This window comes from Culex quinquefasciatus, chromosome 3 (assembly GCF_015732765.1).
Source record: "Culex quinquefasciatus strain JHB chromosome 3, VPISU_Cqui_1.0_pri_paternal, whole genome shotgun sequence".
Lineage (NCBI taxonomy): Eukaryota > Metazoa > Arthropoda > Insecta > Diptera > Culicidae > Culex > Culex quinquefasciatus.
In genome coordinates, this window is record NC_051863.1 from 200,541,332 (window position 1) to 200,656,073 (window position 114,742).

A 114,742-nucleotide genomic window follows, 5' to 3' on the forward strand; every position below is an offset into this window, starting at 1 on the left:
TTTTTGTCATTTTTGTCATTTTTGTAATTTTTGTCATTTTTGTCATTTTTGTCATTTTTGTCATTTTTGTCATTTTTGTCATTTTTGTCATTTTTGTCATTTTTGTCATTTTTGTCATTTTTGTCATTTTTGTCATTTTTGTCATTTTTGTCATTTTGTCATTTTTGTCATTTTTGTCATTTTTGTCATTTTTGTCATTTTTGTCATTTTTGTCATTTTTGTCATTTTGTCATTTTTGTCATTTTTGTCATTTTTGTCATTTTTGTCATTTTTGTCATTTTTGTCATTTTTGTCATTTTTGTCATTTTTGTCATTTTTGTCATTTTTGTCATTTTTTCATTTTTGTCATTTTTGTCATTTTTGTCATTTTTGTCATTTTTGTCATTTTTGTCATTTTTGTCATTTTTGTCATTTTTGTCATTTTTGTCATTTTTGTCATTTTGTCATTTTTGTCATTTTTGTCATTTTTGTCATTTTTGTCATTTTTGTCATTTTTGTCATTTTTGTCATTTTTGTCATTTTTGTCATTTTGTCATTTTTGTCATTTTTGTCATTTTTGTCATTTTTGTCATTTTTGTCATTTTTGTCATTTTTGTCATTTTTGTCACTTTTGTCATTTTTGTCATTTTTGTCATTTTTGTCATTTTTGTCATTTTTGTCATTTTTGTCATTTTTGTCATTTTTGTCATTTTTGTCATTTTTGTCATTTTTGTCATTTTTGTCATTTTTGTCATTTTTGTCATTTTTGTCATTTTTGTCATTTTTGTCATTTTTGTCATTTTTGTAATTTTTGTAATTTTTGTCATTTTTGTCATTTTTGTCATTTTTGTCATTTTTGTCATTTTTGTCATTTTTGTCATTTTTGTCATTTTTGTCATTTTTGTCATTTTTGTCATTTTTGTCATTTTTGTCATTTTTGTCATTTTTGTCATTTTTGTCATTTTTGTCATTTTTGTCATTTTTGTAATTTTTGTAATTTTTGTAATTTTTGTCATTTTTGTCATTTTTGTCATTTTTGTCATTTTTGTCATTTTTGTCATTTTTGTCATTTTTGTCATTTTTGTCATTTTTGTCATTTTTGTCATTTTTGTCATTTTTGTCATTTTTGTCATTTTTGTCATTTTTGTCATTTTTGTCATTTTTGTCATTTTTGTCATTTTTGTCATTTTTGTCATTTTTGTCATTTTTGTCATTTTGTCATTTTTGTCATTTTTGTCATTTTTGTCATTTTTGTCATTTTTGTCATTTTTGTCATTTTTGTCATTTTTGTCATTTTTGTCATTTTTGTCATTTTTGTCATTTTTGTCATTTTTGTCATTTTTGTCATTTTTGTCATTTTTGTCATTTTTGTCATTTTTGTCATTTTTGTCATTTTTGTCATTTTTGTCATTTTTGTCATTTTTGTCATTTTTGTCATTTTGTCATTTTTGTCATTTTTGTCATTTTTGTCATTTTGTCATTTTTGTCATTTTTGTCATTTTTGTCATTTTTGTCATTTTTGTCATTTTTGTCATTTTTGTCATTTTTGTCATTTTTGTCATTTTTGTCATTTTTGTCATTTTTGTCATTTTTGTCATTTTTGTCATTTTTGTCATTTTTGTCATTTTTGTCATTTTTGTCATTTTGTCATTTTTGTCATTTTTGTCATTTTTGTCATTTTTGTCATTTTTGTCATTTTTGTCATTTTTGTCATTTTTGTCATTTTTGTCATTTTTGTCATTTTTGTCACTTTTGTCATTTTTGTAATTTTTGTCATTTTTGCCATTTTTGTCCTTTTTGTCATTTTTGTCATTTTTGTCATTTTTGTCATTTTTGTCATTTTTTCATTTTTCATTTTTGTCATTTTTGTCTAGCGGTCGTAAATATCAATCAAGTGAATGTGATTTTTTTTGCTGTTTCTTATGTTTCGTGTGCAGTCGTTTGTGCTTTTCAACTATTCTACATATTCAACAAATACAAAGATCTGTAAAATTTAATGATTTAAAATTTTAGAGCCTTTGTTCGAATCAGATATAAGACCAGGCCTTATATGTCATGTGGGCAAGATGGTAGGCACTTCTGATTTAATTTTTCAAAAACATATTCAGTGATGTAAATTTTTATAGTGTACGTAATTGAAATCAAATTGTTTAAATAATGAAAAACTAACCTTTGGATCATAAAACAAAAAATAAAACTCTTCTCATCTAACCTCTTCAAACTACTACTGACTGATTCGCTAATTCGACCACATCGACCCCCACGGGGCAAGTTGTTTGTTCCTCCTTCTCCTTTAGATCTAAACAGTTGCCACGGTCGGGCGCGCGCGCGCCTCTCGGATGGGTCCGTTCGGCGATCTTGGCGATCCACACGCTTTGCTGTGGCCATTCATCATCCCGAGCAGAAAAGGGTTCAACATTTCGTGATTATTTTCCTTCCACTTTTGTGGTGTTTGTGTAGGACATTAGACTTTCGGGTAGCATCATCTTCATCATTTTCAGCCTCCCGCTGCCCGGCACAGATTCGTGGTGTGGTGACCGACCACAAAAAAACGGGTTAGATGGACGAGGAGACGAATAAAGGTGCGATCGCTATGAGACTTTGGGAATGCTGGCACCGAAAATGCGCACCTCACGGTGAGAGATCCTAATTTTTATTGTTTTTTTGTCGACAGACAACATTCTTGGGATTGAGTGTGTAAGCTGATTTTTTGTTTGTTTCCGAAAGAGTTGATTATGATGTGTGTTTTGGCAGTTTTTAGATTTTTTGTTCTGTTTTTGCTGGAGGATTTTTTTTTATTTTTCGATATAAATGTTTTTTTAATATCAAATTGTAATTATTTTAATTGGAGACATTCCTAGATTCTATATTCTAACCGCCTGGCTTGTGTCAATGGCCTGGAGTTAAGAATGTCCCCTTGGGCTCACAACTCGATCGATTTGACTTCATATGACCCCCATTTGTCAATCGGGCACTTTCGTTGTGTGCGCCCGCGGCTGAGCCGGTTTGTGACTCATTTCGGGGAACACTCCCACGAAAATAGCTCAGTGACCCCTCGCAAACTGTCTTCGCCAGACACGGATTGATTCCTTGACAAACAACCCGAAAATGTCTCCATGCAAGTACAAATTTAGAACGAATTTCCTTCCTCGTTTTTGGCGGTCGCTGGAAAAGCTGGAAATCGACTGTTCATTTTCCCCCAGACAAAAACACACATACCCACAAACGGTTCGAGAGAAGACAACAAAGTGAGGGTGGAGATGCTGCATGTGCGCCAGAAAATGTGCATCTGCGTTTTTGTTGTTGTTGTTGTTTTTTTCGTGCTGCAATGAGATGAAAACGGCTATTTGTTGCGAGTGACAGCCGTTGAGCATCGCGTCACGTCGCGGAAGATTTTCCTCCAAATAACCAATACTTACTCAGTGAGACACAAACACACGCATAAAAGTATGCCCTCGTTCATGTGCCATGTTTTGCCTGTCTTCACGCTTTCTTTGAGATTTTCTGGTGCTCTTAATTAATTTTGTTACAACGCTGGTATAACTACGAGATGACAGCTTTTTTGGCTCCTTTCTTCTTCTATCCGACTGGAGGGGAAAGTTTTTGGGAATGATGAGAAAGAATGTCTCTTAATTTGGAGTTTCGATTATTTTTAGCTGTGTCGGTTTAGTGGCGGATGGCTCAAAACACTCCATATGCGTATATTTAAGATCTTAACAGATGAATCAATATTGGCCGATACAGATAAACGACATGCTTATTAATTGCTAACAGACGGTTTTACTCTACTCACTGGAAAAGTTACAATCGTAACTATTGTTTAACTTAAAAATTAGTAAGGTAAATATTTTGGTGATTCGACACAACCAATTCATAAAAATAACATAACCAATCTCACTCACAGATAATACCTAATTGAAAAAAATACGAATTGAAAAAGTTTTCAGCAAAACTGACGTTCTGACGAATTTAATCAATAATTGTAAATATTAATAGGTTCAAGCCAAACACACACACAATATTCAAAGAAAAAAAGAAAAAAAGAGAAACACAAAATAGTTTTAAAGGTTAAAAATCAGGCTAGACTAGAGATATATCAAGCAATTATCTCATAACAAAACTAGAGTTATTTTTCAAAGGATCCTAGTACCACGTTTATAGGACCTTTTGGAATAGTAAACTAGATTTTTTCTCAAAGTTTTGCTTGAAAAAGTACAATATCACTAAAGAGTTTAGCACAAACACACGCTAAATGACTAAAACTTTAAAAAAATCTAAAATTAAAAAAATTAAAAAAAAACAGAAATTTAATTTCTCAAAAATTTTAACATTAAAAACAATAAAAATTGTTTTGTTTAATAGAATTACAATTATTCTTATTTGCGAAACATAATTATATTTTTTTGGATGTGAGTCTACCAGCCAAACAGTCCACGACACTACCGAGGCAGGAGACGACTACTACACCTGGACAATATTACATTTTCGAAGACAAATTCCATAGTTGCGTAAACTTTCACTGAGATTTCTGATAATTATTTGAGGTTTCAGTTCATATTTCTATAGCAAAAACTTCAATTTGAGTTCAAATCGATTTTCACCGTTAGAGGATTTTGCAAAACAGTTTCTCTGACTCGGGACAGTATCCCCAACAACCTCCAAGGTGAATTAGTGGGATTCATCCTAGTTTTATTAAAATAACCTTTATTTATTCACACTTACACTAATTTTATTTACAAAAACATTAATAACGAGAGATTTGATCGTTCGATTCAATTACCAGGCCCGACAGGTAGTCGTCCCACCATTCCTCAAATTCCCGAAGATTCCACTCTCTGCGATTGTGGAGATTTCCGGGAGATGGTAGTAAGATGGTGTCATCTGCTATCATGACACTCCGCGATGACTCATGGACAACGCGGAGGAGGTCCCTAGACCTCACCATCAGTCCACGGAGGGCATCCTTCAAGTAATTCGTTTGCAACGCAAAATGCGTGAACATTGAGAATTCCTCATCCCACGCATCCAACAGCGTTAAATCTCCATCCTGTGCCATCCTGTCCCATAGTTCAGATGTTGGGATGTACAACCTATCCCGTTGCTGCATGGATTGCACCACCAATGCCTGAAGTTGCACCATTTCTTGGTGGCACTGCTCCAACTCCTGCTCGGCATTTAGCAGCGCCGCCACAGCTTCAGGAAGGGCATCCATAGTTCTGCAACAAAAGAAACTAGAATCATCATCATATATTGATAAATAAATGTCATCATTTCAATGGATGTGTGCGAGTTCTAATTTGTGTGTGTTAGATGAACAATAAACAAAATTTTGAAGGTTATACCTAAAATATCAAGCTTGAAGGACAAAAACTTTAAATATGTTTTTGCTATAATCTAATTGTAGCTCAACTTATGCTGGTACGGCAAAATAAGGGCACAAAAGACAAAATCAAAAATCAAACCATCACCTTTAGCGACCCCCAGGTCTTTTGTGATCTCTATTGCAAGTTTCTGCTCGAACCTAGGAGTCCAAAGGCTTGAATGGGGAGAGCACCCAAACCTCTTTCTACGCCAAGGAACCTTCCATCCCAGGGTTCGAACTTCACATTTCGCTATCAGCTCGCGTTTAACTTTCACGATTTAAAATCGTATGAAAACTGCAGTATGCTTTTCACCTATTTATGTGCACCCTTAACATTAAAAAAAGTTTCAATCTTGTCGTTCTATACTGACACACCCCGAAAATTGATGTAAGTGCGACAACTGGCCAATAGGATTTCAATAACTTGCAGCCTGAAGTGGTTTGAGAATATGGTGTCAAAAGGACTTTTTTTCTTTAAAATTGGACGCCCGATTTGATGGCGTACTCGGAATTCAAAAAAAAAGTATTTCTTATTGAAAAAAATAATAACCGATGGTTTCAAAAATTTTGCAATTTTTCGTTACTACACTGTTAAAAAATTTGGCACATGCCATTTATGGGAAATTTAATGTTTTTTTCGAATCTGCAGGGTCAATTATTCATTTAAAATAAAATTTTTCATTTTAAATTTCTTGTTTTTTTGTAACTTTGCAGGAATATTTTAAAGAATGTAACAATGTTCTACAAAGTTGTATAGCAGACAATTACAAAAAGTCCTTTTGACACCAAATTTCCTAACCATCACCATTTCAGACTGCAAATAATTGAAAATCACGCCATTTTTCGAATGTTCAAAAATATAAGGGGTCGAAAAATGGAGCTCGAAAATTACCCTTTAGATAGTTTCACGCAAATCGAAAAGGGGGCCGGGAGAAAATCTACACGATTGTCCTACTCAAATTGTATCGACATATAACAAAAACATTAAAAATAAAAATATGGAATAGTTTTCAAAAAACCAGCCAGCTAAAAAATCTGTGGAATGAGTCCAAAATTCGTACGATAAGGATTTAATCCATACAATTGGTAGTCTTACCGAATAATAATATAAATTCTGAAGAATATATTTGAAACATCTCAAGATTGATTATACAAGGTATTTCACCGATAAAGTTGAAATTCAACTGTGATTGCCACTATGAGTATATTTAATTAAATTACAAATCCCCCAAATTGATCCGTTTTCCGCCGATTCGTTTGAAATTGGAATCAAGCCCTCTTACTTGGAGTACCACGGCTGTTGGTCGGTCGGTTGAAAACTTCAGATCATCGTCCACGACGAAACGAGCCAGCTCAAATCCCAGAACCTCAAACCATGAAATAAGTCCAAGTCGCGCTAAAGAGAAGGAGAAAGAACAAAAAAAAACAAGCAAAAACAAAGGCAAGAACGGACCCAGCATCACCGCCGTAGTCATCATCTTTGGCCTAGCCGTCGCCCGAATCGTCAAGTCGTCCAACATCGGAGCGATAAATAATAAGACAAAACAGTGCTCCCCAAGAACGGAATCTCGGGGAAGAGCATGGTGAAAAACTGTGTGGGGAAAAAACGACTGAAAAAATCGCGTTCACACCGATATTGATTCGGAGGCTAACTCTCGAGATTGTTTCGTTGTTGTCTTTTTGTTGTTGTTTTTTCTCTGCTCAGAGTGTTCTTCCAAGTCCCAGCGCTTTGAATAATCTAAAATCACAAGAAGACAATAAAAAGAGATTTAACGCGAGAAAACAGAACAAGTTGAGTTTGGGGTGGGCACGGTGGGTGGGGGCAAGCGGGGTGACTAGAATGGATGGTAAGTGAGAACGAGACCGACAAAATATTGCAGATGATCCAAAACTCCAAAAGTGTCGACGGAGTGCGCCATACGTACGTATGAGAAATCTTGAGGAGTGCGAGGAGTGAGCGGCGGGAAAACAAGGAATGAGAACACGACGACGACGATGAAGGCAAGAAAAACTCACAGTACCAAACTCAAACACAGCGAAATCAGCAGCACAGTCCAAAGAGAAAGAGTCATAGCGATCTGGGTGCGGGAGGGGGCAGGAAATGAGGAAGAGGAAAGGAAAAAATATAAACAGTGTAAAACAGGGCTTCTCTCCCACCCAACGCTACCAAATCGACCTGCTCCACCAGACCTCATTCCTCTCACACATTTCCACCAATCCCCCTACCCGCTCACACTCTTTCGGAAAAGATCCAAAAAGGCAAAGAGACGGACAAGCGAAGATGACGACGACGATGGCTCGGTCTGGAGGAGCCACTTTATACTGATTTTCTTATATTTTGATTATTTTTATCCATATTCATCTCTCTTGCTGGTGTTATTCCCGTTGAGACACGACCGACTACGACTACACGGCTCTCTGGTAGATTCTCACGGTTACCAACACCAGCTTGGCTCGGTGAGCTCCACCGTACCCCAAAAACAACAATCGATCGTAGTAAAGGAGCTCACAGCAATAAACGTGAGCTGAGAGAGCAAAGGAGAGTGTGGCCCCAACAGTTCCAGGCAAGAAGGCACCCTTACTCAACCTGACCGACCTGACTGGTCTGTAGTAGCCGAACGAACCAAAGCCGAGCTAAACCGACCAAAGAAACGACGACCAACAGGCCACAGAGCAGAGCCACGACGACGGAGCACGCGGACGGATGAGACACAAACAGTTAGCCCGTAACCGTGCATAAAAGCTAAGTGGAGAATAAACACCAACCGCGCGCACGAGGAGTGAGTGAGTTTGGGGGGATGCCCTCTCGCGCACCCTCGTTCGAGCGATCCCCCCTGAAGGGTGCACGATGCTGCGTTGGGGGTCTTAATTATGGGCTGAACACTCGGGTTACAGAACTGGTAAAATTATATGACATTGCAATGGTCGATATCTCAAACTATATGTATTCGAATTCAATCATTCGTGGTTTTCCTTTTCCTTTTTTTCCTTTTTCTTTTTTATATTTTGTTACAACTATGCTACTCTCAACAAATTTTCAAAATATCGATGAATTTAAGATAATATTTTCTTCAAGGTCAACGTCTCGTTCCGATTCACAGTCCAAAAATTCAAAGTTTGTAAAAAACCTAAAATTGCCGTATTCGATTTGAACTTCAGCAAACAACTCCCAGCACACTTTTTTGCCATCTAAGTTTTTGAGCAAATTTGTAAGGGGCAAAAAAGACAAAATGATAAAACTTGAATAAAATTTGCATTGGCTTTATTTAAAAAAAAAAGTTACATAATCCACCTTTAAGGCAAAAAATAAACACAAAAGGACGGATACTTCAGTGTTCTATCAATTTGACTCATCATTTATACCATCAGATAGGGTAGTCAGATCTTCATAATTCAGAGCACTTATGTGCTTTAAACTTATGATAAGGTTGTCAGATCTCCAATCTTTTGGATTGGACACGTCTTTTGATTACCTATCCAAAGATAGGTCGCATGATAGATCCGGACAACGTTTTCATCAAAATATCTTAGATCCGGCCTCCAAAAAGTGCACAAATAACACTAAGTGCTGATAACTTTGGATAGGGTTTTCAGATTTTCACAATCGGTTGAGCCAGTGCCGATATTAAAAATACTTTCACGGAAAAAATCGTCGATTTGCATGATTCGATGCCGGTGTGCTCATTTGTACCAAGCTTGCTGGGATTCCTATCTAGATAGAACAAGAGAGCACACGGGCATCAAATTGTAACTGTAAACATGCTGAGTTCAAGTTTTCTTAAGAAAATTTTCAAGCAATTGAATGCATACATAGTAGGAAGTCTGATTTAACATTAAGATCTCTTGTATTTTGTTTGGAGCACTGTTTCAAGAATATCCTTATTCGAACATTTTTTCATTTTTTCTGTTTTCTTTAGCTAGTTGGAGTCAAACTTCTAGAACAAATTTTATTTATGTTCCTCTATGTGGTCCAGATACCTATAATTTGGTCGCAGTGGTACAAGGCTCTACAAAAAAAATGTGGTCCAGATTGCGAAATCAAGTGAAATTAAAGTGGTAGAGAGTGCGCACCAACAATTTCTGGGCTTAATTGTAGTGAACTTTTCCAATATTTGTCAAGAGAATGTGGCTGTAGCAAAGCTATTTGTCATTGTACGTCAACAAATATTTGAAAGAAAATTGAAGCATGCTATTTTTTCGAGCAGCAAAAATGCCTTCGCTATTTTGTCAGTGAATTCAAACGATAAAAATGGCATTTAGGCAAGAAAAACGTAAATCAGCCCGAAAAATCAGGGGGCAAAAACAATTTGAGGTTTAATCAATCCATGTATATATTGTTTAAACATGATAGAGGGATTGATACCATTTTTTTGTATGGCTCTGAAAATTCATCCAAAACCTTTGCATTTTTTGAATGGGTTTAAAGCCCAAACACACCACTATCTCTTAAAAGTGCGATTTCATTCAGTCATGCCAACCGTTTTAAAGAAAAAAAAATGAAATTCCTAAAATTTCTCGAAATTATCCAAATTTTGAGAAAAATATTCCATTTCATCCTTATTGTTAATTCTCTGGCCCGAAAAATCAAAGGGTGAGGGAAAGGATGTTTGTTTACAAACAAGGTTTCGGCCTTTTGAAAAGTTACTACGAAATTTACATACAAATATTACACCTGAAACATGATGAAATCGGCCGATTCGCTAAGGAAACACCTGCAAATACAAACATAATCCCAAATTAACATAAGAACAGTCTGAGTCTATAGTGCCGAACAACTTGTGGTAGAGTTTATTACGAAAGGCAATGCCAGGGCAAACAAGAGCGAATGAGCAAGCAAGCATGCATGCCAAAACTGCTCGTTCCTCAACGTCTGTGTTGTTGTTGCTGGTGGGTGCCAACTGGAGGATGAGCGGGGAGTGCCAGCGCCAGTGAGTTTGGTTGGAAGAGGGTAGGAGGAGGCATAAGACGATGGGATGGTGCCGTGGGGGTGGTGGGAAACGATCGGTGTCAGGCAAAGGCCGAGACCGAGGAGCTTTTGTAGGATTGTAGAAGAAAATCGAACGACTCCGAACCCGAGCACACACACACACACACACACAGGAGTGCGAGAATACGCGACTTGGAGTCGAGTTGAGTTGAATTTGAGTTTAAGTTGAGTGAGTATGAGTATATACCACCACACACCGGGGCAAGTATGTATCAGAAATTGAATAATCTGAAGGGCATACACTTAGCACACGGTTTGTCGCTGTCGGCACCGTCGATGGACTGTCGAGAGAGGGGAGGGGGGAGGTATGGTTCGGGGAGTTTGGGGCAACTCTCGGTCTGGCTCGCAAGCAATTGGACAGCAAGGCATGAGGAATGGAATGGAATGGAATATGCCAGAGCCTCTGTCTCACAGTTCGGCACAGTCAGTAGTAGCAGAGTTTGAGAGGTCACAACGCAGAAGGTGGGTGAACTGAACCGGGGCATCGAAGGAATGGGACCAGGATAGTAGCTTGGTGGCCACCACGGTCGAGGGATGGCATTGACGATGGGGAAGCGATCTGGCAGTCGAACCGAATCGAAAAATCAAATAATGAAAGAAGAAAGAAAATCAGATCTGCTTACGACTATTATCCGTGAAAAAGCTGTCACTTTTTTCTATGGTTTTATTTGAATAATGAAATGAATCACCCTATTGAAAAGATATTGCGAAACTTGAAAGATACTTTAATTCGTGGAAAATATTTTAGTTGCTTAAAGAAATCAAAATATCTAAATAATTATATAAATCGTAAATATAACCAAAATTTCTAATAAATACATCTAATAAGCTTTTTTGATCAAGTGACTCAAAACAAACACTCTTTTCAAAAAAAAAAAAAACGTTTATTAATAAAAACCCTGAGTGATACACAAGTTAAAATAAATGACCAAAAATGCACAATCAAAGAAAAAGCTTTAATTAGGAGATCTCCAGAATTAGGTGAAATATGAAATTTACAATATATTTGGAAAGACCGAATGGTTCTTATCAAAAGTTTGTTTGGAGAATAAGTGCGATAAGGCTGCTGCAACATTTGGACAAGGGCAAGGTAGATGAAAAAATCATATTAAAAACCTTATTTCATCATTAAATTTATTAAAATATTTTTTTCCTTAACTTTTACATTTTGTACTGATGTGTGAGCCCAAAATTCTAAATTTGTAAAGATATTGAATATTCTTTATTTTATTTAAAATGCATACATAAGAGTTATGCTCTGAATTATTTTTAATCGTTTTTGTTTGTTTTCATTTATAGAAATTTTCATTTGGAGCATTTAAATAGGACTGGGAGGGACAAAAGTAGTAAGGAATAAAAGTAGTTTATGCTACAATTTGCAAAGAGAAGATTTTTCACTGAGTTGGGAAAAAAGACGATAGCTGAAAAATAGTAGTTTATGCAACTAGTTGCAAAAAGAGGATTTTTTCAGCACGAGTCGTACATTTATCCAACGAGGTTCACCGAGTTGGATAAATACGAAGAGTGCTGAAAAAATCAAGTTTTGCAACGAGTTCCATACAACATTTTTTGCAATTCCAAAAAACACAGACTGAGTGAAATTGTATGTCAAATTTTCATGTATTTTGTCAATAAATCGTTTAAATCAAAAAAAATGTTGAAAAGTGTTACTTTTCGAAACAAGAGCTGAAAAGTTCAACTTTTCAGCACCCATTTGATTGCTGAAAAGTAGAACTTTTCAGCATTTAATTTGAAAAGTGTTGCTATTCGATTCTGTTATTTTTGATACAGAAAAGCAGGCTGTTTCGTCGTTCAAGAATGACAGGAAAAGTAAGAAGTTTCACGACGGAATTGCAAAAAGTGTTTTTCGGAATTGCAAAAAATGTTCTATGCAAACCTCGCATCCTCAAAAAATGCTACGTCGTTGGTAAATGGCACCTTTTTCGAAGCGAAATTTTGGCTTGAACTTCGCATAATTGAATCTGGACTGTAATGCAAAAAGTTTCATAGAATCAGAAAAGATTTACTATCATATCATTTAGGTTTGATATGCTTTTAACCTTTAATTGTGAATTGTTATTTTTCTCTAGATTGACCTAAAATTAAAAAAAAAAAATCTAGACGTTTTTAGTGGTATAATTACCAAAGCCAAATTTTATCTGGTTTACAAAGGATCATCCATAATAAATCCATCCGAAGAGCAAAAAAAAAGATTCAAAAAGGCAAGCAAAGGAGCGACAGAACTCCATGTGTAATAAAATCAAATAAAAATACATAAAAGCAAATTCATAGCATAAAGATGTTTCTCGGTTACACTCTCAATTCACTCAGTTGCTCTCCCTCTCTATAGCTCACTCACAGTTGAGCGAAACAAAACCCTCGGCTGGTCTGGAGAGCTCCGGCGGCCTGGTACGATGAGCAACGACACCGATATGACGATTGAGCATAAGTATAATAATATCAACAACCACGAATAAGCAGATAAGGAGAAGTTTTTTTTTTTTTGCCGTGTTGCTTTGGGTTGTATTTTATCTGCTCTCAAAGCCGAGCGTAAGAGCTCTGAGTGTGTACAGTACAGACTACGTTGAAGTTGGAGGTGGTTCTAATGAAATCTGGTTAAGGTGTAAAAAGTTTATTTTTTTAACATTTATTTTAAATCAAACGTCAACAACAAATCATGACTATAATTGGTGGATCAGAAATGGCGCGCATACTCGTAGCTCTACGTAAACCTAATTGTGTGTGAGTTATAAACGCTCATAAATGATAACTCTTGAGTAGTAAATATTTCAATCCACGGCGCCACTCATCTCGTGAGTGCTCGCACGCGCGTTTGTTTCCTTTTGTCATTCCAATCAGTTTATGGATTTGTTTTTATTTTTTCTTATTTCCCCCAACATCTGCTCTCGGGGCAATGTTGCTTTTCGAAAACAGCAGCGAGCAACAAGGGTGCTCATTCTCTCGTCTTGGTCCGAGCCGAGCTGAACCGAACCGAAGCCGAGTGGATCGCGTGCGCCCCGAAGGTAGATATCGCTACATGTCGAGAGAGTGGTTAACAAATTACAAATATTTCAAATTGAATTCTCAAATCAAACTCGCTCATCGTTTTCCCGCTCGTTCCGCGTGCCTCCCGGATGCACTCATTTCCACCCTCGCGGCGATCGTCGTCGTCACTCACCCTTGTCCACGAGTAGTCTGTCGAGTCGAGTGGGTTTTTGTATTTGTATATTGATGTCACAGGGCGATCTAAAAGAGGTTTGCGCAATGGAGGAAATGCTTGAAAATAAACTTTGTTTGATTACTGTCTCCAAGATCCCTCGATACCCAACTATTTCAACATAAATTGTATTAAACTATTATTTATTGCAGTTTAGCATCGACGTTTCTTCAAATTCTCCTTGCATTTGGTTACTTTTGCAAGTACAATTTATCAATATTGCAATAAGTCTTCCGTTTTGCTACAATATGTCAATAACGCAGTGAAAAAATAATTTGTGCAATAACAATAAAATATTTCAATCTAAAAAAACTTTGCATTGAACGAGACACCGTGCGTCTCCACTGGGTTGTTAATACTAAACAGCATTTTATGGAGGCGCTTGGTGTTTCAAAACAAATATACATTTTCATCGTCTCTTAACATAATTGAAGCATTTTTTTAACATTCTCGTTTTCCTGCCATGCGTCCTGGTTTAGCTCCATGGTTGACGTGAGAGTGAGCGGGCCAGAAAATGTGAGCGATTTTGGAGAATGAATGAATGTATTCGACCTCGACTCGCGTCGGGGTGTATGTCGAAGGTATGCTTATGGTTGTTGTTGATGTTGTTGTTGCCTGACTTGGCAAGAAGGCAGTCGGGCAGGCAAACAAGGCAGAAGGCCCTTCGTCTCTCCGGGTTGGCCTCACCAAAGCAGCAGTCAGTGTGGTAGCGATATTATTCTACTCACGCATGTATTTCACGCTATCTCATTCTCGGTTTTCAAGTAGAGTTTTGATATTGGGTCGTCTTTACGCTGCTTCTGCTTTGAGGACGCGGTAAATAGTGGTGAGCGATCTCCCTTCAAGGGCCATCCGGCATGCAATGACAGGTTAATAATGTGTCAATTGTGGGGCAGTTTCAAGCTATTTGATTAAGTTCGCTATTTAAAAAGTTTTGTTGTTGTTATTATTTACTCTTAACCGCATTTACATTGTGGAATGTTGGAAAAATAATTGAGAAGTTTTGATTCGTTGCAGACAGAATGAAAGCGTATCTGTTGAGCTTGCAAAAATAAGGGGGTAGGAGTAGTGATTGCTAAACGGTGCACATCAACCATAGCATTTGCACCAAGATTTATATTACAGATATTTTAGTATTTTCAAAACTTCGGGAACTATCGATACAATTTTTCATTCATCCCCTAAAGTACTGTCTACAAAGCGATTTACAACAAAATTAGTTTTTTTTACATTCAGAGTGTTACAGGATTGGGTCCGTAAGTGTTGTGGCCTGAAGCACAACACGCCCTTTTTCCCATATTTACCATCTCTGTTTGGCGATATAAGACAATAAAACTTATATACGTCAACAGGTAAACGCAATGACTAAATCTAGGAGGTTAAATGAAGTTAAGTCGATAGGTAGTCAATTATAATACTAGGGAGGTAGTTGATCTACCGACATGGAAATACTTAATAAAGGTGAGCTCGTCCTTGGGAGAGCAGAGTTGAAGTACAACGGAACAAGTGTACATTGTTTTATATTAAAGAAAGTCCGCGATAATAAATATTTAACATTTGGTGTCAGAAGACAAAAAATGTAGCTGAAGTAAAGTGATTAAAAAAAAGGATCATCGGCCAGGAACCCTGCAGTAAACACGGACACGATTGGTAACGCACAATAAAAAAAAAACTTTAACAAACATGGAAAATTGGTTGAAATTTGAACACATCGAACTATTTGACGGTTCGGTGCAAAAATTAAAATCCTTTATTGAAATTGTAGATCTTTTTCACGAAATTTATAAAACAAAAATTTAAATGAGAAACATTTTCTTACAGTGATTAAATACTGTAAACTTTCGGAAAATGTACAATATGAATTAAAAACAAAAAATTGATACTTGGGACCAACTTAAATCTTTTTTGCAAGATAGATTTAAACCAAGTTTAAAAATGATGTTGGAATTATTAGACGAAACGAATGCATCATCAATCAAGCAAAATGAAACCTTAACTGATTTCATTGCTAGACTAAATTATATTCTGACAAAAATAAAATACAATTGTGGCTCCGAATTCGAATTATTTCATCAGCATGCCATGGGTAAAGCTGTATGGAAAATAAAAGATTTGTTGTCCATCGACACAATTATTATTTTAGGCCAAGCGTCTACTTTAGACGAAATCAAAATAATTTTGGAAAAATTAAATTTAGGTGACAAAAAAATGTATGGTAAATTTCTACCATTAATTGACAGAGCAGGAAATTTAGAACAATCTACAGCTCAAGACAACGGAGTACAACATTTTAAATTCAAAAACCATTTTCAACCATGTTTAAATTCTGGGAAAAAAGGTCCCCAAAACTTCAATCTCAGGTATAAGGGTAACAATTTTAATCCATTGCACAATAACAATAATGATGCAAAACAAGAACATATTTATAGAATCCGACAACAAAATAACATGAATTACTTTCACGGTAAAAATAATTGGAAATATTTTGTTCCTAAAAGGGAAAACATTCATTATAAAGATACAAAAATTAACCCTAATTATAAGGGTAAAACTTTCGTTCCAATTTTTAAAAACAAAAGACCTTATTTTATAAACAATTACGATAACAACAATAATAATAATATGACAAATGGTAATTTTCAAAATAACAACTCTCGCAACAATGGTTATAATAACACAAATAATTGCCACAACTATAACACAAAGTATAATCATTACTGGCAAAACAGTATGCCAAAAAATAAAAATTATTTAGCGAAAAACAATTCAAATGATGAAATCTCGTATATTCAAGCTGAAAATTTCAACAATCCAAATATCAGTGAAAACCTTTGTGACAATACTGAAAATCCAATTCTACATAAAAATCAAAAAACAGCAGAATATGAAAATTATGGGGAAATCAAAAATAATGAGCAAATTAAAATTATGAAAAATGAAGATAAAAAACAATGTCAAAAACTAGATTACCAACAAAACAAATTTAAAAATTATTTCATTGAAAACGAGAAAAATATTTTTTTAAATAAAAATGATCACTTCTACCAACAATTTATAGAATACTTAGATGATCTAAGTAATCAGTATTCTTACTGATAAACAAAAAAACACACACACACACAATCATGATAGACATATCTTAACCATCAATTATGTTGATATCTGGCCAATATCAATTATCAATGAATGTTAAAGATTTACTCTACCTGGATCGTAAGAACAAAACATTTTAAATCATATATATTTTCCCGGAGAATACATCTGATTTAAATATAAGTTCAGCAAAAGTATAATTGAAAATTCTATCTAACAAAAATCTATGAAAAGCATTCAGCGTGCACAAAAATGAACCAAAGCAAATATTTTTGCTAAATACAAAATCAATGAAACAAAGCAAATATTTTTGCTAAATACAAAATCATTTTCAAAACAAATTATTCGTAAAAAATAAAAATAAATGGTTCAGAACATATAACAGATTGAACAAAGAAAAATGCAATGCAAAAAGCTAAAAGTAAATCAATTCATTATATATATTATACAAATATTACAAATAATTCAAAACTAGCAAAATAGTTTCCTAATTTAAAATCATAGTGTGTCGAAAAAAACAGACGAGCAATCAAAGATATCGAAATCAACCTTTTAATACTTTAAATTTAATCAATCGATATTGTAAATATGATTTAAGTTTGATTGATTTAATTTGGTTTGTAAAAATCAATTTCATATCTTAATATTAAAACTTAAAAAAAAAAACCAACCATCATATATTGAATAAATTTCAATTAAGAACACTGCAATATAATGTAATGTACTAATCAAAAAAAATCACACAAGATTGATTCATATTTTCCACTTTCAAATCAGACACAAGAAATAATCTTAAAGTTAAAAAAAATCAAGCGAACAATATACATGGAAATCTTTTCAAATAGGTTTACTAATTGCTGTCATAACACAAACATCATAATTTCACTTCATTTAGTATAATAACTAGTTTGAAGTATTTTTTATAGCAATTTCTCTTATTTTACTTATTTTACTGTAAGTTAGTTCATAACAAAAAAAAGGAGATTACAAATTGTGACTTTATACTCAATAAACATGATTTGAATGATAGTGTTAAAAAAGGAACAACAAATAATTTCGTAGATACATATGAATATATAGATCCCTTAAAAAACGTAACCAAAAATGTATAAAAGGGAAAAATCAGTTATTATCCATGAAAATATAAACATTATAGATGTACCAACTGAATAACAAAAAAAAATGTTCAAAAATAATTATTCACAAAAATACATGCATTATAAACACAATTCAACATAAAACATAATTATAAAATACATAAATACACTAAAACACACAAACAAATATCTTGATTATCATTAAACATAGTTTTGAAATTTTATAAAAAACATTTGTAGTTAAGTAAAATAAAAACAAAGTAGTTAAGTAAAATCTGCATAAGACAACACATATTTTTGTAGGGGGAAGGAGATCCTCACGTTCCAACCTTCAGACCAAACAATTCTAATTGTTTCGCCATCTTCATCTTCATCTAAATCGTCGCCGAGATCGTGGTCGTCATCAAAAGATTCACGAAAACGAAACCGTTAACAATCAAAACGGTTCCAAAACACCAACATCAAGACATCTTCAGCACCATCATCACAAAGTGTATTCACACATTTTCAACGCCTACAGTCATCCTGCACATTTCACATTTCAAATATATTTTATTGAAATCTTTCAAGTTTTAGGAAATGTAATCAATGTAACTTGCATAATTTTCGCGTCTTTCAATTGTAAAACATTATTTTTGCTGTCTAGAAAAAAAAACATATTAAATTAAAAGTAAAATTAATAATAGCACAGTAAACAAAAATATGAAACGAATCCATTCAAAATCAGTAAACATAAAAATTGATTTACTACTTTTATTGTATCCTACTAATCCCGAGTAAACCGCGGGTAATCGGTTCCATCAACTAACATTAGTTTAAGTAAATTTTGTAAACAATATGTACCAAACAAAACAATACCGTATTTCTGAAAAAATCAAAAACATCATGAAAACTTATGAAACAAATGACAACAATCTACATAAAACAAAACCTCCACAAATTCAGACAACACATCTATAAATGTCACATAAATAGGTTTTAAAGTATTGTAGCACTATTGACAACATTAAATGATAAGATAAAAAAATATCTCTTAGATAATAAAAAAACCTTTTCCGAGGGGGATAGTGATGTTGTGGCCTGAAGCACAACACGCCCTTTTTTCCCATATTTACCATCTCTGTTTGGCGATATAAGACAATAAAACTTATATACGTCAACAGGTAAACGCAATGACTAAATCTAGGAGGTTAAATGAAGTTAAGTCGATAGGTAGTCAATTATAATACTAGGGAGGTAGTTGATCTACCGACATGGAAATACTTAATAAAGGTGAGCTCGTCCTTGGGAGAGCAGAGTTGAAGTACAACGGAACAAGTGTACATTGTTTTATATTAAAGAAAGTCCGCGATAATAAATATCTAACATAAGTTTGACAATTTTAGAATAAGAAAACAACAACTTCCTGGGTTGCTGTGCAGGAGTTACATACTAGTAGAAAATCTTAAATTTTCATAATACAGAAAATGTATTAATCGAATCACTCCTGAAATTCCCCAATCACTCCTAAAATTTTCATGAAGATATATTTTAAAAAATGAAAAAAGATCCACATTTTCCACAAAATAGTATTCAGTATCACAATTGTGCCCAATCATTTTGATGAGAAATTGGTCTATGTCACAAGTGTGTATAGCGATATCCGGGAAACGGAAGCGAATTTCCAAAATCGGGTTAAAGCATTTCGTACGGTTTGTTGAGTTTAACAAAACGTCATCATTAACTCATTTTCGATAAAAAAATTGTGGTTATCACAAGATAGCACACAACAGACTATCTGTGAACATTGAATTTTTCACAAAAAGGTTTTTTTTATTCCATACTATTGAAGACGCCAGGTACAACGTATTTCTTATCAAACAGTTATTGTTTGAATGTTAATAGTAATTACTAGTAAATTTAACTGAAAATATGTTGATAGACGACATATAATGAGACCAATTTACAAATTATTAAAATATACTTGAGACACCATGCGCCTCCTCCCATGGTACTTTATATGGTTAACACTTTTTTTCTTATAAAACTAAATTTTTACCGATAAAATAATATGAATACGTATAAATCTCCCAAATGCCATTTCGATTTATAATATTATGACTCAGCAACTTCGTGAAAATTTTTTGCACATATTTATTTATACAGGCCAAAAGCTATAATTTTTATAAAAACTTAAGAATTAGTAAGAAGTAAAAAGAAGTTCAAACCCATTTCTCAATAATATTAAGCAAAAGGTGTCACAAATTGCTTTATTGTTTATTACAGTTGTGTTACTAAAGAAAATTAGTGAAACTTCAACCCGTAAACTAGGCTAATTAATTTAGAATTTTTATGTACAGAATATTGAAAAAGGTATCGATTTTTACAATTTTCCATGTTTTTATTTCTCCGCAAATATTTGCGCCGAAGTGCATCACATTTTCCACCGGCTGTATTATTTTGAATAAATCATCTGTAAACAGATTCAATTTGCACTGTTAAGAACGATAATCGTATCTCGGGGCGCGCGCTCCTTCTTTCCCTCCACCTCTCAGTCATCGTCTCTACCGTTGCGTTGGTACGGTTGGTCGCGTCCTATCCGTAAATACAATTCCAAATGTGTTCTATGTACTCGCAAGTCGTCATCGTCGTCGTTCAAGTGGAGTGTGAGTTAATTTTCGCGTCTCTCAATTTATCGGTCTCACTCTCGCGTGCCGGATTTAGCATTGTTGCTCACCCCGATAAATGGAGTATTTTTCCAGATCTAGAGGATTTTCGCAGCTTTTTACTGTCGCGTTTTACGCCACACCGCTCTCCGGCCACCAAGAAGGGGTGCCAGGCACTCACTCTCAACTGACTGACTGGCACTCACAGATATTCTGGTCGTCGTCGTCGCAGCGCGCGGTTTGTTCGGTGTGACCGAGGCGAATATCAGACGAGCTGTTTAGTCTATCGTTTACCTCTCGACTTGACGCGCGACCTCCGAGAGCGAAGGGAAAAACGTACACACACTCGAACGCAGTGCGGTGCCCAAATTTCGACTCGGGGAACATTGGGAACGAAAAAAAACCAAACGAAAGGATAGCGGGAACGAAAAAAATTCCGAATTACGAGGGTAGAGTGTTTCCCACCAGGACGAAGCGAGAAAGAAGAAGAGAAAAAAAGCCGGGAGGAAACACGCGAGGGAAACTTGTCAACAGGACGAAGAGAACCAGTGTGGGAAACGAACGAAAAGAAAAAGGAAGGAAGGAAGTGGGAAAACCGAAAAACCAAGGGAAGTCGGATTGGACAAAAATTGCATCTGTCAGGATCGGCGGCGTATCCTTGGCGGGTGAATCGAGTGTGTTTTGAAACGGTGCAATCCAGCGAGGCAGCTCTCGACAGCGTGTTGCACACAGAACGAAGGGAAACGGAGAGCACACAACAAATTGAAAATAAAAATAGGAAATAGAGGGAAGGATCGTGTGTGTGTGTGTGTGTATTTGGGGGAAAAACGTCTGTTGTTACTAGAGGCAAACAACAGCAGAAGAAATATAATTGCTGAACGTGAAGTGAGGATCAAGAATTGATCAAAACGAAAGGAATGATTACACCATTAGGGCCTGATTAAGTGCAGCGGAAGCAGTTGAACGAACACGGACGACACCGCCATTTGTCCGGCTGTCCGGTTGTGACCACGCCGTCATCATCAGCTGTATGCGTGAAGAAGGTCTAGGCTAACGGATTAACCGTATGTGTGTGTTTGTACACAATGTACACAATAGATGACCTTCACACACCACCGTGGCAGTGAAAGCAACAGCGAATGTTTTTGTGCTATCAGTGCACGGTTTGACAAATTAAGTGTGAGTGCGAAATAATTATCGGCGTGACACAACGAAGAAACCGAAATCGACACACACCGAAATAAAGCAGCAGCAGTAACAGCGAAAATAATAGGCGAAAGAGAAGAAAACAAAGTGTCAGCTAATAACATATTAGAGAGAAAGAGAATAGATAAGCACGGAAAGTGTGTGTACAGGTGAAGCACTGAGGTAGTAGCGCAGCAGCAAAAAAAACGAGCAAAATAACAGGAAAAAAATCGCAATCAACGGATGAAGAGAGGAAACACCGCCAAGGAAGGTCTGTGTAAGTGTGTGTGTGTGTGATCGTGTGCAAAATATAATAACAACCCAACAGTGAAAATAGCCGCAAAAAGTGAGGCAAAATACGAAAAAGGGAAGAAACCAAACAAGAAGATACACACAAGCGCTCTCTCCTAAGTTACAAAACACCGAATCGAGCTGCAAATAAGAAGCCAAAAAAGTATCAAAGCAAAAAAAAGTGATCAACAGTCAAAAAGAAGGTGCAGAGTGTCGAATAAAAAAAACGCAAAAATAAAAACGGTGATCATTTCAACTGCGCGCGAATTAAAATTCAAAGGAAGCAACCCAGAAGATCTCGCGTGCCGAACCAGCAAAAACAACAGCAGCAGCAGCAGAAGCAGCAGCAGCATTCCAGCTGGTTGACCTGTGTACGAGCGTTGAAGACTCGCTGCGAGCCGAAGCCGGGCAGCTAAAACAGGTTCACGATTTGGATTAGCTGTCATCGCGGTCACCGAATCCGACTCCGAAGCAGGCCTGAATGGATTATCTACGAGGAGCACTCTAATTCACAAACAGGTAGGCAGGTCGAAGAACTTGTTACGCAATTTACGACGACGACGACGAAGACGAAAGGGTCGTCGTGTGTAGAGTGATAGTGACAGATGTTCAGCAGCGTGGCACGCGACTGCGTTCTGACAGCTGATGATAGTGAACGAGGCAAGGTGCTGATCCTGGAAAAGCCCGAACGGATGAAAGAGAGCGAGAGAGAGAGAGCGTGAGTGAGAGGAGAGTGGTCGCGCGTGCTCGAGTTTGGCTGAGAGAGTGCGCGGCGAAAGGTGTGTCTGTGTTGTGAAGGACACCTGTTTTGTTTGACCTGGAGAGGGTAGCGATCGAAGAACATGATCTGGTTACAGCAGGCTGCGTATCATGATCATGGCCGGCTCGTGATAGGATCAGGCAAATGAAACGAAACGGAATGATTGTTAGTTGTGATAGCAGGGTGGTGCGCATTAGGATGAGTGGCCGGTAGGATGTACCATGTACCGCGGCCTTGTCAGAAATTTTTGGTTCTTTAATGAAAGGTTCTGATTTAGTAACAATAATACATCAAAATCACTTCATACAATGTTGTTATAAGTGTTACGGACCACGAAAAATCAATTTGCCAATGTGCAATTTAACGGAATATTGTGTACGTGAAATTCTCAAGCACATTTACAAAATAATCTTTGTGCTATTTTGGTTTCTTAAGCAGCTAGGACCATTTACAAATTCAATCTAGAATTAGTTTTATCAATAGTTATGAGTTTCTTTGCAAAGTGGAATAATGTTCAAATAAGTCTTAAAAATGTTTTGGATTCTATTGATTGATTTTTAAGCGTAAACATTAACACTACGACCAATATTTTTACTATTTTGAAAGGTGAAAACGATCTGAATTGGTATTTTAGAATCCTTTCGATCAAACTCAGCTTCAATGTTTTTTCCCAAAAAATCGCGATTCTACCAGTACAAAATTAAATGCTCAACAGTGAATCCTGAGTTTTTAGTGGTTGGTAAGATTATTAAATCCATGGATTTTCTTAAACTTGTCTAAACTCCGATTTTAAAATAGTGTTAAAATATTTGGTTTATCTGAGATCCAAGTCAATCTGGTGCATCAGATAAATTCAGTGCTAAACAGGACTAGCGTATTTATATAAAATACAATTAGTAATCAAAATTCAGAGATTTATTCGCATCTTTCATCTCGACCACCGCACCAGCTAGCTTTCCCCCTAAACTACCAAACTCAAATCAAATCCCTAAATTTCATTACACATTGCATCACAGAGCGCAAAATTCACTTTTCAGTGTGGGATTCCCACTTGGGTATAGTTTCAATTTGGCCGTCGATTATTTCTACCACCCAAATCGGAGCGGCTAGCTTGGCTCAAGCGGTGACGGGGGTGGGGGTGTGGCGATGGTGGTTGGTACTGCAAGAGTCATCACATAATCGCTCACCCGTCCAAATATTTACCTTTTTGAAAACCGCGAGCGCGCGTTCGCGTTGGCTCTGGCTAAGCCGAACCATTTCACCTCATCATATTTTCCCACGCACACACAAACACACAGTCCGACTGAGCACATGGAAATCGCCGCCACCTGAAAATAGGGGAGGAGGGGAGAGGGGGATGCTTTTTCACCCCGTTCGTAAGCCTCTCTGTGCGGCCAGTTTGTTATTATTTGCCGTCATCATCAACGCGTGGAGGGTGGACACACACACACCCACACGTAAACACACGTGACGTGAGCTCAGTATAACCCGCCAGTTCAGTCAACTAACAACGGGGCAGTGTGATCAAATGGCTATAGTAGTGTTGCTATTTTCAATGCTACTTCTCCGGAGGGGGACAGCTGGGAGAATGGGGGGGGGGGGGCGTAATCAATTACGACGCCGCATTTTTTCATATTTTCGGCCATGCCTAATTAACCATCATCGACCTGCCCCTTCGGTTCGGTGGCTGGCTGGTGCAAGTTTTGTTGTTTTGCCACCATTTGGAGAACCAAGTGTGGGTCCACAGTTGGCAACGGTTGGCGCGCCAAAATAGTGGTACATAGTTAAGTACCCGCTGCCAGTTGCCATAAGGTCCACTTACAGGGCCACAGCAGTTGCAGGTCTGCAGAGTGTGGTGGTGGCATTAAAATTGTTTTTCGTGGGTTTGAACTGGAAAGTTATGGCTTAGGTAGCTTCTGCGATATTAGGTTTGTTCGAAACATTGTGATTTATTATATACATTTTTGCAATAAGTTGAGCCAAATCCGGGCTTCCTCGGGACAACCCACTAAAATCAAATATTTACCAATCACTAGGCTTTATTCCAGTTTGACCAATGGAACCCTTTCCTCTAAGCCCTTGAAGTTTGTATGGGAAAATTCGTCGAAATTTAAGGAGAAAAACAACTATTTCAGTTTTTATCTGTGGAGGGCGCAGGGGTAGCGGCTTCGGCTGCCGATCCCGATGATGCTATGAGACGCGGGTTCGATTCCCGCCTTATCCACTGAGCTTCTATCGGATGGTGAAGTAAAACGTCGGTCCCGGTTTCTCCTGTCTCGTCAGAGGCGCTGGAGCAGAAATCCCACGTTAGAGGAATTCCATGCCCCGGGGGGCGTAGTGCCAATAGTTTCGTTTCTGTGGAGGGCGCAATAACTATCCAATTCTTACCAGTTCTTGGAACTTCATTAAATTTGGGAAAACTTCTCCGAATAACTATCCAATTTTTACCAGTTCTTGGAACTTCATTAAATTTGGGAAAACTTCTCCGAAGACATCATTTCAGAATTTTTTGCTTAAAAAATATTGATATTCATTATAAATAAATAAGCTGTAAACACATTAATTATCTAGATAAAGGGATCATCCCTCTAAAATAATATGTATTTAATAAAACTTACTGGCCATTCTCTTTATAAAGTCTTTATAAAAAAAATTAACATTATGTCCAAAATTTTCTTTGAGGTATTTTGTACAAATGTGTTTAGATTTTTGTAGACAACTTTTTTAATATGCTAAAATAGATTGCTGAAGTCTATAATATGGTTTTAAGTTGAATACCTAAATACACATAAACATTAGGGTGGGTACGTTTTTCAAAAAGTTCTCGGATCAAGTTTTAGTATGGTTCCCCTTGTAGGGCATGCCCATAAGGACTTTCATGCCAAATATCAGCTCATTTGGTTGTAAACTGGCTGCGCGCATCAGGGTTAAAGTTTACATGGGATTTACTATGGGAAAATTGGACTTTTTGTTCAAACGCTCCTACAGGTCTGGGAAAATCACGCGCCAACTTTTGGTATGGTCAGGCATAAGGGGAATGGTCTGGAGAACACTTTTCCCTAAGAGAGCATATGTATTCGTTGTCCCTAAACATGGCGCATCGGCAAACAATCCGATGTCTCCGAAAACAACGGTTTTCCCCCAAAAAGCATCAAATTTTCCTTAGCATGCTATGAAAGCTTGATGAACACCGCGACGCCATACGTCAGGCAGCTACCACGTGGTTGAAATATTTTCAAAAAAATATAAATTTGCTATACAAAGATTCTGAATTCGACTAAATAATATCAGGATTGCTCGAAATGATCATTTTCTTGTTAAAAGAAGGTTTGCAATTGAATATTCCAGCCGTTTCTCACTCACATGGAAGCTGTTTGACATATGGCGATGCGGTGTTCATCAAGCTTTCATAGCATGCTAAAACTTGATCCGAGAGCTTTTTGAAAAACGTACCCACCCTAATAAACATATTCAATTTTCAATAGAACCAATAATTCCAGTAAATTTGTTATTTATGTTAACAAGAAATTCTTTCATTAATCTAATTGAAATCTATTTACCTCTTCAGTTTCAATAGAGTTTATTTTGATTGAATACCAAAAATATGTATATTTGAATTATTATTATTCATTCATGTACAACCTCAAGCATCTACCAACATTCACAATACTAATACGTTTAAAGCTACCCTAAACGACACCGGTCGGTCACGCTGCCCCCTGCCGCTTCCTAGAGGGAAAAGAAAGAGAGTGATCGTACACTTTCAAGTGATCTCCACAGCGCGACCGCCCGGAAGGTCTCAGTCTCAGTTCCGCATAGCTTTCGCGCAGCTCGGCGTAAACAAAACGTCACTCACATGCGACATTTTGCGCAATGTCATCCAACCCTCGGACCGCGCGCCGTTGACGATCGTTGGAGTGAAAGGTGGCTGGGGTGGGAGAGGAGACTGGAGTTCAGCGGGGTGAGCTTACGATCGTCGTCATCAACGGCTGCTGCCGGTTGGAGAGGCGAAGGTGCCATTAAGGGTTGCCACGTGAAACAGATGCAATTTTCCAGCCGCGGCCCGAGCAATCTAATGATCAGCTGCACGCGTTTCGCCTGCGAAGCGGCTGTGGTTAGGCTGTTGAGGTAGTGTTTGCCATCACCCGTTGGAGTGATTATTCAAGTGCAGTCGTAGCGTTACAAAACGATACTGTTTGATTTCGTCGTTTTTTTTTTTGGTCTGATCTCTCTTACCTTCATCAAATTTTGCAGCGATCGCGCGCGCCAGCGAAAGACGCACTCGATCAAGTACCGTAAAGTAGTATGACCCAAGCAAAATAAGACGAAACAGAGGAGCAAAAAAAACGTGAATGAAAAACAGCTATTCGGAGCGGCGCGTCTTCGACGACGATTGCCCGCCCAAAAAGTGAAAAACAAACTCCGGGTGACTCGGAGGGCCTCAGAATATCAACGAAGCAACGCGACGGCCGGCAAAAGAAGAAAAAAAAATCGTTGTGTAAAAATCCCAAAAAAAACTTCATTCATCTCGTTCACTAACCCCTTTTTATCGGTTCCATCTTTCGCTTTACCACCACTCTCTTTTTTTTGGGAGGTTCACCCTCTTCCACCATCGCCGCAACTAAAATATTCGGATTTGCTGTCCAAATCTTACCTTCTCTGCGCGTGTTGATTTTAATGTCTACTGTTACGTTTCCGGTTGTCCGGTTGTCCGCTTGAGTTGTTGAAAACACATTCTAAACTTTGTGTTGCGAATTATTTCAAAGAGCCGTCAAACAATATTTTGTATTTACTTCATTATGTAGATACCGAGGATGTCATTGGGTTATGGTTTATTACACTCACCGTTCACTTGAAGTTTCTATGGGATTTTAATAATTTACTCCGATAAATTTAATTTATTTTCGGAACAGATTCATTCAAAAACAATAGCCGAATACTTGCAAAAATCGAATCTGGGCTAAATCTAATCCAATCGATCGCAAGCGCTGCCAGTCCGAAGCAAGCTTCCTGGGAAAACTTGCGGTTGGATTATGCCCCTCGGATGCAGTGCCTCAAAAATGCATAGCAGAAATTAAAGTGGCCAGGCCCACTGCGTTGCGTTAATCGCAGAGACAGATTTTGTGAACAGGGGAGGAAGGATGCGTGGACATATCGTACCATACGCTCCGAATCATTTAGGTGTGGTGGGTCAATGTTAATTTGGCAAATAGTTTTATGTTTAATGGGGAGTGGAATTTGGGAAATTTGGAATGGAAAAATGGGGCAGGGGTGGGAGAGTTAATTTATATACAATATAATGGGGGGAAAATAATTTACCATTCAAACTCACTGACCAGCGAAAATCTGTCAATCTTTGAGCCGCTCAGTTCCGTTGCTCCGGAACACCTTCCTGGGGACGCTCCCAGCGATCATCAACGGCGGCAGTTTATTCACTTCCATGCCACATTATGTATAGTTACCTTTTTTCCATTTTCCCTATTCTACCCAAGAAACAAGCATTAAACCTGCGCCTTATCGCGGCCCAAGAACCAAAGAGTGAATCACCTAGACCAGATCTTCGCTGGTTGTTCCGTTCCCTTTACTTCGCGAGGTCAGAAATTCTCACACTTGCTTGTCCTTTCCTTCTCTCTCTCTCACACTATCTATCTGTCTTTACTTCCTTTCCGTTGTGGATGTTCGTGCGCCACAATCCCTCCCTGCTAGAGTCTTGGGACCCCTGGGCATGTCATTTACCCGCCAACGTGGAATGTTCAGCTCTTCACCGTCTTCTTGTCTTCTTCCCGCGTTCTGCGTTTCTTTAGGTCACCTTTCGTTTCTTTTCGGCTGGGGTGGAACCTGCTCACCATTTCTTCGCCACCATATCCACAAGATGATCATCATTTGCTGCTGGCAGTAAGTGACCGAAACGTCAAATTATTACGGTTATTACCGGCACCCTGAGTGCCAGGACGGTGAGCCCTGAAGTGGGACGGCGGGGGTGGATAATTTTCGGCTGAATTGAAACATTTTTCTTCCGCTCGTCAGCTTGCACAGGGTAAATGTTTGATCAGCCCGCGACCTGCGTCCCCCAACTGGCGTCGCCGAAATGGTGGCCAAATGTTGGGCTCTAGTCCGTCACTGCTGGCAGTGGTCGTGACTAACTCAAATATTATTTTAAATAAATTTGAATTGATCCAATAGAGTCCCAAAATAATTTAAAATTTTGACCATTCGAGCCAAATGTTAATATACTGTGCAATGACCACTAAACGAGGGAAGCGAAATTTGTTTTGAGGAACTGTGAATGATTCCATTGTTTTGCTCAACACACTCTCGATGAGAGAGGAAACACGGCAGAGAGAGGATGGGGTTAATGACGGTCGAGTTTATTTTGGCCACAGTATCGTGAAACCGATCTAATCTTGATCTACGTGGAAAATGTGTGTTTAGGCCCGGAACATTTCAAAGGTGAAATGTTTGACGAATTACCAAGTGATGGCAGCTGTGGAAGTATTTTTTTTTCAATTCAAGTTTTAGTTATTTGTGCCGGTCAACTAAAGATTCGATAGATATACAAAGTAAATAGTATTTCACACTTTGAATGCCTAATATTGGGAAACCTGTGACCACAGCAGGTCCACGAACGCCAAAACTGGCTGTTGTTATCAACTATCAAACATGTGTGAACCGTTCTACAAAACCCCCAGCCCACAACATTCCATCTCAATGAGAAATCAGCTGTCGACGGTGCCCGAAACGCTGCTATCGCGCTCAACCTGTTGGCTCATTTAAGTTGTCGCCGCCAAATTTAAGTAGAAAAAATGTGCCAGTACATAATTGATTACCACGGACCGCGACGAAGACGACGACGACGACGTTGCTTATCACTAACCAAACAGAATTGCGCATTTCACCTTCCATGGAAAAAGAGTCGTCTGTTTTTTTTTCGTGTGCCTTGGCCCAAAGAAACTTCGTCACGTACAGCTAGCAGCCGTTGTCGGTGGTCGATGGGCTTGTGTACCAGTAAGACACCCTACTAACTAGCGAGCGCGCTTAAACCAAAGCTCTTATCGAACCTTAGCGCAATGTATGTCCTCCAAAATTCCCCTTGAGGTACGCGACGAGACCACGGACGGCTTCTCCGGTGGTGTTTTGTCCACCAAACCGACCGACAACATTGACGATATGTACCTAAGTAGTACACACACCCATACCAACGGAAAACAAGAAACAAAGACTTGGACGAGCTGCAACCAAGGTTCTCTCCCCGGTTTATTCTACCTTCTCTACACTATCGAGCTGTGGCGAGCACAGGTATGATGATGTGTTTACGTTGGCTAATTAAGCGTACCCATCGCAAGCAGTCGACATTCGGTTAAAACTTGCAGGTGCCAAACACACTGGTATACATAGGTCGATATAACCAGCCTGCTGATAATTTTTTTTTTAGTTTTCAATCGAAATTTACCAGTGAATGGTTTTTTTTATCCTGCCATTTGTGGGATTGATTTGATTTAAATAAAGAGTTTAAATCATATTTCAAGTGATTTAAAGTGAATTTGAAGTGATTTATTTCAAATTTTTAGTTGAAATATAATGCACAATAATTTATTATATAATCTATAGTAGTCTAGGCAATTTATTTTTTACGTCTTTTTTACCTAAGGCTACTAACACTCTGATGAGAAAACTTGAACCTTTTGCATTTTTGCAAAAGCACAAACTGTTTTGCAGAACAGAAATGTTACCTTAAATAACACACTAGTAAAGTTACCTTTCAAACATACTCATGATAGTTGTTTTCGGTATTATCTATTCTATTTATCAAATCAATTTTTTATTATCTTTTTTTTATTATTATGCAAACAAAGTATTACTTTCAAATGAAACTAATTTAAAGTTTAAAGATTGTTATGCATTCAAGAGAATACATCTCTTCAACAAAATCGTTTTAGTTTCTTAGGTAAGGCCGTTACGAATATGTTTCTTAGTTCTAACATTCTGACAAGCCTAACATATGAAAAACTAGCGTGAAACTTGAAACGGCGTTTTGGCCGTGTGTGGACAAAGGAGAGGGAAATTTCTCATAACATTTAAAAATAATTGGAGATGTCAACCAGTCGTTTCCAAGATATGATTTTTTGAAAATAAAAACTGAACTTTTGACGCGCCACGTGCAGAAACAGAAAAAAGGCGAAAACGAGGAAAAAATATCCACTGATACTGCGATAATTTTATATTTTTTTAAAAATATTTTTTTGGATACCAAAAGTCTAACAATTATGAAAAATTTGGTACCCAATTATGGAAGACCAATTAACATTTTAAAAAGATTTCTTGGACAACGTATGGAAGAATACTAAAAGAGTATGTATCAATAATGTTTTGTACAATTCTAGAGTTTTTGTTTTCTTTTGAAAAGGTCCTATAAGCAAAGTTTCAATTTTAAAAATGTAAATTTTGTTTACAGGACCTTTAAAAAAACTCCAGGATTCAAACATTCTGTTCTTAACCAAATTTTAATACAAGTAATGTATTAAAATCCCTCAAATTTAATTTTTTTTATCTAAAGCAATTTTCTAAAACAAGAATACGAGAGTGACAATTATTTTTTCAATTGGGTAATTCTCCGCCAACTCACACAGCAGTTGCCCCGACCCCTCTTCGATTTGCGTGAAACTTTGTCCTAAGGGGTAACTTTTGTCCCTGATCACGAATCCGAGGTCCGTTTTTTGATATCTCGTGACGGAGGGGCGGTACGACCCCTTGCATTTTTGAACATGTGAAAAAAGAGGTGTTTTTCAATAATTTGCAGCCTGAAACGGTGATGAGATAGAAATTTGGTGTCAAAGGGACTTTTATGTAAAATTAGACGCCCGATTTGATGGCGTACTCAGAATTCCGAATAAACGTATTTTCATCGAAAAAAATAAAAAGTTTTAAAATTCTCCCATTTTCCGTTACTCGACTGTAAAATTTTTGGAACATGTCATTTTATGGGAAATTTAATGTACTTTTCGAATCTACATTGTCCCAAAGGGTCATTTTTCATTTAGAACAAAATTTTTCATTTTAAAATTTCATGTTTTTCTAACTTTGCAGGGTTATTTTTAGAGTGTAACAATGTTCTACAAAGTTGTAGAGCAGACAATTACAAAAATTTTGATATACAGACATAAGGGGTTTGCTTATAAACATCACGAGTTATCGCGATTTTACGAAAAAAAGTTTTGAAAAAGTTGGTCGTCATCGATCATGGCCATTCATGGTCACCCGCGACAGACACGGACGACGAAACAAAGAGAAACGCAAAAGTAACTTTTTCAAAACTTTTTTCGTAAAATCGCGATAACTCGTGATGTTTATAAGCAAACCCTTATGTCTATATATCAAATTTTTGTAATTGTCTGCTCTACAACTTTGTAGAACATTGTTACACTCTAAAAATAACCCTGCAAAGTTAGAAAAACACGAAATTTTAAAATGAAAAATTTTGTTCTAAATGAAAAATGACCCTTCTGGGACAATGTAGATTCGAAAAGTACATTAAATTTCCCATAAAATGACATGTTCCAAAATTTTACAGTCGAGTAACGGAAAATGGGAGAATTTTAAAACTTTTAGTGTTTTTTCGATGAAAATACGTTTATTCGGAATTCTGAGTACGCCATCAAATCGGGCGTCTAATTTTACACAAAAGTCCCTTTGACACCAAATTTCTATCTCATCACCGTTTCAGGCTGCAAATTGTTGAAAAACACCTCTTTTTCGCATGTTCAAAAATGGAAGGGGTCGTACCGCCCTCCGTCACGAGATATCAAAAACGGACCTCGGATTCGTGATCAGGGACAAAAGTTACCCCTTAGGACAAAGTTTCACGCAAATCGAAGAGGGGTCGGGGCAACTTTTCCCGATTTCGTGTGAGTTGGTAGAGAATTACCCAATTACATATTGGAAATTTCCTCTTTTTAACAGTTGTTAAATCTATAAAATCAAAATAAATTCAAAAAAATAAGTGAACTTTGTGTATGTTTACACTATCCAATAACCATTTCAATACCAGTACCAAATACTTTGTGTCAAAATAATTAAAATCAATAAACGCATTAAACCCCTGCCATAAAAGGCTAATAACCAGAACTATTCCAATTTGTCCCATTTCATTCCTCTCTTTCGTTGGTCCAACTAGAAAAAAACACATCGCCAGCAGTTCATTTCTCCTCCATGTTTCCCTTTCTCTCACACATCCAGTTCTCGTTAGAAGGAAGAACGAACCTTCTCCTCTACCACCAGAGCGCCAGATGACAGTTTGTTTTTATGTTACGCCACACGCCGCCAACCCCTTGCTCTCTCCTGTGCATGTGTCCTCGATCTATTTCTGGAGCTTTTTTTTTTTTTGAAATGGTCCAATAAACCAAATTTTCAGTTTTTGCTTTTTGGGTGTTTTTTGATACCCCTGACTCAAGGCGGTTTCAAAAACACCCAAAAAGCAAAAACTGGAAATTTGGTTTATTGTACCTTTTAAAAAAAAACTACCGATTTGCCCCTGTACCAGCAACATTTGGGGTGGTTCCTCGCCCATAAACTCATATTCCAACCCAGTTCGTTCAAGAACTGAACGGGGAACACGCACAAATACAAAGCCGTTTTGCAGAACCCCACAGATTTGGTACTTAGAACCAATATTAATTATTGCGGGTTCAATTAATGGGCCTTTGAAATTTATTTTTTAGAAATTTTAATATGTTTTCTGAAACACCTCTCTCTCCTACTAGTGTGCCTTCGTCACCATAAGCTAGATGAATGTCTGTGCGACAGTGTGCACGCCCTGTCTGTGTGCCTTTTTTTGTTGCTCGCACACACATGAGTTCTCATCCTACCGACCCACAACAATGTCACCCAACACTCTTCTTCGACTTCGATCAAGGGAGGCAGCCCACAGCATAAGCATAAGTCTCCGACGAAATGCTCTCATGCTATTCCCCCTCTCCATGGAGTTGTTGTTGTTGTTTATGTTGATGCTAAACCATACATCACCATCGCATCGCATCCCGCAGCAGAAGAAGCTGGAGAGTGTGAGAGGGATCCGAAGGAGAGCTGGGCAAAGTCACAGTCATCGTCGTCATTTGGATCGGACGAACGACACGGCGGCGGCGGCGACGTTTCGGGAAGTTGACGGAGGAGGGTTGTGGGGTCGATGGCATGAAATGAATTTTTCCGTTTTCATACGTTCGCAGGAGGATGAGGTATGGGATAAAAATATGCTTCACGGTATAGAACAAAACGCGGGCCGACGACGACGATGGGTGTGTGTGTGTATGTGTGTGATGGTAGAGACCCCTGAGAGAGATTTGATACTCTATTTCAAGGGGGAAATGATCGATAATGGACTGGTGACCAATTGGACGGTTGAGGTTTATGGGTTTGAGGAAGTCAAATATATTATTTAATGTGGATAAAGAAGTTATCATCAGATATTTATTTACTATATGCATACCCAATTTTTATTTATCCTTTGTTATAATGTAAAAATCTCAAGCATTTTCAATATAATGTCTCCCTCACATTTCACATGAAAAAACCTAGGATTCTTTACTTAAAATTGTCACATATTCTTAATTAATTATTTATCACGATATCTGTTGATGGATCGCGATCCAAAAGTAATCTTATTAATATTTCTAGCATCACAAAAGTGCATAATTATCATTTAAAAGTGCTTAAAACTTTTGATATGTTTGTCAGATCTTCAATACTATCCCCTTATTTCAGGATATGACTTTCAAATTTGTAATGAAATATGTATTTTTTAAAGTATGGTGGGTTTATTTAAAAAACGCAATCTTCATTCTTCATCATCAAGTTTTTTTACACACACGCGCCCACACACACACACACACACACACACACACACACACACACACACACACACACACACACACACACACACACACACACACACACACACACACACACACATAAAATAAGTTCATCTTTTCTGAGATTTTGAGCCTTAAAATCACATACAGTTTTGTTTAACTACACAATTTTTGAATTGTGTATGTAAATTGCTTTGATACAATATTAAAAAAAGTAAATTCAATGAGTGAACTAATTCACAAATACCATATTTATTTTGATGATAATAAAATTGCCTCTGATAGATGCCCTACCATTATTCCCATCAATTAACGATTCACCCTAACAATAATAATTCAATGTTCTGGCGTCTGTGACCGCCAAACAGTACAAATATATCAAATTTTAATACTCCCCTCTCACTCACTTACCCTCAAACACTCGCACACACGCTGTAACAAAGAGCGCGGGACAAGCACACATACAAACTCACACGCATATTTAGGACAACCAGAAACACACAGTAGTAGCAGCAACACTCGTGATGCGGTGAAAAGTATCGAAAATGTGGGAAATGATTTTTCTTCGTCCTTCATCCCGCGCACCGAATTCACCCTCGATGGCCTCGTTGACGTCGGTTTGTGGAACCTTTTTTTTTCGTTCAAACGCTGCTCAACAACTCCGTGATACACGCGGAGGAAAGTCCTGTGGGAAATCTGCGCCGAAATGGTCGGGAGTTTTTAGTGGCCTATTTTTGGGCTGCCTGTCGGCTGCCATTGCTCACGCGGGTTTGTCGGTACCGATTCCGTAAAGGAATGTCCTTCTCCGCGGGACGTGATAAGGCAAGCTGCAGGTAGCGTGGCTTAAGAAGACAAAAAAAACATATGGACAAAACGGCTCCTTCTCTGCGCGAGCACTCGGCTGCTCGGAGTGTTTAGAATGTTCACCACCCGAAACCTATTATGCGCCTTTCTCGAGGGAATTGTGGGAATAATCCATTTCTTCGTCTCTCACAGCATCGGTCGGTAGCGTACAAAAATATGAGCTATCACCGCGGCAGACAAGCCTCCTCCCTCAATGCCTTGGTAGCATCGACCGCCAGCCAGCAGAAGAAGCTGTAATCCGTTTTGTGTCATGTCTCTCTATATTCTTCATGTTTTTCACTGGTGGAACCGTACCGTGACTTGCTTTGAAACCCCTACGACCCAGCATTCTGAGCATTCGTGAACATTCCAAGAAGTACCAACTAATGTGTGTTTCTTTGCTTTCGTTTCTTTGCAGGTAAGCGAAGCGTACTGGTTCATTCTGCCGAAGAACAAGCTGAAGTTGAGCAATTCTCTACGAAATCGGTCTTTTTTCTTCAATTTTAATTTTTGTATTTTTTAATCCGACTGAAACTTTTTTGGTGCCTTCGGTATGCCCAAAGAAGCCATTTTGCATCATTAGTATGTCCATATAATTTTCCATACAAATTTGGCAGCTGTCCATACAAAAATCATGTATGAAAATTCAAAAATCTGTATCTTTTGAAGGAATTTTTTGATCGATTTGGTGTCTTCGGCAAAGTTATAATTTATTTTATATTGGAAATTTCTGAAAAGTTGGCATTTTATGTCCTCTAAAACATATCAAAAAATAAAAAAAATTAAAAATAGTGTTTTTTTGTAAATCAAGTTTTAGTGACAAAAAGTTAAATAAAAAAATCACCAAATTTTTTTACCGTGTATTATTTTTTTCCAGTGTAGTGTAGTGTAGTCCAGTGTAGATTTATTTTATTTTACACTGGAAAAAAATAATACACGGTAAAAAAAATTTGGTGATTTTTTTATTTAACTTTTTGTCACTAAAACTTGATTTACAAAAAAACACTATTTTTAATTTTTTTTATTTTTTGATATGTTTTAGAGGACATAAAATGCCAACTTTTCAGAAATTTCCAGGTTGTGCAAAAAATCATTGACCGAGTTATGAATTTTGTAATCAATACTGATTTTTTCAAAAAATCAAAATTTTGGTCGTAAAAATTTTTCAACTTCATTTTTCGATGTAAAATCAAATTTGCAATAAAAAACTACTTTAGTGAAATTTTGATAAAGTGCACCGTTTTCAAGATAAATCCATATTTAGGTGACTTTTTTGAAAATAATCGCAGTTTTTCATTTTTTTAAATTAGTGCACATGTTTGCACACTTTTGAAAAAAATATTTTTGAAAAGCTGAGAAAATTCTCTATATTTTGCTTCTTCGGACTTTGTTGATACGATCTTTAGTTGCTGAGATATTGCAATGCAAAGGTTTAAAAACAGGAAAATTGATGTTTTTTAAGTTTCACCCAAACAACCCACATTTTTTTATCGTCAATATCTCAGCAATTAATGGTCCGATTTTCAATGTTAATATATGAAACAATTGTGAAATTTTCCGATCTTTTCGAAAAAAATATTTTCGGAATTTTCAAATCAAGCCTAACATTTTAAAAGGGCGTAATATTGAATGTTTGGCCTTTTTGAAATGTTAGTCTTGATTTGAAAATTCCGAAAATATTTTTTTCGAAAAGATCGGAAAATTTCACAAATGTTTCATATATTAACATTGAAAATCGGACCATTAGTTGCTAAGATATTGAAGATAGAAAATGGTGGGTTGTTTGGGTGAAACTTAGAAAACATAATTTTTCCTGTTTTTAAACCTTTGCATTGCAATATCTCAGCAACTAAAGGTCGTATCAACAAAGTCCGAATAAGCAAAATATAGAGAATTTTCTCAGCTTTTCAAAAATATTTTTTTCAAAAGTGGGCAAACATGTGCACTAATTTTAAAAAATGAAAAACTGCGACTATTTTCAAAAAAGTCACTTAAATATGGCTTTAACTAGAAAACGGTGCACTTTATCAAAATTTCAGTAAAGTACTTTTTGATTGCAAATTTGATTTTACATCTAAAAATGAAGTTGAAAAATTTTTACGACCAAAATTTTGATTTTTTGAAAAAATCAGTATTGATTAAAAATTCATAACTCGGTCAATGATTTTTGCACAACCTGAAATTTCTGAAAAGTTGGCATTTTATGTCCTCTAAAACATATCAAAAAATAAAAAAATTAAAAATAGTGTTTTTTGTAAATCAAGTTTTAGTGACAAAAGTTAAATAAAAAATCACCAAATTTTTTTACCGTGTATTATTTTTTTCCAGTGTAGTCCGTATCCATACCTACAACTTTGCCGAAGACACCAAATCGATCAAAAAATTCCTTCAAAAGATACAGATTTTTGAATTTTCATACATGATTTTTGTATGGACAGCTGCCAAATTTGTATGGAAAATTATATGGACAAACTAATGATGCAAAATGGCTTCTTTAGGCATACCGAAGGCACCAAAAAAGTTTCAGTCGGATTAAAAAATACAAAAAAAATCGAATGACCGAAATCCTAGAGAACTGCTCAGTTACGAATGCATGCGAGCATAGATAATGAGTAAGTCGGGCTAGCTAATTGAACCGGCACTGCTGGGTGAGGCTCGTGCTATGCTCAAACTTGACGATCATCATTTGTGGGTTATCCCGCTGGATCAGGAGCTGATTGTACAAAGAAGAAGCAAAAAAAAAACGAACAAGGTCGGAAGTGATTCTACTCCCCTCAGCGAACACATTCGTCTCAAGCAATTGCCAAGACTGTGTCTTCTCCCTTTGGGTTGACATACTCGCCAGCACAATGCAAGCCCGAGTTGATCACGCACAATCCGACTGGAACTCCCACGCCTGAATTCTACCCGTCGCAAGAAGCAGCAGCAGCAGCGCTTCTCAATTGTCGAGCTCAACATGCTTTTGTCGTGCTGTGCTGCTCCAATGAGTGTGTGTATCTTCGCGATTCAGCAGCCGAGGACGACGGTCCCGTGTATTTCTTTATCTGTAAAGAGTCTACGCGCTGCCACGCCGCCACCACAACTCGACGACAACGACTTCTATATTGGGCATACCGTAAATGGATGTCGCAGTTTTTTATTATTATTGATATTATTTCTCCCCGGCATGCCCAGAGACAGACATTGCTCATCCAGTACGCGCAGAGTGAATAATAGCGGATAACCTTGATTTGGCGGGAACGAGTTTTGTCCCCAAGTATGTTGAACCTCAGCAGTGGGACTTGGCATTCCGGAATCAACAGTTCGAGCTTGACACGAGACAATTTGTATGAGTAGTTCCCCAAAGGTAGACACGGAGTCACTGCTCTGGTCGCGTTTCGTGCATGGCTAATGATGATCATCATCTCATGGCGGTGCAGAGGAGAGAAAACAGCTAGGTCAAAGTGTTCCATCTGATTTCCCAAGACCTCGATTAGGCCGGCTGTCTGGCCGGTCGCCCGCTTGTCCTACTTTAATTGCTCGTGTTCAGTCTAACCAGCCAGTGGAGCCCACCGTAAACAAATTCGCGATCTTTGTTAAAATTTGAAAGTCATTGTTTTCTTTTCGCTGGCTGCAACCGACTCCACCACTCGCGCCTCCCCTCCTCCTCATCATCCTAGAGCAAATTTTATATTTTATTACATTTCATTTCATCCCATTTTTTTCACTTTGCCGCGCGCTGCTCGGTTCAACTGCCTGCCTTTTGTTGGCAACCAGAAGGTAGTGGCCGCGTTTCGTATGGGCACACGGCTGAAAAATATTTTTACTTTCAAAAAACTTTACTTTCCCATCGACAGCGGCGGCACTGCCCTTCTCCGCGTTGAACTAAGAGTCCACCCTAGACGATGATGGTGATCGCGGCAAAAAAAAGTCATCACGCTCACCGCTTTGGCTCCATTTGATCGCGATTTGGACCCCAACCCCTCACCGATCGTCACTGCAACTATAGGGTACACTTTGAGCAGGATAGAGAGCACGGGCCAGACCCGGTAGACGGAGTCGTAGACCTCTCGCGAATGCAGACCACAATACGGGTACGATGGGCGGTCGCTTCTTTCACCTCCCGAGTCGTCGAGTTGGAGTTGAGGGTGGCGTGGTTCAACGGGTTGGCAGGATTGAGTCAATCCCGTTCAAAACACCAGGTGATCGATTGAGCGGTTGGCACTGGGCACTGAGTGATAGGGTCTGAAGATATTTTAAATATTAAAATTGATTTAAATCATAAAATGAAACTTTCTGGTAAAGGTCCATTAGACAAATTTTACATTTGTACTACTTCTTTTTGTATCCTAGTTGGTAAAATGATTTGAGAGAAGGTTCCAATCCAAACTGACGATTTGATGTTGCTACGTCATACACAATAAGCTAAAACGTGAAATCAGATCGAAAAAAAAAAGCTCAAAATTTTTAAATATCGAACCCTCCTAGCTCAAGTAACCCTGCCCAACCATCAGCACGTTTCCCGATCAATCCAGGCTATAGGACAACCGGTGGAGCACCCTCGCAGCATGAAAAATTATGCTCCACTTTGAGCCGAATAGAGCAGTGGCAGCCCCCTTGGTGTCGTGGTGGTGCCATAACAGCAATATTTCACCCCAACAGTGTTTTTCACTGCTGCCGCTGCATCTTAAGTGTTTTTTGCACGCCTGCCGTAGCGTAATGCAACGGTGTGAGTAGTGATGGCGCGCGCGCACGTTGATCATAAAAGAATTGAAACCTGTTGACATTTAGCTCTAACGGTTTTGCTGTGGCCCGAAACGGCGCCGTTTTGTTGTGCAAGAGATCGCGAATTTTATGGTCGCAGTATATAGTTATAGTAGGTCTGTTTTTGCCTTTGCTTAACTACGAGCGAGTTGCGTCTAAGCCAGCGACTAGTTCAACTGACTACTACTAGGGTGTAGTAGTGGCACAGCACGGCGCACAGCTGATTATGCAGTTCGTCAAGGTGGCTTAGCTCGGTCAGCCGTCGTCAAAATGGCAATTGATGCTCGCCGACCTCCACCTACACCGCACCGGGTGAAGGCGTTCTACGGAAAGGTTACTGGAGGCAAAAGTGCTCGAAGCTTCAGCAGGAAGTTGGAGTGAAGAATTGCTTGTTTAGATTAGTAAACCCATCGCCATCAAAACGGCCCACACGATCAGGGACCGCCAACAAGCCAACATAAGCCAATCATTCAAAATTATGTCGCGATTTCGAACGCAGCCAACCAACCGCGACCAGCCTGGATGATCGAAAGATCATCAGCTTAGTGTTCGGCGACAAAAAAAAACACGCAAGGTTTTGAGAAACGGCCGACAGTTTCGTTTGCAGTTGGTCTCGAAACCAAGAGTGAATTACGGCGACAATAAATTAGCCCAAATTTGGAGTGGTCGTCGTTTTTATCCTCCGGAGAAGTGCCGCCAGACGGATGACGAAAGAGCGTGCGGGTAGGCGGCATTTTGGGTCGCGCACCCACGCGAACCTGTTTCGCCGCAGGAGGACACAATTTATAAGCCAAAGTTCTTGGATCATGTGAGTGGAAAATGTCTCAATCGTCTCAAAGGGCACCTCGACGGAGTTTCCAAATCAAACCAACGAAAGTGGACGCTCCGTTACCGTTGCGCCGCAAGGCCGCTGAACTTCGATTGTTGAAATCGATCGTGCGGCGGTGCCTCCGCGAGCCTCCGGAAGACTAACTATGTGCGAAACGGAGTACAACAGGCAAAAACAGCTCTCCCAGCACGCTTGGATCATTAATCATTACCGTTTTCCGGGTGGTGAGGGTCGGGGAGGAGGAAGACACCTCCGGGGTGGGTGAGAAGTGCGGCTTTGCCGAAGGAAGTGTGCACTCGGAATTGCAAATTTCTACTGAAGACGTAAACGAATCATTTTTAGCTCGGTTAGTTGAATATGTTTAACCTGGAAACGCCACAAAAAACGATATGAGCTGCTTTATTTTTTTGAACAAGTCACGTCAGTTTGTACTTTGCGGAGATTCCCAAACCATTCTTCCAAAAAAAGAGGACACACATTAACTTCCACCAGCGCGTTCCTACCCCAAATCGTCCAGGCCAGAAGCAATCCTTGTGCGTACTTATTGCCAACAATTAAAATAAGGTTCCTGCAAACCAATTAACGTTTTACTACTGATTTGACTTTGCGGGCAGAAGTATAAAATCTACCACCTTGGAATTTCCAACTCGATAAGATCTCGTGCCCTAGCGGCAGCGAAGAACAACAAGAAAAAAAATAGTCACAACAGTAAAAGGGATAAATAGCCATAAATGCACCGTCTTTCAACACACTGCTGTACCGCCACTAGCTGGATGGTCATCGTGCGTGTGGAGAGATCCACGGACCAAGCCAGCCAGGTCGCCTGGTCTTGGCAAAGGCTCGAAGGCTTCAATTATACGCAAATAAAGATACGTTTTTGCTGCTGCCGTTGCGCTTGCACAGTCAGTCGAAACTAGTTACGTATTTCTTCATGGGACCTTCTCGGCCAGCCAGTGGCCATCATCATACATGCGGGATTCGGAGCAGACTTGGCCGTCGTCTTCGTCGCCGCCGCCGGGTTGAAGATCGATTTCACCGGAGTGTGTTGTGCTCACGCGTTGTAGAACGTCGCAGCTCATAAGCTCGCGCGCGAAAGGTTTTATTTTATTGTCCGGCGCGTATGTGTGTGCCACCGTGAAGCACTTCCAGGGCACTGTGGGTTGCTCTGGGATTCGACTGGGGTAAGCCTGGCAGGGTGGAGACACATTTTAATATTTTTTTAAAATTTTGGAATACTTCTTACTTAAATCAGATGCAAAAAAAAACCTCAAAAATCACAATTTGATGAATTGATTAATTGGACCATTATGATGAATTGATTAATTGGACCATTAGGAAAACTTCAAAACTCTTAATGTTTTTGAAGAATTTTTTTTCTAGAAATTTCTCGTCATTTAATCCAATGAAATAAACCGTTTTAAATTTGAATCTTTTTCTAAGTTTCAAAATTACTAATTTAAATTTCCCACAGATTTAAGAATTACATTTGTTTTTGAGGATTGAAAATAAAATTTGAAATGTCTGAATGCTTTTAGATGAATGCCAAATTTGTGAAAAATGTCCCACCTTGTCCAACGATTTACTTTTTGAAGAACTTTTAGAAAAAAGGGCAGGTTAAAGTGGGACTATCTCCGGACTTTTGCAAGTTCCTCATAAGTATATGTTGACACACTCCAAACGGCATTTTTGTCATTATTTGAACTCCACAACGTGAAGATTTCCATCATTGCCATGATTTTTCATTCAAAGATATTGAAAACAAAAATCCTTCAACAATTTGATCAGAATAGTGCCCTGCATGTGTTAATACTTTTTGGAAATGACTATCAAATTTCTTATATAGTTATGGAAAACTGAACCCACAATCCCAGCCACTCGTTGGAGCCGGTATCGAGAGGTTTCAACTCTCCGTAGCGCACCGACCTGACCGGGCCGCCGACCGACTCGCAGTCGCGGCGTACTCGTGCGCTCCGTAATTGGTCCGTAAATAAAAATAAAGGTTATCTACATCGACTTACCTGTGTGTTTCGACCCTACCACCCCCACCCATCCACCTCCATCGCAGAGCACTCGTACTCACCCATGCGCGCGCGTCTCAGTCCCGTGTGTGTGTTTGCGTCTTTTTCCACCCCATACAATCGCAACCCCCTCCCCCTATCCACCTTTTTCTCTATTACCTTGCACAAATTTAGTCCAGCGCGTCTTTTAACTCGCTATTTAGCTATTTTTCCTTCTTTTTACTCTTTTCTCTTTCTCTCTCTTTCTCCCTCCCTCGCGCGCGCGCGTACTCATTTGCGACTTGCGGATTTTTGCTTCATTTTTTGCTGTCGGTATTATTATTCCATTCCTCTCGTCGCCCTCTCGGGCTCTTTTTCTGGTGCTGTTGCTGTTGTTGTTGTTGTTGATGCTCTCAATAAGCTCTCTGGATTGGTTTGTGGAAGTCTCTGGCGGCGGCCGCCGTTTTTCGCTTCTTCACGCGCATTTCACACGTTTTAAGCGCGGCTAACGTCAAACATACACAAACACACGCGCACGGTAAGCGGCACCTCTGGGATATTGGAGGGTTTGTAACTGTTAGACCTCGGCTTTTCTACCCCTTCCGTTGAATTTCTGAGGCTGAGGCAGGACTTGCCTCGGCCACGGGTTGCATTAGCATAAAACGAGGGTGTTTCAGTCCATGACAGAGGAGTTGAAAGTGGGTGCGGAGCGCCTCACAGTCTTAATAAATTGCGATAAAATTATTGGAAAGCGTCGTAAATTCTGCAGATCAACTTCGAGAGTGCAGAGTCGGAACGGGGGAAGCTGCGCAGATCGGGAGCTCCGTTAGTAACAAGTCTAGCGTGCTAGCTGCCGTGGTTTGTACAGTTGGGAGCGGCAGCAGAATTCTGCAAAACCGGGCTAACGATACCCTTGAAGAGCCCCAGTCGACGTAAAAACGGTGGTGCCATATTGATTCTAGGAGTTCCAAGAAATGGTTTATCTGGTAGGTAGAGCGTTCAATGTTCCGGGGTTACAAAATTCCCGGGAAACGGGAAATTTTCAACTAATTTCCCGGGAAATCCCAGCAATTGCTGGGTAAATTTAAAATTTATTCAAAATTGTGCTGGTACAAAAGTGTTGAGAGGGTCAATTAATGACTTAACCGCTTGTGAAAAAAACAAAAAAAAAAACATAAAAAATATAAAATTTAGAAATTTTTAGTCTGTCTTTCAATTCGTACAAAGTATCAAAAAAAATATTAGTTTATTTGTATTTTTTCTGGACAGCGAGTAAAATGAATCCATGCTTCAAAACCATACCATTGCTATTAAATATGGCTCCATGAAAAGATTAACAGAATATGATAAAGAAAAATATTGACACAATAAGTTTAAATGAAAAAAAAAATCAGGAAGAAAATATGTTTTTGTTGGCAAATATTTTTTCCAGAATAAATTTTACTTCTCGTGAAGACTTCCATCATTGTCATGATTTTTCGTTCAAAGATATAAATTTTGCGTTTCTTTCAATATTTTGACAAAATTCCTTGAACAAGTTGTTTAGAATAGTGCCTTACACAAGCTGATTCCTTTTGGTAACGATTAACCCATTCCTTGTGATGTTATGGAAATCGTCATTAATCAATGATTGCCAACTAGGACGTCAATGACTGTGCCACAAAATTATATAAATTTTGAAGCACAATTGATTTTGATCAAAAATTCCTTCAGTGGCTTCAAGAAGGCAACAACCGGCACATGCTGATTCATTTTGGTGCTGAAATTCGTTAAATTGAAATTAATACAGAATATTTTATAGTGATGATCAATTTTCTTCGAAAATGATGAACGGCTTCACCTTAATATATGAGCATGGATTTTTTCTTTAAAAATCTGCTTTTCACTTGAAATACTATTTTTTATGAAACCACAACTCAATGTTTTCAAATAATTAGAGCGAGATTTTGTAATATGTTTACTATTTTAAGACACTTTCTCTGTAGTATGAAGTATTTTTTGAATGATTTTTAATGATTCAGCTTAAATTTTCATAGCATTTTTAAATTAAAACCTCTTACGCACTTGTTAGCTCAAGTGCTATATAAATTCTTAACTTACTCTCTTAAAAACTTTTCAACAAATTAACCAAATTCTTCTTACACAACCCTCTTTGAGACATTTAATGATATTTTTTCAATTTTCATACAATTTGGTCATGGTAACAAAAATCGTGAAAAAACTTGATTTTGATTTTGGCGGAAAGGGATAATTTTTTTTCAAATGAGATATCAACAAATTTCGTTTAAAAACTGACCAGAATTATAATAGTTTATTTTCATTCCAAATTATCGTATTTTTTGTTTTTTAACAAGACCTATTCCCAGTTGTGAAAGTTTCAGAAACTAATATTATCTTGTCTGTTTAGCAGGTCGAAAACGCTTTTTATTAGCTGTAATTGAATGATAAAGTGCTGCTATGGCAACATTATAGGCACGCTGGAATTCGATGCTGTTCCCCTATACCTTTTTGGAATTTTCAGTCGAATTTTTGAGTTGAGTACAGCTGTAATGATAATTTATTTCTAAAGATTATTTCGTGCTAAGTCCAATGCACATTTTAATTAAGTTTTTTATACTCCTCTTTTAACATTTCCTTAAAAATTTGAAGCAAAAAAAGTTACTAAATCGGTTGTGACCTATTTAGAAAACATATCATAACGTTTATTTATGTATTTTCAATCAAATAGACGAATGTCTATGTCAAATGTCATATGTCATTTTTACGAAACAATACTTGTAATAATGTATTAAGCTTTTTGCGATGCTTTTATAAAAACAAAGTGTTTGAAAATTAGATTAAAAATGAAATTTAGTTGTTTTTTTGTTAGTATTTTAAAGAGTATCCCTTTTAAATGAAAAAAGTTAGCTGACGTTATTCAAACCCATTTCAGCAAATCTTTACCTACCAGTAAACGTTCAATTTCCTGTCCCAGGATTTCCCGGAAATTTTTTTCCCGTTTTCCGGAAAATTTGTAAATTTCCCGAAACTACCAAATTTCTACTTTTTGACACATTTTTTTTAATTTACAAAAAAAAAATGAAGAAAAAACGATTTTCTTTTACTAGTTACTAGAAAATCGAATTGAGTAAAAGAAAATCGTTTTTTTCATTTTTGTTTTGAAAATTAAAAAAAAATGTGTCAAAAAGTTGGCAAAATGCATGCTACCGCTTGAAATTCGGTAGTTTCTGGAAAATATACAAATTTTCCGGAAAACTGGGAAAAAAAATTCCGGGAAATCCTTTGACAGGAAATTGAACGTTTACTGGTAGGTATAGATTTGATGAAATGGGTTTGAATAACGTCAGCTGACTTCTTTCATTTACAAGGGATACTCTTTAAAATACGAACAAAAAAAACTAAATTTCATTTTTAGTCTATATTTAAAACACTTTGTTTTTTATAAAAGCATCGCAAAAAGCTTAATACATTATTACAAGTATTGTTTCGTAAAAAAATGACATTTTTTTTTCTTTTTATTCCTATCCGTGATTCCAATTAGCATAATTTGTAAACAGATAAAATTCGTCTATTTGATTAAAAATACATAAATAAACGTTATGAAATGTTTTCTAAATAGTTCACAACCGATTTAGTAACTTTTTTTGCTTCAATTTTTTAAGGTAATTTTAAAAGAGTAGTATAAAAAACTTATTTAAAATGTGCATTGGACTAACCACGAAATAATCTTTAGAAATAAATTATCTTAAATTAAATTTCATTCATTTAAAACCTCGTAACCCCTCCTGATTTCTATAATACATCTGTTTTTTAATGATTCAATAAACATTTTTATTTTATTTTTTTGCTTTTTGGGTGTTTTTAAAACAACTTTGAGTCAGGGTTAGTCAAAAACACCCAAAAAGCTTTTTTTTGTTTATTGAACCTTTTCAATCATAATTCAAGATATTTAAATTTAGTAGTTCGAGAATCTTTACAAAGAATTCAAATCGTGTACTAGCATAATTTATGGTCGACCGAACCCGAAATTGCGCTGCCGGCTCTGACCGCGTCTGACTCCCCACACACACAAACAGGCCCCGGTCTGGTCATTGGTGAAGTGTTGATGTCTGCATATCGCTGTACTGCAAAAGCCCCGCCGTCGTTGACTGTGGTCTGTGGCGGTGGCCTTTATCGCCTTTGAGCGCAAGGTTTTTCGCTTTGCTTTTTTATTGTTTTGTTTTTTTTTCTCCTGTCGGTGTTGTTATTCAGCTTCACCTCAGTTAGGAAAGTCGTCGCGTACCGACGTAAGAACATACTCACCGAGAGACGCTCTTTTACTAGTAGTTAGTAAATAGTCGCTGGCTCAGTAAAATGCGCGACTCTCTGCCTGCATGGAGCTCACTGTTACTTTTTTTACTGTTTATTTTTTGTCTTTTGTTAGTGTAGCTGTCGCCTCAATACGCGCCTCACTTCGATATGTCATAATAAGTACTGTTGAAAGCTCGTTTCTCAACCGGATGGAGGTTTGATGGAATTGGTCATTTGACATTGATAACGGTATTCCGCAATCACTTGCCGTGACAGTGATCAGACAAATTTGTACAACGTGCCACACCTGATAAGCATATCTAATAGAATTTTGTTCTAACCAACAGCGATAACTGGCATAGATTCAATCCATTTATAAAAACAAACCTCATAAAAATATAAAAAAAAATGTTGGACTGATGAACTATTTTCTCAGATTTATAACGATTATTCAAAATTAACATTTCCAAACTCAGACAAAATTTGTTTCGAAAAGAAGCAAATAATACTAGCTAATGGAAATGAGAGCCGACTTATCGAATTCACACCTTCTCAACCTCACGCAAACTCACTTCATAAAGTATGCAACTGACGACAAAACCGGTACTATACAGGCAAGAGCAGTAAAAAGTACTTACAAACAGTCCACTAACAGGCACTAACGATATCATTTCTCCACACGTCGTCATGGTCGTTCCAGGTGGCACGAGTTCGCCAACTAGCCTTCACTGGCGTTGGCTAATTAAAGTTTAATTATTTTAATAACTATCATCCAAATCGATTAACCCACCATAAAACCACTCATTTTCGAGTGCGAGCTGCCCAGCTGCATTAGAAGTCATTGTGGCTTCCGTTTGGCTGGGTGGTCGAATTTCAAATCTTAGATACAAAAGCGTGGCATCATTTTAGGAAACCTAGCGTCTCCATTAAATATTCCTTTCTTAGAATGAATCCATGGAGTCCCGTGGTTTTTTAGAACGATTCCTTAATATTTATACTTGGAATTTGAGCATTTTTTCATTGTCCTCTATCTTAACCTATACCCTAACTGGCTCAATCGGCCTTGCCATCACGGAGCCGTGCTTCTATTTATAGATCCGAGATCTATTGTTCTTCGTCTTGATGGATGTTGATGATCTCCTGTGGGTCTTGTTGGAAGAGTCTTCCTTCCTTCCTTCACGCGTTGTGGTGTGGTTGGTTGGTCATCTTCCGTCCATTCCCCACTCACCCACCGCTAGTTGTTGTAGTGGGGGAGTGGCATGAGTGTGTGTGTGTGTGGTAATTAATTACCGTGTATCTGTTGCTCCCAGAGGGAGCAGGGGGTTCTGGTTACCACCGAAAAATCGGTGGCGAGGTGACCGGGCGGGATTCAATCCCTGATCGTCTGCTTGAAAGGCAGATCGCTTAACCATTCGGCTAAGTACCCGGACTGGAATTTGAGCATTTTTGACCAGAAATAACCTTAAAAAAAGGACAATTCTTACAAGACTGCCAAAAAAATCAGAAATTTTTCGAAACTGACTTTCAAAATGTTTGGCTGTAATTCACGTGCTTTCAGGATGTGCTCTCCCTTGTTATCATTTTGTTATCAATAAAACTGACTCTCTTTCCAGGGTGTCATTTCATTCTCGACACCTTTTTTTGTTTACGGTGGTGCTGATTTTTTGTTTCATTCTCGCACCGTGCCCCACACACGCATTCATTCAATGACGCCGTTCTGTTTTGAAAATAAATGAATATAATTAATTTGATGATACGACATCAAATACGTGTATTTAAAGTTTTATGGCACCGAACCGCACTCACTCCTTCACCCAGGGTGCCGTTGTCATCAGACCAACCCCCTTTCCGGACGCTACTGGAGGGTGTCGACCACGGCAGCAGCAAAAAGGGGGCTAATTAAATTCTCCCAGTGCACAACCTCTGCCATGCCTGGATGTGTGAATAGAAAAGCACACACAAACACCGAAAAAAATGAATCGTTTTGTTCGATAATTCACTCACTTAAGCGATGCCTCCCCGTTTTTCCTGGGTGGGGAGGACGCTAGCGATAATGTGGAATAATGAACAGTTGCGGGTTGATCGCAGCGAGCTTGAGGGTACCCCCTTCCGAATAATGGTCAGGGCAGAATCAGTGACAGAGCGGCCCAACCAAGTGGGGAGAGCCCATGGGAGAAGTGTAAATTGTGCCACCAGACAAATGGCCCCTCTCGCCTACCATTTTTATCAAGGACGGGTTCGATAGTTAGATATTTTTGGGGTCTGTCACCGCAGCAAAAGCCTGATATTTTTGTACAGGAGCGGCGTTTTCGACACAAAATGCAAAAACAAGCCTAAAAGAACCAGTACAACAAGCGTAAATAGTGGCATTTAATGATTTTCGATGACAGGTCAATGGTTTTTTAAATGTTCAGTATTGGCTCGAAATTAAGTAAAATATAATTCTGTCGATTGATTTGAGCTCAAGCAACGCAGTTAAAAAATAATGTGAATGAAAATCAACATTTAAACATATTTTCAAAATTATGTTGTCACTGTGTGAGGTTCAATTGGAATACTCAATCGTATATAAAATTTGGTGATTCATGTGCGATTTCTCGACCACTGACCGCTGTCGGCCGATTGTCAGCTCCAAAAAGGGGACAAGTGTGGTTTTCGGGACGCGAACAGAACCTACGCAAGCGTCGAATACGAACGGTTCCATTTGAGGGGATTGCACTTAAAAATTATCGCACAGCAGATTGGTAAAAGGACTCGACAGCCAGATCTGTTGCTCAGCACTCGGTTCCCTAATTGGACATAATTTCAGCTAGAAATTGATTTAATTTTAACTTTCAACAACATTCCAAACTTTTCCGCATCACGAATGCTCGCCGAGATTTTTCTTTTGCGCTGTCGAGCTGCTGTAAAACCAAACTGATGGATAAAAGGGGAAGGAGACGTACGCGAAGGCACTGCCTCGGTATATATATTTTCATTGCTAATCTGCCATTTTGCCAAGCCAAGCACTTCTCGCGCTGCTCGCATCTGGCTCAAGATATCGATTGGCACATACCAGCTGATCACTACCACCGAACCCACCGTGGACCACCGACCGTTGTCCAACCTGGCTACCGGTGGTGATGGAAAGCTTGCGCCAAGCTCCAATGTGGCCAGCAATCTTCACTTGGATCACGTTGCAAACGCCCTGCTTTTCCTCGATGCCTTCAGTCCTTCGGCCCCAACAGCCTGGCTGCATCCAGCTCATTTTTTATGTAAGCTTGCAAGCTGCTGTTTCTTCAACATACAAATTTCAAGCGCTGCCAACATACACAAACCCAACCCAAGGCAAATGGCAACGGTGGCGGCGACGGCTATAGAGTTCCCCTCTCGATCGATCGTTGACTTGCTGGTTGACCGTCTTGTCTTGTCCGAGTCGTCAGAGTTTGTCAGTCTTCGCGTCAGTGGAGCCAAGGCGATTGCATTCAAACACTTTCCACCCTCCACACCCCTTATAGGAAGATTTGCACTGATTTTTATAATGTTTTTCTTGTGATGCAGCATGCAAGAAAAGTATTAAGCAAGATTGAAATTACAAAATTGACCAACAAAATAATTTGTTTTTATTTAATTTATTTAATAAAAATTCTTATACAAATTCCAATCCAATTCCAATCAAAAATCTGATGACGCCATTCCCCATTTTCTTCAAAAATAGTGGTCGAGTATTGTTTTATCATTTTTTGTTTCCATGATATCCACTTAAAACAGAGCTTTCAACAAAATTGATACATTTGCTGAAAATTGGATTCTTGCATGTTTTGACAGTATAAACCGCTCCGCCAAATATGAGCATGATCAGAGAAAGTCGATGTCAAATTTGTTCTGTTGTACAAACAGTTGGGGTGAAATGTCCCATATACATTCCAATCATGACTATTAAAAGTTCTTGCCAAAATTTCTCTTCTGACAATATTATATTTTTTGTTTTTAATTTCAATTAAAATGTGAGTGTCTAAAATAAAAATGTTTGTTTTTTAAGCTCTAAAAGTGTCTCGAATACCACTTTTCTCAAAAAATTAACCCTGAATTGCCACGTTCAAGAAAAAAAAAAAAAAAAGGTTTGCTCAGATGCTTTCTATAAATTTGGTCGTAGAAAGCGTAGATTGGGAGATAAAATTTTGGTGTCTTCGATAAAGTTGCTTGAATTGGCTAGCCCAACAACTTTCTAGAAGACAAACAAATTCCCAAAAATATTCATGAAAAGTTAGATTTTCAAAATCACCCTTATCGTGAACCATCCTAATTTTCAACCAAACCAAAAGTTGCTCCTTTTTATTTAAATCAACTCATCTGAAGACACCTAAGCTCTAAAACTTCACCATTTTTGGTGAAAAAAAGTTTTTCATACAGAAATTACTTTTTAAAATCGCTAATAACTTTTCAGGATCGAGTTTTACAGCTTTGTTCTATGTTCTACAAAGCTGTAGAGCATTAAATTTCCAAGGAAAATCTCACTTTTGAGAATATTTTGATGACAACAGCTCACCCTGCAGACAAAACCGTTAGAAAGTTGGATTTTTCATACATTTTTCGATTTTTCCCATACAAACTTCACCTTTGAGTATCAATGGGTAAATGTTGACCGATTTTGCTTATATTTGGCCCAGAGTCATAAAATAGCCCATGGAACAATATTCAACTTGTGGAGCGAAGTTTTGAAAAAAAGTCCCATATTCTGGGCACCCTACTGTGCACTGTTTTCATTCAAATGTTGAAACCGTGGTCTGTAATTTCAATTACGTCTCTAGACGGACTTCGATTCTGAAATTTCGCAAAAAAAAAAACATTTTCAACCAATTTTTGATCTATATAAGGCATAGGAAATCAGAACTCTCAAAATTTAAGGAAATTATAAAATTGGAAGTGTGACTTATTTTATGTTACTTTGCCAATGTTTTTAAAAATGTCATTTTTCTGGAGTCAGCTTTGGCTGAGATTCTTACTAAAATTCCCTCTATATTCTGTGAAAATAAGTATGCAATAATTTTTGTAGTATACCAGACTATGCCTCTAAGCATAATGGTGTCGTTCTGTAGAAGAAAACGTGACAAGCATATAACTGTAAAAACAAGAAAAAAAACTAAATAGGCAAAATTTAATTCAAGGAGGTGATACAGTAAATCAAATACTATCACAAACAAACATAAACTTAACGTGATAAATGCAAATTAAAATACTTAAAAATCAAACAAACAAAATATTAAGAAGACAAGAAGAATTTTTCGTAGCAACAAAAAATTGCTCAAAATGACCTCGTGAACACTGGAAAATATAATATTTTCGAAAAAAAATTTGGTGGTAGACCGTACACTGTTTTTGGTTTAGTAATCGATGATGATTTTATCTTCAAAATCAGAAACAATATTGTCAACTATGAATACTTTAGCAGAGAGGATTTTATGGATGATTTTAGAAACTTTTTTTAACCAATTCAACAGTGATGGTTTTACATAATATCAATCTTACTATTTGTAGATTTTATTCATGTTTAGTTTATTAAAATTTAGAAATTACGAACAGTTTACACAAGCATTTTTTCTAAATAAAAACTAAAAAGCATTCGAACAAATTGTCACGAAAAGGTATATTTTTTCATTTAAAAAAAATACTAACTTGAACATTAAATAACCTACTGATATTCCTCACTAGCAACCTTTCGGATCACAAAAGTTATTTTTCTCCACCCGCAAACAATCGGACCAAGTGTTACCATACCGGAACTCACGAAACTGTTTCACGCCTTCCGAAAACGCGTTTAAATGGGCAACCAGCAGCAGTACTATTTCCTTAACGTCCAACGGTGCTGCTCATAATAACCACTGCGCCCGTCCACTTCACATTCTTCCCCTACCTACCCCACCCCTATCAGTCGTCTCCAGTATGCATAGTGAAAATATTTAAATTTCTTCCTTTCACGCGGAACCCGGCAAGCGATATGACCGAAGTGACGAATGGTGGCGACGACAAACGATGAAGACCACAACGACAGCCAAGAAAAAGAAATCAATGACCTGGCTTTTGAAAGCATTCATCGATCATAAAGGCCTCCACAACCAGACTACCACTAGGCTTTGGGCTCACTCGCGTGAACCCCACATTTTGGGCTTCAATTTCCCCAGACTTCTGCTGGAAGTACTGTAACGGCTAGAGCTTGGTACAGAATGAATCCGTTCATTCGACTTATCTGCTGGGAACCTTTTCTCATAAATGGAGCAGAAAAAAACAGAACATTGCGTTTTAATTGTGAATTTATTCACGTGTTTTTTTTAACAAACAATACAATTAGGGAGAGGATGGGTTGAGGAAGGAAGTTTCAGGTGAGGTTGAGGGGAGGAGTTGGGAAGGTATTATCTAAACTTCAGCTGGATCGAGAGCATAGGGAGCGGCAAAATACTGCTGCCACTTATTTTTTAGTGTCTCGAACAATATTTTTGTCGAGACACGTAAATAGTGCAACCTATGCTCTGTTTCCATGACTGAAGTTCTAAGGTTTTTCTTTTTGAAAATGAGTTTCTTCACCACATCCCCCTGGTTGTTGTCGACTTCGGTTGTGATGGCCGTCATAACCTTTTCTAACTTAATACGCTGTGTTTGTAAAAAGGTCGAAACGGTTATGATGGCCGTGTTGTTCTCTAAGAACAGTTTTGCCGTTCCTGCGTAGCGGCGCATCTGCACACCTTCGTCCGCATCCGCAGGAAGGCCGTCTTCGTCAACGTCCAGGTCCATGACATCGACTAGCTCTAGTACCTTCGCCCAAGCCTCGCTGACCTCCTCTAATACTCTTCTTGCCCTCACCATCAGCTCATCTTGCTTCTCCTTTAGCTTGTCTTCGCTCTTCTGCAGGTATTGGGAAATGTTGAATTTCTCCACGAACTGATCCATAGCATCATGGTCTAAATTTCGCACGTGTTGTTTGAGCTCCAACACTTCTGCAATCTGCTGGTCAGTTTTCTTCTTGGCATCCGCGCAAGCCTTTTGATTGGCGAGTGCTTCACCAAAACAATCGGACAAGTTTCGCACCGCAATCTTCAACACCTCCACAGCAGCAGACAAGGCAGCCATTGTTCTGCAAGTTAAAAATAAATTTCATAAATTAATTAACATGTACTAGAAAATGTTACACTAACTTTTCGAAATTAAATTAAAAATACTGCAAAAAAAGTCGAATGTGAATGATTCAATTTACAGTGGACCAAGTTGTACCGCTCGAGTCAATTGAATTCAGAAGCAAGCAAAGCTTTGCAAGACCCGGCACAGAAAACTCGAGGAAACGAGACAAACAAAGAGTGTTAAATGAAGAAAATAGTAATAGTGCAATAAAAGAACTGCAAAAGCGGGCTTCCGTGAGGGAGGGGGGGGGGGGTAAACTTTTGCCCGCCGTTGGTTGGCAGTCCTGTCGGTGTTGATGATGATGACGGTGGTAAACGGAACGGGTTGGAAGGGTGGGGACGGATTTCAGACTCTCACACTGCCAACGTTGGTTAGCTGAGGGCGGCTCAACCATCAACCGTAGATTTGGCATTGGGTCTTCCCGGTGCATTTACTGTGCGTTTGGGTCGAGTATGTATAAATTCAATATTAATCGTGATGGATGGCTCTTCTCCACAGGTCAGATGTAGCGTGTGCGTTATTTGCGCATTCCAAGTTATTAACAATATTTAATAATAATTTTCTTATTTATTTTACTCAATCCTAGCAAAATTTTAAACATTTTCTTCTTTTTTTTCTTTCAAGTTCGACCATGTTTGATTATTTTATTTGAAAATTGTAAGATCAAATCAAATCAAATCCTTATATTACCGCCTAGTGTCAAATACCCATCGACCGTCTTAATTGTTGTAAATGTTCACACATTAGTTGCCATAATTTGAATCCACTTTTCAACCGTTCTAAAAACATAATTGCGTGAATGTGCGTAATATATTCGCTCGAAAACGGAATGGGGAAGACTCAAACAAAATTTGATTCGGCATTCTTATGCCAACTTTGCAAAGGGATACCGTGCACCAATACACCGGTGACGATGGTGATCCCTATCAGTGTCCTGGGTAAATCTGGAACGCAAACACACAGTTTTCTGCAAAACGGCTGTACTGTGGGATAAGTTGACCCTACCTTATTCGCAGCTAGCTGTTTTTGGATATGGGACATTTATGTGAACATGGACAGTGTAGTCGCTGTCGGGTACCCTGTTTACAATGTGGTTTGGAGTTCATAATTAAAAAGTTGAGAATTCATATCGTATGTTTGTTATTAATTGCACTGACCTACAAAATTGACAAAATTACTGCAGGCTCAACTCGAGGGGAAGCGTGAAATTTGGAGTCCTCAGAAACACGTGCATTTTAAATTTTTCAAAAATATTTAAGCTGGGCCGAATGGGTTTCTCCAAAGTTTGTATGGAGAATTAGGGTGGTTTGTCGCTGTTGCATGCAATCCAAAAATTGCATGCAATATGTGGGAGTAGGGAGCAGCACTAATTCTTCATACAAGTTTTGGAGAAAAACCATTCGGCTTAGACTAAATATTTGTGAATAATTCAAAATGCACGTGTTTCTGGGGAGCCCAAACTTCATGCTTCCCCTCGAGTTGAGCCTGCATAGAAATTTTGTTGGTCGTTGTTGTTGATGATGTTTAAGATAATAAATTAAAAATATTACATTTATTTTTAAGATTTTAAATAAATAAAAAGTCAGTAAGATTATGATTCAAAATCCGTACACTTAATGCAACATTTTTGTTTTGACTTGAAAAAATTAAACTTGTGTAAACAACACTCAGATGTTTCTTCAATGAAAATTTTTACAATTTCATGTAAAAACAATAAAAAAAATGTAATTTTTGCTTCAAATCCTTTAAGCTTTTATTTTCGTTTAATATAGAGATTTGATCAAATAAATACAACATTATTAATAACTGGCCATTGGTTTAATACAATTACGAAACCAAGAAATAATAAATGTTACAAGTATAATTTAAAACTGTACATACTTTTTCATGCAACTTTGTAGTCACCTTCAAATGATTTTTTCAATAGTTTGCAAATATATTGTTAAAAATTTCGAGCCGTTGTTAATTGTTGCATTCATGAGCGCAGCTAAAAATAAGTCAATACAAACATTTTCAAACTGAATAATTTAATATACCTTGGTATTCACAGGTTTTTAGTTCTCATTTTTTGGATAACTTGCAGTTACAAAATCAAATTGAAATTATTTTTTTTTTTAGAAAATAGATCTAATGATGCAGTTTTGACAACACAGTAAATAAAATCATGGTAATATGACATCTAGGAAGGAGTACTTTTGTTATGTCAGAAAAAATGTGTAATTTTACTTCAAAAAATGTGTAATTTTAACACTTTTCTGGTGTAATGTCACTTTTTCAATCTAAATTGAGGTAAAATTTAATTATTAAAGAGGTTCAACCTTTCAAAATTAAACCTTCCAAATTTACACAATTTTTAACTGTGAACTTATAAGTAAAATTAATTCATAATTAGAAGAGAAACAAGATGAGGTGGCCGGATTTTGAAGCGTCCGGGAATTCGAATCATGACGTTTTAGTACTCGGATCGGGCTCAACCAGAGGTTCTCTCGCCGAAATAACCAGACCCGTTTTTGCCATTTTTGGGTGACCTACGACGTTTCAAGAGTGTTCCGAAAAATTGCCATTTTCGACAATTTTCCAAAAACTATCTCAAAATTGTCCCACCATGCTCAATCTACACGAATAAATGGACAAACAATGGAAAACTTGTGGCTACATTGACCGCGCTCTTTTCGTCCTTCCCAATGGCTGGCCGCGAGGAGGGCCCAGTTGACAAGGATGACGATGGATTCCAATGTCGCTGTAGGCAGTCCTATTTCGCCATCATCGCATCGAATGACCAACGGTGGACACACGCTCGTTTAGTTGGGTGAAATAAAGAGGGGGGTTCTTGCACCCAGTCGGTGTTAGGGTGACTGCAATTCGTAAACGTTTTTTGTAAGCCTTCAGGCCCAGTATCTTTTCCCGTTAAAGACCACCCTAGCACATTTCTAGGAGCGTAGTTGGAGCAGCGAGTTTTGCCGCTTACATTTTTACGAGTTTTTGGCGAAAGGAACACAAAAAATGACTTAATCTGGACGCCCCACAAAAGGAGGGGAGAGTATTGCTTTATGACATTGCTACCCGGTTGACCAGGCCCGGATGGGGTTGGGACCTAAGTGGGGTGAAGCTTATGACGCTAGTCATCTCATGGGTAGCAGCAGCAGCTTCGAGAAGGTCGTGACGAGAATAACTTTTGCCGTTACTGCTAGTCTCGCCCCATTCCGGAAAAGGAAGAAAATTTACTGCTTGATTTAGGACGAGGCGAGAATAATTATTGGCGTTTGTGTGTGCCGACTTGAGGTTTGAGTTCGAGGAACGCATAGTGTATTAGATAATGTTTCCAATCATGGCCAAACACAATTTATCTTACTTTTTGTCAGTAACACGCCACAAAAAAAATCCCAATCTGAAAGAGAATGTCAGCAAACATTTCCACTCATCCATTTACTGACCTTTGCAAAGTTTCCATCGACCCAGCCAATAAAGAACCGGAAGCTTACAAAAAAGAGACACACTCACGTCAAACTTACTTTGAACCGAGCGACGACGATTATATAAGGAGCAAAATTTCCCACCAAAATTCCCTCCCCCCATCAGCTGCCTCATTTTGCGATAGCCTACGGGCCGGAAAAAGGTCAAAAGCATAGGAAATGCTAAGCCAAGCCTGAGGACAGAATATTAACAACAACCAAGAGAAAGAAAAAAAAATGAAACACGCACTCGAGCGAAAAGCCTTCAGAAAAGAAAAATCGTCAAAGAATAATATTATAAAACATTCGCACACGCCCCAAAAACGCCACTGGTTTTCCACGAAGGCAAAATTTTTCCCGCTGAAAACGAGAATAAAGATCACGACAAAAAAAGCGTTACCAAAAGTTGCTCTCCATTAAATCCTTCCTCGTTTCAAGATCCCGTCACCCACCCACCCCCACCCCAGGGACCAAACTTTGGCAACATTCCTCCGAAGGAGGCTCTTTCGCAGAAGGAAAACCACCCCCCTCACTCCCGTGCCCCAAGTCGCATCTCGCATCATGGTGGGCGGTTGTGGGTGGGTGGGATCGACAATTTTCATCGTCTTGGTCCCGCAGCCAAATGGGAAAGCGTGACATACCGTGTCACGAACTCTCCGGAATAGACCCGGCCGAAATGAGAGGGGACGGTAAGTGACGGAGGAGGGGGGAAAGGAATAAATAAGGAAAATAATATAAAAAGATTTGCCTTCCTGATAGCACCACTCTGCTGGTGGTGTTGCTTCTACCGCTTCCTTCGTTGGTTGATGGGGCGAGAAAGGTCTCTCAACGGCGCAAAAAGGACCTGCCAGGGTTGTAGTCAACTGTCAGCTGAAGGTTTTTTTCTGGTTAAAAATTAATTTTAAACATGAAAACAATTCAACGCAGCTCAGAAATTGTTTAGGTGACAGAATTGAATTAAGTTAGTAACCGGGAATTACTAAAAGGTCAAACTGTGGTTTTGGCCCTTGTTGAATTAAATCGAAAAATAAAACCAACCTCATAAAAATCTTCTTATAGACTTATGGGAGATACTTAGCACGGCAATGAACAAAAAATATTTCAGTCGATTGGAATGTATTTAAAAAGACCAATTTTACTGAATAAAAAAACAAAAAAAAATCAACCGTTATTATAATTGACTATTATTACTATAATATCTGAAGAACTGTTTAAATGTAATCAAATCAATGTTAGAATCATTTCATCAAATAATTTCAAAACAATTATCGCAATCAACACAAAACCAACCCTGCCTACCCAAAGAAAAGCTTTTCCATTTTTCCGCGCAAGGATATTCTTTCGTCTTTTTGTGCTAGTTGTTTTTGTTCTTTTTTTCTTTCGCCGGCAAGCATCGACTTTCCTCACGCCGGTAGCGAACTTTCTTTTTCCCTCCTGGAAGATCCGCTTCTTCCCGGAGGCCAAAAACTCAGCTTCAATATTGCCACTTTTCTCATGATTTTCCTCACGTCTTTCGAATACGCACATTGCCTTGGCAAAATCCAAGGAGCAACACAAAAAAAATGTGCTAAAATCGTGCCTCGCTGAAAGGTGGTACACCAAGAAGTGAAGGAGGAAGAAACATGTTTCGAAACAAATAAAAAAAAGCACGGGAAAAACTTTTCGCCTCTCCTCTTTTCTTCTTATAAAATATTAATTTTAATTTATCTGATAGCTGGTGCTTTGCACTCAACTCTTGGAGCGGAAGATTCGCCCAAGATCGGTTGCGAAGTTTTTCCACCCTCGCTGCCATAACCAACCCTCAAGGCAGACCGGAAAAACGGCATAAGGTTCCGTTCCGTTCTAGACCACCCTTCGTCAAACAAAGGAAAAGAGCGAGTTCTGGTCACGAGGCTTGCGTGGGGGGAAAAGTTGCCACTCAGAGAAGAGGTCTCAAAGACCGAAATGATAATGAGAAAAATGTGGCGAAATGTTGCAAAAAGGCCGATCTCACGCGGCTCTCCACCCCGCAGAAGAGCGCGCACACAAAAGAGGCGCTCGCCGCGGAAAGATTTGCTCAATAGAAAGTTTTAAATTAGGGTTCAGATTTCTCAATCACGTGGTTATTAAGATTTTTTTTTTGCTTCATCTTTTCTGTCCCATTGTGGGGTGATTTTTGATGGCGCGCTCTGCCAGGAGAAGGGGAGGAAATAATTAATTTGGTATGAGCGGTAGAATAATTTAATGGTGATCATAATTAGGTCCTGCTTTATAAAAGGATCAATTTTTTGGTGTTTGTTTTCTTTTTTAGCATTCTTGGGACTGGTTGTCATCAAATTTAAATTAAAGATAAAAGTTGGTTTTGCTTGGACATTCTTCATGTTGTTTCACCATAATATCTAGCTTACTTTTTCTGAAGGTCATATGTGCACACAGTAAAAAATAGGTGTAGGAGTTGTCTCTCTGGGTCCTGTCTAGGTGGAGTCACTGGTAGGCAATTGGACTCACAATCCAAAGGAGGTTTGCAATTGCTTCAACAATCAAGCCTTCGGACACCTAGTTTCGAGTAGGAATCTCGTTATCGAGAACGCAAAGGCAATGCTGCAGAGTGAACAATTTTTTTTTAATTTTGGAAGGTTTGGTAAAATTACACATTTTCCTGACATAAAAGATGTACCTCTTCCCAGATGTAATATTACCATGATTTTTTTTAATGTGCATAGAAAGAACCAGAAAAATACCCAACGAGCCAAAACGGAAAAATTGCGGGTTTCTTCGGTCCTCAAAGTGAAATCCTTTTTTCCGAACGCCTCCTTGGATTCCGGTCCACTTGGCAGTTTTTTGTGACTTCAATGGACTCGTTTCCACTGCTCCTCCGTCACAGCCCATCGATGCTATGAAAAAGGTAGGAAATTTTCCGATTAGGATCCAACTTTGAAGCAAACCCGTAACTGGCCTAGACGGCGGGGCGTTTGCAGGGGAGGCCGGGGGTGAAAAATACAGAAAAAGGTCAATTTTTCCTTCCGCCCATCGCCGAAAGGCCCACAATGTGTATTGTAGTGGGATTTTGCTGAGGCGAGGGATAAAATCAATAAACACATAAAGCGAACAACAATAGATCTGCGTCTACGGCTCCGGACTTTACCTCGGGAAACCCTCGCCAATCTCGACATTGGGTGGATTTAGATTCCGAGAAGACACCAAACCGAATCGAGAAGAAAAGCGCAAATCTGACTGAAACCCACTGAGTGGAGATATTTTTCCACCACTGTCCGTGGGGTGGGAGGAAGATCGGTGAAGAGGGGGATTTTCCCATTTGCCTTCTTATGTATTGCTGTTTTTGCAGCATCCTTTTCCCCGCTACCTCCTCCTCCCACGCGCGCCACGGTCTCTTCAAGAAACCAACGGAAACTTTTCCCACTTTATTTGCCTCATCCTTCAAAGGACGGTTGGCTCCTTTCTTCTTCGAAGTCGTCCTCGGTGCCTTCCTCTACTCCACTGTGCGAGTCTTGTTCGACACACACGTTTATGGTTTGATTATATCACCATTTTTCTGTGCCGTCCCGACGAGCACTTCCTACTCCGGAATATAGGGATCAATCCCATCGGGAGCACAAGAGGAAAATTTCACCCCGAGCCAGAGAAAAACCAAATTCTGCGTCTCACTTTTCACCACCACTTGCCTTGGGACGGTTCCTGTGGGCATGTGTTTGTGTGTGTGTGTGTTTGAGCTCTTTCTCATCCCTCCTCGGTGGTACAAAAGTTAAGCGAGGAAATAAATTTTTGGCCCATTATTATGATTATTTAATGTTCTGACTTTCACACAAAACGATGGAGAGTAGCTATTTGCTCCGGGTGAACTTGGAGCTGTAGGGATATTTTTATCATGACAACTTTGTTGTGGCAAGCTAGGAAGACTTTTCAGGGAGAGGAATTTTCAACTTTGTAGTACCCGAGTATCACGTTTCACTGAGCGCCGTTATGGTACTTTATGCGGCTACATCACAGTGTTTCTCGGCAAAATTATATGGCCATTTTTTTAACAAAGTTTAAATCTCTTGGTAGTGTTCGCAGAGTCTGCTACTAAATGTTCTAATTTGCATATGTTCCAGATGCTAGTTTTAACTCTATTTACTAATCCTAGAAAAATTCAAAGAATACCTTCCAGGTAATGATATTCATAAAAAACAGATCTTCCCTGTTTTGGTAAGGTTTTCAAACCACTTTTCAAAATTAATTTGAAACTAACTTTAGTATCTCCTGCGTATTGAAAGATCTTTGGTAATATCTTGCTGATTCAATATGCATACGTAAAGGTGGATCCAAAAGGTTTACTAATGACGTGAATTGTAAAATTTCTTTAGTGAGGATGGCGAATCGAATCCTCACATCAATTTCATTTTATCTGCCTGTTTCATTTTAATAATACTCTAGTTCTTTTCAAAATGTTAATCATATAAACGATCTTTTGATGTAGAGACACAGTATTTATCGGAAAATATGCCCAAGCATACGGATCCCGCCGTAAAAGACAAACACACTTGGAAGGCACCCGAGCAACATGTTCAGCCAAGTGACACTAACCGACCATCGACCAACGAGGCCAAATGGCACCAGCCAGCAATAAAACATATACATTTACTGCAACCAACTCCCAGTGTTGTCGAGCAATGATGGAGAAGAGATCGGGGTGGTCAGGTCACACACACACATACTCGCCCAAGGAAGGATAATAAATTTTCCTTCACTTCCTGTTGTATTATTCAAACCGTTTCAGCTTCTGTCCCCAACTCCCATATCTTGGCCCCCTGAAAATTGCTTTTCCAGAAGAAAGGGATTGAAAGGACTCTGGGTATGTCGTACCAACATGATTTTTTACTCTTTTCGGGATATTGTCGAGCTACAAGGACAATCCCGAATAGGATACCTTTCGATAGAGGAGTGAACCCTTGCGATTAATTTTATTTACCCTTCCCCAACCTACACTTGACACCTCAGCCACCACTTAGTGGCCACTCTGTCACCGGTCTCGCTGAACCACGACCTGGTCGATTCGCCTCATTTCAATTCCCAAACGTACTAGCTGTTTTGTTCCCTTCGTACCCACCATCATCAACCATCAACAGTCTCGGGTGCACTCGCAACACAACCCACTGTATATAATGCCATTTTTCCACGTTTTTCTGCTCTCCTCTCCCCACCACCCACTTTACATATTTACCAAAACGATAACTGAATCCGCATCTGACCTTTTTCTGCCTTTTTCTGTCGTCGTCGTCGTCGTCGTCCCAGACACCACATCTGCATCCCACTCCCATGCCTGCGTGACCCCATTCCTCCGCGTTCACAAAGTCCTTGTTTTCCCACCATTCGTTTTTTTTTTCGATTTAATTTTTCCTCGACTTTCCACGCGAGGATCGCAAAAGTTTTTCCCCACCATCCTTGAAGTGCTCACCCCCTGACCAGCCGACTGCTAGAGCTATAAACTTGTTCGCTTTTCGAGTTTGGTGGGGCTTTCGTTTTTTTATTATTATTATTTTGGTCCGCTTTCTTTGCACAAAGTTTTGCGCTATTCACGTTCCTGCTAGTATTACCTTGCCGTTGAGCGAGGGGTCAACCAATGTTTGAAAATGCAAAATTGTGACTCTGGTTCTTGCTTCAATCAGTGGCGCTTGTAAAGTGAGCAAAAATGAATCTGTTTTAATCAGTCCATTGAGCAGCCCCTCGGCGCCAACTTTTCCACTTTTCCCTCCATCACCCACTATTATCCCTGAATGTCTCCTTTTCCTTCCTGCTTTATTACGGATGCTCACACCAGCAATCAGCTCGGTATGCATACACACAGGATGGCGATATTGGTGAGTGCTGAGCGCACCACTTTCTTCCCGAAGCAATTTTTACTTAAACTTTTAACTTCTTAGCCTTTTACTTGCCCCCTCCTTCCCCTTTCCAGCCGTCATTAAACCCCATTTAAATTCCATCCAGCAGCGGAAACGTAGACGAAGTCGGTGGCCAACGAGGTCGTCTCATAAATATGTATGAAAAAATGTATTTATATCACATATTTTCACATTTTCCAACCACACGCGTGCACTGGATGGCTGCGTTACCACGGGTTTGTATAAGTGTGACAAACTTCCGCTTTTGGAAGGGAGACATTTCTGCGTGTCCCAAGGCATATTGGAGTCGATTATTTTCTACCTGAATCACTGCGCTTCTCCACGCTCATGCAACCGCTTGATGCAGTGAGAAAAATATGTCTCCCGAGATAATCCCTCTTCCCTGCTATACTGTCGTCGAGTACACACTCAATTTGACTCCTGGTGCTTTTCCATTTGGCTTATATAGTTTTTCCACAAGCTTTTGTGTACCCGATGCAACCAACAACAGCAAATGCTGTGCACAATTCTAACCACCTTCCCCATCGAAAGCACAACACACACAACATACTTTCCACCCTAGAACAAGTGAAACGCTGAGGGCATCAGTAGCTACGAGAAAGGGTGGAAAAACTTATTTTTCCTGATGGTGGGAACCAAGTGCCCGGAGGAAGGGGTGACGTGAGGCAGGACGGATACATGTGCACACTGGAAGCTTTTTCCAGGCACCACGTATGCCAGAGGAATATTTGTTATATTATCATTATTTGTATTGTTGCTGTGTCTGTTCCTACACGCTGCTGGTGAGAAAGGACTAACCAAGATGCAAGATTTCCTCCCAACGTTCAAATGGTGCTAGATTGTAGGGGGAGGATGGGAGGGCTGAAAATTTTCTCATCTGGGGAAATGTTCGCCTCCTGGAATCCTTTCCCTTAGCTATAAGAAGCTGCAAACGAGCGAGAGATGAATTAAGTTTGCCTGTAACATCCATTCTATATTTCCAGTGACGAAAAAGTTGTCCAAAATAACTAAAATACTCCATATGATTAAAATTACCAAAATTACAAAAATTATGAAAATCACAAAAAATGAACAAAACGATCAAGATTTACAAAATTGACAAAATTGACAAAATTGACAAAATTGACAAAATTGACAAAATTGACAAAATTGACAAAATTGACAAAATTGACAAAATTGACAAAATTGACAAAATTGACAAAATTGACAAAATTGACAAAATTGACAAAATTGACAAAATTGACAAAATTGACAAAATTGACAAAATTGACAAAATTGACAAAATTGACAAAATTGACAAAATTGACAAAATTGACAAAATTGACAAAATTGACAAAATTGACAAAATTGACAAAATTGACAAAATTGACAAAATTGACAAAATTGACAAAATTGACAAAATTGTCAAAATTGACAAAATTGACAAAATTGACAAAATTGACAAAATTGTCAAAATTGACAAAATTGACAAAATTGACAAAATTGACGAAATTGACAAAATTGACAACATTGACAAAATTGACAAAATTGACAAAATTGACAAAATTGACAAAATTTACCAAACTGACAAAATTGACAAAATTGACAAAATTGACAAAATTGACAAAATTGACAAAATTGACAAAATTGACAAAATTGACAAAATTGACAAAATTGACAAAATTGACAAAATTGTCAAAATTGACAAAATTGACAAAATTGACAAAATTGACAAAATTGACAAAATTGACAAAATTGACAAAATTGACAAAATTGACAAAATAGACAAAATTGACAAAATTGACAAAATTGACAAAATTGACAAAATTGACAAAATTGACAAAATTGACAAAATTGACAAAATTGACAAAATTGACAAAATTGACAAAATTGACAAAATTGACAAAATTGACAAAATTGACAAAATTGACAAAATTGACAAAATTGACAAAATTGACAAAATTGACAAAATTGACAAAATTGACAAAATTGACAAAATTGACAAAATTGACAAAATTGACAAAATTGACAAAATTGACAAAATTGACAAAATTGACAAAATTGACAAAATTTACAAAATTGACAAAATTGACAAAATTGACAAAATTGACAAAATTGACAAAATTGACAAAATTGACAAAATTGACAAAATTGACAAAATTGACAAAATTGACAAAATTGACAAAATTGACAAAATTGACAAAATTGACAAAATTGACAAAATTGACAAAATTGACAAAATTGACAAAATTGACAAAATTGACAAAATTGACAAAATTGACAAAATTGACAAAATTGACAAAATTGACAAAATTGACAAAATTGACAAAATTGACAAAATTGACAAAATTGACAAAATTGACAAAATTGACAAAATTGACAAAATTGACAAAATTGACAAAATTGACAAAATTGACAAAATTGACAAAATTGACAAAATTGACAAAATTGACAAAATTGACAAAATTGACAAAATTGACAAAATTGACAAAATTGACAAAATTGTCAAAATTGACAAAATTGACAAAATTGACAAAATTGACAAAATTGTCAAAATTGACAAAATTGACAAAATTGACAAAATTGACGAAATTGACAAAATTGACAACATTGACAAAATTGACAAAATTGACAAAATTGACAAAATTTACCAAACTGACAAAATTGACAAAATTGACAAAATTGACAAAATTGACAAATTGACAAAATTGACAAAATTGACAAAATTGACAAAATTGACAAAATTGACAAAATTGACAAAATTGACAAAATTGACAAAATTGACAAAATTGACAAAATTGACAAAATTGACAAAATTGTCAAAATTGACAAAATTGACAAAATTGACAAAATTGACAAAATTGACAAAATTGACAAAATTGACAAAATTGACAAAATTGACAAAATTGACAAAATTGACAAAATTGGCAAAATTGACAAAATTGGCAAAATTGACAAAATTGACAAAATTGACAAAATTGACAAAATTGACAAAATTGACAAAATTGACAAAATTGACAAAATTGACAAAATTGACAAAATTGACAAAATTGACAAAATTGACAAAATTGACAAAATTGACAAAATTGACAAAATTGACAAAATTGACAAAATTGACAAAATTGACAAAATTGACAAAATTGACAAAATTGACAAAATTGACAAAATTGACAAAATTGACAAAATTGACAAAATTGACAAAATTAACAAAATTGAAAAATTGACAAAATTGACAAAATTGACAAAATTGACAAAATTGACAAAATTGACAAAATTGACAAAATTGACAAAATTGACAAAATTGACAAAATTGACAAAATTGACAAAATTGACAAAATTGACAAAATTGACAAAATTTACAAAATTGACAAAATTGACAAAATTGACAAAATTTACAAAATTTACAAAATTGACAAAATTGACAAAATGACAATTCAAACATAGCTGAAAGGACCTCCAAATCTCTATTAGGTTTAATTGTAACAAATTGTGAACTGATTATTTACTGAATAAAAACTAAATTGAATTGACAAAATTGACAAAATTGACAAAATTTACATAATTAACATAATTAACAAAATTTACAAGATTGACAATTACCAAAATTGGCATCCAGCTTTTTTTTTAATTTTAGTCCTGCTAAGTTCCGGCATTGAAAAGTAAAATGTCACCTTAATCACTCTTTTGGAAAATCTTTCGATTACCAAAATCGGAGCACTTTTGGTCTTAATCCTGCTGGTTTGACGTGGGTTCATCAAGTTCATACCTAGCCAGTACATAACAACAACATATCATGAAAAAAATATTATTCAATTTTAAGAAACCAGACGCATCAGTGGAGACGCTAGGTTTCTGAGAGAAATTTGTTATGTTTAGTACTGAAATTAACTCAAATGTAATTTGACGATTTGAGCCCAATTCTAACAGAACGTGACAAAAAATCAATTTGTGACGAGAAATTACTCCAAAAATGTAAATTTGTGAATTTCTTTTACAAACATTGATTTTTTTCCAATTTTCAAAAATCTCCGTTTATTAGAAGCGCTCGACAACGGCGAAAGTCTCCACAAGTGACACAAAAAGCACACGAAACATTCTGAGGGGGAGGGGGCATACGTGGAAGGATGAGGCAACAACCAACAGCCACCCACCCTAAAGCTGTGCCACAACCGTCACAATGTTTTTTCGGCGTTGTCTTTACTCTCCAAAGCTGTGACGGAGATAGAGGGGCAGGGGCCAGCGGAAAAGGACCAAGTTCAGTTGGTGATTGAGAGGAAAATAAGTAAAATAATATATAACACACAGGGTTTGGGGGGTGGGTTGGGCACAGCAGCCGGTAGAACCGAGCATCGAGGGATAAAAAAGGCAAAAATGGTACAAGTCTCGTAGTCGAACTCCATGTCAAAGTTTTATTTCTGAATAGAGGATTCCAAGCTCCGTCGAAGTGGGTTGATTCTGGAGGAAAGAAGAGCAGAGGAATGTGGTACGTTTCAGCTCAGTACGAAAGCCATTTCGAAGAGAAAGGCAAACTTTACCACCAGTTTCCCAGTCGGAGGGACGGGCAAGGACGAGATCCTTCTCCCAAGTTTGTTTTTTTTATTGCCATTCTAGAAGCAAATGTTTCACCAAAGAGTATCCCTTCTCTCTGGTTTCACCGAGAATCCTCGGTAGCATGGAAAAAATCGGGCGTACCGATTTAATGGTTATGTATGTGTACAAGATCGTGCATAGGTAAAAACACACATGAAAACACAACAAAACAGTCATTTGTTTGTGTCTAATCCTTTTGAATTTTGATGTAAGTTTCTCAACTTTTTGTCTGTTGTAGGATTTGTATGTTTTTTTTGCAAAACTTTCCACTTTTATCGGACTGGCTACGTTTGTGTGTTAGATTAGATTAGATTAGAAAAAAGCAAAACTGTTTTACAAAACAGATTTTCAAAATCTTCATTCAAAAGACATTCTAATAAAATTCTAAGAATTTACTACAAATTTTCACATAGTCCCAGTCTTCAGCTTGACATTTCAAAATAAATTTCCATTTGATTAGTTTCATAACAAATTCCATCTACCTTCCACGTCCAGCCATGAATCGCATAATTCCCAAACTTTATTTATATAACTTTATGTATCCAGTTTGGTAGACCCCCAAACCAGACTCATCCTTTGCGATGATGTAAAGCTGTTGAACGGCATCTCTTCTCCCCTCGCCCTTGCTTGAAGCATTCCAAATAAAGTTTAACCCAAACCTCCTCCTTTCACGGATTGACTTTCAACTTTCTCGAGAGTCTCGACCTGGTTCAGACCGACAGGTACAATATTCCTCCCCCTTCCACGCCCAACCGAAAGGATTTCCCAACTCTGACCAGGTAACCCTCCCACGGGTCCACCGTCGTCACCGATTCAAAGGGAGATGAGTGGATTGGGATTAAAAGAGGTTCCGACATTTATAGCATTCGATAAAGTTGATGAAGACGAAAGTTGTTCATACTGGCAGCTCCCCTCCACCCGTCAAATCGACAGGATCTCGAAGTCGGAAGCCGTTGTTGCTTCTGCTGTTCACTTTGTTTCACCCAACCCACCACCACCAGCAAGTCGGTGAAAATTTCTTGGAAATTTTACAATATGATTGCGCTTCCATCAGAGGACAACCTTCCCCCACCCACAGGCACAGGCACCGAACGTTGAAAGCTTCCGAGAGTTGTTTGCCGGAACGGGCGAAGAGCAAAAAGCGGTTGGCAACCGGATGAGTGTTATCTGGTGCGCGCTGCCGTTCCCCAAAAGAGATTTTCCGAGAGTTTGAACAGCTTTTCCAGCGGCCTCCACCTCCGCCATCAACGGAGCAATTTGCCCGAGGAAAGGTGATGGAATGAACCGGAGGCCGAGACAAAACGAGGACGAGGTGTTTAAATTAAATTCCAAGTGGAGGCGCTCGGTGTTTTTATTCGCCTGATGGGTGGAAAGCAGCCGGAATTTAGCCTCAATTTTCAGAAGAATCGCCCCCTCGGGAGGAGAGTACGAACAAATTTTCACAGATTTCACAAAGTCAGAGAGAGCGAGGCACCGGGGGCACCCAAAGACACCGTCAAAGTTTATCGTCGGTGGAAATCTGCCTCCGTTCTTGGAGAAATTCAGCCTTCAGCAGCCTCTCGGATGCGGCCTTCGATGCCATTTAAATGCTAATGTTACTGTTGTGTGAAGGTGTTCGTGGATTTTTGCTAAAGGTGATCTCGGTAGTAGTAATGCTTGATCTTAGCGGAAATACAAAGAATTGGACAAAATTTTAGCAATTTGGCATTGTTTATTATCAAAAGATGGTATTATTTTTAAATCTCATCAAGTAACAATAATACAACTCGTCAATATAAAAGTTTCGTCATGGTATAATAAATTTAGACTCCCTAATACGCTTCAATCGACCTGCTCCTCGATGTGAACCTGCTCAGAAGCAAACTTTGTACACAGATAAACGTGGGTGCGCATGGTTGCTTAAGATGATTCCATAGCATTTATGCTTGAAAATTACAATAGCATGTATAGGCAGGAAATTCACTAAAATTCGATTGAATGTTTAGGGAGTCCAAATCTGTCATATTTTTACGAAACTAAAGCATTTACTGACATCAACTTCAAAATGTCTAGTTGTGTAATCCCTGGCCAATAAAAATATGAAATTATAAAAGAAAGAAAAAAAATGCTGAACCAAGTTTTTATTTTGCCTTTTTTTCTTTTTTTTTCATAGAAAATATTGAATTTCCACCCACAGTGCAGCTTTAATTGCGAGTCGACAATAGTGAAGCAAACTTGGAAAGATATTCCAAAGTGGTACAAGTTTCTGTGGCATCTTCACCGCGTGTGTGCATGGCTGTGTGGACCTACGAATGGATTCCGTGCACCGGAGTTGCCCGTTTGCCTTTCTCCATATTTAATACGTTTTGGAACCATCTCACCGTTGTCGTCCTGGTCCTGGTCGCCCACAGAGGCAAAGCGAAGTCAGTGGGGAGGCGGAGGGTGCGCCGGATTGTGTCAGGACGAACTCCGCCAAAGAAGGGCAAAAAAGCGAACACGAAACACAGAAGGACTTTTCATGTGAAATATAAGCGCCGCGCGGTAAAAGTTTTCCGTAAAAAGCGGCAAAGCAAACCGCACCGTTCCGAAGGTCCCTTCGCCCCGGTCGTCGTTCCCATCGTCGTCGTCGTCAGCGTTGTCTCGCTTCCTGTTTTCAGGATCCTATCCTCCGAGCAACGACAACGAGGCGGTGTTTTATGTATTCCAAACCTACCCCAAAAGCCGTCCACAGCCGTGATGCGAATCTACATAAAGTGATTTTCTTCAACTCTCGGCTGCTGCTTTTTCCGCTTTCGCTATGCTTTCCAACATTATGGTTTCGGAGCCGAGCGCCCGAGAGTTCGCCTGAAAAAGTGGGAAAACTTCCGAGAGACCTTGGGGGGGGGGGGCGAGTGGGAAGACTAACCAAGTAAAATGAAGTGGGTTAGCTGCCGTTCCTGCCTACCCTAGGGGTGAAGTGGGTGAGAGAGCAGAAGGACTAAATGTATATAAAATACCGACAGAGTTTGTCGGTGACGAGCGGGATCCACACGGTGGAGCTTCGTTCCTTGCAAGAATGACGACTGTGACGACGATGTTGGGGCTGATGTCGTTTCTCTGTTTGAGAAACCAAACAGTGGTTGAATTTCACAGCTGGTCAAAATTGATTTTCTCAACCTGATATTTTTTTAATGAAATGGTTAGAGACAGAAAAAAGGATTTTACAAAGAAAATAATATTGCATAAAAAACGACAAATTTTTTTTAAATTAGTAAATTAGATCCTCTTTTCATTGTTTACCAAAAGTTGCCCTCAATATGGCAACCCCCTAAAGCCACCAGCAAGGGGGTGGCACTGCCTGTCGGGAGAAAAATACACCAAAGCTATAAAAGGAAGCTTTTCCACATGTTCACACAGATCATGCTGCTGTTATGTACCTGCGACGTCAGTTTTTTTTTCTGTCGTCGTTTTCTCGGTTTGTTTGCTCCTCGTCGTGTTCGCAATTTTCTTATGTACTATGCTCGCTCAACACTGCCATGCGGACATGCCATGCTGCCTACCCACCCACGAAAGCTCAGCTGTGAGTGACCACATGGGTGAGTTCCGCCAGAGAGTGAGTTTCTCTCGATGGCCAAGGAAGAACGTGCGATACAAAAAAAAATGGAAAACAACCACGTTTTGGGTGGTGGGCGATGGTGAGTGGGTGGTTTGACTGGTTGGCCCCAAAACATGTCTGGTGCTTTTTGCCACTATGTACAAACTGTTGGTGCTTTACGATGTGGCCGAGCTAGCTCTCTCTCTCTCTCCCTTTGGCTCAGAGTATGTGTGTTCTTTAGTACATAAAACCAAGTCAAGTCGAGAAAATATGTCGAGACGAGTTGGCAGGTCGGAGCAACAAGAAAATAAAGCCAGCTGAATTTTGTTCGTCCTTCCTCATCCACCCGCAGCTAACGCCGCACTGTGTAGCTTTCGAGACGTTCTGTTGTTGCTCTGTTGATGCTGTAGCTATGTGTACAGGACACTCTGTGGAGCAATAGCAGCAGTGAAATGCGACCTCGACAGTAGCAGCAGCAAGGGTACACACGCGAGGTGCAGAGCAAAAAGGACAGAGTGGACGAACGGTCATGGACTGGTTTTGGGTTACTGATTTTATCATCATGTACCACGTTTGTAGCAACTATATAAACCATCGGGATACGAAATGAGGACCACCCGGTTGTATATGTATGTGTGTTTGTGTGTATCGAGGCAGTAAGATGCCTCGTCGGAAATGGGGTTGTCTCCGAGAATCACTTGCAGTAATCAGTGACCAATACTGTTGATTGAAGCCGATAGGTCGACGAACATGATAGTATTATTGGTTATTGAGGTTTCAGATTGCCTTTACATGGCGGCCTCCTGAAATAATTCACCAGAGCAATGTGCGGTTTAAATTGTATAGTATTTAGCTTTATTTATTTAAAATGAACTATTTACTACTACTTCTAATTTTCAACAAAACTTTTATTGACAGGTCACTTCTAGGGCAAAGTAAACCAGAAAAATGCGTTTACATCAAGGTGAAAATGAACTAAATTTAAAAAAGTTATATCTCGTTCTATTGTTAGCTTCCATAGTTTACACCAAAGTTTCTCGACAAAAAAACAATCTTTGCCGGTACTCAACTGTCAGGGAATTTTCCAATTTAAAAAAGATTATTTTTCTTCTGCCTCTCTGTTGGCACAAGAGCACAAGCGCGCCAAGCATAAATCTTCCGGTGGACAACGTAATGCAAACCGATCCCGACAGCCGGGTTATCCCGGAATGAGAAAGCATGGAACTCGAAATGGGCCCGTCTATCCCGACTGCTTTCCGAACAGAAAAGCACCGGCATCAGGGCACACACAAGTGACTTGCAAAGCCACAAAGAAAACTGGAAAAACAGAAAAATTGTCTAGCAAAACAATTAAACTGATATTTATAACAGTCCTGCTAGGACGGCCCAGCGACCAGGACACTTCTTTTGCCCAAGTGTGAGGTGAGAAGCGAGATTCCAGCTTCAATCTCATCTTCCCAGTTCAGTGGAAAAGTTTCTTCCGGAATACACATTCCATTCCCGCTCCCGGGCTATCGTCCCACCTGCTCCGGAAAACATTCAGTGGCATTTTGTCCCTTTTTCTAATGCTGCCTTAGAACCTCCTCGCCCCCACCCGGATGGTAATCGGAAATAACGGATGGTAGAAAAATGCTCTGAAAATGTACTTCAAATGTACCAACCGACCACACCAGAGAAGCCTGACGGTGGAGTGGGAAATTTTCTCCGGACTGTCGTTTTTTGCAACGTCCTTTAGTTTCAGAGTGTAGGGAGGGAAAAAGTTTTTCCGGCAGGTCCCACAGGTATACAAAGCGAAGCATCCCAGCACAGGGACGAGGAAGTTTAAAAGTGGTATTTGTTCCTGTGGACAGAGCATGAAGCGAAATCCAAATTCAATGTAGATTATTTTTACCACTTTTGTCTTTCTGAGCTTTTTGAAAGTAGAAAATTTGGATTGGGAAAATTATTTGCCTTGTTGGTGGAAGCGTTTTTGGGGTGACATTTATTCAATTATTTTAAATAAATACATTTTACTATTCAAAATAATGCACTTTTATCCTACTGATCAACATCAAAGATATTAAAGAACTCATCCTAATTCCACTGTTGGCGTTGAAACGCTTCTCTCATCTCAAAGCACTATTCCTCATCCTCCCGCAATCCAGCACCTCGTCCACCCATTTCGCATGCACGACATTTCAACTTCAGAGTTACACACATATTTTATAGCCGTTTCTCGTTTTCCCCCAGCCACCCAATGATCCGGTCTTCTCTTTCGTAATTTTCCTGAAGGTTTCGCTTTTTATGCTCCTTTTCGAGTCAGAAAAAAATGCTGGAGAAAAATGGCGAGCAAGGATTCCGAGCAAAAAAACGGTTCCAACCGAGCAGCAGCAGCACATTGGGATTGGGATTATGGCTTTGCCTTTTTTCTTATCGAGCCTATTCGCTACCAGGAAGGTTAGGGTTGTCCTCAAATGCCGACCCGGAGGACCTGACAAAGCAAATTGAGTGCTTTGCTATGGCTGCTTGCTTTTCCAAAATGGCTTAAAAATTGGTTTGGTTTTCTTCCAAGTAGTACCAGCTTTAATTTCTTTTCATTCGGTTTAAGGATCAAGCGGAAACTGCTTCGAAATAGGCAGTGGGAGAAGGCCCACTTTTCCTGATCCAAACAGTTTATAATTATCTTAAAATTATCACAACAGAATTTTCAACTCTATTTTTTTTTTCTTTTCATTGCAGGTTGGTTCAATGTTCTATCCATGGTGCAACAGCACAATCTAAGTGTATGAATACTGTAAGCATTTCAAAACTAATAATCCCCCATCAATTTCAACTCCATAACAATCACTTTCTCCACGGGAAATCCTTCGACCGTCGCCACTGGCTCTGTTCATCCGCCTCATTCGACCGCTCCAAGGTTCACAAATGTATTCCAATGTGTTTGCTGTCTAAGCCATACGGTTCGATGTGAAAAAAAAATAGTCATCGCTTTTCCAAACATGGCACCCAAACCAATCCCGCTCTCCCTGAAACATCATGGTGAACCCAAAGCAAATCCTTATGACTACGATTCCTCGACGTATCCACCGCTCCCCATCAGCAGAACATTTTTCCATAAATGGATTCACACAATCGTGGGAGCCGACTTTCAAATGAAATTTTCCCCCCGCCCCTCCCCAATTGGCCTAGTGTTTCCAAAAAAAAGGATCATTTTGCGTCGAGTCCTTTTTTTGTTGCGAAAAGCTAAAACATATCTCTGCTGCCATTCCCTCTTTCACCCGGGGAAAACTCGGGGAAAGAGTCTCCTGCCTGGGAAACCCAGAAAGAGCCAGCAAGAGCAACAAAAAAAATAATAAATAATACCCCCAGAGGAAAACAGCAACAGTGAAAAATATATACCAACCGACCGACCGACGAACAAACCATTCGAATTCCAAAAACCGAAAGGAATGTGTGTGCACACAAAACTGAGGCTGGGCACAACAGTCTAGGGTGGCTCCCTGCAGCACTTTTCACATTAACACCCGTCCGCTCTGTGAGCGGTGTGAATTCCACAGTGTTGGCGGTAATTTAAAATCGAGTTTTTGAAAATTATATTATTTGATAAAAAAAATCATCAGATTCATAAAAAGTTTTGATTTATTCACTTAAATTTAACTTTTTAAGCTTAAGAGCGTAAATAAAAAAACGGATTTCATCATAAATCGTAATATTTTACAAAATTTTATAAAAAAAACTCGGATGTTCAATTACCAAAATTTGTTGGCTATATAAGATCATATGAAGACACCCTTAAAGCCCTACGCCGGGATAAGGCAATCCAAAAAGGGGTGGTTTGGACGACATTCACAAAAACCAATTTTGAAACGTCATAACTCACCTAAAAAAATACAAAAAAAGGTTGCTGTCGATGTCAGTTAAAAATGTATTTTTGAAGTTTTAATCAAAACATATTTTTCTACAAATAAACCTCTTGCTTCACACACCGCAAGCAAAGAATTCTACTTTTTGCTTCTGACGGTGAAGTATTCAGGGTGCTTCTATTCTAACTGATGGAGTTTTTGGCCAGAGGAGAAATCGGTGTCCGTCTGTCGTCGTCGTTCGACGGTTCAGTCAAACTGCAACACTCAGTTCAGGGTGGACTTTTTGCTTTTCTTTGTTACGTTCTGTCCCCATGACTCTGTACACTGAACGGTGGAATATGAAATAACTGTGATGAAAGGGTGATGTTTTTTGTTCAGAAGGATAAAATTTGATCAAAAGCCTGGAAATGTCAAATATGGACAGATTCAATAGAACGTTACTTTTTGTAATGTTATGTTTCAATTCGAATTTTTTACAAATTATTTATCACAAAGATGCAAAAAGCGTGTTATCCCTTTCGGAAGATTGACCACCAGGATTATTATCCTTCTCTTCTTCCAAGATCTGAACAGGGTTATTGCGCCACGAGAAAATTCGCCACTACGTCGTCACTCTGCACTCAGTCCCGGCACTCTGCACCCAGTCCCGGCCCGCGTCCGTCTCCCACAGGATCGTCGACGAAGACGACGACTCCGAGGACGTCTCTTGACGCCATGTATCCGCCACAGTCAATGTCACCCCTTCTTCCAGAGGACAGCACACAGACTCACTTGTCCTTCTGTCGCTAGAGCGCTGATTTGGTCCTCACCAGAAGAGTGAGAGAGAGAGAGAGACTGAAGCTGTGTGTGGTGGCACCGACTGTCTAACATGATTGAGTCCCATTTTCCAGCAGGGATGTGGCGCGACGAGGTTTATATATGTTTAGGGGTTTCGATTAAGTAAATTTGAGGTTTTATGGGCGAGAATTTACAGTTGCTCGACGAAGAAGGCGCAAAAAAAGGGGCGACGACAGTAAACGGTACTTCGTTTGCTTCGGGATTTCACTCTCGTGTGAGTGGAATTTGTATTGTAGTGGCACAAAGGACAACAAGAGAAGATATATGATTATTTGACAGATTGGGTTCTTCTCTGCTGGAATTGAGACGAGCTGTTCGCCGTTCCATTCTGTGCGGTGAGATTGGCGTCTTGGCGACATCAAAAGAGGGTGAACCCAGTCTATTACCGCATACCGCACGCAAAACCAAACTGAACAATCAAATTGCAAAGGAATAAAAATCTACGTCGCATAAAAGATGCCCTGCCTTTTGACCAGAAAATCAGAGGGAAACCTCTAGTGATGTAATCAATCACACTCGCCAAACAAGGGGACGACTGTGAGACGAGCTTTTCCGCCGGGAGACGACAGCATCAATTTATCAACGCTTCTCAGGATTTTTCCCTCAATTCACTTCTCGTCATTCTGCCCTGGGTGTCCTTCTGTTTTGCTGTACAGTAGCAAGGCAGCAATCATAATCCTGTGCGTGCTGAAAGCTTACATTTCACCGCCATCACCATCAAGGGAAAACAACACAAATATCGGGCCAAGAAACCCCGGCACTTCCCAGATACGAGGGAGAAAAATTTCCGACAGTGTTCTAAAAATATTTGACATTTATGCGACCACGCAAATTGCCTCCAATCACCCTGGGGAGGGCCAAGCCTGGACGAGAAGCAGGGAAAAACAACAACCGCCACACCACAAAGCCGAAGTCAACTTTTGCAACACACACACTCGCACACCGGGAGAAATTACATAAATTGGCACCGGCGTCCTTAAAAATAGAAGCCACCTTTTTTTGTTCTCTCTGGCCTGCGTCACACGGACTGCTTCGGGATCGCTCGTAAGGAGCGCACACACCGGAGCCAGGAGGAAAACTTGAGTGGCTACAAATCACTCAACGTTGAAGCTTGTCTGCCTCGATTGCTCAAGCTGTTTGGCAGGAAAACCTGGTGTTAGAGATTATCCTGGGGTGATGTATGTATACTGAGGAAGTGGATATTACAACTGACGGATTTCTAATGAATTGAGCAAAATGTAATACCGAATATCCAAAGAATTTGGCAGTAACTGACCAAAACTTTCCATCTTTTAATCGCAAAAAATAATACAAATAAGAAGCGATACATAAATGTATTGCAACGTTTTCATTCACCTTGAGTCAATCGACAAAGAGCAAGGGGAAAAGCTGAAAATCTAACTGCTTCCAATAACACCACGGTGCAAAAGGGAAACAAAGTGCGAGTGAATCCGCTCGAGTTTGAATGAATCAACAGAGTGAGGAAATCCTTTATACAGATGTGTCATTCTCCGCCAACTCACACAGCAGTTGCACCGACACTTCTTCGATGTGTAAAATGTTTTTTCTGTAATTTGCAGCCTGAAAATTTGATGAGATAGAAATTTGGAGTCAATAAGAATGTAATAAAATTTGACACCCGATTTGATGGCGTACTCAAAATTCCGAAAAAACTTATTCTTCATCGAAAAAACACTAAAAAAAGTTGCAGAAACTGTACCGTTTTCCGTTAATCAATTTAAAAAAAATTTCGATCTCACTAGGTTTTTTGGCCAAATTTTCCCTAGTTTTTGTTTAATTGCATTCGAAGAACCTTCTGTTACCAAGCGGTTATTGAAAAGGAAATAGTTGCAAGGAACACCAAATCTCTATGAACCAGTCATTCACACAAGTTGTAAAATTGTTATTTCGGTAAATAAAATGAATTGATTAGGATTTAAAAAAAAATTGGAACATTTTATTTTAAGGGAAATTTAATGTACTTTTCGAATCTGCAACAACCCAGAAGGGTAATTTTTCATTTAGAACTAAATTTTTCATTAAATGTAAAATTTGTAAATTTCGTGTTTTTTCTTACTTTGCACGATTATTTTTTAGAGTAAACATCGTTCTACAAAGTTGTAATGCAGACAATTCCAAAAAATTGATTTACATACATAAGGGGTTTGTTTGTAACCATCACGAGTTATCGCGATTTTACGAAAAAAATGTTTTGAAAATGTAACGATTTTTTTTTGGAAAAAATCGCGATAACTCGTGATGATTACAATCAAACCCCAAATGTATTTTTTTATTGCCTGCTCTACAATTTTGTTGAACATTGTTACACTTTAAAAAAAAACATGCAATTTTCAAGGGTAAAATTGTGTTTTAAATGGAAAAAATCCCTTCTGGGTTAATGTAGATTGAAAAGTAAAAGTACATTAAATTTCCCATTAAATAACATGTTCAAAAAATTTCTACAGGTAGGTAACGGAAAATTGCAGAGTTTTAAAAACTATATTTTTTTTTTGAGTGAAAAATAAGATTTAATTTTAAATTTAGAGCACGCCATAAAATCGGGCGTCCAATTTTACATAAAAGTCCCTTTGACACCAAATTTCCATCTCATCATCTTTTCGGACTGCAAATTATTGAATAACATGTCTTTTTTCGTATGTTCAAAAATTAAAGGGGTCGTACCGCCCCTCCGTCACGAGATATCAAAAAACGGACCTCGGATTCACTAAAATGGAAGAGGGGTCGGTGCAACTGCTGTGTGAGTTGGCGAAGAATGACCCTTATATAGATGAGATATAATCACTTGACTTGCCCTCGAGGGATCTAAACGTTGTGCACCCAGATTCGCTCACTGTGAAACTTTCCCATTTGTAATTTATTCCGAAAATTATCCAAATAACAAATCAATAAATATCACTTTAACTTGAATTGGCACATTCAAAAAAGCAATGTGACGAGGAGCAAGCAGCGCCCATCCTATGGCAATGTTATTTTCAGCAAACTAATTAATCGCTTCCTAATAACAGCACCGGGCTGCTCCAATTTTCCCTCCCCCAAATTAGAATATCAAGCACGCGGCAAAAAGGGTGCGGCGGCGGCGGCGGCAGCATCAATCACGCCAACAAAAACTCCCCCCTCGAGGGTCACACCGTACACCAACGGTGGCGAGTGCAAAAATTAGCGAACCCAATCTGCGGTGCCAAAAAGCGAGAAACGAGAACAACTCGCCCTGTACCGATGGGCTGGGGGTGGAGGAAAATGGTGGAAAAGCGCTAAATTAAGTTGAAAACAAGCAAATCAATATACACACATGTTCGACACAAATCGGCGTCGAGAATTCTTCGGGCAGAGGGTGGCATATTTGAATGGGTGGGGCAGGGGTGAATCAGCATATGTAACTAAACACGCTCTCAACTCACCAATTCACCAAGGGCACACACATACAAGTCGTCGTTTTTCAGCACCATGCAATGTGTGTAACAAAGCAGTGCTGAAAACTCGGATTTGGAACCCCCAACCCCTTTTCCTTCCCATCGTTCTCCCCAAAACACCACTCAAAAGAACGTTTGGCCGGGAGCAGAAAAAAACTTTCCCTCTTCTAAAATTCCCCCGCGGGGGTGACTCTACTCGTGCTAACTTACCAGCTCGAACCAGCGAAAGCAGTCAGTGTACTCTGCGGTGAGTGTTGGTGGTAGTATGTAGCATGTAGAGCGCATTACCCCTAAATAAATCAAATTTATTCATAAACCAACAACCTCAGCAACTGCGGACTGGCTGATCCTCCCGTTTAGGGGGGTGTTGCTTGCTGGGTGCGCTCTCCTATGGCGCTGGAAGTGATGAAGCTAAACTGTTTTTGGAGTGACTCGGGCATTAGGAACAATATCTGGAAGGGATGCCAACCAGCGGTTTCATTTACTGGGAACTAAAAAGGACTATTATTTTTAAAACCGAAACCATCGACATTCAGAACATTCCACAAAAACATTTCCGGGGACTTACTTGACACTATCCAAAATGCGACAGTTCCTTCTGGTCCGGTAGTTAGCCACAACAAAACACAATAGTTTCTTCTTATTTTCACTGAAATCACTTTTTGATCCCAAACAAACTGTGAGCTGCACTGTAGTATCACAACAAAACATTTTCAAACACACAAACATTTTCACAAACAAAACATTTTCAAATCAACCGGTACATTTTTTGACAAAATAATGATATCCGAAAATTTAAGCGGATTCACATCCCACAGTACAAAAAACACAATGAACCATTAAGCGATTGCTTGCAAACTTAAATTGCCACAACTGTAGGAAATCCTGTCAGTCCAAGTAAAACGTTAGTTATAAAAAAATCAAAATAAGATAATGTTGGTGTTAATGCTCACTCATCAACTTATCAACTTTTTATAAAATTACTTTAAAAATATATAAAAAAAAAATCATTCATCATTTTAATAGTTTTGTCTCATTTAAATTCTGATTAAACCCACGAGGACAAAAAAAAATATTTGTAGAATTATGTATTTTAAAACTACTAACCAAAATACTTTCTTTAAACTACAATATTCAAATACTTTGGTCAATTTTTATTTCAAACGGAATCAAACCACTCATAACTTAGCATATGAAAATATATAAAAATAGACGGAGCAAATTCGATTATCATGGTAAAATTGGCTAACAAAGATTGTTTAATTTTCAATATTTTTTTATTTGTTTAAAAAACAATAAAACAATATTTTTATCTGCCATTTGTAGGACAACTTAGGCCATTGCAAATATTTTTCAAGGTTTATGTCGGCCTCCCCCGTAAAATTGAGCCAACAAATCAAAGGACAAAAAAAAATTTTTTTTTATTTTATACTTCACAATTGTAATGGAAATACAAGTCTAATTGACTGCAAACAGTTTGTAAGGTATTTTCCTGCGTTGATAATCAAATCAAACATTTTTGGACTTACATATTCCAAAATATTTAGATTTTTTGTACATGCACAGCAGCACAAAAAGATGGGATCGAAGTAAACTGTGCGCGCAACCGGACGCGTTTTTTTTCCTCTGTCATTTTTTGGTCCCTAAATTTCGCTTAAAAAGAGTAAAATTTGTATCACTTGGAGACTTAGGTGTCCTTTTCGGCAATTACGAAGTGGCCATCGATGAAACGTTCCTGTTGTTCCAGCCCCGTGTACCAGAAATGTCCTTACTGAACCAACGCCATTCAAGTACTGCTGGATGTGGACGAGAATTTGCTTCAACATTTGCAACGGGTTCAAACAATTGTTTACTGATTGACTGTGCTGAGTGATGGCCATCGCCCGGAAACTTCTAAGGTCAAGCCGCTTGCTGTCGTTCGTGTGGTGCAAGAATTCGGCAACCTGATCGCAAGTTTCATCAAGTTTGAGAATGTCTCAAAATGTCCTAAGCCTTGGATTATTTATTTGGTGAGAGCTTTCCATTATTATTTTCAAAAAAACTCTTACATCCACTCTAACATTCATACATTTCACTGAAGACAACTACGCCAACCATATTATATACGCGGTAGGGTGTTCCCTTGGTCGTTCGCTGTGAGTTGTGGATTGCCTGCTTCTCTAATGAAGGTTCGACTGGGGGGGCATGCTTATTAATTTCTCGTCGCTCCATACCCTCAGTGACGTGATGGGAGCAAGGGCGTCTATGCAAAGTGTCCCTACACCCGCTACAAATTTCCGGCGCTTGGGGAGGGAAGAGGGAAACCATTTTATTTTATGCGCCGGTATTTGTAGCATTAAAATTCGTGCAAAAAAACTTATGCACGTGGGCGTACAGATTACGGAGTAAAAGATGATCGAATTGTTCACCTAGCGCTCACATGTGTTTCAGGACCAAGTTGCCTGCGGGTATGGGGATCATACATACATACATACATGCACAGCAGCACAAAAAGATTTTTTGCGCAAAAATTGCGTTTATGCTGCGATATTTTAAAAACTAATAATAGCAAAACATCTAAATTAGAGTAAAATGCATTTTAAGTATTTTTTTTTTCATTTAAATGATTAAATCATAACTTTCAATTTTATTATTTTTTTACTTGCCAATATTTAAAAATGACACAAAATATGCTTTAAAACCAACATCAAAGCAGAAACAAGTATTTTCCACATGCTTATGGTGGACTCAATTTATTTCACTTAAAATAATCAAGTTTTTATCCAATAACTTTTTAGTGCATTTTTCAATGGCAACGTAAACTTTAAAAAATAATTCAACGAGCTAAACGGCCTGGAAGTCGAGACTACTGATGATCGAATCTGCACTGATTTGCGTTTTTAATAATTGTACTTACCGCTCAGCAAAGACCAGCAGGTGGAACGAAGAATAGAACGGGTGAGCCGACAGGTAGAACGACGATGGCACTGAAAAAAAAAACAAAACACAAAAAAGCATATAAGCTTGAATGATTCAAGAAAGGATTTTTTTTCATAAAATGTTTCATTTAAAAAATAGAATATTTTATTTCAATCACAATGTAAAAATTACCATGAATTGTGTTTCTTGATAAAAAAAGAATATCGAGAAAAAAAACAACTCCAAAGGAACTCACAAAAATAAGTTTTCAATCAATTGTTACCTCTAGGAACCATTATAGAAAGAAAATTTCTTTGAATTCAAACAGAATAATAAACAGTATTCTTAGCCAAATTTTCGAAAATGCAGCAGAACTGGTGTTACAATAATCATGAAAGACTATGGCAATCAAATAATCAGTTAGAAAGTTACTCTGAGATGTTAATATGTACATGGTATAAAAAAACACCATTTTGACGAATTGTACACCAGATTTTTTTTAACTTTTTAAATGAAACAAAAATGATACACAATATTCTTTTAAATTAACACACAAATAAATATTTTTTAATTTCTAACGTTTAACCAAATTTATGCATTGAAATGTGGAAAATATTTCCCACATGCTGAACGGCTTGGAGGTCAAGCCTACTTGTTAATTGAATCTGCACTGATTTGCCTTTTTAAAAATTGTACTTACCGCTCAGCAAAGAGTAAACTGACAGGTGGCACGAGAATGACAACGGGTAGGACGACGACGATACTGAAAAAAACACAAAAAACCTTATTAGCTTGAATGATTTAAGTAAGAAAAAAAACTTCTGTTTTATAATAAGTATTAATCATAAAAATTAGTTCAAATATTGTACTTAAGTTACGTGTAAAAAGTACTATAAAATATATTTTGGATGAAAAAAAAATATCTCGAACCCACCTCTGGAGGACCTATTTACAGCCACACAAAATTAATGTATCAATAAATATCTTTTTGATTTTTGGAAGCATTAGAAAAACTGATTTTACAAATTTTGAGTTTAAAGTCAAAATTATGTTTTTTAATTTCAATAATCAAATATTTTGGTATTTTTTTTTAAAGAGAGTTCAACCCCTTAACTTAACATATAAAAATAAACGGTGCAAATTCGATTATCATGGTAAATAATTTTTGTGTTTTATATGTAAACAGTAAGGTAAAAGTATCAGTCAACAAATAACAAACAAATTAAATATCATGATGTAAGGTGGTAAAGTACGCTTTATTTTATTAGAAATGAGCAAACAAAATAAATAAATATACATACAAATACCAAAATTGTTGAACAACAAAAACTCAAACAAGAAAACTAAATATTTTTGTAGAATAGAAGTAGAAGTTGTTTAAAAAGTATACAGTTAAACATATTTTTTAGTGAAATCTTTGTTTTCATTAATGGTTTGCAAATGGATTGAACTAAACCAATCACAATTAAAACCCATCATGATCGCACCCCTGCATTTAATCTGGCACCCCTGCCCAAGGAAGAGGATGAAGCTCTAGTTCTAGTAGCCGGAAAACAAGCGTGAGAGCTTCCTGAAACGACGCCGACGATAAGGACGAGGAGGCAGGAGGTTGGCGGCTGTGTAATCAAAAGCAACAGTAACACCACACCAGAGGAGAGCGGGAGAGAATCTGTGTGAGAACAGTGGGCGAAAGAGGGTGGTGAATGGTTTATGTGCGAGCCTTTTCCTCCTTTCAACCACCATCAACATCACACGGCCACATTATTGCATGTACAACGCACAAGAGAGAGAGGGAGAGAGCTGGAGAGAGAAATCAAACACACTCTCTTTTTCTGTGAATGACGGAAAACGATTTTTCCGACATCCTCGTGCCGTTCGAGTCACTCACCGACACACTCAGCTGTTTGCGACTGCAGGGGAAAATTCTCTCTCGCGCGCGTGCTCTCTTTCTCTCGTCACTCGCACAGTTTTCCCCTCTCCGACGGTGGTGCCAGCCAAAGTGCATTAGTGTTTAAACGGTTTTTAGCTTTTCCGCCTCGGCGCAAACAAGGACTCTTGAGCAGGGGAGGTTTTTTGTTGTTGTTGTTGTTGCTTCTTCTTATTCCTCCCTTCCGTTGAACCCGACTGATGTTGTACATATTGTACGGCTGTGTGTGTGTTTGTGTGCTCACTTTATTATGTGGCCTCTGTTGGTTTTGTTGGTGAGTGCCCCTCCGGAGACACCGAGAATATGTTTGTTTGCGTTTCACTCCCCGATTTCCGGCGGATTTCTTTGGGCCTTTACTTCCCGGCTCGGGTGTCTTCTTGCTCCGCTGTGTATGTGTGTGTTTTTGCTCTCTTTCTCGCACTTTACTCGAATCAGAATTCATATTTTTCGGTGTGGCGTGTGCTATTTTACGTACGACTAAAAACTCATACAGCACGGCAGAGGAAAGCGAAAAAAAACTTGGAAAAATTTGACGCTCACTCGGAAAAGGGGAAAGGGGTCAGATTGAATGGTAATGGAAGGGGGACTGCGATAGCGCGTGCACGAACGATTGAATCGTGATGCGTCATCAATAGGCGCAGTGGGTGGTGGGAAGTGCAAACTGCATAAAGAAATACAAAAGGGAAAATAGAAACGTAAAAGCGTGGTTAAGTGACGAGCAGTACGTTTGTGTGTTTGTTTACGATGAAATGGAGTGATTATCGATCAATTAACACGGGGGTGAAAATGTCGCAATTTTTATATAAAATGTTTTGTTTTTAAAAAGACACCGTATACTAGCTCATAACGAGTTTTTTTTTAAATAGTTGCTCATAAAATAACGACACTGGTGTGTACTTCAGATCGTCCTAAAACGGCAAAACAGGTTCCTTTTAATTATTAAAGTGTTTGAGTGTTTGTGGGATTCAAAGGATTCCAATTTGTTAAGAGCATATTTTTTACAACATTTAAATTTTTTAAACTTGTACTGGAGAACACAGTAAAAAAAAAAAAAAAAAAACGAAACTATTGGCACTACGCCCCCCGGGGCATGGCCTTCCTCTAACGTGGGATTTCTGCTCCAGCGCCTCTGACGAGACAGGAGAAACCGGGACCGACGTTTTACTTCACCATCCGATAGAAGCTCAGTGGATAAGGCGGGAATCGAACCCGCGTCTCATAGCATCATCGGGATCGGCAGCCGAAGCCGCTACCCCTGCGCCACGAGAACACAGTATAATAATCATAATAATTTAACATCGCTGACTGTGAGCATATGTTATGTTGATTTTTTTTTAATCTTCCCTCAAACATTTGTAAATTTACGATATGTTACTCCTAATTCACTTTTAAATCATTGACCTTTAATTAAGAAATATTTTAAACCTTAACTTAAAGGTTTCAAAATGTACATGAAATTTTTCCAATATTCTTTTCTTTTTTTCAAGGTTACCAGTTTACAAGAGAAAGCTGATTAGTTGGGTTTTTACACACAAAAAATACTAAGACGTTACAAAACACAGCTGCATACACTTGCAGGTCATATGTAAATTTTGTCTCGGAACTGAAAATATATCTATGATTTTTCAAGATGTTTTAAATAACATATCCAAAAATGGTAAACATCGACGAACAGAGTTCTGAGATATGATTTTTCGAAAATAGCATAGTCGGATTTCGATAAAAAAAAAAACTAAAAGTACCCGGCTTCTCCATCGATACGAGTTCGTACAATTTGCTGGAGCCGCATGGCCCTATATGCTCTTAACAAATTGTCCAAAAACGAAAGAAAGCGATAAATTGTCCGATTCAAACTCATTTTTCTAAATAAAATTCTAATTAAATTTTACATACAGGGTAAGCCGTTGATCATTTTCGAAGGAAATAATATTCTGTATTAAATTAAATTCAATTTAACGAATTTCAGCACCAAAAGGAATCAGCATGTGCCGGTTTTTGTCTTCTTGAAGTCAATGAAAGAATTTTTGATCTAAATCAAATGTGCTTCAAAATTTATATAATTTTGTGGCACAGTAATTGACGTCCTAGTTGGCAATCATTGATTAATGACGATTTCCTTAACTTTACAAGGAATGGGATAATCGTTACCAAAAGGAATCAGCATATGTAGGGCACTATTCTAAACAACTTGTTGAAGGATTTTTGTCAAAATATTGAAAGCGACGAAAAATTTCAAATAACCTCAATTACCATCATTTACTACAGTTCAGACCTCGATAAAAACTGTGGCTTATTTTTGATTGTCAATCATAAGCATGTCCTAAATTACTATAAAGCAGTATATAATTGTTAAATCGAATGTGGTGGCTAATATGGCGGTAATAAAGTATTGAGAAAATGCATTTGGTAATTTTTGGTACAATTAACTGTTCAAATTTGAAAAAAAGTACAAAAAATATAGCAGAATTTAAAATTGATGGAAAAGTATAACAGATAAAAATATTTTTTTTTTTTCATGTTTTGATTATTTGCAGTCACATAACCTTCGGATAATTATAATCATCAGATTATAAAAGGTCAGAATTTTGACGTTTTCATATTTTTTATCATCTTAATTAAACAAAAAAATTAATTAAATCAGCGGAAATTTTCAATTCAACTTCATAAATAGTAACTAATTCATTAAAATGTTATGTTTTCTAAAAAAACTTATTTTCATCGTTTATCATGCATATTGTCACTGATTTTCCTATGACAAACTGTTATTACAAAACTCAACTTGACTTCCTCCTAAATTAAGCGTAAGCCGTCATCATCTTCACCACCGTCAACGAGCATCCTCCAGTTCAAGGATATCTATTTGTACGTCCGTGTGTTGGTGCGTGTTGGGTCGCCTCAACACACATTTAATAGGGTTTTGTTCTCCCGTGGGTGATTGGGTGGAAATGAAACTGCAACAACACGCACTAGATCAACACCCCACAAAGACTGGCTCAACTGTTGACTCTCCCCCTCTCTATCTGTCGCACGCTCTAAAGGCACCAACACCAGTGGCGGTGGCGGTGGTGGGACGAAAAAGGATATAATCAAAGATAATATGAAATCATACCCTGGATAATAGGAAAATGACAATAGGAGTCAGCGAGCCGGGCCCTGCAGCATCGTCGTCGCCCGTTGGTCCTAGGGTGGGTGTGGGAGGTTGGCAAACGAGATGATGAAATGCGAACGACAAACAGAATGTCCTTTTGCTGGGTGGGCGATGCCAAGTGGGTTGCGAGTTAGGGGGGTGGCGAATGAAATTGAAATAATAAAAACGACAACTTTTCCTTCCACGTCGGGTTTGATCGGTGACTTGTCGCTTTTTGGTTTGACAGTAGGGTGAGAGCATGAAAAAAGGATTGTGTTGTGAAATTGAAACGATTTGAAATAAAAATGAAAACCTCGACGATTTTTAATATCTTTAATTAAGTGATTTGTCAATTTTAAATACTAATCAGTCACAAATAATTTCTACAAATACAAACATGTCTATAGTCGTACAGAGCAAGCAACAAGGACACATCAACGCAGCGTCGGCTCCGTGTTTGTCAATTACCATTCCTACCCGTGGCGCCAGCATAAAATCACCCTCCAACCACCGACCAGGACTTGTTGCTCATCGTCCACCCCACATCATCATCATCAACAACATTGACTGATCCCGTTTTTCGGGACTGTGTTAATTTTAATTCCAGCGTCTGTTCAATTTTCATCATTTATGTGATTGAATAACGTACACGCGTGTGCGTGTACCAAGTGACGCGTTGACAAAAATTGGCAAAGTAAAAATTTAATCAGCCCGAGTCAGGTTTTTTCACCATAATTTATTCATTCGCGCAAAAGGCGAACAACGACGTCGACGACGACATAGCTGGGTTTCAGTGTCGGAGCGAATTCAGATTAATAAACAATTTAATTGAACCACCCGTCATCAATAACATTACATTACAGCAAACACACACACACATCGGATCATCAGGGATGGAAGGTAACTGGGACGCGGATTCGGGACCACTGTTGCCCCCCACTGAAAATCCCGCCACCGAGTGCGGTCACAACAAAAAGTACAAAGTGAAAAATAATTTCATTTCTACCACCACAACCCTTCCGCTCACATTGCCCGGAAAAACTCGAGTGCCACCGAAACAGATTTAAAATAAATAAATTTTCAAATTAATCAAAATACAAATTTCCCACCGTCCATTTCGTCCTTCCCCGTGGCATAGTTCCTAGGTGAAAGTCACGAGGTGAACTGAATAAACCACTTGACACTTGGTGCTGAATATGAGTTAAATTATTTTTATGGGATCCCAACCTTCTCCACCTGGCCTGGTCGTGGGTCGAAATCATGTACCAACTTTTGTACAATGAAATTATCGATACATGACACCACCGACCAGTACGCATAGGGGAGCCGCATGTTTCAGATAAATTTTATGTTTTACCACAAACACAGCTTTTGAGCTGCGTGTCAATCTGGAGAGATTGATACACACTAAATAGGAGCTGCTGGTTGTGGTGCAGGAGGAGCAGCAAAGTGCAAAACATTGTTGCATAATTAACCATTTTGAACATTAATTGCAAGCGCAACTACAAGCCAAACGCTTGAAATCTATAATTTTGTGTCTGACTACAAATTTGAGGTTTTTGAATATCCCGTTGATTATTTCTGATACTAAAAATTCATATGAGACATTTATTAAAATGTTGAATGCTGCCAAATCTGTTCTTCACCCCTTAACAAAAAATACCGAAAGAAAAAAATAAATCCTCGGTGACCGACACTGTGCACATGCACAAACTCAAACCTGGCATGGGTCGTATTATAATACGATAATAATAATAACAAAGTGAAATTGAACGAAATGATTACCACTCAGAACAGCCTGAACCCCTGGCCACTGCAGTCAACCGACAGTGGCTACCAACCGACCGTCGTCGTCGTCGTCGCCGTTGTGATGGTATCCGGGCAGCGAAAAAAAAAATAATCAAATTCGATAATAATTATTAAGTCACTGCCCAACACCCCACCACCATGAAATGTGTGTGCCAGTGTATGTGAAAACACAGAAATGCAGGCCACTTTTAATCTGAATTAATTTCATGAACAGACCAACATTTTTTTTGCTTGTTCACTTTTGCCAGCATTTCACAAGACCGGTGGCCGGAGCTGATTTAATTATTTATATCAATAACCACTTTGTAGCGATGCAACGGTGAGAATGGTATTGCAAGTGAGTTTAATGCATTTCTATTAAACTGATTAAACAAAATCTACATTTCTACATGATTTTTTTCGATTTCCTAGGAGCCGTTAAAAACGAGATTTCTTTTCCAACCCGAGACCCTTGTAATCACATCAAAATACGAACATCCAAATCGGTGTGTCCACCTACGCTACGTAGAAGATGCTCTGCCGAGGGAGCGAAAAAAAGGTCCTTGGCAGAGCGAAGCCTCGAGCAAAACGAAGATAAACGGGAGTTTATGAATGTTTAATTCGCCCCGAAATACTTACACCAGGCGGTCGAATAACTTTTGGGCAAGGTTAAGCCAAAACGCAGCACAGACTGTCCCTCGCCATCAAAGTGATGTCCCGGGAATTAGAGCATGGAGAAAATTCTCGTGGTGGTAAAGATTTGGTAGCAGAATAGTCAGGAAGAACTTTAACCTTGAATAATGTAAAAGCTGCGACCTCCTTTTTGTGGACATTGTACCAAATACTGCGATTCGACACTTATCAGTGACGTCAAACATTTCGCCGAGAAACAAGGAAAAATCCATTCCATTCCCACGCATTTCATCTTTCTCCAAACGATGATGATGATGATGAGTTTGTGTGACGTAACTGTGAGTTAACGAGAAACGATGACGATTATTCCGCCAACGGTTTTGCAATCATTTCCAGGAATAGAGCACATGGCTCGGATTATCTGGTGATGCTTGTTACCAACTCATTCACACCCATGCAAAGTTTGTCATCTAGTCAATAGAAATAACCCCCCAACTCCTCTTCGAGCAAGACCCAATCTAATAAAAGGCCTTCTTTCTTTTCCTGTTTTGCAGATATGACCAGGCTATGAGTGCCCAGGGGGGCTCCCTAGGGGCTCCGTCATTGGGTGTTGTAGAATCTCCACCACGCGGAGAATTCAACAAAATCACAACGAGTAATTCAAGGTAAGGTTTGCCACAAAACAAAAAATCTCTTTAAAAAACACTGATCAATCCCTTTCCCATCTTTAAGGTGCATCGCATCCGGAACATCGAAGCAATAAATGCGACGAACTAGTGCGCGGCCTAGGAAGTGAATATTAGTGCTTCTCTCTCTCGTAAAACGAAACATCACAACGGGTTCTTTTGAAAAGCTATGGTTGCAGCAGCCGGAGGTCAACAAGGCGGAATGGATGTCGGATATAACCCTCAGGTGAGTATTTTTTGCGCGGGTTAGAACAATCGTGAATAAAAATAATCATCGCAATCATTTTTTTCGTTGCAGATGAACAACATGGCGATGCACTCGCAGTCATCATGGAACCAAATGAACGGCATGAACCAAATGGGTGGTGGAATGAATCAAATGAGTGGCGGTGGTGGTGGTGGAGGAGGAGGAGGAGGAGGAGTAGCAGGAGGAATGAACCAGATGGGTTCCGGGATGAGCCATATGAGCCAAATGGGAGCAGGAAACGGCGGTGCAGGAAATGGAGGAGTCGGCGTTGGAACGACAACCGGTGCGCCTGGTAACATGGGGTCCATGACCGGCATGCAGATGAATCAGATGGGTTCGATGAACGGAATGGGCAGCTACGGAAGGCATCACCAACAGATGAATCCAATGGCCCAAATGATGAACATGGGCATGGGTATGGGAGGTCAAATGGTACCGGGTGGTGGCATGAATGGAATGAACCAGATGAACGCCGGTATGAACCCGCTTAATCAAATGAATCAAATGTCGCCGATGTCTAAAATGCAAGGAATGGCCAACGGATACCCTCCGCATCCACGGCGGATGGCGCCATATCCAAACCCACAAATGCAGATGGCTCAAAAGCGGTCGATGTATGGAATGGGGCAGCAAGGAATGCCCGGAGCTGGTTCGCAATTCCCACCTCACCAAGCTTCGGGAGTTCCGCTACCCATGCAAGCCAACACAGGCTACGGCAGGCATGGACCAATGCCTATGAACTACAGGGGTGGACCTCCAATGATCCAGCGGCAACAGACGCCCCCCTACGCAGCAGCTGGTGGCCACAGTCAACAGTATTACAACACGGGCTACCAAAATATGCAAGGCTACCAGCCGGACATCCGGATGAACTACCAGCATAGTCCTGTGCCAGGAAATCCCACACCTCCACTCACACCCGCCTCTTCCATGACACCTTACATCAGTCCAAATCCGGATCTGAAGCCAAACCTACCACACAGTAAGTAGAAACGCAATTTACCTCAAGTCATTTCCTATAATTACAACCCTCAACTTTCACAGAAGACGAAGAACTGCGACTGACCTTCCCCGTGAGGGACGGCATCCTGTTGCCACCGTTTCGACTAGAACATAACCTCGCCGTCAGCAATCACGTGTTCCAGCTCAAGTCTACCGTGTACAATACTCTAATGTGTCGACCCGATCTGGAACTACAACTTAAATGTTTCCATCACGAGGACCGACAGATGAACACTAACTGGCCAGCCAGCGTGCAAGTCTCGGCCAACTCTACGCCACTCGAGATTGACCGGGGTGACAACAAGAACACTCACCGGCCACTCTACCTGAAGCAAGTTTGTCAGCCAGGACGGAATACGATTCAAATCACCGTTAGCACATGTTGTTGTGTAAGTAACACCCAGCTCATTGCATTCCCCAAAGGTTCTAATCCTTGCTCTTCTTCAGTCACACCTCTTCGTACTTCAACTGGTGCATCGGCCGTCGGTAAACCACGTACTTCATACGCTTCTGAAGCGAAACCTTCTGTCGGCCGAACAAGCAGTAGCCAAAATCAAACGAAACTTTGCAGTCGGGCACACAACGAGTCCCAACCAGCCACTGGGGGGAAATGGACCTGGAGTCGACAAGGATTCGCTCGAAACGGCTACCTCTACCAAAGTATGTTTTGAATTTGTAAAATTCAACTTCCCTTTGTAACGCTTGAACTCCTAAAAAATTCTTGCAGGTCTCTCTCAAGTGTACCATCACCTCCAAGCGAATAGCACTTCCAGCGCGAGGTCACGACTGCAAGCACATCCAATGCTTCGACCTCGAGGCGTACCTGGCACTCAACTGTGAACGTGGCAACTGGCGATGCCCTGTGTGCAAGTAAGCTTTCCATTGCGGATATCGGTCTTTACCCCCCTAACACACAACATTTTCTTTTCCAGTAAACCCGCCCTCACTGAAGGTCTTGAAATCGATCAGTACATGTGGGCGATCCTAAACACGCTAAACTCTTCCAACACCCCCAACGGCATGGACACGGAAGAGGTTGTGATTGATTCACAGGCCAACTGGCGAGCAATAAAACCGGCTGGGGGAAGTGGCAATAGCAGCATACCTAGCGGCAGCACGACTGCTCCCGGTAGAAACACTCCGGGCAACGATGGCAGTGGCCGAGCAAGTTCAACCCCGGGACTGCCAAACATCAAACCCGACCCCGATGGAGACAGCAAGCAGTTCAGCAAAGTCATGTCTCCGGGGTCGACTTCGTTACCTACGTGGGACAACATGAACGCCATGAGTCCTTACATGAGCCCAGATATGAGCTCAATTGCCAGTGGAAGCATGATGGGATCAAAGTAAGTTCACTTTTGAAGGCCCAATCAAAGAAAAAAAAATACGATGTATTATTTCTTTCATAGCTATAACCAACGAACGCAGTTTGATTCGTTCGGAAATCCTATCAAACAAGAGCCAGGATCTACTGCACCTGGCGGAGGTAGTACGAATGGGCCTGGAACTCCAGGTGACTTTGGAAACAATCCTCTAGCACACCTCAGTGACTCTGTCAATTCGCTGGATCCATTGAACGCGATGGAGAAATCCCTAAATGACCAGGTAAATTAGATAAACCTCACGATCACCGTACTGTAAACTAATGCTTACTTATCTTCAGATGCCCCACACACCTCACACTCCACATACGCCCGGTGGAGGAAACTCTTCCGGTCATCCAATGACCCCTGGTGGACCGCCAAGCGTACCACCAGCCAACGATAGCAACTCAAGTCAATCTGGAAATGGAAACAGCATCAACAACAGTAGCAGTAGTGCATGTTCTCCATCGAAAATCGACTCTGTCGGCAACAACAACAATCAAAACAGCCATAGTAATCCGGGAGCAAACAGTCTGATGCATTCCCCCCAACATCAGCAAGCCATGGGCATGGGTAACAACCCAGCGGCGAACATCATGAACTCACCCCAGAGTTTGATGAATTCACCACAAAACATGATGAACTCTCCTCAGAGTATGATCAACTCAACCAACAATCTCCAACAAAACCTGATGAACACGATGAACTCGATGATGCAAAATCAACAGCAAAATGGTCTCGTTGGATTGACGGACGTAGATCTGCCCGCCGATCTTAACTTTGATCCTGCTGCGGTCATTGAGGGTGAAGGCGGTAACGATTTAAATGTAAGTAACCCAACTATCAAATCTATCCTCAAAGGTTCTAATGATATCTTTCCCTCCGACAGCTCCTTCCTGACAACGTGGTCGATCCGATGGAGCTTCTGTCTTACCTAGACCCACCACCCGACTTGAACACACCTCCTTCCAGTGGATCTAGCAACAATGCCAACAGTGACGACATACTGGCCGCACTGTTTGACTAGAAGGGTTCAATCTACTACAGAAGTTATGCAAGCTAAAATGTGATGGGTTTTTGTTTTCGTTTGTCATTTTCAGATATACATACACCGAAAATTGTCAAAATTGTTTGTATAGGCATTGTTTTTCTATTTATGTAAAGAACGGATTGGTTCGATTTGGGAAGAAAAAACGAACATTTTAAGCAAAATGTATGAAATGTGATTTCGAATGTGGCGCTAATCTAATTTAAAAAAACAATATAAAGAGAACGGTTACAAATTTATACAAAACCAATTCAAAAAGTGGACCTAGCAAGTGATAGCCAAAAAAGGTTTTTGTATCCCCTGTTTCGCCACAAGAGAAGAAACACGTAACGCGTAAGTTTTAATTAAATATTTATTTTCCACAAAATAGGTTTAGACATTTGTAAAAAGAAAATTATTTATTTTGTACAAAACAAGATGGAAAATGTTAAGTGTATAATTTGTCCTTAGTTTCTGGGGGATTACGGATCGACTCTGTTTTATAGAGATGAAAATGATCTTACATACATTATTTAACTAAAATGCAAAAATAAGAGAATTGTTTAAGTGAAATGTTAAACTTGCTGATATTAAATTTTAATCAAAAATGTACAAAAGAAGTAAGAAACTATTAAATATAAATTTAAAATATTGCACATAAAAACAACTAACTAAATTTAAACTAAGTCAAACACTTGCATTAGAACAAACACAGATGTCTGCTTTGCAGATGCGTGAAAACATTTTGTTTCATTTTGTCTCCAATCAATATTGCTCTCAAATCAACTTGGCTGAACAGATATGTGTATTACCAAATCAACGTGATCAGATCAATAAGCTAGTTAATCCTGTAAAAGTGTTACAATCAACACAATTACCCGAAATGAATGGCTCTGAAAATTATTTGTCGTAGGCATTTGAGAGCTAAAACATGCAAAGAAAAATATTTTTAAAAAATGACCCTCCCCAAATGCATAACAAAACAGCTGACACTTTAAATACAATGTAAAAAATCGAAACAGCACACACATCTTGTGGATACGGTTGCATTATTATTTTTGCTCTCTTAAATGTTTGTAGAGAAATAAAATTAATCAACCTGAGCAACTCTCTACCAAAACCGAAAATGGATTTTATTTGTATTTTTTTATTTGGCTCAAACTTTGTGGGGCCTTCCCTATGACCAAAGAAGCTATTTTGTGTCATTGGTTCACCCATACAAGTCTCCATACTATTTTGGCAACTGTCCATACAAAAATGGTACGTAAATATATACAGTTAAACCTCGCATAGTGCACAGGCGTTACGTTTTTTATTTCTTCGATAACTCTAAAATGACACAATATTCTTGCTATCTTTTAGAAGCTAATTGTAGATTGGAACAAGACGAACAAATTGCTTCAAAAAGATTGCAAAAATTTTATGGCTTGTTTGAGAAATGGACGAAATACAAAGCGTGACGGCTGCGCTTTATGCGAGGTAAACAGCTATTACTTTTGAGTGAATTTTCTGATCAATTTGGTTTCTTCGGCAAGGTTGTAGGTATTGTTGAGGAATATTAAGAAAACAATAGGTTCACGGAAAAAATGCCGTTTTTTTTGTTAACATTTTTTTCATAAAAACTCAGTTTCCCAAAATACAAATTTATTTTCGAGATTTTTTTATGTGTTTTAGGGGACAAAAACACGCAAATTTTAAGCTATAGAGCAGTATGTTCAAAAAATCTGCCGCCTTCTTTTTCTTTAAGCCGACAATAGACAATAGAAAATTTTCGAAAAACTGCAAATATTTAGTTAAAATCAAACTTTCGGTGGCAATATCTTGAAAACGGTACCCTTTATCAAAAAATCTGTTAAGTACTTTTCGATTGCAAATTTAATTTTACGTAAAAAGTTGAGGTAATTTTTTTTTGCATAAAATTTCGTTTTTTTCCAAAAACACATTTTTTTCAAAAATTCAAAACTTGGCGGCAGATTTTTTAAACGTAGTTCTCTATAATTGAAAAATTGCGGGTTTTTGTCCCCTAAAACATATCAAAAAATCTCGAAAATCAAAAAATACATATTTTGGGAATTTGAGTTTTTTTTTTAAAAAGTGAATAATAAAATCGACAACTTTTTTTTCGTGTACATATTTTTTTCTTAATAGTCCTTACCAATACCTACAACTTTGCCAAAAATTGATCAGAAAATTCACTCAAATGTAACAGCTGTTTATATATTAACGTGCCATTTTTGTATGGACAGTTGCCAAAATAGTATGGAGACTTGCATGGGTGAACCAACGACACAAAATAGCTTCTTTGGTCATAGGGAAGGCCTCCACAAAGTTTGAGCCAAATCATAAAATAGTCGAAATCGGCCGATTTCGTAGAGAATTGCTCAACCTGTATTTTGAAAACATAACACAATCTGGATCAAATATTAACTTAAAAATTGCGTAAAGCAGTAAAAGATCTAGTAATCGTTCGGAGAGAATACTAACAAATAAACGGCTTCAACGTAGTGACCTATGATTTCACTGTAAAAATATAAGTACACAGCACATGAATCGGTCAATCAAGATGGCGATGAAACAAGGCCAGTATTTTTATACATTTAAAAAACAATAGAATCATAGCCAGCTTTTGTTCCTTTAATCATGATTCATTTTCTCATTTTGCTTCCTGATTTTTTGCAGGAAGAAGGCTAATTTCATTATTTTTACAGTCTATGCCATTTAGTTTCAAACACATTTTTTTTTGCTGTTCTCTATATATCAGATGTCATTAAAATGAAACAAGAAGTAAATCCTCGAAATTATGGGAAACAGTTTTTGGTTCCTCTCGCGAATAAAAGTTCCAAGCATAACGAGATAGTTATTTAGTTTAGCAAAGGTCAGACATCAATCCACAACATCAACGGTTATGACCGTTCCTCAAATATAATCATTTTTTTGGTTAAATTTTGACAACTCAGCAATACTTGGTAATACCATAAATGAATACAAATACTATTATTTCGAAATGAAACCACTACAATCTTGCAAAATCCAAAATCAATCAAAGTAATAATGGTTTGGGTTCAATCGTCAACAAGAAAATTACAAAATACACAACAACGCGTAAAAAGGAATTTTATACAAAATCATCAGATAAACATAATCCAGATAACTTAAAATCGAACTCAAACAAACACAATGCAAACAAAAATCCAAACCCAAACGCAAAATATAGACATTATCAAATGCGGCAATGATTTTACCTTGTGTAGAAATGACAAACACACTTTTAAATAATTTGGATAAAACAAAACTTTTAAATAAATGGCAAAGAGATATACAAACAATCAAGCAAAACATAAAACTTAAGCACATAAATGTCAAAATTCTTCCGAACGCAAGACAACATTTTGAAAACATAAACTTGTTTCGCATTATTTATTGAATTTTTCCTCCTATTTATTTCTTCCCGCGACAAACAATAAAAACTACAATTATCAATTTTGGTTGGTACTACCGTATAATACTTGCGATAAGCAAAGCTAGTTGACAAGGTTCACATGTATTATTTTGTAAATAGTTGTAAAATGCAGCGAAACAGAGCGCAAAAATTGAGTTAAACTGAATAAAAAGTAATTGAAATATTATCTTTAAATAAATTATATTTAAGACAGCAAACTATGAAAAAAACAAATTTTGAAAATATAGAAAGCAAAATGGTTTAAAAAATATAAAAAAATAATATGAAAAAAATACCGCCTCGTTATTTTGACCATCCCAAAGCCAAATTTTATTTAGTGTCAGGTACTTCTCAAAGTTCAAATCATTCACATAAACATAAACAGATTAATAACTTTTTTTTCGTCACTCTTCGTTGTTTTTGCAGGAAGCAAACGCAAACTAAAACATCGCGGCTCGAGCTTGGCTCAGCTAAAAGTAAAGCTCAACGAGCCCAGGTTGGAACGAGCTTCTTCAGTTCTGTCGTGGTTGCGTTTTGAAACGGTCGGAAAAGTGCAAGCCAGAAGAGGCGAGTGAGGGCATGAGACTGAGTGGTTGAAAATAGTGTTGGATTTAAAATTTGGGATTTAAAATTTGGTGAAAGATGGATAAACCACAGAAAAGTAAAAAAGGTATGAAGCAAATTATCTCCAAAACCGTTCAAAAAGTGAATCGATACAAATTATAAACTGTTACGATTTTTTTTAAGAAAAACGTTTTTACGGACTAATTTCGTCGTTCAAAACAATTTACAGTCATATGCAAAACAGTTTAACATAATCAATCGGTTTTTGTGACATCCACCGCAGTTTCTAGCCTTATTCATACATTTTAAATTTAACTTCAATACCGAATTTGGAATGTGAAAAGCTTGGAGAGGCAAAACAATGTCACCATTGGCTTAAAGTGCCAACAGCTGTACAAAAATGTGCTTCCGCATAGTGTTTGTTTAATTCACGTTTGTAAAGTTAAAATTTGAGCCCCCTTAAAACTGCTGACAAGCAAGTGCAATTTCAATGTTCCAAAACTAGGTCAACCTAAACTTGAGTGTGTATCGAAAACAAACCACCCCGTTTGAACTTTAGTAGTGGAAAAAAAATGTATTACTTTCTGCTTCTTCATTTTCCACAGTTGATTCACTTCGATGTCGCAAGAAAATAATATTGAAGCGGTTAAGTCTTCTCGGCTTGGTACTGGTAACGGTCGGCGCGCTGTTCTGGATTGCTGGCCTGTTAAGTGTTTATCTAACGAATACCTTTTCAGGTAAGCAAATTAGTTCTCCCAATTTACTATGTGATGCTAAGAATTACTTATATTTCCAGCACCCAAACCAGTTTCTTTGGAAGGAAATTCGTTTATTTTCACATATCGCAGTGAAATTCATTCTACCTCATCCAACAGTATCTCCGATACTGTGCTAGAACCTATTCGGAATCTGCTGAGTAGTGTTTTTAACTTTTGGGAATACAAGCGGAGCACAACACCAGAAACAAAGAGACATCGAACAAGATAATCGAATGTTACTAGTTGATCACAACCAACTTGATAAAGAAGAGGATCAATCAAACGAACATGGTTTCGTTGCTGTATCTCCCGAAGTGGTTACTCAATCGAAACGTACCTTACGAATTTTGTATGCTCCTTTAGAAAATGAACAAACTCAACACAATGATATTATTCGATCATTGAAACGGCGAAAACGACGGTCCTTACGCGATAAACGTTACGCTTCAGCTATCAAAGAGTTAGAAAATGAGTACAGCCGATGCAAAAAGGAAATTCCCAAAGAAAGAGACTGTGAGAAAATTTATGAAAAGTTGAAAAAGCTCTCCGAAGGCATCAACAAGAATTTCATTGCTATGAGCAATCTGATTCATGACTTTCAAGATAAGCAATCTGCTGATCTGGCAAAAGAACTCAGTGACAGCTTTCCAAAGAAAGATCACAAGAAATACAAGGAAGATCAAGATTCAGATGAAAACGGTGAGAGAAAAACTATGAAAAAAGATAAACCGGATGTAGCGCAACCGTCAAATTGGCCAACAGTTCATGCAATGCCATCAAATATGCAGCTAGTCACTGAAATTATGGGCACTACCACAAGTCTTCCGTCATCTCAGCAAAAAGGTAATAGCACACTTCAAGTAAACAACGCAACGCACCGTGCCGATGTACAAACATTGGATGATTTAATCCAATCTATTAAATCAACCTTCATGAATGATTCTAAACAGTCGGAACATTTCAATCCAGCTTACCACAATCCGGTAACAGTTGATTGCGTCAAAAATCTAGATCAACTGCTTGAAACGTTGGAAGAGTTCAAAACCGGGAACGTTACAAATAAGAATTGTACAAAAACCAATCATTCATCAACACCTGCTCCCGGTGATTTTAGATTTGCCAAGCCAAGCCATTCAACAAATTCACCGTATAAAGCAGAAGACCATCGACCGCATGTCGACGAATGCATTCAAACGTTGGACGACTTGATGGATACCGCTCTTTTCAAAAAGTCTCGTAAATGCAGTCCCAAAGCACCATCCAGTCCGCAGAGAAACATCCCGGATACGACCATCGATACTCTACATAGCCAATTCGGGCAACCCGCGCACCCGATTCACGAGGAGCTGGGCGATCACTCGACGGAACCACAGGACATTCATGACTTCATTATGGCACGTTCCCGCAACCGTCATCAATATAATCACGATTATGTGGATCATAGATTTCCAACCACGATTGAAGCACCGGACAGTCGCACAACAAAGCAGATGGCCACGTTAGGAGCGAGTGGACCATTTCTGGAACTTTGCAATCAATTCCGCAACCAACCCAACCAGCAGGGACCTCTCAAGACGGTTTCAAGCAATCATCACAACTTCCAGGCTCAACAGTTTGGTCCAGGTGGATTTGGGCAACCGAATATACCCATAACTGGTGAAACGCTGAAGGCATCTTCTCACGTGTCTTTCAATTCGGCTTACGGAGGGTTTGTTCCCAATCACTTTTGCTTTTACCAAATGCCTCAGCAATATGGAGCTGTGAGACCAGGGTACGGTGGAGTTCAAACTAATCCTGGCGGTAAGTTTGCATGATGTATTTCTGCCACTTTTAACTAACAAATGTTCGTCCCCCTCTTAAAAGGACAACTCAAAAAATATCCACCTTATCTAGTGAATGATCCTAATATTGATGGTCTCATTGAGCCACGTTCTCACGAGAAAGGTTGGTGCTTAACACGAAATTTCGGAATTTTACTCACTAAGGCCTTTTTTCCATTCACCTACAGGCATAATCAACGTTCCAGTCAACATCCACAATATCCCGGGCCAACGGTCTGCTGGAGAAATACCACCTGGTTCCCAGCTGATTTGTAACATTGTACCAGCAAAGGCGACTACTGAAAGTTACCAGTCACGAGCGATCAGTCAGCCAACTCCAAACGATGACGGCATTGAGCCGAGAATTACGAGCGGAAATGTTTCAGCGGGAACCGAACCGACACCACATCAAGACTCGCTACGAGCTCACGGAAACCGACGACGCCACTGTGTACGTGGCTGGATTCCCTGCGCAAATGGACAACAGTGCATCCGGAACACAGAGTGGTGTGACTCAAAACCGACTGTCTGGATGGAAGTGATGAGAGTCATTGCTCTTGTCTGTCGCGCATTTCGGAGAAACGACTTTGCGACGGTTATGCCGATTGCCCTCTCGGGGAGGATGAAATGGGATGCTTTGGATGTGACAAATTTTCCTTCTCGTGCTTCAGCAACGCTGCGGAACATGATGCTGCGCACAAGTCCGGGGCGATGTGTTTCACAGCTATTGAAAAGTGCGACGGGTTTGACAACTGCCTGAACAGAAAAGACGAGCACGATTGTACCATGCTGGTGAAGGATTTAGGTAGTCCGTTGGCTTTTGCAGTCGGACACAGCCACGGTATTTTGCACCGAAATCATAAAGGAAAATGGTATCCCGTTTGCCACAATCCCACCGTGTTAGCTCGGGATGCATGCGAGTCTGAAATTGGCCCAATCGATCACGATCCACAAATAACCCAACGCCAAGGTCATCTGCCGGGGCCATTCATCCAACCGAGTTTGCAAAGTCCGCACGTGTTCCATCCCGAGTTTCTTGAAACGTGCAATGGGTTCTTCACCTACGTAGTTTGTCCACAGCCCAAGTGTGGCACCACCAAGTTGAACGAGTTCCCTAGTGCACGCATCAAGATTCGTAACAAACGTGCCAACCCTGATGAAGTCGTGGAAAGTACCCGAATTGTGGGTGGGTCATACTCCGAACCCTCCGCTTTCCCATTCATCGTGGCCATTTTCCGAGACGGTAGATTCCACTGCGGCGGTAGCATCTTCAATGAACATTGGGTAAAGATCGCACCAAGATCAAGACTGTAACTGTAATTCTTTATTTAACTTTATCCCCCCTCGTAGATAATATCAGCGGCACATTGCTGCGACAACTACCACAAGCATTACTACGAACTTCGAGCTGGAATGCTACGGAAGCACAGCTACGCCGCTCACGTGCAAGTGTCGCTAGTGACGCATGTGATCGTTCATCAAGGTTACAGCACTGAGAAGATGATCAACGACATCAGTCTAATGCGCTCAGATCGTCCGTTCGGCTTTAACCGATGGGTTCGGCCGATCTGCCTACCGGACAGACATCGAACAACCAACGATCGCGACTGGAAGTGGGGACCAAAACCGGGAACACTTTGCACGGCCATTGGATGGGGAGCAGTCAGAGAACATGGGGGGGCACGTAAGTGATGTTTAACTATTCTGGATTACATTTAGTCTGATAAACTGTTTTTTTTTTAGCTGACCACCTCAAGCAAGTAACGGTTCCAATTTTAAGCTATTGCAAACACAAGTCAGATCGAGAAGGACTAGAAATTTGCGCTGCAGAGGAAGACGGCGGCCAGGATGCTTGTCAGGGTGACTCTGGTGGACCGTTCGTGTGTGTAAGCATTACGAATCCACACGAATGGTATTTGGCCGGTGTAGTGAGCCACGGAGAAGGATGTGCAAGAGCAAACGAACCGGGTGTCTACACAAGAGTGTCACTGTACATCGAATGGATTCACCAAAAGTTCATGAACCTCCCCACACATGACTGCCCGTCTTACATGTCCCGGATTCCACTGTACTTGGGGTTCTCCAGTTTGCCTGCCAGTCGAAAAAAGATGCAACGGAGTTGTAAATTGCCTGGGTGGAGAAGATGAGCTTCACTGCCCGTTAGATCAAATGACTGGTATTTTTTTGAACCGTACTACTACGGAAAGTGCAGCAAATGCTACAACTTCTGTCCCAACCACATCGAAAAGTTCAACCACAAACCCTGCAACAGCAAGGGCAGAAGAACCAGTGGCACAATTGTCAGCGATTGCATCAAGCGACATTATTGTTTCACCAGTTGATGATAGTACACCGAATTCGGAGGTCAATGGACAGACCACAACTTACAAATCAACACTTACAAATACCACCAGTCGCAGTGTTACGACGGTACAACAAACGACTTTACCGACCACTACCGGCAAAAGTGCCACGTCTGTCAATCACACAACTGTAAGTGATACATCAATACATACATCAACCATTCGTACAAGAGAAGCTACAGAAGCAGTAATAGGAGTTGCTAAAAATCTATCAACGACTGAATCTACCAGTTCAACTGCATCTACTACAGTTGCAGACACAACTCCAGTTACCGAACCTGTGTGGATTCAGGTGAACAAAACATTGACAAATTTACATCCTCATGTGCCGTCAAGCCGCCTGACCAACGAGAACACAACTGAAGAGTCGGTACAATCACCATTGGATGAACAAGATCAAGAACAGTTCACCACGGAAGCAACTCTCGAAACGACGATTCAACCTCTTCAGGAAATTAATGCAACACCCCACACATTGGAAGCTCAACCCATTGAACCCATCCATCACGGCCACGATCTAGAACAGAGTGAAACGCAAATCCGAGAATCGACTGGAATCGAACAACTACATCCATTTTTCGGACAGCTGGTGGACATGCACGAGGCCAGGCATCGACGCTTGAATCAGTTCCGGCTGTCGGCAAACAATTTGCACACGTCTTTGAAAAACTATTCAAACCTCAACGAAACATATCGTTACAAGCGCTTCAGTTGTAAAAAGTAAGTAAAGAGTTTCGCTCTATTAAGTGGTTTTCAACGAAATAAATTGTGTTGTAGCATTCATCAAACCATAAATTTGGCCCATTACTGTGATCGAGTCATCGACTGTGAGGACGGAACAGATGAGATGAATTGTACATGCCGAGACTATTTGCAGAACAAGTACAACTTTTTGATCTGTGACGGAAAGACGGACTGTCTAGATCAAACCGATGAAAAAGATTGCTGTAAGTTGTGCTTTTTCTCGAGATTATTGCAAGTGTAACTTAACAAACTTACCATTGCAGTTTCTTGCCTAGCCGGACAATATTCGTGTAGAATGAGTAAAATGTGCATCGATGAGAGACAGTATTGCGACGATAGCCCACACTGCCCTCTCCACGAAGATGAACTGGATTGTCGTAAGTCGATAAATCATACTTAATGCCATAAAACAGGTGTACCCCATTTGGCATAATGGGTTTTCCAGAAGGATATTTGGCATAATGGACTTTTGGCATAATTGGTCCAAGACATCATGGACGTTTGGCCTAATGGACATTTTACATAATGGACGTTTTGCATAACTCGTTCAAAAACCATCAGGGACGTTTGGCATAATTATTAGAAGCTTTTTGTTTATTTTGCTAATTTAGTATTACTCATTTTGAAAAAAATGAAAATTTAGTGTTTTTTTTTAAACTACTTCTAGAGAATATGTTTTTTTTTTTCGAAAAAACTTAATATTAATCACTTTTTAGATTGGATTAAAAAAAAAGAAGGGAAAATTGCATAAAAACCTTGATGATATTTAATGAATGGCAAAAACTCACATCACTTTAATAGGTGGGTAATTCTCTACCAACTCACACGAAATCGGGAAAAGTTGCCCCGACCCCTCTTCGATTTGCGTGAAACTTTGTCCTAAGGGGTAACTTTTGTCCCTGATCACGAATCCGAGGTCCGTTTTTTGATATCTGGTGACGGAGGGGCGGTACGACCCCTTCCATTTTTGAACATGCGAAAAAGAGGTGTTTTTCAAAAATTTGCAGCGTGAAACGGTGATGAGATAGAAATTTGGTGTCAAAGGGACTTTTATGTAAAATTAGACGCCCGATTTGATGGCGTAATCAGAATTCCGAAAAAAACGTATTTTTCATCGAAAAAAAACACTAAAAAAGTTTTAAAAATTCTCCCATTTCCGCACTTTTTTCGTAAAATCGCGATAACTCGTGGTGTGTATAAGCAAACCCCTAATGTCCATATATCAAAATTTTTGTAATTGTCTGCTCTACAATTTTGTAGAACATTAAAACACTCTAAAAAATAACCCTGCAAAGTTAGAAAAAACACGAAATTTTAAAAGGAAAAATTTTGTTCTAAATGAAAAAATGACCCTTCTGGGTCAATGTAGATTCGAAAAGTACATTAAATTTCTTATAAAATGACTTGTTCCAAAAATTTTTACAGTCGAGTAACGGAAAATGAGAGAATTTTTAAAACTTTTTTAGTGTTTTTTTCGATGAAAAATACGTTTTTTCGGCGTCTAATTTTACAAAAAAGTCCCTTTGACACCAAATTTCTATCTCATCACCGTTTCAGGCTGCAAATTTTTGAAAAACACCTCTTTTTTCGCATGTTCAAAAATGGAAGGGGTCGTACCGCCCCTCCGTCACCAGATATCAAAAAACGGACCTCGGATTCGTGATCAGGGACAAAAGGGGTAACCCTTAGAACAAAGTTTCACGCAAATCGAAGAGGGGTCGGGGCAACTGCTGTGTGAGTTGGCGGAGAATTACCCAGGTTGAATTTTAAATATAAAAGGAAAACCGCATAAAAATTGCGGCAAAATATTTAAAACAAAAAATGTAGAAAATTTAGAAATTGAAAACTTTTGATTTCATTGACATATTCAATATTAATCGACAATTATATAAACAACACTATTTTTAAACGATTTCATGCAAATTGTGACTATTTAACAATTTTACCTAAAACTTATATGTGTTTTGTTAAAAAGCTTAAAAACTTAGTTTAGTCCTTGCCCTGATAAAAAGTTTGACTAACAGGATATCGTTGCCAAATAAAATTACAATTAAAATTTGTTTCTTAAAAATTATATTTCCAACCCTAGCGATGGTAAATGTGACGTAGATATATAAAAAAATATTTTCAGTTGCACTGACCAACGGCCGCCGAGTTATTTTCGATGCGAACGGACTTTCAATGTTTAACCATGAAGGATTTGTTACGAAAAATACAAAAGGCGTATGGAATGTGATGTGTGGAATAGAGATCACGAACAAAACAGCCGAAGCAGTTGGGAAGATTTGTTCAATACTTGGATTTGCGTAAGTTGATGCAATATTCGTTTTAAACAATATAACTGATTTAAAATTTTAACATTCTTTTAGCGGATACTTAAACTACTCCAACGTAATACTGGGTGACACCGAGACTGATTTATCATTCGATACGAATTCTCTTCTGATCAAGTCTTACCAAAACGTGTCCTCGGAGCCAAACTGCAAGGCACTGCGAATCGTTTGCGTTCCGTACATCAACGCTACCGAACACGAAATTAGCCACTTTGAAAATCAGCACAAAGAGCTTCCAGTACAGATCAACATTCATCCAAAGAATCCCATCGAAAATCCGCATTTACATCCGCATATTACGTTCCATGAAAATGCACACATTGAGATTATCGAGAATTTCGGAGATGATTATGACTGGCCGTGGAACGCGGACATTTATTTTGAAGGATTGTTCCTGTGCAGCGCCGTTGTGATCGACGTCAATTGGATTATCGTGGACAGTTCGTGCATGAGATTAATCAATCTGAAGCACGACTATATCTCAGTGGTAGTCGGAGGAGCCAAATCGTACTTGAAAATTGCTGGACCGTACGAACAAGTTTCGCGTGTAGATTGCTACCATTTCTTGCCTGAAGCAAAAGTGGTAATGCTTCATTTGGAGAGGAAGCTGAATTTCACTCGCCATGTACTTCCAACGTTCATCCCTGAAAAGTAGAAAAAATCAACATAGGGTTTTTTTTTCATTTCTCTAAAATAACTTTTTTGCAGAAATCACAACATCGAAGACAATCAGTGTCTAGCCGTTGGCCAAGATAAGCTGGGTAGAACTCGAACTCTCAGAGTGCATCTCAACATGACCGACTGTACCCCAGAAAAGCATATTTGTTATCAGCGTGATCCTCAGCGTGACTACTACCATGCAGAGCACTGCTATTCTGAAGGTAAACATTATCAAAAATCTAAATTGTCTACCACATTACCATATGTTACAATTTCAGCTGCAACCCGTTCCGGTGTAATCGTTTGCAAAACTAAACTTTCCGGTTGGTATCCGGTCGGCTTCTACCAGAACAAACACGGCCTTTGTGGATTCAACGACGTTGTTAAAATAATTTCATTAAAAGAGTTTTTCGATGACATACAGCACGTGTTGGGCCATCAAAAGTGTGACTATGAATTCAATTCACCTCCGTGCGCGGGAACACGTTGTCGGTATGGAAAGTGCATCGAAAAAGCGATGCTCTGCGATGGCAAGCTGGACTGCAACGACGGTTCTGATGAACTGCCGGAATTGTGCGCTAACCACAACTCAACTATCGCCGCGTGCCGTCCGGCTGAGTTCCGGTGCAACACCGGACAATGTGTGGCCAAGAATCGATTCTGCGACGGACATAACGACTGTGGAGACTTGTCTGATGAACCGCACGAGTGTTCGTGTTACACGTACTTGAAGTAGCTATTTGTTTTAAAATTTCACTATAATTACAAGCTAACCATTTTTATTATTTATTTATAGAATAACCGATCCATCGAAAATCTGCGATGGTTTCCGTAATTGCTGGGACAAATCGGACGAGAACCCTCGGCTGTGCAAGTGTACCACAAACAGCTTCCGATGTGGCGAGAGTGGCACCTGCGTTCCATTTGATTTCGTTTGTGACGGCGAGATCGATTGTCCCAGCAGTGAGGATGAAAAATTCTGCTACGCATTGCAACAGAATCCAACTGAAACGTAAGAACAAAAAAAAATCTAAATTTCAACCAATGCATAGATCCATCTTATTACCTTTCTAAACAGAAATTACGGTGAAGTGATGAAGCAAAGCTTTGGTATCTGGCACTCCAAGTGCTTCCCGAAGGACGTCAGGTACGACGACCAGACAATAAAGGAGATTTGTGACAGCATCGGGTACCACCGCATCGCAAAGGTTTACGGACGCAAGATGCTGCACGAATCCCGACTACGAACGGCCAACAGTACTGACAATCCGGTAGACCGGCTGCGCAAGGCGGCAACCAAGGCCGTAGTGTTGAACAAATTTTCCAAGGTGCTGATCAACGAGAAGCAGTCCTACTTCATGAAGCCGAGCCGACCGATGTTCAAGCTGGTTAACTGGGACGAGCATGATGAACAGAATTGTGATCGACTGGAAATTAATTGTGGAGAATGATTATGGCGATTTAACAGGATGAAATTAAACCATTTTTACTTTAAATCCAGTGTAAAATTATGTTATGTCCGAAAATAATTATTTATTTAACAACCAAAAGATTAGATAATTATACACTCATCTATGATGCATACAGTATGTCAAATATTTGTACGAAAACTTTTTTGGTGTAAATGTACATAAAAACGACTAAAGTATCAACTTTTATACGTTAATCAACGCGGCAGAATGTCCTCTTCAAAATCCTATCGTTCACCCCAAACTGGCAGCGCTTGTCCGAGAGAATGATGGTCTCGATTTGAGAGAATAGTGGTACCATTAACGGACACAGAGAACACAGCTCGAGATGGGCGATAGAACTATTCTCTCGAGGTTCATTTGCAAAAAAAGTTCATCCGTCAAACAAAAAATCAAAAGTGTCGACTACGGGAATCGAACCAGAGACCTTTGACAGACCAACCCAATAACTTAGCTGCCTCGGCCACCACAGCTTGGTGACCATGGAGAGGTCAGAAGTCGATGTATGACACTTGTTGGAGATTTATTGATTCAACTGACGAATGAACTCATTTGTTATGATGGTGTGAGTTGGTACAATTATTCTATCGATTTTGGCACTGAGCCCTCAATAAATTTTGAGAGAACGATTCTCTCGACTCTGAATTTAGGGTGTTGAGTTCGTGAAAAAAACGTATTCTTAAAAAATACAAAAATTGTTTATTGAAAAGAATAAAAAGTGAGGTAAATTAATTGTCCGTACCCCAAAAAAAACACACACACACACACACTCAGTCGCACTCAACAGCAACAAATTCAGCGCGCTTTCGGGCGACAAAAACAACAACAATGCCAGCCCAGGAGGAGGAGACGCGGTTCCAGCACCCGGCCAGTCGGCAAGTAAACAAAAGCAACCACCTTTGATGGTGAAGAACACCACGGATTTTTACTAGCTCGTGGCGATAGTGGAATGTTGTAAATTTGGTTTCAATCCAATTTACAAACTAACCCGATTTGGAACCAAGGTGACCTGCTTCTCCGTCAAAGATTTTGACAAGTTGCAGGAGCTCCTCAAGAGGAAGAAAGTGGAATTCTACACCCACGAACGACGGAGCGAACGAAATCATCGGGTAGTTCTTCGTGGTTTGCCTGATGAACTGAAACCGGATGAGGCGCCAGCAGGCGTCGAAGCCGAAACCGCCGGCAAGGAAGTCGGAGAAGCAGAGTCCAGCAGTTCCGGCGTTCACGCCGGCGGAGTTCCCTCCGTTGCCGGGTGCAGTCCCGGACGGAACATCGAAGGATCGCCCTCGCCCCGCAAGAAGCAGCCAAGGAAGCTCCCGAGCCGGTGGAGCCACGAAAGAGGAAGCCGGGGAGGTGCTTTACAGTTCTGCTGAGCTGTGGGGCATTTTCTCCGAGTACATCGGCAGATTCAAAACCTGCAAGACCCGCTTGGACCAAGTAACCCTCGTCAGTTACATGATCTCCAAGTATGGATTTTAAGGAGTTTTTTTTTTGTTATATATTAGTTATTTAACGATCCTCAGTCCCAACCTGGTCACAGCACCTAAAAGGATCTAATAAAAATAAGCTATGAATAAAAAAATGTCCGTACCACTAATAAAATTACGAAATCTAATCGATTGGAGTTAATTCTCCAAGTAAATATTGATGCCTTGTCAAATACAAGTACATTAAGCTAGTTTGTGACAGTTTTTAACTTCTGATACTTTTTTAGTAAGTTTATATAAAAAAGAGGTTAAAATTAACTTTTTTAAGTAAAACTTATCTTTTCTAAATTTTTTTTTATAATAATAATTTGAAGAGGACATTCTGCCGCATCGATTGACGTAGGGGAGAGTGGGGAGACTTGATCCCCGGGGAGACTTGATCAGCATGTGGGTAAAACAATTATCTTTGTTCTAGAAAGTTGTGCGAAATTGACTAAAACTCATTGTAGAAAACAAAGAAAAAAATTAAAAAATGTTTGGGTTGAGTTACACACATTTTTCCAAGAAGTGCTGCAAAAAACTTCCAAGAGATCTTTTTCCTTTGTTTTGATAAGTATAGAAAACACTCAAAAATTATTCAAAAAAATATGTTTTATACATGAATTGTTTGATAAACATATCAACTCCAAAACCCTTACGCATTTGACGTTAAATTTATCGTCATACTATTTTTACAATCAATTATTTAAAAAAGTGCGTTAAGGGAGACTTGATCCCTGCATTTTTACAGTCACTGGAATAAGCCTCAAGATTAAATAATTTGGCTGGGTTTTCGTACATAGTTTCTTTCAGTATAGTTGTACATAACTAACTGCAGTTTGAACCATTTTTCAAAAGTTTTGTAAACAAAAATTACCAGCTTTCGTAAACATGCTCAATTTTGGTCTAAAAAAGAAAATTTTAAGTTTTTAAATATTTTACATGCTAAACTTGTTATATTTTGAACACAAACGTATAGGTTTAATGTGAAATTGCTGTATCTTATAGAAAATTAAAAGTTTGGATGAATAAGAAACATTTTGCTTAAGATTTCTTCAAAATGTTGAAAGGGGGATCAAATTACCCCCAACATTTTGAAAATGCCGTTTTAAAATATTTTTTTAAAAAGCTTGGCATTATTCGAAGAGTTTATCTGATGAAAACCCCTTATCAGCCAAACATAGATGAATGTTTAAGCTTTCAATTCATGCAAAAAGATCATAGTTTTGTGAGAAATTGACAGAGTTATGTGCGATACAAAAAAAGGGGATCAAGTCTCCCCACTCTCCCCTATACAAGTTGGTACTTTAGTCGATTTTATATACTTTGACACCAAAAAAAAAATCCGTACAGGCGGGTACGGACAAATATTTGACTCACTGTACATAAATCATGTTTGTTGTGGACATGTACTCTGCTTTTTCGCATTTGTTTTGTTTTGGCCCATTTGAAATTTTCCTTGACCGGTTCCTTACCAAGTGCTTACACTACTTATAGAGGAATATCAACGTGGAATCGTTTTTTTTTTTATAAAATTGAATATAATGTTAAAAACTTGAATATTTCCCAAAAGTACTCCAAAGTAATCTGGGAATGTGCAATCCAAGATGACGGCCAATACGGCTGAACTGTAAAAAGGAAATATTTATGTGGGCTGAAAACAGGCAATCAACCGCTCAAATTTAATTGATTTGAGGTCACTAAACTAAAATATATCGGTTCCCTTCGATAAACGCAAAAATCAACCAGCAGATTCGGATTTAAAACCGTCAAAAACTGACCTATAACACGATTTGCTTCCAGACACGAAAAATTTGGACCCTTTTTTTAGTACGTGCCTTGACTATCACGAACGGTGCCTGATTTTTTTTTCATAAAATTATTTTTATTAGAGCATCTCCACCGGTGCGCACATAAATGAGTGACTATTTTGTTCACCCACAGCGCTACTATTTTAGTTTAGTCACCCTTCCCACACCGGTCGTTGATAAAACGGGTTGGTAATATAGTCACTGCCAACCCCACCGGGGGTGAGTATCAGCTTATTTTGACGTTTCAAAATAAAATATGTTTCAGTTTATTGGCATGACCAATTAGCCAAAATCTTCAAAGCCAGTATGTAGTAATTATTTCAAAAAAAAAAACTGGATTGGCCACAACCTGGATTGGTCCGGGTTCCCCGGGGAATGTTCCGTTGGAGCGACATTGGCAGCACCGTATGAATATGGGCAATATTGGTGTCAAACTTCACGATTTTTAAAATCACATATGGAAATTACGAAAACTGACATTTTAAACGGACTGGACAGAACCCGGATGGTTCCGGGTTCCCCGGAAGATGTTCCGTTGGAGGGACATTGGCGGCAACGATGGATATGGGCAATATTGGTGTTAAATTTCACGATGTTCAAAATCACATATGGAAGTCACGAAAATGGACATTGTGAGTGGACTGGCCACAATCCGAATTGGTCCGGGTTCCCCCGGGATGTTCCGTTGAGCGGACATTGACGGCACCGTATGAATATGGGCAATATTGGTGTCAAACTTCACGATTTTCAAAATCACATATGGAAATTACGAAAACTGACATTTTAAACGGTCTGGCCAGAACCCGGATGGTTCCGGGTTCCCCGGAAGTTGTTCCGTTGGAGGGACATTGGCGGCAACGATGGATATGGGCAATATTGGTGTTAAATTTCACGATTTTCAAAATCACATATGGTAATCACGAAGATGGACATTGCGAGTGGACTGGCCACAATCCGAATTGGTCCGGGTTCCCCCGGGGATGTTCCGTTGAGCGGATATTGGCGGCATCGTATGAATATGGGCAATTTTGGTGTCAAACTTCACGATTTTGAAAATCACATGTGAAAATTATGAAAATGGTCATTTTTAACGAACTGGCCACAACCCGGATGGTTCCGGGTTCCCCGAGGAATGTTCCGTTGGAAGGACATTGGCCGCCCCGTATGAATATGGGCAATATTGGTATCAAACTTCACAATTTTCAAAATCACATGTGAAAATTACGAAAATGGACTTTTTGAGTGAACTGGCCACACCCCAGGTAGTTTCGGGTTCACCGGGGGAAGTTATATGTATATGTTGGTGTCAAACTTCACGGTTTTCAAAATCACGAAAATGAGCATATAAAGTTTATTCGTCACAAACTGCATCAGTCCGAGTTCCCCGGAGTATGTTTCGTTGAAGGGACCTTATCGGCACAAATGAATAAATAACAAATATTGAAGTTGAAAAGAAATATCAAATGATTTTTTCTAAAGTCATCCACAATCCACAATTTAAATAAATTCAAAAAATAAATTCCTTCAAAGTACCTTCAACGGAACATCGCCATGGGAATCCGGACCAATTCGGATTGTGGCCAGTCCACTCACAATGTCAAATCAAATTAAATTATTCGCTCTACAGCATTGCCTTGGCGTTCTCGATTGCGAGATTCCTACTCGAAACTAGGTGTCCGAAGGCTTGATTGTTGAGGCAATTGCAAACCTCTTTTTACACCTTAGCTTCCATCCACCCCGGAATTCAAACTGACGACCTTTGGATTGTTAGTCAAACTGCCCACCAGCGACTCCACCGAGACAAGACCCAGGGAGACGACTCCTACACCTGGACTGAGCTAACGACCTAACCTTTTTAGGTTAGTCCGGGGCCAACATTTACTTCCCGTCCGACGGAAGGCGTGATCAGACAAATCTCGTCTCGAAAAATGCCACCGGGACTGTCTGGAATCGAACCCAAGCCAGCTGCTCCTACACCACGGTTCCGGCCCACTCACAATGTCCATTTTCGTAATTTCCATATGTGATTTTGAAAATCGTGAAGTTTGACACCAATATTGCCCATATTCATACGGTGCCGCCAATATCCGCTCAACGGAACATCCCCGGGGGAGCCCGGACCAATCCGGGTTCTGGCCAGTCCGTTTAAAATGTCAGTTTTCTTTTAGATTACGTTTCGGCTTTCGGTCACTTGGTAAAATCAAACACCAGTTTGCTTTCTTCTCCGACGTTTCGGTTCATATAGAACCTTTTTCAAGGAATCTAAAATTTATTTGGTGGTAAAATTGGGCACAACATAATTACAAAGAATCTTACCGAAAAGAAGGTGCTTTTCGTCTGTTGGTACTTTTCCAAGCACTCAACTGTCAGGTGGTGGGAAATACTAATAAAGGGTAAATTTTAATTAGCCAAAATTAGCATCACTTTTGTTTCCGTGTACTCACACGCTTGCGAGTCTGGCCACTCTCCAAGATTCGCTCGTCCCATGGAGATTTCGACTCGAACCACAATACGGTAGCACCAGAAAATTATCACACTTCTCATTCGGCGCGCCAACTTTTAAGATGGCAGTACAAGTGAAAAAAAAAAAAACGACTATTGTGTGTGTTATGTAAACATTATGTGTTAGTATGTGTGTTGTCCCTACTGTTTGTGTTGTTTTTATTTGGTTTGTTTTGGTTAGCATTCCTTTTGTTTTGATGTTTTTAATTTCATGTAAAAT

General features: G+C 38.8%; 3 protein-coding genes across 3 annotated transcripts; 2 read left to right on the forward strand and 1 right to left on the reverse strand.

Annotated features, from left to right (window-relative positions):
• Positions 1-4,666: 4,666 nt before the first annotated feature.
• Positions 4,667-83,550, reverse strand: LOC119770079. The gene is made up of 3 exons (XM_038264283.1): positions 83,493-83,550; positions 82,791-82,860; positions 4,667-5,195 (listed from the first exon to the last, which is right to left on the reverse strand). The coding sequence occupies exon 3, from the start codon at positions 5,189-5,191 to the stop codon at positions 4,724-4,726; it is 468 nt and encodes a 155-aa protein (XP_038120211.1). The 5' UTR covers positions 5,192-5,195; positions 82,791-82,860; positions 83,493-83,550; the 3' UTR covers positions 4,667-4,723.
• Positions 20,647-94,593, forward strand: LOC6032846 (zinc finger MIZ domain-containing protein 2). Its single transcript, XM_038264282.1, has 11 exons — positions 20,647-22,375; positions 90,822-90,932; positions 91,000-91,179; positions 91,252-92,182; positions 92,245-92,591; positions 92,650-92,862; positions 92,930-93,072; positions 93,135-93,548; positions 93,612-93,807; positions 93,866-94,393; positions 94,456-94,593. Exons 3-11 carry the CDS (start codon positions 91,123-91,125, stop codon positions 94,591-94,593), a joined length of 2,967 nt encoding a protein of 988 aa, XP_038120210.1. The 5' UTR covers positions 20,647-22,375; positions 90,822-90,932; positions 91,000-91,122.
• A 4,091-nt stretch (positions 94,594-98,684) lies between these two features.
• On the forward strand, positions 98,685-108,765 carry LOC6032845 (serine protease nudel). The gene is given in 17 exon segments (XM_038264281.1): positions 98,685-98,702; positions 99,202-99,333; positions 99,393-101,154; positions 101,218-101,298; positions 101,363-101,689; positions 101,692-102,458; positions 102,525-102,858; positions 102,918-103,204; positions 103,206-104,257; positions 104,315-104,484; positions 104,545-104,658; positions 106,413-106,587; positions 106,651-107,265; positions 107,323-107,495; positions 107,553-108,006; positions 108,071-108,286; positions 108,353-108,765. Coding segments are annotated over 15 exon segments (6,705 nt in total). The 5' UTR covers positions 98,685-98,702; positions 99,202-99,333; positions 99,393-99,587; the 3' UTR covers positions 108,726-108,765.
• The last annotated feature ends 5,977 nt before the right edge of the window (positions 108,766-114,742 follow it).

Bases quoted from the DNA above. Each gene is read 5' to 3' on its own strand.
- LOC119770079 (XM_038264283.1), bottom strand. From the start codon at position 5,191: ATGGATGCCCTTCCTGAAGCTGTGGCGGCGCTGCTAAATGCCGAGCAG.
- LOC6032846 (XM_038264282.1), top strand. From the start codon at position 91,123: ATGGTTGCAGCAGCCGGAGGTCAACAAGGCGGAATGGATGTCGGATAT. The intron at 92,863-92,929 runs GTATGTTTTGAA...AAATTCTTGCAG, and splicing joins AAACGGCTACCTCTACCAAA to GTCTCTCTCAAGTGTACCAT. The intron at 93,549-93,611 runs GTAAGTTCACTT...TTTCTTTCATAG, and splicing joins GGAAGCATGATGGGATCAAA to CTATAACCAACGAACGCAGT.